The sequence below is a fragment of the Choloepus didactylus genome, chromosome 8, assembly GCF_015220235.1.
Source record: "Choloepus didactylus isolate mChoDid1 chromosome 8, mChoDid1.pri, whole genome shotgun sequence".
Taxonomy (NCBI): Eukaryota; Metazoa; Chordata; class Mammalia; order Pilosa; family Megalonychidae; genus Choloepus; species Choloepus didactylus.
Genome location: NC_051314.1, coordinates 144,869,596 through 145,013,774, shown reverse-complemented (window position 1 = coordinate 145,013,774; position 144,179 = coordinate 144,869,596). Strand labels below are relative to the sequence as shown.

General features: G+C 40.2%; 2 protein-coding genes and 5 pseudogenes across 5 annotated transcripts; 3 read left to right on the top strand and 4 right to left on the bottom strand.

The window, feature by feature from the left end:
* Positions 1–25,496: 25,496 nt before the first annotated feature.
* On the top strand, positions 25,497–114,214 carry NMT2 (N-myristoyltransferase 2). Of its 3 annotated transcripts, XM_037846642.1 has the most exons (13): positions 25,497–25,612; positions 68,150–68,285; positions 73,121–73,265; positions 75,427–75,545; positions 75,641–75,732; positions 75,845–75,961; positions 78,151–78,321; positions 79,411–79,519; positions 80,838–81,011; positions 95,222–95,392; positions 108,570–108,737; positions 109,965–110,102; positions 110,275–114,214. In XM_037846642.1, exons 1-13 carry the CDS (start codon positions 25,503–25,505, stop codon positions 110,293–110,295), a joined length of 1,671 nt encoding a protein of 556 aa, XP_037702570.1. In that variant the 5' UTR covers positions 25,497–25,502; the 3' UTR covers positions 110,296–114,214. The 3 variants fall into 3 exon arrangements, with proteins under 3 accessions (XP_037702570.1, XP_037702572.1, XP_037702571.1); XM_037846644.1 differs by lacking the exon at positions 80,838–81,011; XM_037846643.1 differs by lacking the exon at positions 109,965–110,102.
* LOC119542122 lies at positions 65,917–68,073 on the bottom strand (annotated as a pseudogene).
* On the bottom strand, positions 86,874–87,236 carry LOC119541620 (annotated as a pseudogene).
* Positions 112,858–114,214, top strand: LOC119542963 (annotated as a pseudogene).
* Positions 114,215–114,286: 72 nt separating this feature from the next.
* RPP38 (ribonuclease P/MRP subunit p38) lies at positions 114,287–121,310 on the bottom strand. Of its 2 annotated transcripts, none has more exons than XM_037846645.1 (2): positions 121,201–121,310; positions 114,287–115,243 (listed from the first exon to the last, which is right to left on the bottom strand). In XM_037846645.1, the coding sequence occupies exon 2, from the start codon at positions 115,227–115,229 to the stop codon at positions 114,375–114,377; it is 855 nt and encodes a 284-aa protein (XP_037702573.1). In that variant the 5' UTR covers positions 115,230–115,243; positions 121,201–121,310; the 3' UTR covers positions 114,287–114,374. The 2 variants fall into 2 exon arrangements, with proteins under 2 accessions (XP_037702573.1, XP_037702574.1); XM_037846646.1 differs by lacking the exon at positions 121,201–121,310 and adding an exon at positions 120,909–121,120.
* Positions 121,311–137,167: 15,857 nt separating this feature from the next.
* Positions 137,168–138,023, bottom strand: LOC119542962 (annotated as a pseudogene).
* Positions 138,024–138,643: 620 nt separating this feature from the next.
* Positions 138,644–139,317, top strand: LOC119542066 (annotated as a pseudogene).
* Positions 139,318–144,179: the final 4,862 nt, after the last annotated feature.

Below are 144,179 nucleotides of genomic sequence, written 5' to 3'. Positions count from 1 at the left end.
ACCCAAAGCCAGCCAGCCTCTTGGGGCCGGCTCACATCCCACCACTTCCCCAGTGCCTTCCATACTTGCCAACTGCTCCTCATGTTTTGATGCCCACAATATAATTTATGTCAATTGTATGCCCAGCTCCCAAAACAAGATTAAGCTTCTAGGGCCTTATCTTCCTTTAATTCTCTGTAGGTGTCCAGCTGCGATGCCCAGCACTGGATCTGGTGATTAGAGGACCTAGGTTAAAACCCCAGCTCTGCTGTTTCACTCATGACTCAGTGACCGAGCATTTATTGGGCGCTATTGTGCATCAGGCAGTGCTCTGAAGAGATTAAAGTTGAACCAGATTTAGTGACTGCTTGCAAGGAGAATGGAATCCATTAAAGAGGAGGGCAAACTGCTGTGAAGGCTTCTTTATTTGTGGGACATGTCTCAGCTTGCATCAGGTTAATGAGGTGTCCTCTGCAGCTACTCATGGCAGCAAAGAAAATGAAGACATGGAGACAGAGGGAATGGATGGCTGCTCAGACCAGGACTCCTCAACAACAGAGGCAGAGGCTACCTGGGGTAACTGGGTGACAAGGGATAGGGAAGTCTGAAGCCACTAAACTGCAGGCTGTTCCACTGGAAGGGGTTGGCAGAAAACTGGGGAGTCTAGAAAGTAAAGAGAGCCTAGGTGGCTCTGGGCTCCCCAAGTCCCAGGCTTGGGGTACACAGGCTCAGCATCAGTGAGACCCCAGGGGATTTCCTAGAACCCAAGGCCTTCCTGCTGCCCCAGAAGGCAATGCAGGCCTTCCCAAGTTGATCACATGGAGAAATGTGTGTGCAGATGCTCATTAAGCAACATCAAGGAGCAAACAGCAGCCAAATGTATCTAAACAGTACTCTTATCATGCACTTATTTGCCTCCTCCCTACCCAGCCAATTTTCCCAAAAACTAAAGACCAAAATTTGGGAGAGAAGATCATTAAACAGCAGAATTCAGTCAAAGGAGGAGCCGAGGTCTCAGAAGTGCTCTCTACGACAGGGTTTCTGCGGACCGAGGAATGGACAGGAACATCTGACCCACACCATGGTCTCCCCTCTGACGATCTTGACCTCCCTGAGCACCTGGAATTTATGGGTGGAATTCACTGAAACATATGGCTTTGCCTTGACCATGATTCAGCTTCTCTCTCTTTTTTATTTATTTATTTATTTATTTATTTTTTTTTTTTTTTAATCTTCATTTTATTGAGATATATTCATATACTATGCAGTCATACAAAACAAATCGTACTTTCGATTGTTCACAGTACCATTACATAGTTGTACATTCATCACCCAAATCAATCCCTGACACCTTCATTAGCACACACACAAGAATAACAAGAATAATAATTAGAGTGAAAAAGAGCAATTGAAGTAAAAAAGAACACTGGGTACCTTTGTCTGTTTGTTTCCTTCCCCTATTTTTCTACTCATCCATCCCTAAACTAGACAAAGTGGAGTGTGGTCCTTATGGCTTTCCCAATCCCATTGTCACCCCTCATAAGCTTAACTTCCAACATGTTCCTACTTTACCCCAAGAAAGTTACCTAATATAGCAACATTTCTGTGAACTTGTTCCTACTATATCCATCAGAAATTAACAGACCATAGTCATTCCTGGGCATCCCCAGAACATTAAATAGCTTATCTGTTCTTCTTGGATTATTGTTCCCCCTTCCTTAATTGCTCTCTATTGCTAGTTCCCCTACATTCTACATTATAAACCATTTGTTTTACATTTTTCAATGTTCACATTAGTGGCAGCATATATATTTCTCTTTTTGTGCCTGGCTGATTTCACTCAGCATTATGTCTTCAAGGTTCATCCATGTTGTCATATGTTTCACGACATCATTCCTTTTTAAAGCTGTGTAGTATTCCATCCTGTGTATATACCACATTTTATTTATCCACTCATCTGTTGAAGGATTATTTGGGTTGTTTCCATCTCCTGGCAATTGTGGATAATGCTGCTATGAATATCGGCATGCAATATCTCTTCGTGGCACTGCTTTCAGATCTTCAGGGTATATACTGAGAAGTACGATTGCTGGATCAAAGGGTAACTCTCTATCTAGTTTTCTAAGGAAGTGTCAGACTGACTTCCAGAGTGGCTGAACCATTATACAGTCCCACCAACAATGAGTAAGAGTTCCAGTTTCTCCACAACCTCTCCAGCGTTTGTAGTTTCCTGTTTGTTTAATGGCAGCCATTCTAACTGGTGTGAGATGCTATCTCATTGCGGTCTTAATTTACGTCTCTCTAATAGCAAGTGAAGCTCAACATTTTTTCATGTGTTTCTTGGCCATTTGTATTTCGTCTTCAGAGAACTGTCTTTTCATATCTTTTGCCCATTTTATAATTGGGCTGTCTGTACTATTGTCATTGAGTTGTAGGATTCTTTATATATGCAAGATAGTCTTTTGTCAGACACATGGTTTCCAAAATTTTTTTTCCCATTGAGTTGGCTGCCTCTTCACCTTTTTGGCAAATGCCTCTGAGGTACAGAAACTTCTAAGCTTGAGGAGTTCCCTTTTATCTATTTTTACTTTTGTTGCTTGTGCTTTGGGTGTAAAGTCTAGGAAGTGGCTGCCTAATACAAGGTCTTGAAGATGTTTCCCTACATTATCTTCTAGGAGTTTTATGGTACTGTCTTTTATATTGAGATCTTTGATCCACTTTGAATTAATTTTTGTGTAGGGTGTGAGGTAGGGGTCCTGTTTCAGTCTTTGGGATATGGATATCCAACTCTCCCAGCCCCATTTGTTGAAAAGACTGTTATGTGTCAGTCCCTTGGCTTGGGGGCCTTATCAAAGATCAGTCAGCCATAGATCTGGGGGTCTATCTCCATATTCTCAATTTGATTCCATTGCTCAATATGTCTATCTCTGTGCCAATACCATGCTGTTTTGACAACTGTGGCTATATAATAAGCTTCAAAGTCAGGGAGTGTAAGTTCTCCCACTTTGTTTTTCTGCTTTAGAGTGTCTTTAGCAATTTGAGGCATCTTCCCTTTCCAAATAAATTTGATTATTAGCTTTTCCAAGTCTGCAAAGTATGTTTTTGGAATTTTGTTTGGGATTGCATTGAATCTGTAGATGAGTTTGCGTAGAATTGACATCTTAATGAAATTTAGCCTTCCTATCCATGTACATGGAATATTTTTCCATCTTTTAAGGTCTCCTTCTATTACTTTCTGTAGAGTTATGTAGTTTTCTTTGTATAGGTCTTTTACATCTTTGGTTGAGTTTATTCCTAGGTACTTGATTTTTTTAGTTGCTATTGAGAATGGTATCTTTTTCTTGAGTGTCTCTTCAATTTGTTCATTTCTAGTATATAGAAACATTACTGACTTATGTGCATTAATCTTGTATCCCACCACTTTGCTAAATTTATTAGCTCCAGTAGCTGTATCATTGATTTCTCAGGGTTTTCCAGATATAGGATCATATCATCTGCAAACAATGACAATTTTATTTCTTCCTTTCCAATTTGGATGCCTTTTATTTCTTTGTTTTGCTGGATTGCCCTGGCTAGCACTTCCAGCACAATGTTGAATAACAGTGGTGACAGCGGGCATCCTTGTCTTGTTCCTGATCTTAGAGGGAAGGCTTTCAGTCTCTCACCATTGAGCACTATGCTGGCTGTGGGTTTTTCATATATGCTCTTTATCATATTCAGGAAGTTTCCTTCAATTCCTATCTTTTGAAGTGTTTTTATCAAAAAGGATGTTGGATTTTTTCAAATGATGTTCAGCATCTATTGAGATGATCATTGATTTTTCTCTTTTGATTTGTTAATGTGTTGTAATACATTGATTTTCTTATGTTGAACCATCCTTGCATGCTTGGAATGAATCCCACTTGGTCATGGTGTATGATTTTTTTACTCTGTCTTTGGATTCAATTTGCAAATATTTTGTTGAGAATTTTGCTTCTATATTCATTAGGGAGATAGGCCTGTAGTTTTCCTTTTTTGTAGCATCTTTGCCTGGTTTTGTTATTAGGTTAATGTTAGCTTCATAAAATGAGTTTGGTAGTGTTCCATTTTCTTTGACGTTTTGAAAGAGTTAAAGTAAGATTGGTCTCAGTTCTTTCTGGAAAGTTTGGTAGAATTCCCCTGGGAAGCCATCTGGCCCTGGGCATTTATTTGTGGGAAGCTTTTTGACGACTGATTGGATCTCTTTGCTTGTGATGGGTTGGTTGAGGTCTTCTGTTTCTTCTCCGGTCAGTCTATGTTGTTCACGTTTCCAGGAAATTGTCCATTTCCTCTACATTATCCAGTTTGTTGGTGTCCTAGTTTGCTAATGCTGCGGAATGCAAAACACCAGAGATGGATTGGCTTTTATAAAAAGGGGGTTTATTTGGCTATACAGTTACAGTCTTAAGGCCATAAAGTGTCCAAGGTAACACATCAATAATCGGGTACCTTCACTGGAGGATGGCAAATAGCGTCCGGAAAACCTCTGTTAGCTGGGAAGGCACATGGCTGGTGTCTGCTCCAAAGTTCTGGTTTCAAAATGGCTTCTCCCAGGACATTCCTCTCTAGCAAGCTTGCTCCTCTTCAAATAACATCACTCACAGCTGCACTGCGTTCAGTCTCTCTGAGTCAGCACGTTTATATGGCTCCCCTGATCAAGGCCCTCCCTGAATGGGCAGGGCCACGCCTCCATGGGACTATCCCACCAGAGTCACCACCCACAGCTCGGTGGGGCACATTCCAAGCAAATCTAATCAGCACCAAAAGTCTGTCCCACAAGACTACATCAAAGATAATGGCATTTGGGGGACACAATACATTCAAACCGGCACCGTTGGCATACAGTTGTTCATAGTATCCTCTTATAATTTTTTAAATTTCTTTGGGATCCGCAGTAATGTCACCTTTCTCATTCATTATTTTGTTTATATGGGTCTTCTCTCTTTTTGATTTTGTCAGTCTAGCTAGGGGCTTGTCAATCTTGTTGATCTTCTCAAAGAACCAACTTTTGGTGTTATTTATCCTCTCTATTGTTTTTTTTGTTCTCTGTGTCATTTATTTCTGCTTTAATCCTTGTTATTTCTTTTCTTCTACTTGGTTTAGGATTGGTTTGCTGTTCATTTTCTAGCTTCTTCAGTTGATCCATTAGTTCTTTGATTTTGGCTCTTTCTTCCTTTTTAATGTATACATTTAGTGCTATAAATTTCCCCTTCAATGCTGCTTTTGCTGCATCCCATAGGTTTTGGTATGTTGTGTTCTCATTTTCATTTGTCTCTCTATATTTAGCAATTTCTCTTGCTATTTCTTCTTTAACCCACTGATTGTTTAGGAGCATGTTGTTTAACCTCCAGGTATTTGTGAATTTTCTAAGTCTCTGATGGTTATTGACTTCTAATTGTATTCCATTGTGGTCAGAGAATGTGCTTTGAATAATTTAAATTTTTTTAAATTTATTGAGGCTTGTTTTATGCCCCAGCATATGATCTATTCTGGAGAAAATTCCATGAGCATTAGGGAGGAATGTGTATCCTGGTGATTTGGGATGTAATGTTCTATATATGTCTGTTAAATCCAATTCATTTATCAGATTGTTTAGGTTTTCAATTTCTTTATTGATCTTCTGTCTGGTTGATCTATCTATAGGAGAGAGTGATGTGTTGAAGTCTCCCACAATTATTGTGGAAACATCAATTGTTTCCTTTAGTTTTGCCAGTGTTTGTCGCATGTGTTTTGTGGCACCTTGATTGGGTGCATAAACATTTATGATTGTTATTTCTTCTTGTTGAATTGCCCCTTTTATTAGTATGTAGTGGCCTTTTTTGTCTCTCCTAACATCCTTGAATTTAAAGTCCATTTTATCTGAGATTAATATTGTTAGTCCTGCTTTCTTTTGGCTGTAGCTTGCATGAAATTCTTTTTCCATCCTTTCACTTTCAATTTCCTTGTGTCCCTGTGTCTAAGATGAGTCTCTTGTATGCAACATATTGATGGTTCAATGTTTTTGATCCATTCTGCCAATCTATATCTTTTGATTGGGGAGTTTAATCCATTTACATTCAACGTTATTACTGTGAAAGCATTTCTTGAATCAGCCATATTATCCTTTGGTTTAAGTTTGTCAGATATATTTTTTCCCTCTCTCTTAATGTCCTTTAATATACCCATACTGAATCTCTTTAGTGTGGAACCTTTCTCCATCTCTTTCTCTCTTTTCTTTGTTTCTCTGTTAGTAGGGCTCCCTCTAGTATCTCAAGTAGAGCAGGTCTTTTATTAGCAAATTCTCTCAGCATTTGTTTGTCTGTGAAAAATTTAAGCTCTCCCACAAATTTGAAGGAGAGCTTTGCTGGATAAAGAATTCTTGGTTGGTAGTTTTTCTTTCTCAGAATTTTAAATATGTCATGCCACTGCCTTCTCGCCTCCATGGTGGCTGCTGAGTAGTCACTACTTAGTCTTATGCTGTTTCCTTTGTATGTGGGGAATTGCTTTTCTCTTGCTGCTTTCAAAACTTGGTCCTTCTCTTCCATATTTGACAGTGTGATCAGAATATGTCTTGGAGTGGGTTTATTTGGATTTATTCTATTTGGAGTTCACTGGGCATTTATGATTTGTGTATTTACGGAGTTTAGAAGATTTGGGAAGTTTTCCCCAACATTTTCTTTGAATACCTTTCCTAGACCTTTACCCTTCTCTTCCCCTTCTGGAACACCAATGAGTCTTATATTTGGATGTTTTATATTATCTATCATATCCCTAAGTTCTGTTTCAATTTTTTTGATTTTTTTCCCCATTCTTTCTTTTGTTCTTTCATTTTCCATTCTGTCATCCTCCAGGTCACTGATTCACTGTTCATCTTCCTCTAGTCTTGTACATAAGTATCCAGAATCTTTTTAATTTGGTCAACAGTTTCTTTTATTTCCATAAGATCATCTATTTTTTTATTAACTCTTGGAATTTCTTCTTTATGCTCTTCTAGGGTCTTCTTCATGTCCTTTATATCCTGTGCCATGCTCTTGTTGTTCATCTTTAGTTCTTTGATTAGGTGCTCCAAGTACTATGTCTCCTCTGATCTTCTGATTTGGGTGTTTGGGCTTGCGTTATCCATATCATCTGTTTTTTTCATGTGCTTTAAATTTTTCTGTTGTTTTTGGTCTCTTAGCATTTGCTTAACTTGATAATGTTCTTTTAGAATATATAGACTGATTCAAGCCCTTATCTCTAATTTGTCAGATCTCCAGCTTTGTGGAGTATACTTTCTCTAACTAACCAGCAGGTGGCATCCACAGGCCACCTACTCCCCTCAAGCCAGTTCTCCCCTACTTCATCTTTGTAGTGAGTGGGGGTGTCAGTCTTGTGATGTCCAATTGGTGCACCAAGCTTGCATGTGTAGTTGGTATTGCCTGCCCTGCATATGGGGCATGTGTCTGAGCATTTGGGGAGGGGGTCAGCTTTATTAATTGAATCTCCCAGGTGTTCCTGGAGATTTAAAGCTATTGCAATAGTCTAATCCTTCAGTTCAGCCTTGCCACAATTTGTCTCTGCTGCTGACCCACAAGTCTTTGGTATTGGCGTATGGTCCCTGGGACTTGTGAGTGTGTCCCTCTTCCAAGCCGTGCACTCCTAGGTCCTCTGCTGAGGGATGACTGTGCTATGTCATAGGTGAGCACTGTCCCCCAAGGGAAGTTCTGGGCTGCAGGGCTGTGTAGGGGTGTTCCCAGTCTGCTGAGAGGATGGCTGAATGGGGCATGATAATTTCCCCCTTCTCACACAGCTCTGCCTTCCCAGCTCTGGGACAATTAGACTAGGGTGCGGGAAAGTCTATTGTCCATGCTTGATATTGTGATGTGTGCATGTGTTGTTGGAATCACTTCCCATCACACTGGGTTGTTTGGGGCAGTTCTGGGCTGTGGAGCTGGTGCCAGGCAAGAGTGTTCCCTGCCCACCAGGAAGATGGTTGTAAGGGGATGCCTCCCTTTTCTTGGGGAGTTGTGGTGTTTAGTGAATTTTCTCAGCCACTGATCTTATTGCCTTGTGTTTCAAAACTCGCTTAGCTCTGCTCTTGTCTGGGCCAAATTGCAAGTTTTTGAGGCTTTCTGGAATGGGCTTCTTAGAGTAATTGTTTTAGAAAAAGAGAAAAAGATAAAAAAAAAAAAAAAGAAGGTCCCTCCTTGCAGATCTAATGGGCTATTGAAATGCTGAGAGACAAGGAGATTAGGGCCATTAAGGAACAATCAATAAAGCAGAGAAACCAGCTCTTCAGACAAGAAAATTTGCCTTCTGGGTTTGCATATGAGCCTGACTCTCCCTGAGCCCTGCCCTTCACCTTTCTTTGTTCACCAGAACTCCAAAAAGTCTCCACTTTTATTTTTGGGTTTTCCTTGCTGTTTTTACTAGCCCTATCTCCTCTCCACGGGCTTACTGCTCCTAGATTCTCTGCTGTCTTGTCTCTGTCTATCTATGTTTGGAGTTTTGATCAGTAGCCTGAGTTTTTAGTCAGAGCCACAAGTGCGGTTCTTCTTCCTAGTTCCCAGCACTGATGGCCCTTCCTCCCATGGGACTGAGCCTGACAGGGAGGGGCATGGGTCCACTGGCCATGAGAACTTACAGATTTCACTGATCTCAGCTGTCCCACGTGTTCATGAGTGTCCAGTCCATGCAGTTCCTGGCTTTCTACCTACTGCCCTGGAAGAGTAACTAAAACCTACACCTCACCAATCCACCATCTTTGTTAGTACAGATTTGGAACAGTTTTCATAGTGAAGCTTCTGGACTGGGAACTGCTACTTCAACTCTCCAAACTCCCACCTCTGCTCAAGTCACTGAGCCTGCAGTTGGGTAACATGTCAGAATCCATCTCAGAAGAGTCTGATTTCAGGTAGTTTACAGGCATCCCCACCAAAATCTCAGTGTGGACCTGGTCATGAGAAGTGGGGGAGAAGCCAGTACCCATTCTGAGTTAGAGGATTGCTTCTGGTTTGCTTTGTGCACTGAAGGGTAACTGCTTGTCTCCTCTTGGTACCTGACTCCTGCCTCTGGAAACACAGAGGAGGGTAGTTTTCTGGTGGCTGGTGACAGGTGCCTGTAGGACCCACCCAAGCCTTCATGCCACCATCATTTGGTCCATCCAGCAGCCCTCCAGCCAGTCCCTCAGCACCTCCCAAATGAGGTTTTGATTAACAACCATGGACTGCTCAATACAAGCTCAATACAAATCCCCAACAAGCAGACAGAGGCACCAGCAGACTTCTCTATGCCAGGAGAGGGAGCCCAGAGGAGCAGGTGTTAGCTCTGGCTGGTGGGTGAAGCTGGGAGGGACCGTGAACTGGCCCTGAAGGGGGGCTTTCTGCTCCTTTTTCTTTCTCTCAACATGGGTGGTCAATGGAGAAAGCCACAGCCATTTTCAGTTCCCAGCTCTCTGACCCAGACAAAGGTGAAGATAGCAAAGTGAGAGAGACAAAGATCCTGTTTAAATGCAAATGAAATCTCCTTAGGGGGTGTATCTTCCTTAGGAGGAAAGAGGTAGTGCCCAGCCCTACTACTGGCCTCCCATTCAGAACCAGACCCTGGAGCCTGGGGGAGAACAGCCAAAAGAGGAACTAAGGACAAAGGGGGCCACACCTCCTTATAGCAGTCAGGAGCTACAGGCTGACAGGTGCCACCTGTTGGACAGGTTAGGAAAATCACAGTGGCTTGAGGCTTCACAAAGTGTGTCAATCTTCTAAGACACATCCTCAGGGAAACCTGATACTGAGTATTTCCCCTTTCTGAGATCTGAGCCCATTCTGGTCTGGGAATACCTGATTGGGGTACCCTAGGAAACCAGATGCCTAGATAACAGACAACTACAACCTACACTAAGAAAAATGACGTTATGGCCCAGTCAAAGGAACAAACTTACACTTCAACTGAGATACAGGAATTGAAACAACTAATGCTAAATCAATTCAAAAAGTTCACAGAAGATATGGCAAAAGAGCTGAAGTGTATAATGAAAACACCGGGAGAATATAAAGTAGAAATCAAAAGTTCAAAAAGACAACTGGCAGAATCTATGGAAATGAAAGGCACAACACAAGAGATGAAAAACACAATGGAGACATACAACAGCAGATCTCAAGAGGCAGAAGAAAACACTCAGGAACTGGAGAGCAAGACACCTGAAATCCTACACACAAAAGAACAGATAGGGAAAAGAATGAAAAAATAAGAGCAACATCTCAGGGAATTGAATGACAACATCAAATGCATGAATGTACATGTCACGGGTGTCCCAGAAGGAGACGAGAAGAGAAAGGGAGCAGTAGCAATAATAGAGGAAATAATCAATGAAAATTTCCCATCTCTTATGAAAGACATAAAATTACAGATCCAAGAAGTGCAGTGTACCCCAAACAGAATAGATCTGAATAGGTCTACACCAAGACACTTAATAATCAGATTATCAAATGTCAAAGACAGAGAGAATCCTGAAAACAGCAAGAGAAAAGCGATCCATCACATACAAAGGAAGCTTGATAAGACTATGTGTGGATTTCTCAGTAGAAACTGTGGAGGCAAGAAGTAAGTCATGTGATATATTTAGGATACTGAAAGAGAAAAACTGCCAACCAAGAATAGTATATCTAGCAAAACTGTCCTTCAACTATGAGGGAGAGTTTAAAATATTTTCTGACAGACAATGACAGAGTTTGTGAACAAGATACTTGCTCTACAGGAAATACTAAGTGGAGCACTACAGACTGACAGGAAAAGACAGAAGTGAGAGGTTTGGAGCACAATTTTGGGAGATAGTAGCACGGCAATGTAAGTACACTAAACAAAGATGACTGAGTATGGTTGAAGGAGGAAGGTTAGGAGCATGTGGGACACCAAAAAGAAAGAGGAAAGATAGTGACTGGTACTGTATAACTCAGTGAAACCTAGAGTGCTCAATAATTGTGATTATATGTACAAATATGTTTTTAAATCAGGGAGAACAAATGAATGTCAACCTTGCAAGGTGTTAAAAATAGGGTGGTATTGGGGGAAAAATACAATCAATGAAAATTAGAGACTATAGTTAACAGAAGCATTGCATTATGCTTCTTTTAATGTAAGAAAGGCAATATACCAAAGCTAAATGCATATAAGAGAGGGCAAAAGGGAGGGGTATGGGACTCCTGGCATTGATGATGTTGTTTGATTCTTTATTCTACTGTAGTTTAATGCTATCTTTCCTTTTGTTGCTTCCTAGCTGTCATATTTTTTTTTCTTTTGTCTCTCTACCTTCTTTGACTCTTCCTCCTTCTTTGTGGAAGAAATGGAGATTTCCTTATATAGATAGTGGTGAGGGTGGTGAATACATAAGTACGAGACTATACAGGGAACCATCAATTGTTTACTTAGGATGGAACGTATAGGGTGTGAACAAAACCATCTTAAACAAAATGGGGTGATGAAGAAACCTTGAGGACACTATATTTAGTGAAATACGTCAGACACATAAGGACAAATATTGCAGGGTCTCACTGATATGAACTAATTATAATATGTGAATTCATAGACATGAAATATAAGTTACCAGGATATAGAATGAGGCTAAAGATTGGGAAATGGTTGCTTACTGTGAGCAGAATATTCAACTGGATTGAACTTAAGTGTTTGAAAGTGGACAGAGGTGATGGTAGCGCTTTGTGAGAATAACTAAAAGTGCTGAATGGTGTGTGAATGTGGTGGAAAGGGGAAGCTCAGGGTCATGTATGTCACCAAAAGGAAAGTTAGAGGTTAAAATATGGGAATGTATGAAACACTGAATCCTGTGTTGGGCAATGTCCATGATTAACTGTACAAATATTAGAAGTCTCTCTCATGAACTACAACAAATGCATGATGCTATAACTAGAATTTAATAATAGAGGGGCATATAGGGAGAAAAGTATACCTATTGCAAACTAGATATTACAATTGGTAGTATTTTAACATTCTGTCATCAACAGTAACCAATGTACTATACCAATAATATGAGTCAATAATGGAGGGAGATTGGTTAGGTGTAGGGGAGTATTTAAGTTTCCTTTTTTTTTTCTTTATTTCTTTTCTGGAGTAATGAAAATGTTCTAAAAATTGAAAAATGTAATTGTGATGGATGCACAGTTGTATGATGGTACCATGGGCAATTGATTGTACACTTTGGATCTTTGGATAATTGTATGGATGTGAACAATCTTAACTTAAAAAAATGAATAGATAAACAAAAAAGGAATGGGGTTCTGATACATGCCACAACACGTGTGAACCTTGAAGACATCATGTTAAGTAAATAATCCAGAAAGAAAAGGAAAAATTTTGTTTAATCTCTATTATATGTAGCAAATAGTATATGCAAATTCACAAAGTCAGAATTTAGAATACAGGTTATCAGTGACAGGGGTAGGGGGAGGGAATGGGCAGTTAATGCTTGATTGCTACTTAGTTTCTGTTTAGGGTAATGGAAATAATTTGGTATTGGATGGCATTGATGCTGTTGAATTGTATACTTGAAGGGGATTAAAATGGGAAATTTTATGTTGTATATATGTTACTACAACAAAAATTGTTTTAAAAAAGTGTATTTTACAGAATAGAATCTACTTGGCAATTAAAAGGAATGAACCTTTAAAACACACAACACTTTGACAGATTTTAAGGGCATTCTGTTTTGTGAGAAAAGCCAATCTCAGAGGGTCGAATAATATGTTATTCCATTTTGTTTCAGTTTGCTAAAGCTGCCAGAATACAATATACCAGAAATGGGGTGGCTTTTTTCAATGCGGGTTTTATTAGTGGTATGGTTTGCTAATGCTGCTATTATGCAAAATACCAGAAATGGATTGGCTTTTATAAAGGGGGTTTATTTGGTTACAAAGTTACAGTCCTTAGGCCATAAAAGTGTCCAAACTAAGGCATCAACAAGAATATACCTTCACTGAAGAAGAGCTAATGGTGCCTGGATCACCGCTGTTAACTGGAAAAGCATGTGGCTGGTGTTTGCTTATCCTGGGTTGTGCTTCAAAATCACTTTCTCCAACGAGTCTCTCTCAGCTTCTGTGCATTCTTGGTTCTTTGTCCCAGGATGTTTCTCACTAACTTCCTGGGGGTCCTGTCTTAGCATATCCCAGGGCAAACTCTGGGCTTCATCTCTTAGCCTATATGTCCAAATGTCCTTCTGTCTGCATCTCCAAGCATCTCCAAGGTGTCAGCATCAGCAAGCATCTGGGCCTATGTGGCTCTTTTTAAAGGACTCCAGTAAAACTAATCAAGATGCACACTGAATGGGTGGGGCTACACCCCCCATGAAAATAATTCAATCAGAGTTATCACCTATAGTTGGGTGAGTCACATCTCCATGGAAACACTCAGTCAAAAGCTTCCAACCTCATCAAGACTAATACATCTGCTCCCACAAGATTGCATTAAAGAACATAGCTTTATCTGAGGGACATAATGTATCCAACTGGCAAAATTAGGCTACAATTTTAGGGTTCTAAGGCCATGAAAATGTCCAAATTGAAGCATCAAGAGGAGGAAACCTTCTCTGAGGAAAGAAGACTGCTGGCATCTGGGATTCCTGTCACGAGGGAAGGCATATGGCAATGTCTGCTGGTTCTGCTTTCAGTGGTTGTCTCCAAATGTCTCTGGGTGTTTCTCTCTCTCTTATTCTCATAAAGTACCCCAGTAAAGGGATTAAGACCCACCTTGAATTGAGTGGGTCACATCTCCATGGAAACAACCCAATCAAAAGTCCCACCCACAATAGGTCTGCATCTGCAAGAATGGATCAAAAGAACATAGTCTTCTTTGGGGTACATAACAGCTCCAAACCAACACACTCTACCCTCTGGACCCCCAAAAGACATATTCTGTCCATATGCAAAATAAATTCATTCCATCATAATATCACAAAATCCTTAAATCATTTCAGTAGCAATATTAAGTACAAAGTCATCAAAATCAGTTACAGATGTGGTTTGTTTTAAGGCAAAATTCCCCTATGGCTGTGGACTGTGAAACTTAGAACAAGTTATCTGTTTCCAGTATACAAAGAAGGGACAGTCATAACATAAAGATTCCCATTGTCACAGGGAGAAATTGGAAGGGAAACAGGGGTCAAATTTCCCAAACAGATCCAAAAACCTGCAGGCCAAACTTCATTAGATTTCAAAGTCTGAGAGTCATCTACAGAAAGACCTGTTATCCTCAGGACTTGAGAGAGAGCAGCAGTCCCACCCTCTCTGAGGGCTTATGCAGGGTCCTGGTCTCTCGAAACACTGGGGTGAGGCTCCAACATCTCTAAGCATTGGAGAGACCACAATGTTCTCAGCTCCACCCTCCTCAAGCATCTGGGTGGCCCTTGGACTCTCTGCCATCTCCAGGGCACACGCTCAACCCTTCATAAGAGTGGGGTGGTGGCCAGACTCTCCCCCATCCCTGGGGAATATACTCCACCCTTTCTGAGGCCTGGGGCAGCAACACTCTTCCTGAATAACCCAGTGGCCAAGCTCCCCTCAATTCCCCAGGCATCTGAGAGACTTGAGGTGGCAGCACTCTTCCTGGACAATGGGGAGAAAGGCCCACCCTCTGCAAACTCTTTGGCAAACTCACCCTTTCCATGTGGATTGGTGGGTCTGCTCTCCTGTTCTGAAGTTTCTTTGCTCCAGACCTCAGTTTCCATGGTTCTGCCTTTGAAGTTATTTTGCCTTCAATCTGTCTCATCTAGTCCACACTGGCAGTGGTTCCATTCATATAGATCTCACAAAAAACTTGTCAGTTTCATATGCAGCACACGGGAGTCCCAAGCATCACACAATAAGACTTTCTGCAAATCCTTTCTGGGTAACTCCTTTTCCAATCCTGCCTTGTCCTGAAATGGCTGGCTGTTTCCAAGTTTGGTTAAATCTTCACATGGGACACTATTCTCTGGGGACTCATTTTCTGAAACCTCAGAATTTTCCAAACTATAAGTTTCTGGTTTCTTTGTACCCAAGAGTTCAGTTCTCAGCTTATCCATTTCCTCTCACATTTTACTATAAGCTGCAAGGGGAAGCCAGGCTGCACATTCCACATTTAGTTTGGAAATTTCCTCAGCTGGACAGATATCCCACCTTGTTGCTTTCAAATTCTACTTTCCATCCAACACAAGGATTCAATTTTGCCAAATTCTCTGCCACTTTAAAGCAAGGATCACTTTTCCTCCAATTTGCAATAAGACATTCATAATTTCTTTCTAAGTCCTCATTGGAAGTTCCTTTAATATCTGTATTTCTACCAACAGTCTCTTCAAATCAATCTAGGCCTTTCCTATCAAGCATCTCACAATTCTTCCAGAATCTTTCCCTTGTCCATTTATAAAATTGTTCCAGCAGTTTTGGCTTTGCAGTCACAGCACCCCACTTCTCTGTTCCCAAAATCTGTCCCAGTTTGCTAAAGCTGCCAGAATGCAATATACCAGAAATGGGTTGGCTTTTTCAATGGGGTTTTATTAGATTACAAACTTACAGTGCTAAGACCGTGATAATATCCCAACGAACGCATCAACAGGACAATACCTTCTCTGAAGAAAGGCTGATGGCATCTGGGTTTCCTCTGTCTCATAGGAGTCACATGGCAATGTGTGCTGGTCCTTTTTTCCTGGTTCTGGTTTCAATGGCTATCTCCAAATATCTCTGGGCATTTCTCTCTAGGCTTTCCTGCTTTGCCTGTCTTTTATCCTTATAAAGGACTCCAGTAAAGGATTAAAACCCACCATGAGTGGGCTGGGTCACATCTCAATTGAAACAACCTAATCAAAAGGTCCCACCCACAGAAACAGAGTAGAAGAACAGGGCCTTTTTGTGGGGTACATAACAGCTCTAAACCAGCACACATTTATATGATATTTTCAAAAGGACAAATTATAGATATGGCAAGTCACCTAGTGGTTGTCAGGGATTAGGGTTGTTGAGGTGGAAGGGGGTGGGTATGGCTATAAAGAGGTAGCCTCAGGGAGATCTCTGTTGTGATGGAAGATCATGTATCTCAAAAGTGGTGATGGTTGCAGGAATCTGTATGTGGTAAAATGACATAGAACTGTATATGCATTGTACCAACTTCAATTTCCTGGTTTTGATGTTGTGTTTTAATTATGTAAGATGTAACTTTTGGGGGAACTATGTACCACTTCTAAACCTTTCTGTATATCTACAAATATTTCAAAATAAAGTTTTAAAAAAGTAAAAAATAAAGAGTAGGAAAAGAGGTAGGATTAGAGACAGGCTTGGGCTTGAATCCCATTTCAGGAATTTCCTGAGTGAGTTCAGGTGAATTATTTAATCTCTCTTGCTGCTTTCAGTTTCCTCATTGAAAGATGGGAGAGTATATCATACTTTCCAGCCTACCAATGGGATAAAAATAATATGTATAAAATGGGTACCTGACACATCAAGCTTTAATAAATGGCAGTTATCATTATTGTTAAAAATAGAATAATTGGATTTAAAAATCACCTTTCTTCTTTTTTGTTCTAATTTTCTTTCAATTCTTGCCACGCACAGTTTAGTAAATAACTCTGATTTTGCAAGGATTCTCTGTTATTAACCAAGAGTCTATGGAACTGTTGCTTTTTCCAGATTTTGTAAGTAGCTGTTTTGATGGCATAGCAGATGAACTTGCCCCTCTTGAATCACAGTTTACCTCATCTCACTCTTGTAAGGGTTCTCTATAAGGCTCAACCAATGGCTGTCTGTGCAGAGTGTCTTCCTGGACTTTTGCCCAGGAATCTATACCCCATGGAGTCTGGATTTGTACCTCCAGCAACACTGAGCATTTGTTAGCCTTAATTGTTAAAGTTTAGATAAGGAGGTTTATTTATTCCATAGTGAGGTTAGGGTTTGCTTGGTTTCTTGTTTTGTTTCATTTTTTGTTTTGTTTTGTTTTGTTTATGTTTTGAGGTTTCTCCCTGAATATTTTATTAGAAAAAAATTCTACACAGAGAAAAATTTAAATAATTGTACAGTGAACACCCATATACACATCCATTATATTTTCCAAGTGATATTTTTGCTTCTTTTACTTTATCACATATCTGTCCATTCTGCTACTTATCCATGATTGATTGTTTTTTTGAAGAATTTTTTTTGTGGTAACATATATATAACAAAAAAAAATCACCAATTTAACCTTTAAAATTTTTTTGTTAGTTTTAGTGCTGGGTTTTTTTCCCCTGTGTATTTTTTTTTTTTAATTTTTAAATTGTGGTAGCATAGATGTAATGTAAAATTTGCCATTTTAACCATTTTTATGTGTATTAGTCAATGGCATTAATTACATTTACAACATTGTGCTACCAGCACCACCATCCATTATCAAAACATTCCAACACCCCCAACAGAAACTGTTCCCATTAAGTAATAGCTCTCTTCCTCCCTCCCCCTGGCCCTCAGTAACCTCTAATCTACTTAGCCTCTATGACTTCCCTTATTCTAGATAGCTCATATAATTGGAACCATATAATATTTGTCCTTTTGTGTCTGGCTTGCTTCACTTAGCATAATATTTTTTTGGTTCATCCATGAGTGGCATGTATCAGAACTTCATTCCTTTTCATAGCTGAATAATATTTCACTGCATTTTGCTTATCCATTCATCTGTTTTGGGATAATTGGGTTGTTTCCACCTTTTGGCTATTGTGAATGATGCTGCTATGAACACTGGTGTTCAAGTATCTGTTCAAGTCCCTGCTTTCAATTCTTTTGCGTATATACCTAAGAGAGCAATTGTTAGGTCATATGGTAATTTTAAGTTTAACTGCTTGAGGAAATAAACTGTTTTCCCACCAAGAAAGCAGGAAGGTTATGTTATTTCTTGTTGTTCTGTTTTAATATATCCATCCTACTGGGTGTGAAGTGGTATCTCACTGCGGTTTAGATTTGCACTTCCTTAAGGACAAATTATATTAATTGTTGAATTTTAAAACTCACACTTGTGTGCTGTAAAGGTTGAACAATGGGATGGGGTGGTGGGAGCCCTGATTTATAGCATCTGTCAATTTATGTGGCATAAATACCCCCATCTTGGCAAATATCAAGCTACCGATGTGAAGTCACTAAACTCAGAGTTGGCAAGGGTTGCAAGGTAGTTGGTTCTTTGGAAATTGTGTGAACTGGCTCTGTGGCACCACTGTAAAATGTTCTGTATGCTTTGCCATCGTCACTTTCGCTGAAGCTAGCTTCTCAGATGAGGACTATGAATGTGTTCCTTCCCCCTCTCTTCATGGTTTCCATCACCTTTGAGACAATCATCCAGGACCCCTGAGACATCCACGTGTTCCTGGCATCTCAGCTGGGATGCAGGCTCAGAAGTCTCCCCTAGGGAACAGTAAACCCAGTCTCAAAGAGAGTTGAGGGAGCTACCAAGATGATGCTGTATTTTATAAAGATCAGTAGTCTTAGCAATGAGAAAACATTCTTTCCTCTTTTACTTCTTACATAGTTGTCCCCCTCCACCCCTCCCCAATTTTGTTTTTGAATGACTTAGAAGGAGAATCATGTGCTCACATATGATTCCTAGAAGAAATCTATGCTACAGAAGAATTAGGTTAAATTATATCTGTCCTTCCTGTCACTGTAACTCAGGGTTTTATGAAAATCCATGGGAAAGTGAGATTCTGCCTGAATGCCTCTGCATATAAACTATTCACAGGTCTTGGGGAAAACACATTGTTTGGGTGATAGGGTCACAGGCTAGAATAAATTCTTTTGCCTCCTCTAGAACTTCTACTTCTAGTGAAAATTTCTGATGATGCAGGGTGATTCAGGACTACATTTTCTTTATTAATAACAGAAATTACAAACTTTGGTGATATGCTCTCAGCGATGCAGTGTGATTCCTGGGTGAGCCTGTTTTTGGAATCCAGGCATCTTCAAGCTCCTCAGTGACCACATGCCTACATCTGTTGCAGTGTCATCTCTGCCTCCTCTGGCATTTTCATTGGCATTGACCTCAAGGAAATTGCCCCAACAGAAGCAGAGTTCCATGATGCAGACACTCTGCCATACACAAGATGTTCCACATTTGTGCCAGTTTGAATAAGGATAAAAGACTTTCAGCAGAATAATAAGCAGCTGAAATGTGAAAATTACAGGGTGACCTCAAGAAGTGCTTCTCAAATGCACAATTTCATAAAGTGCAGAGCAGTTCTAAGGTTCTAGGATAGAACACTGTCCCTCAATAATTATAATTGGGGTCATTAAAAAAACACAATCAAGTCAAGCATGAGTTTGAAGCTGACCATCTATCAGGAACAGGCAGTACAATGGAAAAGTAATAGACATTGTTTTGTGAGCACAAAGCAGAAAGTGCAAATTATTGGTTGGGCATGAGTTGTTTTCAGACATACCCAGCTATACAGACAGTAATCACAGGTGATGGAAATGAATCAACCTTAAATATATATTTTTTGCCTTTTCTTTTCTGAGTTTATCCATTAGTTACTGCTGCATAATAAATGACTCCAAAACTTAATGGCTTAAAATGACAACCACTTATTATTTCCCACAAGTCTATGGGTCAGCTGGGTGGTTCTGCTGATCTCAGAGGGGCTTGCTGACATGTCTGTGGTCAGTTGGTGGGTTGACCTTGAACTGGAGAATTCAGGAGGCATTGGCTGGCCAAGCTCAGCTCTGTTCCACACCCACCCAGACTTGTGTTGTGGTGGGGCAACCTTCCAGGAGGAAGCATGGAAGCCTGTAGGCCTTTCCAGGCAAGGCTCATTTTGTATTCTCTTCTGTGTATTGCCAAAGTGGTTATTTCTTTTACCAATAAAGACAATGTATACCAGACATAGAGACTGCATCATTAGAAATATTTACCATAAGTAGAAGTACTAGAGGAGGCAAAGGATGTATTTTATGTGCCAGAATTTCCATTGTTTTTTATTGGTCAGACAGACTCAAGTGGTGGGAAATAGGATCCATCTCTTAATGGCAGGAGCTGTAAAGAGAAGACGGAAGATCAAAGCCATATTTTCATATTCAATCTGCCACAGCCCGTCCTCTTCCAAAATTAATCACATACCTCCTGTGATGGTTTGGAGGCTTTATAGATTCCAGAAGATCATGTTCTTAAAACTAATCCATTCCTATTGTGGGTTTTATCGTCTGATTAGGTTATTTCAGTTGGGGCATGCCCCAGGTGGGTCTTAATCCTCTTACTGGAGTCCTTTATAAGAGGATGAAATTCAGAGAAAGAAACAGAAAGAAAAACACAGATGCTGAGAAAGAAAGCCACAGAAACAGCAAGGAAACCATTGAAGCCAGAAGCTGGAAGCAACAAAACCCATAGAGAAGGGAGAGACCAGCAGACATCGCCATTTACCTTGCCATCTGACAGTGGAGCCCAGGATTGCAGGCAGAGGGCCTTCAGGGTGAAAGCATTGCCTATCAATGCCTTCATTTGGACATTTTCATGGCCTCAGAACTGTAAGCTTGTAAGTTAATAAATCTCCACTGTAAAAGCCAGCCCATTTTATGGTATATGCATTTCAGCAGCTTTAGCAAACCAAAACTCCTCCTATAAAATATATATATATATATATACACTGCTCCCTCTCCACCTAGTCCAGTTTGCTAATGATGCCAGAATGCAAAACACCAGAAATGGATCGGCTTTTATAAATGGGGGTTTATTTGGTTACACAGTTACAGTCTTAAGGCCATAAAGTGTCCAAGGTAAGGCATCAACAATAGGGTACCTTCACTGGAGAAAGGCCATTGGCATCCAGAAAACCTGGTGGCTGAGAAGGCAAGTGGCTGGCATCTGCTTGCTTCCAGGTTGTGTTTCAAATGGCATTCTCCAAAACGTGCCTGTGTCAGCTTCTTGGGGTAAACTCTGGGCTAGCACCTCCAAAGCATCAGCAAAACTCTGCTTTCAATGGTCATCTTCAAAATGTCTCTGTAAGTTGCAGCAGCAAGCTTCTCTCCAAAATGTCACTCACAGCTGCTCTCTCTTGGCTGAAGCTCTGAGCTCCTTCTGTCTGAGCACTTATGTAGTGCTCTAATAAACTAATCAAGGCTCACACTGAATGGGTGGGGCCACATCTCCATGGAAATTATCTAATCAGAGTTACCACCTACAGTTGGGTGGGTCACATCTCCATGGAAACAACCTAATCCAAAGTTTCCAACTTAATCATATGTCTGCCCCCACAAGACTGCATCAAAGATAATGGCATTTGGGGAGACAGAATACATTCAAATTGGCACACCACCCAAGATTCCCCCAAAGTCTCATCCAATCACAGCATCAGCCTCAAAGTTCAGGATCTTGTGATGTGCATCAGATCCAGATGCAGCTTCTCAGATAGGGCCCCTTTAGATCCAGAGCCTCACGAGCTAAGGAAAGAAGGGGTCTGCCCCTCCCACCGCCCATCCAGCACCCAATACACCACAAGGGCAGGGTAACCACAATTTTCATTCAGAAATGGGAAGAGTAGGGTGCAGGTTGCAGCCACTGGTTGTGGTGTTCTGAACTCCAGCTGGGCAAATATTGTTGGGTCACCCTATTCCAGGGGTGTAGAATATTCTTGGATCAGGCACTGTTTTCTATGATTCTTGACTCCACCTGGGGCATCCTTCTTTTCTTAATTCCACTGTTTGTCTAGGTCTGAAGAAATGGGTCATCTTGGCAGCTTAGGAGATTTTGGTCTGTTTCCTGCCATAAAAGTTTCTAGGACCAGAACTCTTTTTATAATTTGAATAGTCTCTGTCCTAGTAAGTCCAGGGTGGTGATGCTTTTGTGAGTAAAAAACTTTGTGGATTTTGTATGTATCTAACTTCATTTGAAAGGAGCCACGCCCTCGAGGCTGCCCCTAGTTACTTTGGAACTGTGGGATAGGATCTTCAAGAGGCCCAGGAGCCCATTTCTCTAGTTTAGAGGGTTGAATATGCACCAGATTAATTCTCTCAGGGGTCTTAAGAAACTCAGCCTTGATCTGATCTTTATCTTTGGCCTAGATGTGCTTTGATACTTTTACCAACTGAGAAGATGAAACAGCTGTATCATCCAACCCAGCAAATTCTTGCCCCTCTATATTCCCTCTAATTCTGCTTGAAAACTGGCCAGTCCTTTCGTTAGATCACTTTTTCTTGCAGAATCTTATTATATGGAGGTAGGATCAACCAGTTGACACTTTCAACAGTCTAACCGCAAATCATCTTTCTCAAGTCTGAAAGTATATTAGGCATATTTTTCTCTTACAAATTACTAAGGACAAGAGTTTTATCAAATGTTTTGGCACTAAATAACCTGGAACACCATTTTTCCAGCCTTTGATAGATTCCTTGCCATTTTTCCAGTCTCTGCCTGCCTTCTTATTGCAAAGCCAATACCACACATTTATTGTGGCAGTATCCCACTTCCATGCAAATTTCTTATCAGTTATCTATTACTGCATAATAAATCACTCCAAAATTCAGTGTCTTAAGACAACAACCATTTATTAGTTCTCATGCATCCATGGGATAGCTGGGTGATTCTGCAGATCTAGGGTGGGCTCAGCTGATCTCTGCTGGGTTCATGCATGTATATAATTCATTGTCTGTGTCTTGGCTGATCCTATGAAGGCCTTGTCTGGCTCTGCTCCATGTGTTGTCTTATTTTTCCCGGCAGGCTTATTTTTGTAGAGTGGCAGAGTTCTCAGATTGAGAACTTGCACAAGGTCTTTTGAAGCTAGATTTTGAGACTAGCCTTGGAACCGGCATATCATCACTTCCATAACAGTCTAATGGCTAAAGCAAGTAGAAAAGCCAGCCCAAATTCAAGAGATTTTAATGGGATGAGGTGCAAAGGCAGATTCATGAATACAGGAAGAATTTACACAATCTAACACAACATGTGCAGATCTTTTAAAAATTTTGCTTGAAAATCAGTGCATTTTATAAATACTTGTTTTTTTCTTTAATCCTGGAACATTTAATACCAATTTCTCCTCAAATATTGTCCTTTCTCCATTCTCTCCATTTTTTCCTTCTGGAACTCCTCTATTAGATGAATGTTGAACCATTTCATTGTATCACTTACATTTCTTAATTTCTTTTTAAAATTTTCTTTCTTTTTATTTCTTTGAACTGAATTCTTTCAGTTCATTAAATCTCTTTTCAGCTGTATCTACTATTTTCTATCCTCTGAAGAACTGAATGACAGGTTGGGTCCTCCATGTACTATCCCTTCAAAATAATCCTTTATATTTCTACTATAAATAACATGAGCTTCCTTGAACTTTCCTTTGGAGTCCTACTGTCAAACTCCCTTAATTGCTTCTTTCTGTAATCCTATACCTACATGCCATTTCTTCTTCACATTATAGTATTCAGAGATAAAAATAAGACAGAAAATTTAAATAAAAATTGAGGTCAAGTAGTATGTAGTATTCCTCTACAGCTAATGCATAACACTCTTTCAGTGGTAGATTGACTTACATTGTAATTAAGGCTTGTCTAAATTTGACAATCCCTACTCTCTCATGGATAACAGTAACTCCTCCAGTTTTTCCCTGGATTGTATGTGGCTTTTAGATTTATTATTGTTTTAGCCTAACAAATGTACTTGATAAGCAGAAACAAGGATTATATATGTCTCTGGTTATATCAAGGAATTAAAATAGTTTAAATAAAACAAGTACAATTATGTAACTACATTTTATAATTCATAGGATAGGATACGAAATTCCAAAGGGCCTCCTTTAACACAATGGTAAACATGCTACCATTCTCTCTTCCTCAAAATAAATCTTGGATCTGAGATTCTAGAGGATGCCACTTGGTTCCAATTCCCCACATTCTGGGAGTAAACCAGGGAAAAAAGCAAAATATTTTAGAAATATAGTGAGTTTCTACATTACAATAGGATTTAGGAATCACCAGGGTCATTGGCAAATACTTGTCTGACTCAAATGATTAACGCTGAGAACCATTTGTATTATGTAATACCTCAACCCACTACTGTACATCTGGGCCAGCTTCTTTCTATTTTGAGGAACAGATGTTCTCTGTTTTTCATTGTTTCTAGCATTTAACTGTTTTTTTTTTTTTTTAATGTCCTCATTTTATTCCTCCGGGATTGTTTTCTTCTTTTTTGAAAGGTTCTTAGTCAAAGCTTCTTAAAAATCCAAACAAATATGTCTGCTGAGTTTCATTTGCCTTGTAGTTAAAAAAAGAAAAAAAAAAAATTCCTTTCAAGAACCCTTTCCACAGGTTATAGTGAATGATCTAAAAGGCTTGTACCTGACCAGGAGCTTACTGGTTACTCAACCAGGTCAGTTATCCAATTATTCATACTCATAGGGTGTGCTGCAGGAAGCCTTTATCTTTTATCCTAAAGTTTGAAGCCAGAGGACACCTAAATCACCTTCTGCATCAGAAATAGCTTCAATTGCGACAGACTGCATTGTATTTCCTTGTGTTTTGGCCCCATTTTGCCCTTTTTACAGAACCGGTAGCTGGCTCAACATTAGTCATAAACCTCTGATGGACTTTGAAATTGCTCTGCAATTTCCTCCTTTAGATACTTCCATATCATTTTAAGGACAGATTCTTCCTGTGAAAAAAAGAAAGCCACAAAATGTTCCCAATACCTTCTGCAAAAAAAGGACCCACACCAAAAATTTCAGGTGGCTTCGGGGGTCTCATTTTCCTCATTGAGCAGTTTCTCTTTCCACACCCCCTTGCCTTTGTGAAACTAGCACGCGGGTGTCTCTGCTCTGGCTTGACTTTGGATCAGCCTTGTAGGATGCACCGCAGGAGTGTGATCGTCACCGCCTTGTGCTTGGAGACGCAGGGGTGCCTCCTTTTCTCCTCTGTTCACCGGGAGGGATGACCCCGTCTGCGGGTCTTGGCCATGACCTTGATGGGGAAGCCAGAGGGGCCTAGTGGGCACCAGGAACGTCTTCTCATTTTCCTCTCCGCGGTGCTTCTGTCCAAGTCCGCTGCCTCTGGCGTCGGAAACCAGCAGCTCCAGAATCGTCTGTCAAGAGTCGCCGTCGGCTCGCCAGGTGGAAGGTGGGAGGCGCTCTGTTCTGACGTTGATTTAATAGTATATTATAGATAGATGTAGATCTTACGAAATGGAACTTCAACAAGTGGGTGCGCGTTTGGGGCCTTGAGGGATTCGCTGCCCTCGGAGCACAAGCCCTGGGCAGGTCCCAGGTGCTCCTGACCTGTAGCACCTCGCGCCCTGGGATCCAGAACCAAGTCCCGGGGTGTGAGTCTGTGCGGCGCCACCTCGGAAAGGAGCCCAAGGGGAAGCATCGCGCAGCCCCGGCACGCGAGCGCACCCCGGCCTCGCCCCGCACCCCCTAACTCTCGGTGCCCGCCCCCGGGCGCACCGGGCGGCTGCAGGCCGGCGGGCGGGGCTCCCGGGCCTCGGTGGGCGGGGCTCTCAGGCCCGCTGCCCGCCCCGGCCGCGCCTCCTCTCCGTCCCGCCCCTCGCCTCCCGCCTCCTTCCTCCGCCGCGCCGCCGCTATGGCGGAGGACAGTGAGTCTGCCGCCAGCCAGCAAAGCCTGGAGCTGGACGATCAGGACACGTGCGGGATCGACGGGGACAATGAGGAGGAGACGGAGCACCCCAGAGGGTAAGGGGCACGGGCCGGGCCGGGCGGTAGGCGCAGGGTCAGACTGCGGCCGGGCGGGGGGCGCGGGGGTTACCGGATTTTGAGACCACGGTGGGGTCCCGGCCGCGCGGAGGGCAGGGGGCTCCAGCGGGGGTCGGGGTTGCGAGGGCTCGTTCCCCCGGGAGCTCCCCGCCTCCCCTTCGCCGCCACCCGGGAGTGATTGCCCGTGGGGCCGAGGAGCCCCCAGACCCTTCCCATTCAGGGGTTCGTCGCGCCCCCGCTGTCCTCCTCTCAGTTCGGCAGAACCTACCCCCTCCCCCGGCCGCCACTGCCCAGGAGAGAAGCTGGGGAGGCTGGTGGTGGGGTAGGGGAGCGGCCCGGGGAGGCCCTACTCGTCTCCGGGCCCGAGGGAGGGTCGGGGAGGCGCGGAGGTGCAGCTGGGCAGGGGGATTCGGGCCAGCGGGGAGCGCGGGGCGCAGCCGGGCCGGGGAATCCAGGCGGGTACGCGGAGATGCAGCAGAGCACGGGCATCTGGGCGGGTGGAGGGTGTGGAGGTGCAGCCTGGCCGGGGGATCTGGGCGGGTGGAGGGTGTGGAGGTGCAGCCTGGCAGGGGGATCCGGGCGGGTGGAGGGTGTGGAGGTGCAGCCTGGCCGGCGGGGGGCGCGGGTGCAGCCCGGTCCGGGCCTGGCATTCCTAGCAGAAGCGCCCTCTGGGGCTGCGGTAGGGCCGGGGCGGGGGTCCAGGGAGCTCAGGTGCGCCCAGTACTGGTGCACTGAGCCGCGCGACCCCGAGGTCAACTCTTGTGAGCGCGGTGCCCCCAGACAGTCCGCCGGGGCCGGGGCCGGGCCCACGCTACCCCACGCTACCCCACCCCACTCTCAGGGCCCGAAGACACCCGCCCTAGCCGGCCGCCCCCCACTCCCAGCCGTCCCGACGGTCTGCTACTGCTGCGGACAGACGCTTTTGGAAAGGGCCGACTTTAGGGGGTCGTCCTAAATGGAAACACGCGTTCCTGAAGGCCGTGTCTGGGGGCGCTGGGGCGCGCTGACCAGTGACCGATGCCAAAGTGGGTCAGCTTCAGTCACCAATGGCCTATGGACCCGTGGAGAAGAATCTTCACGTGAGGGGCGGTTCAGAGTGGAAAGCATTTGCATCCTGCGTGTCTGCTGTAGGATTTATTTAAGAAAGGAACTTTCACAGAGCTTGCATGTGTTATAAAATATTAAATGAGAGATCAGGAAAAAGAAGGGCTGACTGAATGGATCCCCCATTTCTGGGTTGTCTTTTTATTTTTGCAGTGAACACTTCAGTGGCAGCTGTAAGTACTGAATGTTCAAGTCTAGGACAATAATTTTTTTTTTTTTTAAGAGAGAAAGGAAAATTCTGCAGAAATCTGAGCCTTACTTCTGTTATGTAGTGATAAAAATTTGCCCATGATAGCTAAATATAAGACATTTTTGAAACATAACAGGATGGCTATAAATGGGCCCAGACCTACAGGTGATAGACTCCCCCAAAATCTGCAGCACCTGTCCATTAGCTGCCAGGCAAGATCCGGGACTCCTTTCCACTGTAATTTCTGTTGTCTGCTTTTGGCTTGATTGATATTGTAGGGTGGGGGTCTGGTCAGGACTTATTTGCTTTGATGGTTAGGAATCTTCAGGGTACAAAGAAGGACTCATCTGTGTGCCTATTGCTGACAGCTGTCTTTGGAGCCTTGTTGTAGACTGTGACATCACCCTGCCCTCTGTTTTGTACAGCAGGACATTAATTATATGTTTGATCTAGTTAATCAAAATTTAGGGATGCCCAATGGACAGAAATATTTTAACCAAGAGCAGATAATGTGATAGCTTCTAGTGGGGAAATTTTAGTATCATGGATTTATTGTAGTTTGTTGAAATGTAGGATTAGTGAAAATCCAAATTGCTGCTCTTGCTGGACTGCTTTTTGGATTTGAACGTAGAAGACATGTGCCAAATTTGGGGGAATAATTGTGTTTTATATGGCTGTTGTGCTGATGATTTTGCTCCATAAATTTTCTTTAAATAAATCAAGTTAATAAAAATGTTAAAATTTGAAAGACTTCTCTTTTCTACCCTTGGCCTCGTCATTCTCCATCAGTTTAAATAAATAACAAATAATGAGCCTTTGGAGGAATAAGTAGGTAAAAGGTTCACCTTGAAAAGTGAATTATGTCTTTGAGGCCATTGGGTAGCAGTCAGTGCACAAAGTGGTAATTTACTAAATGGTACCCTTGTGGCCTGAGAGAGTTATCTTCCACAAGTTGAGTGCAATGTATTTCCTAGTTAATATGCTTTAAACATATTAAATTGAAACTAGACCCTATAGTAAAAGGAAAATAACCAACTTAGATTCTTACTTTGCACCAAAACTTAAATATGCCTGTGTGTGCTACTATTTCCATGAAGTTTTCTTTACACACTAAAAAGGTTAATTAATTTTGTGGCTAATATCCAGATTCCAAGAATGAAAAGTGTCTCATGTTTAATTAAAAACGGCAGCTTAAATATTATAAAATACTTGAATCACACTATGTTTGTATTGTATTTTTCATGGAAAATGTCTTCTTTGTTTAACTTTGGTCCATTCAAGTATGGAAGTGGCTTACAATTATAAAAATGTCATGAATTCCAAAAAAGCATGGGGAGAGGAGGGATTTCCAGTTTTAATAAATGAAGCTATATGCAAAGAAGTGTAGTTTTATTATTTTCAAACAATATGCAGCGAGTAGAACTAGGCTAACAGCAAATTATCTGGAAAGATCCTAATTTGCGATTAGGGTATCAGTTTTGTTCCAAGTAGATCACTGGAGGGAGCTTGAAAACTTTTAAGCAATTTAAAAGGTCAAGGTGATCTTGTTTATAATTATTTGTTTAGCAGAGACTTTCTATAAAGATAAAATTTCATCTCAGCCCTGCTTCTTACAGGAATTATCATGAACAACCCAAATTACTGCTGATTTGGCTCTGCTCTGGTCAACAATGCTTCCAAAGAGGATAGGATAAACTCCCTAGTATACTTCGTGGTTGGGTTTGAGGGTAGGTAGATTCTCAAGGTTGCAACCCTGTGTTCCTTTCTGCTGCAGGGATTTGGGGAAACCCTTGAAAACCGCACACTGCAAAAGAATTGACTAAACTCGCTGTCTTCTTACCCTTGCCTCATTGACATACATCTTCTCTATTTGCAAAATACATTTCCTTGTGGTCACACACTTGGGCTCAAATACTTGACATTTGTTGGGGATTGAATCATGTCCCCCGCAAAATAAAATCAGTGTTTACGTTGGTAATATAGCCAAATCTCTTTCTTTGCTTTACCAGCATTGACATTCACAATGCATATTTCTGGGACAAACTGATTTTTTTTATTCATTCAGTTTCCATTGAGAGCTTTTCCTCAACATTCACTATCATGGAATAGGAGGCAGCTACTAAGAATATTTATATAGGAAATAACAAACAATTATGAACATGCCCTCATTGACAGATAAATGAGCAAATTATTCCCTGGAGTAGATAATAGTTTCAGTATTTCAGGGTTATCCCCAGGTATTTTTAAGAAAATTTTTTTTCTTATAAAATTAAAGATCTGGTATTTGGCAAAGACTTAAGCCTTTGTAAAAATTTTCATTTTCCCATTGATTCCATACAGTTGACTGAGGGAAATTCGTCACAGCCAATCTCACCGACACACAGACCAAGTCAGAAGTAATGACATACCACAGAGAAGATAACTTCAATTTTTTTTTTTCTTAAATTGGGGGAGAGAAAAGAGGTCATGTGTATGTTCTTTGTTAAAAGAATTACAAAGTCTTAAGTCTTTCTTCCTGAAGGCGATAGCCTGTCAGAGGCCCCATGACACCTTTTACCCCATCTCCCAGTCATCGTCTGTGGTATATTCTTGTTTTTGGCCTAAAAAGCTGTGGCCAATAAACCTAAGTGACTTTCCAGGGTTGAGTGGGTGGCGAGAGGGGGACGTAGTTCTCTGTGTTGTTTAATGTGTGTGTGTAACATCTTCTGCAAACTGGTTCAAATAGAAGAAGGGTTTTCTTAAAACATACAATAAGGTGTGTTCAATATGTTTAAAATAAAGTATGGTGGAATGTTACTATAATTAGAATGGGGGCTGGAAGGTCAGGAATCCAAAGCCTGTTTCTCTCTGTAGCTTTTGTCTCTTTCTTCCTCCCTCAGTCAACTACTGGCCGCCTAAAAAATCCATTTCGTAGTTCAGATTCTCCAGAAAGGATCTGACTGGGACATGCTTATTCAGGCTCTGTCAGGGTGGAGGGTTGGGGAGAAGGATGATCATGTGGTATAACATGGTCATTTAGGACATACTTTTAGTGAGATATGTGGCCAAAGGTAGTTTCCAGAGAAGTTTCCAGCAAGGCTGGGACCTCAGAACTCGTCCGCAGACCATAGATGTACATCACAAGTACAGAGTACCCATATTGCTTATAGTGGTAGCATAACAAAGATTTCTTGAATGGATTCCTGTGGTTCTTCATCGCTATTGGAAAATCCAGTTTCCAGTTTTTTTTCTTTTTCCTTATGTGCTTTAGGAATATGTGAAGGATTTTCTTTTTCTAAATGAAATGACTTGGAGTGCAGAATTTTTAGTAGTGTTGTATGCTGTATTAGGACCCAGTATGGTAAAATCGTAGCTAATTTTTAAAATTCTGGGTATGTGCTTTGCAATTTGTATATTTGGTTTTTTTTCTCATAGATGCATTACAGTAACCTTATCAAAGATTAAATTACTTGTCCAGATCACACCTCAGATTCAGACTTAGATCTTAGGTCTCTCTGTTCTGTAATTAATTTTTTCTTTGAGAATTAAGTTTTTATCCTGTATTTCCTGTAAGAATTCTGTTTTTTTCATCAACTGTCACTAGTTTATTAGTGAGACATGATGAGGAAAATTTGTTACAAGGCAAAGATGTTAATTGTGGAAGGAAAGATTGAATTAGTATCATCCATTCCTAAGTCCTAATGTGATGACATTGCTTGGATATTGGTTTAACGAGCCAACTTTAACAAGTTATATTGGGGAATATCAGAGAAATGTGAATATCAGCTGGTATTAGGTTACCAAGGAGTTTTTTTTATTTTGAAGAGTATACTCACAATAGAGTTGTATATGGGAATCCTGTATTTTATACATGATCGTTCTGTAAACCCACAACTTCTCTAAAATAAACAAACAAAAAAGAGCACAATTAACATGAATGAATCTGACGACATGAAATGGTGGGTAAAAGAAGTCAGATGCAAAAGTGCTCATAAGTTAGTATTCAATTTTTCTGAAGTTCAACAACAGGCAAAACTAATCAATGATGACAAGACCAATAATTGTTCCTTCTGGGGAGATAAAGATGACTTATGAGAGCACACATTTAAAAAATATTGTGATAGCATATATACAACATAACATTTCCTATTTTAGACACTTTCAAGTACATGCAACCAATTCAGTGGTGTTAGTTACATTCACAATCACTACCATCCATTACCAGAGCTTTCTCATCAGCCCAACCAGAAACTCTGTACTCCCAAACCATACCCAGAGCCTACCGACTAGCTTTATGTTTTTTTCTGGATCCCACAAACTGGCAGCAAAAGTTGGACCACGGTGAAGGTTATCAGTGTTTGTTGGGAGAAGGTGAACAAGGTGTAAAGTCTCCCCCCACCATTAACATTTCCTGAATAATTCAATAAAATTTAATAGAATTTTGCTGACAGGCTGCCATGAGCTGAAGTCAGTTCTAGGAGCTGGAGAGAAGGGAAGGCAGGGCATAGACAATTTCTCTGTCCTTAAGAAGCATCATTTAGGAGTTTGCTGAACTTCACAGATAGGTTGATGTTTGGGGATTTTACACTTCTCTCTGGTGAGTGCTCTAACATATCCACACACTGGGGAGACCACCTTCTTCTCAGCCCCACCCTCCTCAAACATCGGGGTGCCACCCGGACTCTGCCTCTCTGGGGCAAAGGCTCTCCCTTCTCCGGACGGTGCGGTGGTGGCCAGGCTCTCCCCATTCCCCGGGGAATGTGCTCTACCCTCTCTGGGGCCTGGGGTGGCAGCCCTCTTACTGAGCATCGAGGCAGAAGGCCTGAGCTCTGCCTCTGGGGCACACTCACCCTTTCCACATGCATGGGCTGCTCCACTCTCCCAGCCTGAGACCTCTTGACTCCAGACTTCAATCTCCATGGCTCTGTGTTTGAAGACATTTTTCCTTCAATTTGTTCCTCCGTTGCCTCCAGTCCAGACCGGCCATGGCTCCGACTATACAGTTCTCTCAAAAATCTCATTGGCTTGGCGTGAAGCACACGGGTCGAAACCATCAGACAGTAGGACTTTCCACAGATCCTTTCTGGATAACTCCATCTCAAATCTTGGCTTCTACTGAAATGGTGGTCAGGTTCCTTGTTTGTTTAAATCCTCACATGGGGCTGTAGTTTCTGGGGTCTCACTTTCTGGAAGCCCAGAATCTTCCAAAGTATCAGTTTCTGGTTTCTTTGTACCCAAGAGTTCATTTCTCAGCTTATCTCTATCCTGTCCTGTCACATTTTACTATAAGCTGCAAGGAGAAGCCAGGCCGCAATTTCAATGTTTAGTGTCAAAATCTCTTCAGCTAAGTATCCCGGCTCGTGGTTTTCAAATTCTGCCTTCCATCTGACAGGTAGCCTGAATCCCCTAGCTGTAGCTGGCACAGAGCATCACCCACCAGACAGGGGTGCTGGGCCAGGTAGGTGGGTGTATTTTCATTTTAATTAATAGCCACTTTGATTTTTATTTTCTCCATCATCTTTTCTTCTTCCTTTGGATTTAGTTGCTGCTCCTCCACCCTAATTTTTAGAGATATGTACTTACATCACTGATTATCAGTGCTTATTTTTTCTAATACATGTGTGCCAGTTTGATGTATTACGTCCCCCAAAATGACATTATCTTTGATGCAATCTTGTGTGGGCAGACATATTAGTGTTGATTAAATTTTGGAATCCTTTGGGTGTTTCCATGGAGATGTGATTCAATCAACTGCGGACAAGACCTTTGATTGGATAATTTCCATGGAGGTGTTGCCCCACCCATTCAGGGTGGGTCTGAATTAAATTACTGGAGCACTATATAAGCTCAGACAGAAGGAGCAAGCTTGCTACAGCCAAGAGGGACACTTTGAAGAACGCACTGGAACTGAGAGAGGAGCTTCAGCTTACAGAGACATTTTGGAAATGGCCCTTGAAAGCAGACTTTTGCTCCGGAGAAGCTAAGAGAGGACAAATGCCCTAAGAGCAACCGAGAGTGACATTTTTGAGGAGCTGAGTCCTAAAGAGGAATGCCCTGGGAGAAAGCCATTTTGAAACCAGAACTTGGAGCAGACGCCAGCCACATGCCTTCCCAGCTAACAGAGGTTTTCCAGACACCACTGGCCATTCTCCAGTGAAGGTACCTGTATTAGTTAGGGTTCTCTAACCGTCCGGCTTATAAGTCTCCAACTGATCACCCGGACCAAATCCAGCCAATTGCATTCTCTCACTGTGGAAGCACGCCCCTTGATGAATCATCAGTCAGCTGCAGTCAATTGACTGATGATCCGACAAACCAACCAGCCTCAAATAGCCTCACAGGAATCGTCAGGCCAGTGCCCGCTTGACCAGACAGCTAGGCCACCTAGCCAAGTTGACACATGAACCCAACCATCACAGTACCCGATTGTTGATGCGTTACCTTGGACAGTTTATGGCCTTAAGACTATAACTGTGTAACCAAATAAACCCCCTTTTATAAAAGCCAATCCATTTCTGGTGTTTTGCATTCTGGCAGCATTAGCAAACTAGAACAAAGTGCAATTGAGACTGAAAAATCCTCTCTAAACCTGGCTCTGGCTTTGTTTTGGTTTTCCAGGACTTCTATGACAAATACTGCAGGCTGGTGGGCTTAAACAACAGGAATTTATTGTCCCAGTTCTGGAGGTTAGAAGTTTGAAATCAAGGTATTGTCAGGTCATATTTTCTCAGAAGTCTGTAGTTTTTTTGCTGGTGGCTTGCATGCCCCTGTCACATGGTGATCTGTCTTCTTTGGTCTCCTCCTGGGCCTTCTACTTTCATATCCAAATTTCCTTTGTGTATAAGGACTCCAGTCATATAGGTTTAAGGCCACTCTGATTTGGCCTCATCTTAATAGAATCTTTGAAGATCCTGTTCACAAATGACTTGAAAAGTTCTTGCAGGGGATGCGATTCAATTCCCAACAGGCTGAATACCAGGTGATATGTGATCTTTTTTTAAAAAAATTATCTTCTAGTGCATTTGTCCTAGCCTGAGTATCCTGAAAGCAGAGCCCAAAGATGAACTTTCTATTTGGGGATAATTTTAGATTTACAGAAAAGTTGCAAAGGAGAGAACTTAAAATGCCGTTAAAGTTCTTTGTCAAGATGGAGACAAAAGAATTAGAATCTAAGCTTGGGGGAAGAATTTGGGATTCCAAAATGGGATTGAGGCAGTATATGATAAGGTCTTGGCAGCAGCCAACAGGGACTATTTTGTGGCCAACAAAGTGGTCTGTGGGGAATCTAAAGTTGGGACATATGCTAAGTTGGAAGGAGGGTACTGAATTATCTGTGTAAACCAAGGAGAGAGGACACACACCAGTGGGGGCTCTGTGTGGCATGTCCGTATTTTTCTTGGAAGGCCTGGTCTTGACTCCTTCCTCAAGTAATTGCTATTGTTGAGCTTCTTGCTGTTTTTGCTGAATATGCTTATATTTTGCTTTCTTGAGTTTTGCTCTGTGGTTCTTGGACCAAATCTGCAGTACCATTGGATGTATTCCCATTTTAAAGGCCATTTCTTTCTGAAGACCAGGGTTTGGGTCCAGGTTCTTATTGAACAAGATCTTCAAATCTTCTGGTTGTTTTTCAGTGAACATAGTTTGTTTCCTTTGTGGATGCTTCTGGTGCTTGCCTTTACAATGCCAAGATCTGGCAGTCAGCACCTCGACTGAGTGGTTAAAAGTAGCGTCACTAACCTCACCAGCAGGAGGATACCTGGCATGGCGCACCTCCTGCTGTGATAGGAGAGGAGCCCCTTAGGAAGATCCTCTGAGTCTGTCATCTTTTAATATTGGTTGGTTCAGGTGTTCAGATCCAGTAACAAGAACAGATCCTGTAACAAGTTGTAATTACTTTTTACAAACTACACTGTCTCATGGACTTTCAATAAAGAGTAATTTGTTTGATAATGTTTCAAGCTTATCTCCCCATGTGCTGGTTTGGATGTTATTATGTCCCCCAAAATGCCATGTTCTTCAATGCAGTCTTGTGGGGGCAGCCTGATTAATCTTTCTGATTAGGGTGTGACCTCTAGATTGAGTGTTTCCATGGAGATGTGACTCACCCAACTGTAGATGATAATTTTGATTAGATTATTTCCACAGAGATGTGGCCCCGCCTATTCAGCGTGGGTCTTGATTAGTTTACTGGAGCCCTATAAGAGCTCAGACAGAAGGAACTCTGTGCTGGAGCTGAGACACATTTTGGAGATGTCCGTTGAAAGCAGATTTTTGCTGATGAAGCCCAGAGTTTTTGTCCTCAGGCACTTAGAAATGTCCTGGTAGAAAGAACGAAGAAAGCACAGGAGCTGAGAGAGGAGCTGAAACACAACCCAGGATCAGCAGACGCTAGCCATGCCTTCCCAGCTGATAGAGATTTTCTGGATAACATTGGCCATCCTTCAGTGAAGGTACCCTGTTGTTGATGCCTTTGTTTGGACACTTTTGGCCTTGGGACTATAACTTTGTAACCAGATAAACCCCCTTTACAAAAGCCAATCCTGTTCTGGTATTTTGCATAATGGCAGCATTAGCAAACCGTAACACCCCATATGTCATAGATTACCAACCCAAGCCCATTTGGAGCCAAAATTTATCAGTGTCACAGCACACCAAATGTAAATAAATTAAAGATTTATGTATATATATTTTTTCTTGATTTAAAAAAAATTGAAAATTGACTATAGAGAACCCTTTTCAGTTTTTCTTTAGTTCTCTTAAAGGCCTACTTTTTTTTTCCATGCATGTCTTTATTTTGTTACTCGTCTACCCATACACTGGATAAAGGGGGTGTCAGTCCCAAGGTTTTTACAATCACGTGGTCACATGATAAAAGCTATATAATTATACAATCATTATCAAAGATCAATGCTACTGGGTTACAGTTCAACAATTTCAGGTATTTTCTTCTGGCTATTCTAATATACTAGAAACTAAAAAGAAATATCTATATAATGAGTCATAGTTATAATCATTTGTTAAATACTACTTTCTCAGTTACACCTCCTCCCTCTCATTTGGGCATTATCTCAATTTCAGGAATATCTAGGAAATGGCCATTTTGGCTTCTTCATGCTGGAAAGGGGTGTCAATCTTGTGGAGTAGAGGATTGAAACTGGTTGATGTTCTTGGAGAGGCTGGTACCTCTGGGTTTCAGGGTTTATCTGACATAGGAACAATCAATCTGGAGGTCTAAAGTTTCTAAAAAAATAAACTTAGTAAGTAAAACTTTTATAGACTCTTAGAAAGAGCCCAGGCTGTTTTCTAGGGTTTTCAGGAATACTGTTGGGTGGGCCTTAGCATACTGTGGCAATTTGCAATATCTGGCTGAAGTTTGCATAAGAGTAACCTCCAGAATGACCTCTGTTCTAGTTTGCTAATGCTGCCAAATGCAAAACACCAGAAATGGATCAGGTTTTATAAAGGAGGTTTATTTGGTTACAAAGTTACAGTCTTAAGGCCATAAACTGTCCAAGGTAATGTATCAGCAATCAGGTACCTTCACTGGAGGATGGCCAATGGTGTCTGGGAAACCTCTGTTAGCTGGGAAGACACGTGGCTGGTGGCTGGTGGCTGGTGTCTACTCCAAAAGCTCTGGGTTCAAAACGGCTTTCTCCCAGGACGTTCCTCTCTAGGCTGCAGTTTGTCAAAAATGTCACTCTTAGTTGCTCTTGGGGTGTTTATCCTCTCTTAGCTTCTCGGGAGCAAGAGTCTGCTTTCAACAGCCATCTTCAAACTGTCTCTCATCTTCAGCTACTCTCTCAGCTTCTGTGCCTTCTTCAAAGTGTCCATCTTGGCCGTAGATCCTCTGCAAAATGTCACTCACAGCTGCACTGAGTTCCTTCTGTTTGTCAGCTCATTTATATGGCTCCAGTGATTTAATTTAGACCCACCCTGAATGGGTGAGGTAACACCTCCATGGAAATTTATCCAATCAGAGTCATCACCCACAGTTGGGCACACCTCTTGACTCAATTTGAAATCTCTTAGCCACTGAAACTTTATTTTGTTTCATTTCTCTTCCCCTTTTTGGTCAAGAGAACTTTATCAATCCCAGGATTCCAGGACCAGACTCATCCCTGGGAGTCCTATCCCTCGTTGCCAGGGAGACTTACACCCCTGGGAGTCATGCCCCACATAGTGGAGAGGACAGTGAGATCACCTGCAGAGTGGGCTTAGAGAAAGAAAGGCCTCATTTGAGCAACAAAAGAGGTTCTCTGGGGGAGACTCTTAGGCACAATTATGAGTAGGCTTAGCGTCTCCTTTGCAGTAACAAGCTTCATAAGGGCAAGCCCCAAGATTGGAGCTTGGAAATTATAGCATCAATGTAATTCACAATAAGGTGCTTTTTTTCCATGTTGACACATAACCACACCCCTATCTTGGGTGCTCCCTGCCTCCTACGGTTCCACAAATCCAGTTTCCTGTAAGAGGCAAAATGGACTTCAGGAGTCTGGTATGGACATAGCAAGATCTCCTGGAAGATACCTCAGAGGAGGAATCCACTTCAGCACACCTGTTTCCCAGCAGGACTCCTGTGCCGTTTTAGCACTTGAGATGGGTATTGCTTTGTGGTTGCTTTGCATTTCCTGTACGTTGGTGGCCTGTCATGCTCTTCCAGCCTTAGAGAAAATCCACTGCACCGTCACTTGGTCAGGTCACAAACTGAATGGGATGTTATTAAATTTTTTTTAATTGAGATATATTCCGTATACCATAAAATTCACTTCTTAGAGTGCACAATTCACAAAGTTTGTACAACCGTCCCAGAACTGAATTTTTTTCTTTTGATTTTATATGGTAAAATATATGTAAAATTAAATTTTCCATTCTAACTATTTTTAAGTGCACAATGCAGTGGAATTAGTTGTATTTACAGTGTAGTGCTACAGTCAAACCATCCAGCCACCATCCATTGCCAAAACTTTTTCATCATCACAAACATAAACCCTGTACCTGTTAAACAATAATAATCCATTCCCCCATCCCCCTGGCCCCTGGTGACCTCTAGTTAACTTTCTGTCTCTGAATTTCCTTATTCTAGATATTTCATATAAATCAAATCACACAGTATTTGTCTTTTTGTGTCTGGCTTATTTCAGTCACTGTAATGTTTTCAAGGTTTATCCATTCTATAGCATGTATTAGAACTGCATTCCTTTTATTTTGTTCATTGTGTATGTATGTATTTATGTGCGTATCCTTCCATGTGTTGATGGACACTTGGGTCGGAAAATGTTTCCACCTTTAGGCTATTGTAAATAATGCTGCTATGAACATTGGTGTAAACTATCTGTTTGAGTCCCTGTTTTCATTTCTTTAGTATATATACCTAACAATTGAATTGCTGAGTCATATACTAGATCTAAGTTTAACTTTTGGAGGAACCACCAAACTGTTTCAGACAGTGGCTGCAGCATCTTACATTTCCACCATCAGTTCAGGAGTGTACCAGTTGCTCCACCTCCTTGCCAACATTTGTTACTTTCTGTTTTTTCTAAATTATTATTATTAATAGCCATTCTACTGGGTGTGACTTAGTATCTCATTGGAGTTTTATTTGTATTTCCTTAATGGCAAATGATTCCAGCATCTTTTCACATGCTTATTGGCCATTTGTGTATCTATATTGGAAAAAGTCTATTCAAGGCCTTCACCCATGTTAAAAATTGGATTGCTTGTTTTTGTTGTTATTGAGTTGTAGCAGTTCTTTACATTATTTATATGTCTTGGATATAAAATTCTTATCAGATATTAAATTTTCAATTGTTTTCTCCCATTCTATATGTTGCCTTTTCACTTTATTTATAATGTCCCTCAGTGCACAAAAGATTTTAATTCTGATGAAGTCCATTTTATCTATTTTTTTCTTTTGTTGCTTGTGCTTTTGGTGTCATATCTGAGAATCCATTGCCAAATGTATAGTCACAAAGAGTTCATGTCATATTTTCTTTTAATATTGTTATGGTTTTGACTGTTGTATTTATGTCATTGATCCATTTTGAGTTAATTTATGTATACAGTGTGAGGTAGGTATCCAATGTCATTCTTTTACTTGTGTAAATTCAGTTCTCCAAGCACCATTTGTTGAAGAGATTGTACTTTCCCCATTGAGTGGATTTGTCTTCCTTGTTGAAAATCAATTGACCGTAGATATGTGTGTTTATTTCTGGACTCTCAATTCTATTTTCTTGATCTCTGTGGCTCCCCTTGTGCCAGTACCACCACACAGCTTTAGTTACTGTAGCTTTGTTGTAAGTTTTGAAATTGGAAAGTGTGAGTCTTTTAATTTTATTCTTTTCAAGATTGTTTTGATTATTAGGACATCTCAAAATTACATATGCATTTGACGATAACTTTTTCATTTCTGCAAAAAAAGTCTGCTGAAATTTTGATAGGGATTGAGTCTAGATTGTTTTGGTTAGCACTGAAATCTTAAAAATAGTAAGTCTTCCAATTCATGAGCCTGGGGTGTTTTACCATTTATTTAGATCTTCTTTAATTTCTTTCAGCAGTGTTTTGTGGTTTTCAGTGTACAGGTATTTCACTTCCTTGGTTAAATTTATTCCCAGATACTTTATTCTTTACAAGCTATTATAAATGGAATTTTTTTTAAATTTCCTTTTTGGATTGTTCAGTGCTGAGGTATAGAAATACAGCCAATTTTTGCATAAATTTTCTGAATGGGTTCTTTGGTATTTTCTAAATATAGAATCATGTCGTCTGTGAATAGAGATGGTTTTACTTCTTCCTTTTCAGTTTGGATGCCTTTTATTTCTTTTCCTTGCCTAATTGCTCTTACTAGAACTTCCAGTAAAATGTTGGATAGCAGTGGTGAAAGAAGACTCCCTTGTATTCTTTCTGATCTTATGGGGTAAGCTTTCAGTCTTTCACTATTGAGTGTTAACTGTGGATTTTTCTTAAATGACCTTTATTATGTTGAGGAAGTTCCTTTCTAATCCTAGTTTTCTGAGTGGCTTTATTATGAGTGGGTGCTGGATTTTGTCAAATGCCTTTTCTGCATCTGTTGAGATGACCATGTAGTTCTTTTCCTTCATTCTATTAATGTATTATTAATACATTGATTGATTTTCTTACGTCAAACCGCCTTTCCACTCCTGAGATAAATCCTGCTTCTTCATGGTGTATAATCTGCTTAATATACTATTGATTCAGTTTGCTTGAATTTTTTGAGGGTTTTCTATCTATATTCCTAAGGATATTGGTCTGGAATTTTCTGTTCTTGCAATGTCTTTATCTGGCTTTGGTATCAGAATAATGCTGGCCTCATAGAATGAGTTACAAAGCGTTCTTCAATTTGTTAGAAGAGTTTGAGGAAGATTGATGCTAGTTCTTCTTTGAATGTTTGGTATAATTCACCAATGAAACCATCTGGTCCTGGAATTTTCTTTGAAAGTTTTTTACTACTGATTCAGACTCTACTTATTATAGGTCTGTTGAAATTTTCTATTTCTTCTAGAGTCAGTGTAGATAATTTGTGTATTTCTAGGAATTTGTCCTTTTCGTCTCTATTATGTAATTTTTTTTGTACAACTGTTCATAGCATTATTTTATGGCCCTTTTTATTTCTTTAAGACTGACTACATTCCCATTTTCATTTCTGATTTTTGTTATTTGCTTCCCCTCTCTTATTTTCTTTGCCAGCGTAACTAAAAGTTTGTTAATTTTATCTATATTTTCAAAGAACCAATTTTTAGTTTTGTTGATTTTCTCTATTGCTTTTCTGTTCTCTATTTCAATTTTTTAAAATTTATTGAGACTTTTTTTGTGTCCTTATATATGGTCTACCTTGGGGAAGACCCATGTGCATTTGAGAAGAGTGTGTATTCTGTTGTTTGGCTGGTGTATTCCATATGTGTCTTTTAGGTTTAGTTGCTTTATAGGGTTGTTCAAGTCCTCTATTTCCTTATTGTTATGGTCTTGAAAGTTGTGTATTGAAGTCTCTGACTATTTTTGTAGAACTTTTTATTTTTCCCTTTCAATTCTGTCTGTTTGCTTCATAAATTTGGGGGTCTGTTTACAGATGCATATGTGTTTAGAATTGTTTTAGCTTCTTTATGAATTGACTTATCAATGTATAATATTCTTCTGTGTCTCTTTTAACAGTTTTTTACTTAAAGTCCATTTTGACTGATATTAGTATAGTCATACTGTTTTCTTTTTGTACTATTTGTATGGAAAAATTTTTTCTATCCTTTCACTTTCAACCTTTTTGTGTCTTTGGATCTAAAGTGAGTCTCATGTATATTGCATCTAGTTGGATCATGTTGGTGTTTTTTTTGTTTGTTGTTTTAATCTATTTTGCCAGTCTTTATTTTTTGGTTGTAGAGTTTAATCCATTTACATTTAAAATAATTACTGGTAAGGCAGGACTTAGTTTTTCCATTTCCTATTTGTTTTTTATATCTTACATTTTTGACATCCCTCATTTCCTTCATTACTACCTTTTTTGTGCTGTTCGATCTTTTCTAGTAAACCATTTTGATTTCCTTCTCATTTCCTTTTGTGTAAATTTGTTATATATTTTCTTTGTGATTTCCATGGAAATTACATTTACCATTCTAAATCTGTTAACAATATAATTTGAATTGATTCTAATTTAACTTCAATAGCATACAAACTCTGCTTCTGTACCCTTCTGCTTCCCCCTTATGTTTTTATCACAAATTACAACTTTATACATATATATATCCAATCACATAGATTTATGATTAATTTTATACCTTTGTATTTTAAATCACTTAAGAAATAAAAAGTGGAGCTACAATTCAAAAATACAATAATACTGTCTTTCGTATTTACCCGTGTAGTTACCTTTATCAGAGATCTTTATTTCTTCATATATTTTCAAGTGACTCTAATGTCCTTTCCTTTCAACATAAAGGTTGAACTGTTTCTTGTACAGCAAGACTAGTAGTGATGAACTTCCTTGGCTTTTTCTATCTGAGAATGTGTTAATTTCTATCATTTTGAAGGACGGTTTTTCCAGATAGAGAATTCTTAGTTGACTTTTCTTTTTCTTTCAGCACTTTAAATATGTCGCCCCACTGTCTTCTGGTCTCCAAGGTTCTGATGAGAAATTGACACAAATTTACTGAGAATCTCTTGTATATGATGCATTGCTTATGTCTTGCTCTTTCAGGAGTCTCTCTTTGTCTTCAGCATTCAACAATTTATTATAATGTGTCTTGGTGTGTTATCTTTGAGATAATCCTGCTTGGAGTTTGTTGAGCTTCTTTAATGTTTATATCCATGTTTTTTTTTTTTTTTCTTTTGAATTGGGGAAGTTTTTAGCCATTTTTCTTCAGATAATCTTTATGCTCCTTCTTCTCTTCTCTGTTTGGACTCCTGTAATATGTATGTTTGTGTCCCATAAGTCCCTTAGACCCTATTCACTTTTCTTCATTCTTTTTTCTTTTTCCTTAACTGGATAGTTTCAATTGTTTTTTTTTTTAATCATATTTTTTAATTGTAGCATATGCCATATATACATAGAAGTGATAACTTTCCAAATGCAATTTAACAAGTAGTTAGTGCATTTCAAAGAATATTAAGGGTTACAGTTCCACAGTTTCACTTATTTCCTTATTGTGAAATATAATCTATATGCAAAAAAATATAATATCTTTCAAAGTATGGTTTAACAAGTAGTTATATAGGAAATTTCCAAAGTAGTCATGCATGCATCCCCTTTTCTCATAAAGTCAGCATCCCTTATCAACATGAGCAAGTTAGGGTGGTCACTGCCTAGTCATCCCTGAAGATCAGGAAAGTCATCAGTTGTTTTTAAATCTTTAATTTTGCTGATTCTTTCACCTCAAATCTGCTGTTGACCCATCTAGTGAATTTTTTTCCTGTTCCTTTCTGCTGGCTGGGGTGGAATGTGGTGGTAAGTCATCCTGGACCATGTAAATCAAGGCAAATATCTTGGGGATGGCAGAGAACAAAGGCAGAAGGAACCCTGGCCCTGCCGTCTGCTTAGAGCAAAACATTCCCACTGGTTGAAACTTTTTACATAAGAGAGAACTGAGCTTCCATCTTGTAAGCTGCTGTTAATTTGGGACTCTTTCCCACATAGCTCTCTTTGCTAATGAATATAGTATCTGTGGATTTACCTTTGTAATACATCCTTTTTTAAAAACATTATGTTTTTGAATAGCTAATACAAGCATATGGTACAAAATTCAAAAGGTACAAAAGAGAATACAGTGAAAAGTAAGTCTCCTTCTCCCAGCACTGTTTCCCTCCCATTGGCAGCTACTATTACCAATTCTTGGTGTATCTTTCTGGTGGTGTTTGTTTATACATGCACAAGGTAACAGTTGTGCTGGTTTGGATATATTATGTCCCCCAGAAAAAGCCATATTCTTTAATGCAATCTTGTGGGGGCAGATTTATTAATCTTTTTGATTAGAGTGGCCTCTTGTTGGATGATTCCATGGAGATTTGACCCCGCCCATTCAGGGTAGGTCTTGATTAGTTTACTGGAATCTTTTAAAGGGAGCTCACACAGAGAGCAGAGAGGTGAAAACACCCTGGGATATGCCAAGCCTAGACCCAGACACTTGCTGTTGCTTGGAGACACTTGGAGATGCAGACAGAAGGATGTTTGGAGATGCTAAGCTAAGAGATGAAGCCCAGAGACATTTTGGAGAAAGCCATTTTGAAACGCAACCAGAGAGCAAAGGACCAGCAGATGCCAGCCACATGCCCTCCCAGCTGACAGAGGTGTTCTGGACACCATCGGCCTTCTTCAGTGAAGGTATCCTCTTGTTGATGCCTTACCTTGGATACTTTTATGGCCTTAGGACTGTAAATTTGTAACCAAGTAAACCCCCTTTAAAAAAGTCAATCCATTTTTGGTATTTTGCATAAAGGCAGCATTAGCAAACCAGAATACCCATGTTTGTGTGTGTGTGTGTGTGTGTGTGTGTGTGTGTGTGTGTGTCCTGCCACTTCTGCACCTTGATTTCTTCACTTAATGGGGCCTCTTTGAGATCACTATATATTAAAACACATAGATCAACCTCATTTTTTTTAAAAAGTTGTATGTTATATCATTGAATGGATGCACCATTATTTATTTAGTCTCTTCCCTAATTAGAGACAATGAGGCTGTTTCCATTCTTTTCAGTAATATATAATGCTGAAATTAATATTGTATTTATATCACTTTTCCAGACAATTTCTTAATAAATATTTTTAAGTCCTTTTCAGTTAACAAGTTTTAGGGAGGAAGTGTGGTGTATTTAAATGAGCAGTAAACTAGAAATCAAGAAACTTCCATCACAAACCTTTAGTTTGATTTTGGACTAGTCAGTTATCCTCTCTGGGTATCAGTGAAGAGACTGCTTTAAATGATCCATTTGCTCTAACAAGTGCTACTTCATCTTGGGCCCAGCCCCTACCCTCAGAGAATGATGGAGGCTGGGAAAGAGCCTGGCAATGAACGGTCAGCTACAGGCCATTGGGTTCACCATTGACCTCATGCTGCGGCAGCCTTTACACTCAAGTGCTCTCCTTGGATTGTCTTTTTGCTGTTGTGCCCAAGGATGGGGGGAAAAGATCAATTTGGGGAAAAGAGAGACCCGGGTCCTGCCTTCTCCATTGGCTGCTGCCAGCTCTAATCTGTCCCTTCTAGGCACTGCCAGGTGTTCCTTTTCTTTTGGAAAGCTCGGCTGAGCTCTGAGGGATTTCTGTGCTTTTATTTAATTCCCTTTTTTCTCTCCTCTACATTTCTAAAGTGGATTTGACCTTGAGCTTCCTTCTGGATGTAGGAGGTGCATATCCATTTGTGTTTGAGGGTTCCAAGTTCACCCTTGTGGTTTCTGGGTAAATGTGTGATTTCTGCAGCCTCTCCAGACCCTTGACTTTGTCCATGCAAATTGTGTTTTCCCTCGTCTGGTCTTTTTGCTAAGGCACATGTCATAGACTCATCTCCCAGCCCTTTTACGCTGGACCATATCAATCCCACTTTCTCTACTTGAGTCTTTTTCTAATTTGTTTTTCTTTTCAAAACTACCTACACCTCTTCTTCTTCTGAGCCACCAGTCCCCTGAGTCCCATTGACTTTGAGTTCCATAACCATGGTTCTGTCCCTATTTAGTAATTGATGGTTAGCTTATTGGCTTATTGATATTGCAGCCTTGTTGCTCTTCCTCATAGATTTATTTTTCATTTTTCTGTCCACATCATGAAAATCACACCCCTTAATTCATCAGAATTTTCCTGGGAAGAAGGATAGTGTTTTGCCATATCCTAAAACCACAAGGATTTCATCCAAATATCAGACTGTGCCTTTAATGAAATAGTGGACTAGTTCCCTGATCAGCATTGCTCCCAGGTTCTGGTTTCAAAATAGCTTTCTTCAAAATGTTTCTGGGCTTCTGTCTCTCTTAGTTTCTCTCTCTTAGCTCCTGTGCATCTAAGCATCTGGGGGTCCTCTCTTAGCCTCTCCAGGGCAAACTCTGGGCTTCATCTCTTAGCTTAGCATCTCCAGATGTCTTTCTGTCTGCCTCCCCCAGTGTCTCTAAGACTCTGGGTCTGGGTTGGCTTTTAGGGAAACTCTGGATTACTTCTCTTAACTTCTCTCCAAAATGTCACTCTCCACTTCTCTGAGCTCCTCATCTCCGTGAGCTCTCTTAAAGGACTCCAGTGCTCTAATCAAGACCCACCCTGAATGGATGGGGTCCACACCTCCTTGGAAATGATCTAATCAAAAGGTGTCACCCACGGTTGGGTGAGTCACATCTCCATGGAAACATTCAATCAAAAGTTTCTACCCAACAAGATTGGATTAAAAGATCATGGGTCTTTTGAGGTCCATTAAGTTTCAAACTGGCACAGAAAGTACAATGACAATGTCACATCAAATAAAGAATATCAATAGAATGATAGAAATGATTAAAAAAAAAAGAAGAAGAAGAACCCAAAGGGAAATTCTGAAGTTGACAGGTGCAATAACTGAAATAAATAATTCACCCAAGGGGCTTAACAGTAGGTTTGAACTGGCAGTAGAAAGAGATAAAGAGCTTGAAGATAGATTAATAGGGACTATGCAAGTTAAGGAACACAGACAAAAAGAACGAAGCACAGCCTGACAATTTGACTGGGCCTGAGCCCACTCCCCACGGCTGTGGCTATAAATTGTCTTCCATCAGCAGTACAAGGTGTTGCATCTTTGGGTTACCTTTACTTTTTTTCATAAGTGTACCAAAAACTTCCTATTTTTCTTCCTTGTAGTATTTTTCCTTCTAGTAAGGTTATTTGGTTTCCCAGACAGAACACACACACACACACACACACACACCTTGAACTAAAGATGTTACAAATTGATAAAAGACAAATAGGCTAATTAAAAACATTCTAAGATTGTGACTAGGCAGTTCACAAAAGAAGACTTACAGAGTGTCAATAAATATTTGAAAGATGTTCAACCAGTGGGCATACATAAATGAGAGACAATATAGTGGAATAATTCCATAGATTCTAGAGCCAGCTGGGCTGGATTTGAGTTCTGGTTCTGCCATTGCCAGCTGTGTGACCTTCAGCAAGTTACTTAACCTACAGATAAGTCAGTTTCCTCGTCTATGCAATGATAATAATAATAGGATTACCCCATGAAGTTGTGACAGTTAATAGGGTTGACACTTAATACAAGATCTGGCACATAGTGAGAGCTCTAAAGTGTTAGCTGCTGTGATGATGATGATGGTGATGATGATGTTGATGATGATGATAGTGAGAGCTCTGAAGTGTTAGCTGCTGTGACGACGATGATGACAATGAAGATGACAAAGATGACAGCAGTACCAGGTAGTTCTCCAAAGTGGCTGTACCAGTTTACACTTCAGTAGTGTATGCCAGTTCTTTCCTCACATTCTCCAGATATGACCAAGTGAATGAGTAAAAAGTGGTATCAAAAGTTGTTTTAATTTTCATTTTCCAAATTACTGGTGAGGTTGTGCATCTTTTCATAACTTTATTGGTTATGAAGATTTCCTCTTTTGTGAAGTGTTTATTCATATCCTTAGCCTGTTATTCTGCCAGTCTTTCATCATTTTCTCATTTTCTTATTGATGTCTCATTCATTCACCAGATATTTATTGTCTCACGCTTTTAGGTGCTAGGAATACAATGGAAAGCCCTGTCTTATGGATCTTATGTTCTAGTTAGAAGGAGGTGAAATACAATATTCACTTGTGGTTAGTTAAGAAGCAAATTAAAGCAGTGCAATCATAAAAATACTAAAATTTACTGAGTGATTTCTATGTGCCAAGTATTATACTCAGATCTTATATCTATTGACTCATTTTATCTTCACAATTTTTCTAATACTGTTTATTGGAAATTTTATCCTCTTACAGAGAAGGAAACTGAAGCACAGAGAGGTTAAGTAATGTACCTAAAGTCACACAGCTATGGAAGTGGTGGAGCCAGGATTCAAACCCAGGTGGTCAGACTCCACCTGGAGCCTACAGTCCTGGCCAGGATATTATGTTGCCTTTGTATATTTTACTGGAGATACAAGGTGAAGGGAAAAAGAGCTTTTAATATATTCTGGCTACTAATACTTTGTCATGTGTGTTACTAATATTTTGCCTCATTCTGTCATTTTTCAAATTTTGTTTATAATCACATTGTCATGAATGGTTTAACTCTGATGTGGTCAAAGTTATCACCTTTTATCTTATGGTTTGTACCATTGGGGCCTTGTATAAGAAATCCTTTATTTCATTGCCATTATGGAGTATTGCCTTATTCTTCCAGTTATTTATCCACCAGGTACTAACTCAATCATCTACTCTGTGTCAGACACAGTTCCAGGCCCTGGGCATATGTGAACCAAAGAAAGATCATGATCATCAGTGTTTTGTTTTGTTTTGTTTTTTAAACTTTTTATTTTGAAATACTTTCAAACTTACAGGATAGTAAAAAATAATGGAAATCCCATAAGGAGAATGCCAACATACCACACACCCCACCACTTACCCAGATCCACCAATTTGAACATTTTGCCACATTTGCCATGTCATTCTGTCTATCTATCCATCCTTATTCTGAACACTTGAGTTTGGGTTGTATGCATCGTGTTCCTTGAACACTTAGTATTGCCAGGTACATTTCCTAAGAACAAGGATATTCACAATGTGACCACCTTAAGTGCAGTTATTGAGTTCAAGAAATTTAACATTGATATAAAGCTTGCAGTCTGTATTCCAATTTTTTCTCATGTCCCTTTGAGCCTTTTCTCTTCCCTTGTTAGAGCCCATCCAGAATCATGCATTGCATTTAATTGTCATTGTCTCTTTAGTTGCTCTTTCTTTCTTTTTTTTAATTGTGGGAACATTTATACAACATAAACACAACCACTTCCAAGCGTATCATTCAGTGGGATTAATCACATTCAAAAAATTGTGGTACATTTACTACCTTCCATTACTAAAATGTCCCCATCTCCTCAAACAGAAACCCTAACCCATTATGCATTAACTCTTAATTCCCCTACCTGCCACTCTGTATTCTAATTTCTGTCTCTTTGAGTTTGCATATTCATTGGTATTTTCTTTGTAGTTATCATGGAGCTTAAATTTAACACACTAAATCTATAACAGTCTTGTTTGCTTTAATACCAGCTAAATTCAATAGTACACACAAAGTATGTTCCCATACCCCTCTGTCCCACAATCTTTATGTAGTTCTTGTCATATATTACATGTTTATACATTATGAGTCCAAAACCACTGATTTCTCATTACATTTTATGTATTTGCCTTTTAGATCCTATAGGAAGTGAAAGTGGAGTTACAAACTAAAAATACAAAGAACTGGCATTTATATTTTCCTCACACCATTACCCTCACTGGATATCTTTATTTCTTTATGCAGCTTCAATCTATTGTCTACTGTCCTTTTCTTTCAACCTGCAGAACTCCCTGTAGCATCTTTTGTAGGGCTGGTCTAGAGGTGATGAACTCCCTCAGCTTTTGTTTATCTGGGAATGTCTTAATCTCACCCTCATTTGTGAAAGACAGTTTTGCTGGATATAGAATTCTTGGTTGGCAATATTTTGCTTTCACCCTTTAAATATGTTGTCTCACTGCCTTCTTGCCTCCATGGTTACTGATGAGAAAACTTAGTGTTTTTGAGGCTCCTTTGTATGTGACACATTGCTCCAGACCAAAGCTTGGAGGCTTCCCTCGTCCTTTCTGCACATGTGTCTTGTCTTGTGCATGCACATGTGGTCCTAGGAATTCCCCCATTTATTGGGTTCTGAATGTCCCATCTTCTCTGGAAACAGTTTCCTCATGGTCCTGGGAACTACACTGTGTGTCCTGCAACCAGCAACTCCTTGCCCCAGGCAGCACGACTTGACTGCTCGCTCACAGTGTTCTGTAAGAGAGTTCGATGAGCCACATTCTGCTCATCTGTTCTGCTCATCAAGTTCTGAGACAGCTATTCCCTCAGGTCACCACCAGACAGACTGGGCCAGACATAGCTGCTCCCAGTACATGCCCAAGGGTTACTCTGCTCCCTCTGAAACCAGGACCGGGGACATGCACTGGGAGCACGTGCAGCATCATGCCAACTTGGGGAGCAGGGGGGAGGGGGCTACTGCTTTTAAATGGCCTTGTTCTTGATTCGGTGCTTACCCTTTTCTTGCAGAACTTTAACTGTTTTCTGGAACTTTAAGAAAGATGTTTTGGCCAGTTCTTGCTGGTGGTTCAAAGCTTCTGTGGGAAGATGGAGCCCTGAAGCTTTGCCATCTTGAATGGGGTGGGATGATGGCTATTAGTTTTAAGGTTTTGTATTCCAGATTTGGGTCTTTAAGTCACCTGCAATTTGTTTTTGTACATTATATGAAATAGCTAACATTTCTCCAGATAAGAAGTCAGTTTCTCTGATCCTATGCATTAAAAGGTTCATTTTTCATCACTGATTTATGATGTGATTTTTATCATATATCAAGTTCCTATATATTGTGGGTTATCACTGGTATGTGTGTCTATTTCATTGATCTATTTGTCTATTCTTGAGTTCTGTGTGTATTTGAATAATGTTTTAGTTACAAAGGTATTGTGCTTATTATAAACAATTTAGAAAATGTGTGAAAATACAAAAAAGGTTAAAGACCTGTAATACCACCATTTTCTATGCAGGAAGCTGGGAATTGAGGAGAAAAATATTTGTAAAATAACTACTATCAAGCTACTGGTGTATTTTTTATTTCACTATGGGGAGGAGCTAAGTAATCTCTCTAGTGATAGCCTATAAAATCAAACAACTAATGTTTCTTTGAGTTCACTTGTGAGATCCCTATCTGGTGGGATCCTGTATAATCTAAAATTGTTTCTTATCTCTGGCATTGACATACCCAAAATTGAGCTCCTTTGATATCTCTTAATTAGCATATTCATTATGGTGGGCTAAGCTGCTGCAGTGCAGAGAACCTAAAATGTAGTGGCTCAATTCAGTGGAGGCTTCTTTCCTATTTGTGTAACAGCCCCCATGGGAGTTCGGGTGGATGGTGAGGTGTATCCTGCATTCCGTATGTTACAGCAGTCTTCTCTCCTCCTGTGGCTCTACCATCCTCAAGGTCCCATCTGGAGGCTGCACCCAGTCAGCACAGGGGCAGGGAGAGCAGGGAGATGCCCACAGGAAGGATTCAGGGGCCAGCCTGGGACGGCCCAAGACAATTACTCTCAGATTCTAGTGATTACAACTGGCCACAGGACTGGAACTTGGCCACGTGACGGGGACTTGGTCACATGACTGTACCCCACTGCCTGACGGTGCCAGGAAATGAGGTATGGGTATGAGCCAGGAGGAAATGGGAATGGATTGTTGTGGACAGCTAGCAGTCTTGGCCTCAATTGTTTCTCCTGGAACAGGGTGACGTGTACACGTGGCTGTATTACACCAGCTGGTCTCCTTTTTTTTTTTTTTTTATTCATTCTATTGAGATATATTCACATACCACGCAGTCATACAAAACAAAGTGTACATTCAGTTGTTCACAGTACCACCACATAGTTGTGCATGCATCACCAAAATCAATCCCTTACAACTTCATTACCACACATGCAAAAATAACAAGAATAAAAATTAAAGTGAAAAAGAGCAATTAAAATAAAAAAGAACACTGGGTGCTCTTTTTTTGTTTGTTTGTTTTTCCTTCCCCCATTTTTCTACTCATCCATCCATGAACTAGACAAAGGAAAGTATGGTCCATATGGCTTTCCCAATCCCATTGTCACCCCTCATGAGCTACATTTTTATACAACTGTCTTCAAGATTCATGGGTTCTGGGTTGTAGTTTGATAGTTTCAGGTATTTACTGCTAGCTACTCCAATTCACTAGAACCTAAAAAGGGTTGTCTATATTGTGCGTAAGAGTGCCCACCAGAGTGACCTCTCGGCTCCTTTTGGAATCTCTCTGCCACTGAAGCTTGTTTCATTTCCTTTCACATCCCCCTTCTGGTCAAGAAGATGTTCTCCATCCCATGATGCCGGGTCTAGATTCCTCCCCGGGAGTCATATTCCATGTTGCCAGGGAGATTCACTCCCCTGGGTGTCTGACCCTATGTAGCTGGGAGGGCAGTGATTTCACCTTTCAAGTTGGCTTAGCTAGAGAAAGAGGGCCACATCTGAGCAACAAAGAGGCATTTGAGAGGAAGCTCTTAGGCACAATTGTAGGGAGGCCTAGCCTCTCCTTTGCAGCAACCGTCTTCCCAAGGGTAAAACTTATGGTAGAGGGCTCAACCCATCAAACCACCAGTCCCCTATGTCTGTGAGCACATCAGCAGCCATGGAGGTGGGGAAGCCCAATACCCCTGCGTTCTCCACCAGCTCCTCAAGGGGGCTCTGCATATTTTTTTCATTTGTTTTAATTAACTTTTTTTTCAAATCAAGTATATAAAAAAATTTTTTAAAAACACACAATAAAAAGACATTTCAAACAAACCATAACAAGGGAGTAACAAAAAGACAACTAACCTAAGATATCTGATACCTACTTTACTTCTAACATGTTCCTACTCTACCCTAAGAAAATAACCTAATATAGCAACATTTCTGTGAACTTGTTCCTACTATACCCATCAGAAAGTAACAGATCATAGTCATTCCTGGGCATTCCCAGAACGTTAAATTTACCCACCATAGCTTATCTGCTCTTATTGGGTTATCATTCCCCCTTCCTTAATTGCTCTCTATCACTAGTTCCCCTGCATTCTACATTATAAACCATTTGCTTTACATTTTTCAATGTTCACATTAGTGGCAGCATATAATATTTCTCTTTTTGTGCCTGGCTTATTTCCCTCAGCATTATGTCTTCAAGGTTCATCCATGTTGTCATATGTTTCACGAGATCGTTCCTTCTTACTGCCGCGTAGTATTCCATCGTGTGTATATACCACATTTTATTTATCCACTCATCTGTTGAAGGACATTTGGGTTGTTTCCATCTCTTGGCGATTGTGAATAATGCTGCTATGAACATTGGTGTGCAGATATCTGTTCGTGTCACTGTTTTCAGATCTTCCGGGTATATACCAAGAAGTGCAATCGCTGGATCGAATGGTAACTCTATATCTAGTTTTCTAAGGAATTGCCAGACTGACTTCCAGAGTGGCTGAACCATTATACAGTCCCACCAACAATGAATAAGAGTTCCAATTTCTCCACATCCCTGCCAGCATCTGTAGTTTCCTGTTTGTTTAATGGCAGCCATTCTAATTGGTGTGAGATGGTATCGCATTGTGGTCTTAATTTGCATCTCTCTAATAGCTAGTGAAGCTGAACATTTTTTCATGTGTTTCTTGGCCATTTGTATTTCCTCTTCAGAAAACAGTCTTTTCATATCTTTTGCCCATTTTATAATTGGGCTGTCTGTACTATTGTCATTGAGTTGTAGGATTTCTTTATATATGCAAGATATCAGTCTTTTGTCAGATACGTGGTTTCCAAAAATGTTTTCCGATTGCGTTGGCTGCCTCTTCGTCTTTTTGAGAAATTCCTTTGAGGTACAGAAACTTCTAAGCTTGAGGAGTTCCCATTTATCTATTTTTTCTTTTGTTGCTTGTGCTTTGGGTGTAAAGTCTAGGAAGTGACTGCCTAATACAAGGTCTTGAAGATGTTTCCCTACGTTATCTTCTAGGAGTTTTATGGTACTGTCTTTTATATTGAGATCTTTGATCCATTTTGAGTTAATTTTTGTGTAGGGTGTAAAGTAGGGGTCCTCTTTCATTCTTTTGGATATGGATATCCAACTTTCCCAGCCGCATTTGTTGAAAAGACTATATGTCCCAGTTAGCGGTTTGGGGGCCTTATCAAAGATCAGTTGGCCGTAGATCTGGGGGTCTATCTCTGAATTCTCAATTTGATTCCATTGATCAATATGTCTATCTTTGTGCCAGTACCATGCTGTTCTGACAACTGTGGCTTTATTTCAAAGTCGGGAAGTGTGAGTCCTCCCACTTTGTTTTTCTTTTCTAGCGTGTCTTTAGAAATTCGAGGCATCTTCCCTTCCCAAATAAATTTGACAACAAGCGTTTCCAAGTCTGCAAGTAGGTTGTTGGAATTTTCATTAGGATTGCATTGAATCTGTAGATGATTTTGGGTAGAATTGACATCTTAATGACATTTAGCCTTCCTATCCATGAACATGGAATATTTTTCCATCTTTTAAGGTCCCCTTATATTACTTTTAATAGAGTTATGTAGTTTTCTTTGTATAGGTCTTTTACATCTTTGGTTAAGTTTATTCCTAGGTACTTGAATTTTTTAGTTGCTGTTGAAAATGGTATCTTTTTCTTGAGTGTCTCTTCAATTTGTTCATTTCTACAATATAGATACATTACTGACTTATGTGCATTAATCTTGTATCCTGCTACTTTGCTAAATTTATTAGCTCCAGTAGCTGTATCGTCGATTTCTCAGGGATTTCCAGATATAAGATCATATCATCTGCAAACAATGACAGTTTTACTTCTTCTTTTCCAATTTGGATGCCTTTTATTTCTGTGTCTTGCCGGATTGCCCTGGCTAGCACTTCCAGCACAATGTTGAATAACAGTGGTGATAGAGGGCATCCTTGCCTTGTTCCTGATCTTAGAGGGAAGGCTTTCAGTCTCTCACCATTGAGCACTATGCTGGCTGTGGGTTTTTCATATATGCTTTTTATCATATTGAGAAAGTTTCCTTCAATTCCTACATTTTAAAGTGTTTTTGTCAAAAAGGATGTTGAATTTTGTCAAATGCTCTTTCAGCATCTATTAAGATGATCATTTGATTTTTCTCTTTTGATTTGTTAATGTGTTGTAATACAGTGATTGATTTTCTTATGTTGAACCATCCTTGCATGCCTGGAATGAACCCCACTTGTTCATGGTATATGATTTTTTTAATGTGTCTTTGGATTTGATTTGCAAGTATTTTGTTGAGAATTTTTGCCTCTGTATTTATTAGGGAGATAGGCCTGTAGTTTTCCTTTTTTTGTGGCATCTTTGCCTGTTTTTGGTATTAGATTGATGTTAGCTTCATAAAATGAGTTAGGTAGTGTTCCATTTTCTTCGATGTTTTGGAAGAGTTTAAGTAAGATTGATGTCGGTTCTTTTTGGAAAGTTTGTTATAATTCCCCTGTGAAGCCATCTGGCCCTGGGCATTTATTTGTGGGAAACTTTTTGATGACTGGTTGGATCTCTTTGCTTGTGATGGGTTGGTTGAGGTCTTCTGTTTCTTCTCTGGTCAGTCTAGGTTGTTCATATGTTTCCAGGAAATTGTCTGTTTCCTCTGCATTACCCAGTTTGTTGGCATACAGTTGTTCATAGTATCCTCATAATTTTTTTAATTTCTTCAGGATCCACAGTAATGTCACCTTTCTCATTCATTATTTTGTTTATATGGGTCTTCTCTCTTTTTGATTTTGTCAGTCTAGTTAGGGCCTTGTGAATCTTGTTGATCTTCTCAAAGAACCAACTTTTGGTGTTATGTATCCTCTCTATTGTTTTTTTGTTCTCCATGTCATTTATTTCTGCTTCAATCTTTGTTATTTCTTTTCTTCTACTTGGTTTAGGATTGGTTTGCTGTTCATTTACTAGCTTCTTCAGTTGATCCATTAGTTCTTTGATTTTATCTCTTTCTTCCTTTTTAATGTATGTGTTTAGTGCTATAAATTTCCCCTTCAGTACCACTTTTGCTGCATCCGATAGGTTTTTTTATGTTGTGTTCTCATTTTCATTTATCTCTATATATTTAGCATTTTCCCTTTCTATTTCTTCTTTAACCCACTGATTGTTTAGGAGCATGTTGCTTAGGTATTTGTGAATTTTCTAAGTCTCTGATACTTATTGCCTTCTAATTGTGTTCCATTGTAGTCAGAGAATGTGCTTTTAATAATTTCAATTTTTTTAAATTTATTGAGGCTTGTTTTATGTCTCAGCATATGATCTATTCTGGTGAAAGTTCCGTGAGCACTAGAGAAGAATGTGTATCCTGGGGATTTGGGATATAATGTTCTATAAGGTTTTCAATTCCCTTATTAGTCTTCTGTCTGGTTGATCTATCTGTAGGAGAGTGATGTGTTGAAGTTTCCCACAATTATTGTGGAAACATCAATTGCTTCCTTTAGTTTTGCCAATGTTTGTCTCATGTGTTTTGTGGCACCTTGATTGGGTGCATAAACATTTGTGATTGTTATTTCTTCTTGTTGAATTGCCCCTTTTATTAGTATGTAGTGGCCTTCTTTGTCTCTCATAACATCCTTGCATTTAAAGTCTGTTTTATCTGAGATTAATATTGCTACTCTTGCTTTCTTTTGGCTGTAGCTTCCATGAAATATTTTTTTCCATTGTTTCACTTCCAATTTCTTTGTGTCCCTGTGTCTGAGATGAGTCTCTTGTATGCAACATATTGATGATTCATTTTTTTTTTTATCCATTCTGCCAATCTATATCTTTTAATTGGGGAGTTCAATCCATTTACATTCAACATTATTACTGTGAAGGCATTTCTTGAATCAGCCATCTTATCCTTTGGTTCATGTTTGTCATATATATCTTTTCCCTCTCTCTCTTAATGTCCTCTAACGTACCCATACTGAATCTCTTTAGTACTGAATCTTTCTCCATCTCGTTCTCCCTTTTCTTTGTTTCTCTGTCAGTAGGGCTCCCTTTAGTATCTCCTTAGGGCAGGTCTCTTATTAGCAAATTCTCTCAGCATTTGTTTGTCTGTGAAAAATTTAAGCTCTCCCTCAAACTTGAAGGAGAGCTTTGCTGGATAAAGTATTCTTGGTTGGAAGTTTTTCTCTCTCAGAATTTTAAATATGTCATGCCACTGCCTTCTTACTTCCATGGTGGCTGCTGAGTAGTCACTACTTATTCTTATGCTGTTTTCTTTGCATGTAGGGAATTGCTATTCTCTTGCTGCTTGCAGAACTTGGTCCTTCTTTTCTGTATTTGACAGTCTGATCAGAATATGTCTCGGAGTGGGTTTATTTGGATTTATTCTATTTGGAGTTCATTGGACATTTATGATTTGTGTATTTATGGTGTTTAGAAGTTTCCCCTAACAATTTCTTTGAATACTTTTCCTAGATCTTTATCCTTCTCTTCCTCTTCTGGAACACCAAAGAGTCTTATATTTGGACGTTTTATATTATCTATCATATCCCTGGAGTCCATTTCAATTTTTTTGATTTTTCCCCCATTGTTTCTTTTGTTCTTTCATTTTCTGTTCTGTCATCCTCCAGGTCACTGATTCACTGTTCAGCTTCCTCTAGTCTTGTAGTATGAGTATCCAGAGTCTTTTTAATTTGGTCAACAGTTTCTTTAATTTCGATAAGATTGTCTATTTTTTTATTTATTCTCGCAATTTCTTCTTTATGCTCTTCTAGGGTATTCCTCATGTCCTTTATATCCTGTGCCATGCTCTTCTTCATGTCCTTTATATCCTGTGCCATGGTCTCATTATTCATCTTTAGTTCTTTGATTAATTGCTCTAAGTACTGTGTCTCCTCTGATCTTTTGATTTGGGTGCTTGGGCTTGGGTTATCCATATCATCTGGTTTTTTCATATGCTTCAAAATTTTCTGTTGTTTTTGGCCTCTTGGCATTTGCTTAACTTGATAGGTTCTTTTAGGATTTGTAGACTGATTAAAACCCTTATCTCTAAGTTGTCAGATCTACAGCTTTGTGGAGTACACTTTAAGTAACCAGCAGGTGGCACCTGCGAGCCACGTATTCCCCTCAAGCCAGTTTTCCCTCACTTTGTCTTTGTGGTGAGTGGGGGTGTGAGTCTTGTGGGGTCCAATTGGTGCACCAAGCTTGCGTGTGTATTTGGTTTTGTCTGCCCTGTATATGGGGCTTTGTGTCTGAGCAGTTAGGGAGTGGGGGCAGCTTTAATAATCAAATCTCCCTGGTGTTCCTGGAGATTGAAAGCTGTTGCAATAGTCTAATACTTCAGTTCAGTCTTGCCACAGTTTGTTTCTGCCATTGACCCACAAGTCCTTGGTATTGACGTATGGTCCCTGGGACTTTGAATGGGTCCCTCTTCCAAGCCGTGCACTCTTAGGCCCTCTGCTAAGGAATGACTGTTCTATGTCACAGGTGATTGCCATCCCCCCAGGGCAGTTCTGGGCTGCAGGGCTGTGTAGGGGCATTCCCAGTCTGCTGAAAGGATGGCTGAATGGGGCATGTTAATTTCCCCCTTTTCACAGAGCTCCACCTTCCCAACTCTGGGACAACCAGCTGAGGGTGCAGGAAAGGCTAATGTCCACGCCCGATTTTGTGGTGTGTGCATGTGTTGTTGGAAACACTTCCCATCACACTGGGTTGTTTGGGGCAGTTCTGGGCTGTGGAGCTGGCACCAGGCAGGAGCATTCCCTGCCCACTGGGAAGATGGCTGTAAGGGGATGCCCCCCTTTTCTTGGGAAATTGTGGTGTTTAGTGAATTTTCTCAGCCACTGGACTTATTGCCTCATGTCTCAGAGCTCTCTTAGTTCTGCTCTTGTCTGGGCCCAAATTGCAAGTCTTTGAGGCTTTCTGCAATGGGCTTCTTAGAGTAATTGTTTTAGAAAAAGAGAAAAAGTTAAAAAAAAAAAAAAAAAAGGAAGGGCCCTCCTTGCAGATCTAATGGGTTATTGAAATGCTAAGAGCAAGGAGATTAGGGCCATTAAGGAAGAATCAATAAAGCAGAGAAACCAGCTCTTTAGAGATTTGCATATGAGTCTGACTCTGCCTGAGCCCTGCCCTTCCCTGTTCTATGTTCACCAGAACTCTGAAAAGGCTCCACTTTTATTTTTGGGTTTTTCTTGCTGTTTTTGCTGTCCCTGTCTCCTCTCTGCCAGGCTGACTGCTCCTGGATTCTCTGGTGTCTGGTCTCAGTCTATCTGTGTTTGGAGTTTGGATCAGTAGAAGGAGTTTCCGAAAAGAGCCACAACTGCAGTTCTCCCTCCTTGTTCCCAGCAGCAATGGCCCCTCCTCCCACAGAACTGAGCTTGGCAGGGAGGATTGCGGGTCCCTTGGCCACAAAAACTTACAGATTTCGCTGCTCTCAGCTGTTCCACACATTCATAAGAGCTGTGTGAAGAATGCTCAAACTCAAATTGCTATGTGGTGTCCGGTCCATGCAGTTCCTGGCTTTCCACCTCCTGCCCTGGAGGAGTAACTAAAACATACACCTCACCACTCCACCATCTTCACACCAGCTAGTCTCTTAAGTCCTGTCTGTGGACTGCTTGAATGCAGTTTGCCATGCATGCTTATTAAATGTCACGTGTCCAAGGTAGAGAAGGAGTTCACTGGTTTATGCTTGAGGTTTGAATATGCCAGAAGTTCTCTCTAGACCCAGACCAAAGTATCTATACTTTCTGAGGCAGCAAAGTTGAGAACTTTTTCTTTGTGGATCTTTCGTGTGAAAGAGGGAAAGGGAACTTCTATTCTCAAAAGTCCAAGGGATCTTTGTAAACTGTTGGCATGGTTTCCATTGCTGAATATCAATGATTCAGGAATCAAACTCAAGCACTGTAATTGTGAATCAGCTTCTCAAGAGGCCTCACCTTGAGCAGGGAGTTTCCTTTCTTGTCCTGGAGCCTTGCCTGGCATCCCTCCCAGCCAGGTGCAGTGACATCTATTTCTTCCCTATGAAGACCTGGGTCCCTGAAGGATGCTGACCACAGTGAGGCAGCTGTAGCCGACCCTTAGTCCACTCAGGCCCGGGGCCAGGATTTCTCTTGCTGTGTTTAACAGCTTTATTGAGATTTAATTCACATAAGATAAAATTCACCCATTTAAAATGTGTAAGTCAATGGTTGTAGTACAGTCACCACAATTGTGCGGCCATCACTATGCTCAATTTTACAACATTTTCATCTCTCCAATAAGAAACCCTTTTTCTTAGCCATCAGCTCCCAATCTCCCCTTCCTCCCACCCCCTGACAACAACTAATCTACTTTCTGTCTTTATAGATTTTCCTATTTTGGACATTTTATATAAGTAGAGTCAAACAACATGTGCTCTTTTGTGTCTGACTTCTTTCACTTAGCATAATGCTTTCAAGGTTCATCCATGATGTAGCATGTATCGGTATTTCACTTCTTTTTCTTGCTGAGTAATATTCCATTGTATGGATATACCACATTCTGTTTATCCGTTCATCAGTTGATGGACATTTGGGTTGTTTACACTTTTTGGCTATTATGAACAATCCTGATATGAACATTTCTATACAAGTTTTTGAGTGGCCATATGTTTTCATTTCTCTTGGATTTTGTTTTGGTTTGCTAAAACTTCCAGAATGCAATATACTAGAAGTAGGTTGACTTTTTATAATGGGAATTTTTTACTTTACAAATTTACAGTTCTAAGGTCATGAGAGTGTCCAAATTAAGGCATTAAGATGAAGATACCTTTTCTGAGTAAAGGCAGCTGGCATTTGGGATCTCTGTCACATAGGAAGGCACATGGTGACATCTGCTGATCTCCCAGTTTCTGGTTTCAAAAATGGCTCTCTCAGCTCCTGTGGGTCCTCCTTGTTTCTCCTGGAGGCAAACTCTGGATTACATCTGTTAGCTTCTCTGAGCTGTCTCCAAAATGCCTCTGCCTTTTATCCTCTCATAGAGAGCTCCAGCAAGGGGATTAAGACCCACCTTGAAAGGGTGGGGTCTTATCTCCATGGAAACAACCTAATCAAGAGGCCCCACCCAAAATGTTCTGGCCCCACAAGATTGGATTAAAACAACTTGGGCTTTTCTGGGGAACATGACAGATCCAAACAAGCACAGGTATATACGTAGGAGTGGAATTGCTGGGCCATATGGTGACTCTATGTTTAGCATTGAGAGGAACTGCCAGATTGCTTTCCAAAGCAGCTGCCCCATTTTACAATCCCACCAGCTGTGTGAGGGTTCCAATTTCTCCACATCCTCATCAACATTGTTATTATCTGACTTTAAAAAAAAAAATGTAGTGTAGCCACATATACACTACTCACAATTTTCCATTTTAACCACTTTCAAGTGTACAATTCAGTGGTATTAATTACATTAACAGTATTGTGCTACTATCACCAATATCTATTACCCTCATTTTTATCACCTCAAATAGTAAAACTCCATACTGATTAAGCAATAGCATCTCAATTACTCTTAACCCCTGCCCCTGGTAACCTGCAATGTACTGTATCTGTTTCTGTAAATTTGCATATCCTAAATAGTTCATATATTCAAGATCATACAATATTGTCTTTTTGTGTCTGGCTTATTTCATTCAACATGGTGAATTCAAGTTTCATCCATGTTGTAGCATGTATCAGAACTTTATTCCTTTTTAAAGCTGAATACTACTCCATTGTGTGTATATATCACATTTTGTTTATCCATTCTTCAGTTGATGGACACTTAGGTTGCTTCAATCTTTTGACTATTGTGAATAATGCTGCTGTGAATATCTGTGTGCAAATATCTGTTGAGGTCCCTGCTTTCAATTCTTTGAGAACACACCAAGAAGTGGGTTTGCTGAGTCATATAATTCTATAGTTGACTTCCTGAGAAATCAGCAAAATGATTTCCACAGTGGCTGTGTAATTTTACAATCCCATGAACAATGTATGAGGGTTCCAATTTCTGTGCATTTTCACCAACACTATTTTCTTTCTTTCTTTTTTTTTTTTCCATAATAGCCATCCTAGTGGGTATAAAATGCTATCTCATTGTGGTTTTGATTTTCTTTTCCTTGATAACCAATGATGTTGAGCATCTTTTTATGTGCTTACTGATTATTTGTATATTTTCTTTGGAGAAATGTCTATTCAAGTTTGTATTCATTTTCTAGCTGCCAAAACAAATACCAAACAATGGATGAACCTAACAATAGGAATTTATTGGCTCATGGCTTTGGGGTTAGGAGAAGTCCAAAATTGAGGCATTAGCAAGGCAATGCTTTCTCCCTGGAGACTGTGGAATTCTGGGGCTGGCTGCCAACAATTCTTGGGTTTTCTTGACTTTTCTGTGACATTGCAATACACATGGTGATGTCTTCTCCTTTCCCCCCCAGGTTCCATTGACTTTCAGCTTCTGGCTGCTCCCCATGGCTTCTCTCTGCTTCTGTCTGAATTTCATTCTGCTTATAAAGGAGCAAAGCCCTACCTTATTCAGTTGGGCTACACCTTAACTGAAGTAACTTCTTGAAAAGATCTTATTTACAATGGCTCCATATCCACCAAAATGCAGACCAAAACCACAAACATGTCCAAACTGGAGTGCACAATTCAATCCACTACAGTCTGCCCTCTTGACCTGCAAAAGACATGCTCTTCCCACATGCAAAATACATTCATTCCATCACAACATCCCCAAATGTTTAAGTCATTTCAGTAATAACACTAAGCACAAAGTCTCATCAAAACACATTATGGGTGTAGTCTGTCCTAGGGCAAAATTCCTCTGTCTGATGGACCTGTGATACCTAGAAAATGAGTTATCTGCTTTCCATGTACAATAAACAGACAGGCATTCCCATTCCAGAAGGGAAAAATTGGGAGGAAAACAGGGGTCAGAGGTCCCAAACAAATCCAGAAACCAGCAGGGAAAACTCCGAGGTCTGAGAGTCATCTGTGGATCAATGTTTTGTCCTCAGGGCCTAATGGAGCAGCAGCTCTGCCCCTTCTGAGTTCTTGGGTGGTGATCAGATTCTCCACGAATGTTGCGGCACAGACCCCACCCTCTCCAAGCATTGGGTGGTGGAACTCTCCTTGAACAAGTGGGTACAAGGCCCACCCCTCCAAGTGCAGGGGCAAACCAGCCCTTACCACCCTCATGGGCAGGCCCACTCTCTTGGTCCAAGGAGATCTCTTCAGTCCAAACTTCAGTTTCCAGGGCTTTGCCCTGGAAGTCATTCTTTTTCAATTCATCCCTTATCTGTCCCTTTCAGGCACTGCTTCTGTTCATACAAATTTTGCAAAATCCTTGTCAGCTTTTATGCAGTTCAGGCAGGTCCAAACCATCAGACAATAGAACTTTCCACAGATCCTTGCTGGATAACTACATTTGCAGTTCTGATATGTCTGACTGGATCCATGTTCAGCCACACCCTCTTTAGCAAACATTTGTTCAATTAAACCCTCACATGGAGCCCTGTCCTTTGCATACTCACTTCCCGAAAGCTCAGAGAGGTCCATGATAGAGCCATTTCTGGCCTTAATCTCAGAGTACAATATCTGAATAGGCTGAGAATTTTCAGAACCATCAGTTGCTGGTTCCTTTGTGGTTAAGAGTTTAATTCTCAGCTTATCTCGTTCCTCTCACATTTTACTATAACCTTCCAGAAGAAGCCAGGCTACACCTTCCACACTTAGCTTGGAAATCTCAACTAAATATCCAGGTTCATCACTTACAAGTTCCATTTTAAATCCAGCATCAGTCTCTGCTGCTTTATAGCAGCAATCACCTTTTCTCCGGTTTCCAGTAACACATTCATTGTATCCTTCTAAGGCCTTATTGTAAGTACTTTTAACATCCGTATTTCTAACAACAGTTTCATAAAAGCTGTCTAGGCTTTTTCTATCAAGTGCCTCACAGTTCTTTCAGCCTCTAACCATTACCCAATTCCAAAGTCATTTCCAATTTTTAGATATTTGCAATAGCAGAATTCCATTCCTGGTGACACAAACTGTGTTAGTTTCCTAGCTTCTAAAACAAATACCATACAATAGGTTGACTTAACAACAAGAATTTATTAGCTTACAGTTTTGAAGCTAGGAGAAGTCTAAAATTGAGGCATCAGAAAGGCACTATTTTCTCCTTGAAGAACACCCAAATCATTCCATCCCTCCCCCCATCCCATCGTATTTTTCATTTAGTTTTTGTCCCCATTATTCTACTCATCCATCCACACATTGGATAAAGGGAGTGTGATCCACAAGGCCCCCACAATCACACAGTCACACCATGTAAGCTACATAGTTAGGCAGTCGTCTTCAAGAATCAAGGCTACTGGGTTGGGGTATTTACTTTTAGCTATTCCAACACACCAAAACCTAAAAAGAGATATCCATATAGTGCATAAGAATGCCCACCAGAGTGACCTCTCAACTCCATTTGAAATCTCTCAGCCTCCAAAACTTTACTTTGCCTCATTTTGCTTCCCCCTTTTGGTCAAGATGTTCTCAATCCCACTATACCAGGTCCAGGCTCATACCCGGGAGTCATATCCTGCATTGCCAGGGAGAGTTACACCCCTGGGAGGCAGGTCCCACATAGTGGGGAGGGCTGTGAGTTCACCTGCCGAGGTGGCTTAGCTAGAGAGAGAGAGAGTGGGCCACATCTGAGCAACAAAGAGGCACTTAGGGGGAGACTCTTAGGGACAACCACGAGTAGGCTTAGCCTCTGCCATGCAGCATCAAGCCCCACAAGGGCAAGCCCCAAGATTGAGGGCTCAGCATCCAAATTATCAATCCTCAATGTTTGTGAGAATATCAATAGTAACCCAGGTGAGGCAGTCCAACACTTCCGCATTTCCCCCCAGCTCCTCAGGAGGACCCTGCAAATACATTGTTATTCTCTGCCCAAATTACTTTGTGATTTGTTGCTATTTCACACTAACCTGTATAAACCCAGCAGATCTCACTTCCCTTTTCAAAGTTCCATGTAATTATGGTGTTTAACAAAGTGACCACACAAGTCAAATTATTTAGTGTGCTGCAGAAGATATATATCTCACATCAAATAAACATCTTTTCCCTTGGTCTCACATGGAAGTTGAAGTTTTAAAACACAGTCAATACTGTCCTCTACCCTCTGGCCTGATTTGCCCTAGTGCTAACCAGATCTGCTTCATTCACATCTCTAATTGAAGCCTGGACTCTTTTTCAGTTTTTTTGACAGTTGCTGTATGTGCCAATGCCGGCATTCATAGCTGCTGAGCTCTGTGCAGCAGTGTTTTTAATACAGGAATGGTTAAATAAAATATGATAATCTATACATGGAATGCTACATATGGAATGCTGCTATAAGGAATGAGGCAACTCAGTATTCCCTGACTTGGAAAGATGTCCCTGATACACTGTTAAGTGGAAGGGGAAGAAAGCAAGTTGCAAAATGGTATGTTTAGGATGCAATTTTTGTTAAACAATTATTCATAGTAAAATGAGGACATACTTAAAGAAGAGAAACAATTTTGGAAGAATATATACCAGAAAAGCTATTGTTGCCATTGAGGGACAGTATTATAAAAGCTGTTAATATATTAGTAATTCTATATTAATAATTATATATTAATAATATTTGAATCTTGTATCATAAACATGAATTTTATAATTAGGAAAAAATTAAGAAGGGAAAATAGGACAGATAGAAACACAGACGGAAACCGGTTGCTCCATCACTTTACCCAATGTCAGGCAATGGTGCAGCAGGGATCCCTGTCTTGAAATTGAGGATTTTGTGGGAGAGGAGGTCCAAGTAAATGGAAAATTAAAGTCCCCTTGTGTCTTTTTCTTTTGGCCTTTTTTGCTCTTTCAGAAGATGGCAGGTGGTTACTTTTTTTTTTTCATTTAGAGTTTTTTTTTTTTTAGTCCTATTGGTGAAAAATCTTTGTCGGAGAATTTTCTCCCTCTGTAGAGAGGCAGCTTTTTTTAGTTCTGTTGCATCAAGAATAGTGGTTTGTTGTACCCAAGAGATGTTTATAATGGAATTTTTTTTACAAATTGTACCTCTCCCTTAAAAGGCTGACAGAAAAGTTGTGTAGTAGAGCAGTGAGAGCATACTGTGAAAGCTATTTGATTCAGTTATAATATGCATTTTACATATACAATTTGCCATCTTGCTGGCATCCAGGCATCCCACAGTCACAGATCGTGGCCTAATAGGCTCCTGTGTCACTTCTCCGTTCACTTCTCACTCTAAATTTCTTTTTCCACTCAATTTTAGCATGTTTTTCCACTGTGTGTACCATATGTGTTTTTCCCAATGACTAATTTTATGCAATTCACTTTTTTTTTCTGAGCCTACTTCTTTATTCAACAACTAATAAAGTTATTCAACACCTACAAGAAGCCAAGCACGTTGCTAGACATTAAGAACTATAACAATGAACATGACAAAAACAGTCCGTCTTCAGAGGCTTGAAGTCTAGAAAGGTGAGGAGTTTGGGCTGAACCACCAGTAAGTCTTCTGTCCCAGCAATACCAGTCTGTGATTTGAATGGGATTACATTCCAATTCCTTGACCTGAGGACAATTTAACAAGGTTTTTCAAATGGTCTCAACAAAGTTTTAAAGCATTAAAGATTTCCCGTGTGAACACTGGTAAAATAATTCTGAAAATCAGAAGCAGGAAAGCAATTATTTCTTTGGAAAGCAATTCAACCATAAAATAGAATTATGCATTTTCCCCTGCAATTCTGTTTATTTCAACTTTTATGATTTTGAAGAGATTCTACTGTCTGAAGTTTTTCACGCATTCAGGTATTTTGCATGATGTCTGATGTGATCAGTAATAAAGGTTGCAATGAAGTAATAGCTGTGATCGTATCTGCAACTGGGTATGCCTGAGTCCAAATTCTGTAGAGCAGTCAGCAAACTGTCAATTCCAAGGAAGATGTCTGATGAACTCCTCAGGAAATGAACCGGCAACTTCGACAAACTCCTCGGGAAATGAACTGGGATATTCGATGAAAGTGTTCGATGAACTCCTCAGGAAATGAACCGGCAACTTTGACGAACTCCTCAGGAAACGCTTCACTGGGCAGCCGAGGAAGAAGTGAAGGTCCTCTATCTGTCTCGCTTGTAAGTCTTCAACTGATTAACTGGATTAAATCCAGCCAATTGCATTCTCTCATTCTGGAAGACACGCCCTTTGGTGAGTCATCAGTCACAGCTGCAGTCAATTGACTGATGATTTAATAAACCAGCCTGTTGGTTTATTAACCAGCCACAAACCTCCTCACAGCAATTGTTAGGCCAGTGTTTGCTTGACCAGACAGCTGGATCCTATCACCTGGCCAAGTTGACACATGAATCTAACCATCACACCACCCCATAGGCAGGTGGAGTGGCAAACCCTTCTCTTGGGTGACTATGACGCCTCCTCTGAACACAAGACAGGGAAAAGAGCTCTCAAAAGGGAAAAAGAGAGAGAGAGAGAAAAGTTAAGGTCTAAAGAGGTTTCTAAGGGTATTAAACATCAAGACAGTTTTTCTGGGAACATGCATCCCTTCCACACAAAGGTAAAATACAAGGTGGATGGAATAAACTGAAAGAGATAAAAAGTCTAAGAGAGACGTATTTTCACTCTGATCGAATCAGTGGTCTCTGATGGGAGGCAAGGGAGAAACAGTCAAAGGGATTTTTGTCTAAGCACTTAAGAAACAGAAATAGAGAGTAAAAAAATACCACCTGGGTTTCAGGAAACAAGGTGATTCCCTAAGGCATTTGATGAATTAATGAATGTTCTGGATGTCTTATTTCCAGAGGGGCATGCAATATAAATCATGGGATCAGTGGTATATAAAGTCATCAAGGTAATTTAAAAGCAGTCAGCCTTCTAACTTCCCTGGCCCAACCATGGAAGTGAATCAGACAAGAATGTTGTCAAGAGTTAAGTCTGAGTCTTGAAAATTATTTGGTTTCACATCTCTCAGTGATCAGGCAAGTAGAACAACCATCTTGCTTGGGTCTCAGTTGATTAGTTAAATTTAGAGCTAAAGGACACTTTCCTCTTGCGATCTAAAAACAACAGGAATTTTCTTTTCTGTACAAGCAGCTATGAGGTTATCAGGAAGTAACTGCCCATCTGAAAGGAACTGGTCATCTTTTCCTTGATCAATTAGTATATCCAGCTGAGACCCTGGATATGACTTCACAAGATGGGTAGCATCATAAACCTTCCATTTACTTTGATCTGATCCCAAATATCCACTAAAGGCTTTTTTGCCCCAAGGACAGAGCACCGGGCTGCAAATTGGAGCAAATGCCGACACGGATTTGTATTTTCCTGGGTTCTTCAAAGCACAAATCAGAGCTCCTTGGCCTCCCATGGAATGGCCAAAAATAGACATCCTTTGGGGGTCCGCTGGGAAATTGGCACTGATGAGTTGGGGAAGCTCCTCCATTACATAAGAGTACATTCTGTAGTTAGGTTTCCAAGGATCTTCAGTGGCATCCACATAAAATCCAGCACCAGTGCCAAAGTCCCAGCTCTCATCTTCTCCTTCAGTATTGCAACCACGAGGACTGGTATCTGGAGCAATGACGACAAGACAATGTTCTGAGGCAGCCTGATGGTAACCGGATTTTGATATAAAATTTTGTTCTGTGCAAGTTAAGCCTTTTCTCAGAAAATCAAGCCTTAATTTCCAAGGTCTATCTGTTCTTCAGCATCTCACTAAGGAAACTGTCCAGACAGCCAGTAGAGTGCAGGGCATTTTCCAGTTTCTGCCTTTGGTGGTAGGTACACAGCAAATTTCATTTTGCAGTTCAGCTCAACACTGTCATGTTCAAACACTTTCTGCAATCCTCCAAAGCACTTGTTGCTGGAAATCTGTTTCAAAGCCATTTCTCTCCTGTCCAGTTGCTGCTTGCTTTTCCGTCTGCACCATAGGGTAGAGAATCCTCCGGGGGCGGTGGGAAGGAAGACCTATGCAATTCACTCATAATTAACAACTTTTTGTTTGTTTTTTTCTAACAGAAGTCCTGGAGGGGATTTGGGAGCCAAAAAGAAAAAGAAGAAACAGAAGAGAAAAAAGGAGAAACCACATTCCGGAGGCACCAAGTCAGATTCCGCATCCGATTCCCAGGAGATCAAAATTCAGCAGCCTGCCAAGGTAAGAGCCCGTTCTCTTTTCACTCCAAAGGCACCAAATGCGTGCGGGAGTGGGTACAGCTCAGCGCCCAGCGGGTCGAATGGCACTAGTGAGTGCAGGGGATTTACAGCCTTCCTAAAACTGATTGTGGCACCCAAATAACCAAGAGGGACACGCCGGGCTTTGATGTGTATGCAGATACCTCTGTAGTTTTCCCTTTTCTTGGTGAATTAGTGATTAAACTGTAGTTATAGAAGAAAGTCACAATGTGAGCTTGTTAGGTTTTTTTAATATTTTACTTATTTTGACACTTTCAGTTTATGGTTACCTTTAATTTACACATTTACATATTTTCAGTGATTAAGATTCCTTATCCTACTAGAAAAATATATTGAAAAATGTAATTAAACTCCTACCAACTTCCACAAAGTAAAACTAATCAAAATGGGGAGTCAGCATGCAACTGTTTCACAGTACTAAGCAACTGATTGGTGGAACTTTGTTAGTAAAACTACATATTTTCTAGAATATTTAATATGAGTGTTGACAGACATGATTGTACCTTTTTTCCTTTTTTTTTAAAATTAACTTTATTTATCAAATTAAAAAACCTTTCCAAACAAAACAAAGCAAAGCAATGGGAAAAACAAATATCCTGAAACAACTTAATTCCTTCCAGTATGCTCCTACCATACCAAAAGAAAATTAACAATTTTTTAAGATACACTTTTAGTTCAGAAGATACTAACATTGTAATTTTCCTGGGTGTCTGTCTAATTACCTGAATAGCACAGCACATTTCAGCCAGGCAGTCATGGGGAAGTCTGACGCTGACTCAGTCTTCAGTTGTGGTTCCTGATTATACCACCGAGGGTGGGAAATAGCCCAACCTTCCCCTGAGAGAAATGCCCATGTTAGACGAAGCCAGCAGATTTCCCATGGGTCTGTGTATTGGGGAGTGGCACGGGCGGCAACCACCAGTCACAGTTTTCGTGTGCTGGGCCCCAGAGGCAGCAAGTCCTCTTGCTGTAAGAAGCTCAGGGTGCAAAGGGGGAGCGTTATAAGTGCAGTGAAATAGAGGGTAGTTTGATGATTGATTGCAGCTCAATATAAGTTATCTCTGTGTATTGTGTGAGGACGAAGCTGCCTCTGGTCAAGTGGGAGATGTGGGGTCAGTCTGGCTCTAGCACCCCAAGCCCTGTGTTTTGGACAAGTCACTGTAGCCCTTTCTCCGTGAAGTGGGAATGCCACTGTTCCGGTTTGCTAATGCTGCTGTTACGCAAAATACCAGAAATGGATTTGCTTTTATAAAGGGGGTTTATTTGGTTCCAAAGTTCCAGTCTTAAGGCCATAAGGTGTCCAAGGTAAGGCATCAGCAATCGGGTACCTTCACTGGAGGATGGCTAATGGCATCCGGAAAACCCTTGTTAGCTGGGAAGGCACGTGGCTGGTGTCTGCTCCAGAGTTCTGGTTTTAAAAGGGCTTTCTCCCAGGATGTTCCTCTCTAGGCTGCAGTAGCTCTCCAAAATGTCATTCTTATTAGCTGCTTTCAGGTTGTATTTCAAAATGGCATTCTCCAAAATGTCTCTGCATTAGTTTCTCAGGGCAAACTCTGGGCTAGTACCTCCAAAGCATCAGCAAAACTGCTTTCAACGGCCGTCTTCAAAATGTCTCTGTAAGTTGCAGCAAGTTCCTTCTGTCTGAGCTCTTATATAGTGCTCTAGTAAACTAATCAAGGCCCACGCTGAATGGGCAGGGCCACTCCTCCATGGAAATTATCTAATCAGAGTCATCACCTGCAGTTGGGTGGGTCACATCTCCATGGGAACAACCTACTCCAAAGGTTCCAACTTAATCAACTCGTGTATGTCTGCCCCTACAAGAATGCATCAAAGAATATGGCTTTTTCTGGGGGACACAATATATACAAACCGGTACAGCCACGTTTTCCCCAACTCACAGAGTTGTTAGGGGGTTAAAACGAGATCATTCTTACTCAGTAGTTTCATATTGTAAAGCAGTTACTACCATTGTGCAAGGGCTTTAAAATCCTTTCTTGTCCAAAGTTTATATTGTATCACATGAGGTGAGTCTTGTAGGTAATTTTTCTGTTAAGGACCAGGAATCATGGAGAAGTGAAATCACTGGTCCCAGTCTTTCCCTGGCTGACTCAGTGGGTGAGGGGAGATAGGGTCCTCCTCCCTTTTCAGCTTTTCAGCTTGGTTCTCCTGTAATAAATATTCTATCCACTAGACTCCAGGTTCAAGGTAACTCATAATGAGGATACCATCATAGGTGTGCAAGTGATTTTCCCCATTTCTCGAAATTGCCTCTGAGCTGATGTGCAGCCGTGGACCTCTCCTTATTGCATCTCCATCACTCTCAGCTCCCACCTGACCTCCATATTCTTCTGTGGCTCCGAGCCCTTCTCCTGCTTCTGGCCACAAATAAGAAACTAGAGCCAACGTAGGCAACAGGAGCTGTTAGCATTATATGGTAGGGAATTTCATTTTTTAAATTGAAAGTCCAGATTGTCTTAATGTGGGCTTTTTCCCTTGCCTCTTTAAACTGGGGCTCCTTTCCCAGTTTAAACTGATGCCAGCTGTAGATAATAACATAATGTGCAAGTAGACAGTACTTGGAGAATATTCTAGGCTACCCTCGAACCAAAATAAAAAATTTGTGGATTCTTGTAGATTTCTTAGCGGTTGGGGATGTGGGCGTTTTCCCTAAGTGTTAAATTTGGAAATTAATGGGTAAAAAGCATAGTAGATGTTTAGTAATCCATGCGGAGCAAATGGGGAGGAAAACAGGGGTGCCCGACTCTTACCTAGGAATGTTGTAGTGGGAAGTTAATAAGGGGTTGGTATAAGTCTCTCCTTCCCTAACACTAATTCATTTCCCTCAGATGGTGCTACTATGGAAGATGAGTGGCTAGGTTTCAGAATTAGCCGAGTTTTCCTTACTGCTCTGTTGCCAAAGATTGAAAACAGTACTTACTTAAATCTTCAGTCTACTTTGAGAAAGTATTTAGATAGTGGGCATCGGGACATAAATATTTCCTGAACAGTCATGCCATGCAGAGAAGGTTGACCAGCAGGATGATAGCCGGTTAGGAATAAACCAGCCTGAGTCTCACGGAGCTGAGATGTCACTGCTCCTTGGGAACAAAGATGCCCACTCATGTTTGTGGCAAAATGTTTGTTAATGTTGGAGGATTTAAGTCAAATATCAAGAAAGAGCTATTACAATGACAAATTAGGTACTGACACTGTCAGTGTATTTTTTTAAGACTGGGTTCTACTTTCCCTTTTTTAAGACAACTGATGCATGTTGAAGCATTCTTAGTTAAAATATGCCGAGATCTCAGTTCCTATTTAAGTTACAAATCTCCTAAAAGACTGTCTTGTTGGGGGTTAAAGTGGATGTAAATTTCACTTTGCTAGAGATCATTCATTTTCATTTTTATGTTGGAGATTCAAAAGAAATCAGAACAAGAGAAATAATCCCCAAATACAGTAAATTTGAACAGAACTTAGTTAACTTAGTCTGTGTGATTTCTACATGACCCTTATTATTTTAAACTGTGTCGCTCTGGGTTGTGGTTATTACAAGTGGAGGTAGCAAGCCTTTACCCTCCTCCCAGCATACACCGACACTTTGCTTCCTTGAATCGTTTTAGTGGCAAGAGTTGCAAGGACACCCAGTGAGAACAACAGTCACAGGACGGTCTATACTATATAAACTCCACTTTGTACCGTGTCAGTGGGCAAGCTCTCCAGTTTGAATTGTTTGCTCCAGGCACAGACTTTAGATCCAAAGTTGGGACAGAAGTCCAGAGTGGCTGGTTATAAACCCTGGGGGAGCGGTTGTGCCTTTCCTTAGTGTTCCTGGTGTGCTGGTATACGGGGAAACAGAAGATGCTCTGCAACATCTTCTGACTACTTCTGAATGAGAGCGAGAGTGCTCTTTGCATGCTACCAGAATTCCACACTTCTCAGTTAATCTGCATATATTAAAATCTCGCCAATTTTCACATTCCGTCCTTGGAACCCTCTCAGTTCAAGGGTAGTCTCATTTTCTGAGTAGTACTATGTTATTTAAGGGATTAAAAAAAGGATTGGGGATTCTTCAGAGATGACAGGAATTCTGGCTTTGAGGGAGGAGCCTTGGCTCTAAAGATATTGTCCATTTTACAGACTGAGAATATGTTTGACTTAAGGGGGAGGCTGTGACTGGGAGATATGCATGGCTAGAGGAAGCAGCTGTCCTCCAGGGGGGTTAGGATTAGGTTTAGGAGAAGGGCAGTGTGCAATTCAGGAAGAAGAGTCACTGACAGGCTCCTTTCTGGGTTATCACTTCCTTCCTGGCTCAGCACTGAGTCCAAATTTCTTTTCTTTCCTTCCATTTTTTTTAATGAACTGAGATTTCCCTCATCTGCCTGGTTTCCCTTCTAGAAGTTACTGGCTTCGTGCCCCTGTTACATTGCAGAGCATTAGTCCTGGTGGTGAGAGCGAGGCCAGTGGGTGGCTGGCAGTAGTGCTGCCCCTTTGGGCTCCTCTTCCAGGAGACAGAAGGTGAGGACACCGCAGGTGGCGGGAGACGGAAGCCGAGATGGGGGGTTTCATTTTAGGTTCCCAAGCTACCTGAGCCTCGCAGCGATGGCAGAACTGTTATCTTGGACGTCACAGGTCTGCTTGTATTTCGAGGCGTCTACATAACTGGGCCCAAAGCCTCAATCCACGGGAGGATCATTTGCCTGCAGGATCATGGTCTCCACTGCAGGGATATGTGTGCCCTGGGTTGGAGTGGCGGCAGCTCCCCACGGCCTATGTCTCCGTGTCTTGCTATTCCAGAACCCCGCCATCCCCATGCAGAAGCTGCAGGACATCCAGCGAGCAATGGAGCTGCTGTCTGCCTGCCAGGGACCCGCCAGGAGCCTCGAGGATGCTGCAGAACACAGATACCAGTTCTGGGACACACAGCCGGTGCCCAAACTGAGTAAGAGAGCCGGGTCGGTGACAGGCACAGAACACAGAGACCTCACTTCACCTGTGTGATTGTTTCATTTCACAGATTAGAAGTTTACATGAAAATGCTTCTTAGAATATAAATTTTAGGTGATGATATTGATTTTTAATAACATAATTTTAGCCCAATTCCTATTCCCCTAAAAATAGGCAATTTTCCCACCCCTGAAACATTAGAGAATTAAAAAATGTGTATATTAAAGAGAGAGTCTTTCTCTCTCTTTTTTTTTTGGGGGGGGGGTTGGTTTCTGAGCTTTATGGAGTTAATTGTTTTTCCTGAGCCTGGCAGTTTCACATCTCTGTTATTCCAAAAGACACAGAAAATTTGCCCTGTGACTCTTAGTGAAATGGGAAATTGACACTAACACTCACTGGAATGTGAATTAGCATCAGTTCTATCACACCCCGGGGTAGGAGCGGGGATGCCCTGGGAGGCCACACCCCTGATGCTGGGGTCCCTAAGACTTTGAGAAGGGAACTTGCCATAAACCATTTAATTGTTCCCTCTTTCACGTTATATAAAAATGTGATGTTGTAAATGTCATACAAATTTTTGAATGTATGACATCCAAAACCCACTGCTTTGTCATATGTATTTATGGATCACTATATCATTTATTTCTACTTTTCTTTCTTGATTGTTCATGGTCTAGAATCTATAGATATAAAGGAGTTAGGTGCCATCCAAAATTTTTAATAGCCCAGCTAGGTATGGATAATTTGTTTTGTCAAATACAAATTGGGGAAAGTCTTTCTCCATGTCTTCAAATAGGGTTTTCAATAAAGAGACCACCCCCCTTTCGTCACCCCACCTCAGTCAGCTTCAAAGGCACATGCTTCAGAGTGTAAAGAAAAGAAAGAAATTATCTTAGCTTGCCTGTTTTCTTTCAGACTCTAGAAATAAATTAAGTAATGGAGGAAGATTCTAGGGTGAATCTAAGTGGCGTTAAATTCAGTTACCGTTAGCAAAAGGGACTGAATGTGTTGGTCTGAAGGTGCCCTGTCGAGTGGAAGAAAGCTGCTCCCCTGGGCACCCACCCGGGACCACCCTGTGGGCAGAGCCCAGGAGCTCACTACATTTCAGCCTCGCATGGCTTTCTGGCTCCTGGGATAGTTCCGGCGAAGGCCAGAGCAGAGGGTTCCTGCGGCCCCCATTAGTTGGGGGTCGAGGGGATTCGCCTCGGGAATGCCGTGAGCTGAGCGGAGTGCTAAGCGTCAGTCCAGGGACTCTGCAAGGCGAGCCCCATCTTTGGACATTGGGGGTTCATATAGATCCCAGGTAACTGGGTGCTCAATGAAGCAGCAAAGGTAGGATTAGAAAGGAGAGAGAGTAGGTGGTGGGGGGCCCCCGGGAGCCGGTGCAAACCCTGCGGTCCCCACCTGGAGGAGTGTTCTGTGACCTGAGACTCCGCTCCTGCCAGCTGTGTGCTCAGTGTATATCCGTGGGGGCCCAGTGGTAGCGCCGGTGCTGGGGCATATGCCAGGGGGGCATGTGGGGGAGGAAGGAGGGTGCATGGTGCCCAAGCAGGGGAAGAGGGAAAGATGCCGTGAGCAGGGACACCTCGGCTTATATCTGAGAACCAGGAGGGGCCATCGGGGAAGGACAGAGGGAAGGGCCTTTAAAGCAGAGGGGAGCCCTGAGCTGGGCCAGCCGGAGAGAGGCCAGGGTGGTGAAGGGCCAGGCAGTGGCCTCGGTGCAAAGAAGTAAACAGGCTGGAAGTCAATTTCGGATTGTGCCAGATGGGTGAGAGGTCACTGCAGCCCTTCCCCTTGCACCCCCGCCTGTTGCAGTGCAGAGTAAAAAGAACATCTCTAAGGTGTCATATCAAATCTATGATGCATACAGTGGTGCTGCACAATAAATCTGTTATCTGGGGGTGCAGCTTGGTCATTGGATGACAGAGGATTTCTTTTGTTTTATTGGTGAAATAGCAGTTAATCTATGTCAGTATGCAACTGCCCTGTTTCACTTCAGAGGTAGCCGAAATATTAAAGCACATTTTTCAAGATTATATTAAATCCAAGGGCCCAAAATGCGATTTTGTGAATTTAAGTGGGCATTTTGAGCTGTAAAAACCCCTGTGCAATTGAACATGCTTTCTCCACGTCTTTCTCTCTCCCTCCCTCTCCAGATGAAGTAGTCACATCTCACGGGGCAATTGAGCCAGATAAAGACAATGTGCGGCAGGAGCCGTATTCTCTGCCGCAGGGTTTCATGTGGGACACCTTAGACCTGGGCGTCGCCGAAGTGGTGAGTCAAGGCCTTCCCGTTCAGCACGCGCGGTCCACAGGGTGCTCCTGCGTTGGTCCTGAGCACCGTGGACAGGGCGCTTGTTTTCCCCGCAGCTCACGGAGCTGCACACGCTGCTGAATGAGAACTACGTGGAGGACGACGACAACCTGTTCCGCTTTGACTACTCGCCCGCGTTCCTGCTGTGGTGAGCCCGGGCGGCCCCGGAGCCGGGGCGGGGGCGGCCCGCGCGAGCTCGCGGCGCCCCGGTGCTCTTGGGCGCTGACTGCCGCCTGTTTTCTCGTCCACGCCAAACGCAGGGCTCTGCGCCCCCCAGGCTGGCTGCCTCAGTGGCACTGCGGAGTCAGAGTGTCCTCAAATAAGAAGCTGGTCGGGTTCATCAGCGCCATCCCAGCCAGCATCCGGGTTTATGACAGGTATGCAGGCGTGTGGGCGTCTGTGTCTGCGCCTCCCTGTTCTCTCTCCGCTGCTCCATCAGCTTGTCAAGGTCAAATAGGTGACGGGGGCAGTGTGCCCCCAGGGAGGCCCAGGGCCGCCCTCGCCGACTGCACGGGAGCTTCAAGCCCCTTCGGGACAAAGCTGGCAGGGCCTCCCGTTCCAACAGGGCAACTGAAGAAAATGTGAACTTCAAAAAAAGATTGCAGTGATGAGCTTTTTTGAAAAAAACATTTTAAGCAATTTTATTGAGATGTATTCACATACCATAGTCATCCAAAGTGTACAATCAGTGGCTTTTAGTATGGTCACAAAATTGTGCATTCATCACAATCAACTTTAGAACATTTTCGTTTGTGCAAAAAAGAAAACCCATACCCCTTAGCAGTCACCTCTCAATCCCTCTATCCTTCTCTAGCCCCACATAACCACTGATCTGTTTCTTTCAGAGCAAACACTTTTTTTTCCATCTCTATGAATTTATTTGTATTTACATTTTATGTAAATGGAGTTGAAGAATATGTAGTACTTTGTGTCTGGTTTCTTAGCATAATGTTTGGGTTTCTTTTTTTTTTGCTATTGATGTAAGAATGTTCATAAATTATGATAATAAGCTTTTTTTAAAATTCATTTTAAGATATATTCACATACCATGCAGTCATACAAAACAAAGCATACATTCAGTTGTTTACAGTACCATTACATAGTTGTGCATTCATCACCAAAATTAATTTTTGTCATTTTCATTACCACACACACAAAAATAATAAGAATAAAAATTAAACTAAAAAACAGCAATTAAAGTAAAAAAGGACACTGGGTGCCTTTCTTGTTTTGTTTAGTTTTTTCCTTCCCCCATTTTTCTACTCATCCATTCCTAAACTAGACCAAGGGGAGTGTGGTCCATATGGCTTTCCCACTCCCATTGTCACCCCTCATAAGCTACATTTTTATGCAATCATCTTCAAGATTCTTGGATTCTGAGTTGAAGCTTCATAGTTTCAGGTATTTACTGCTAGCTGTTCCAATTCATTAGAATCTAAAAAGGGTTGTCTATATTGTGCATAAGAGTGCCCACCAGTGTGACCTCTCGGTTCCTTTTGGAATTTCTCTGCCACTGAAGCTTATTTCATTTCCTTTCACATCCCCCTTTTGGTCAAGAAGATGTTCTCCATCCCACGATACCGGGTCTAGTTTCCTCCCCGGGAGTCATATTCCACATTGCCAGGGATATTTATACCCCTGGGTGTCAGATCCCATGTAGGGGGGGAAGGCAGTGATTTCACCTGCCAAGTTGGCTTAGCTAGAGAGAGAGGGCCACATCCGAGCAACAAAGAGGCATTTGGAAGGAGGCTCTTAGGCACAATTATAGGGAGGCCTAGTCTCTCCTTTGCAGCAACAGTCTTCCCAAGGGCAAGTCCTACTTTAAAATTTTTTTAGAAGCGATAACATGTTCTTTCCACAGGGTGATTGTGTTGCCTTTTTGTTCTGGGTCTCCTGCCTTGAAAGTTGGAGAGCTAGCAGATAGTAGGTTTGTTTACCTTTTGGTCTATGGGGACAGCTCATGGACGGCTATGGGCCTTTAATCTCAAGGAATGTTACCTGCCATACGTGGGGGTTCTCTGCGTTCTCTCCTGGGAATGAAATCAATGACCAAGCTTTGTGGGAGAAACGCCTGCCCCCCTGAAGCCAGGCAGTTCACCCCAGCTCAGGAGGGCCCCGGCTTCCATCCTGCTGGGCCTGCTCAGGCTCTGGTGAGTTTGTGTTAGATTCCAGAGCAACATCTCAAGCACATTGTGGTGCCTGGGGGGCCCGTTGTAGACAAAGTAGTCTGCATTACAGGAAAAACAGATTCAGAAGTTTTCAGAGATGTAGTTGGTTCGATTCTAAAGTGGAAACTCTTACAAAGCCAATGTCCTAAAATTTACTTAGAACACAGGGGTTCACGTCTCCACGGTCCAGGGTACAATCTTCTGGGCAGTGGGTAATGGGGAATTGCTTATCAATCTGAATTTATGGAATGTCTCAGTGACAGTATTTTTCTGAAATACAGTGATAAAGGAGGTTTTGCACTTAGCTGTTCTTTGAAATTTTATGGGTATTATCCTACTTTTGTTTTTAAAGTTTCCATCTTATGTTTGCTCTCATTTTTGACAACTCCATTTCTTAGCGTGAAGAAGATGGTAGAAATCAACTTTCTCTGTGTTCACAAGAAATTGCGGTCCAAGCGGGTTGCCCCGGTGCTGATTCGAGAAATTACCAGGAGGGTGAACCTGGAGGGGCTCTTCCAGGCCGTCTACACAGCCGGCGTCGTTCTGCCGAAGCCCGTGGCCACGTGCAGGTAACGCCCCTCTTCCCTGCTGTGTAGTTTATCCAGCACACGATGCGCTCATTGTGCCAGACATAGCACTTTCCTCATGTAGCTGAGAAAGTGGAGGCCCCCCAGGGGCCCCGGCTGGCTCGTGCTGTTTGGTTTGTTGACAGCAGATGGAGACCAACCTCTCTCCAGCACAGCACACAGCCGCACGGGATGATCTGTATTTGTTTCTATTCAATTTGGAAGACTTTTGCAATCTGTAGTGTGGGAACAGGGCACTGTGGACTCAAATTGCCAAGTGGCACACCGTTTTCTGTCCACCCCAACACAGCTTATACCTGCTTTGTAGCGCTACCAGTAACAATTCCAAAAGCTTGATGAACAGTGATTGGAAAGCCCCAGTAAGAAGAAGTCTGTTTTTGTGGTTTCATCTTATTAAGCTTTCCAAGGTTTTTCCACTGAGAAAATCAGTTATCAGCCTCCCACTGACTGACCTGTTTCTAACACGGCAGGGAGAGTTTATCTCTGTCCACTATTTTTGTTGACTTGAATCCAGATAAAACTTCAAGTTAACATAGTATGAAAGGTAAAACTATAAAATTATATAGCCTATTAAATTATCACATTGATAAACAGAAGGAAAGACTTTAAAGGTACGTTTTAATATAGATCATTCACCTCAAGACCTAAACTGGAATCACTTTAAAAAAAATTCAAGCTAGTTTGTCAAAAAGTTGTTCTCTTTGGCGTTAAGGCTGGTAATTTGGGGAAAATATTTTCATGTTTTTGAATTTTTTGGTTTTCCTTTTGTAGAATCAGCAATGGGCATTAAATACTTGTAAACTGTGTGCTATTAAAGATCCCTCTTTATTGAAAGAAATGAATGGTCACAGACTCCAAAGGAACGTATGTAGGAATTCAGAGCGTATTTTAGAGTAAAGAGTGACCAACAAAATGATTGCACAGAAAGGGGGAACACATCCAACACTGCCTCAGGCACCGTACAGGTGTTCAGAGAATGCAGAAAATGCTTATTTAACAGCTAGCTGACACAGAGTAAAAACTTGTAGAGCTAGACATCAATTAGATTTTAAAACCTTTATTATATTCCAGATACTGGCATCGATCACTAAACCCCAGAAAATTGGTAGAAGTGAAATTTTCTCACTTGAGTAGAAATATGACTTTACAGAGAACAATGAAGCTGTACAGACTTCCAGATGTAAGTAAGAATGATTTGCAGTTTTTCGAAACTGTAACAACCGAAGTTTTTAATGCAGCAGAGAATAATTTGCAGGAATCTAAAAACTGGCTCACGTGACTGAGAAAATTTTTTGACTATGTAGTTAGGAAGAAGGAATAGAACTTGGGGGCTAGGGAAAGTAGGGGTGTTCATTTGGGAATACTAGGCCTATTTTATCTTTTTTAGGCATTGTAAGTGCTTCAGTTTGTGGTTGAATGGTAGTAAACTCAAAACATGTAAGTTTTGAAATTTTGAGTGTTTATGATCTGTCAAATAAGAGGGAAGAAAGCTTCCAGCTTCCAATGATATCTTAACGTAATGGAACTAAGAAGTAAAGTTCTGGGGAGAAGAAATAATGCCTGGTTAAGTTGTCATCTTTTTAAACTAGCAAATCTCCAGTATGAAAAGTTGTAAAGTTCTCTCTTAATGGGGAAAGTTTTAAATGCGCTCACCAGTTGTGGCTCTATTTGGAGTTTGCATGATGTATTAGTTATCTGTTGCTGCGTAACAAATTACCACATACTTAGCATCTTTAAACAATGCAAAGCTCTACTGGGTTCTCTGCTTCAGAGTCTCTCATGAAGCCACCACCAAGGTATTGGCCGAGGCTGGGGCCTCACCTGAAAGCTTGCCAGGGAAGGGACCCACTTCTAAGTTCCCATGGTTGCAGAAGGATTCAATTTCTTGCAGGCCATTAGACTGAGGGCGTTGGCTCCTGTTGGCCAGAAGCATCCTCAGCTCCTGGCCACATGGGTGTCCCCCTCAGGCAGCTCACAGCATGGTGGCCGGTTTCAGCAGAGCCTGCAAGGGAGAGAGATCCTCCAGCCGGATGGGGTCAGAACCTCGCATAATCTTCTCATGTTGGTTGGAAGCAAGCCTTGGGTCCCACCTGCCCTTGAGGCAGCTCACACTGGGACTCTGACCGCCACAGATGGGATCTTTTGTTTGAGGTTCTGGTTTCATCAGTTATTTCCAAGTAATTTAGCAAATGTTTTAGCTAGATCAAGGGACTGTGGAATCCTCCCAAACACGGTGAGGATTCGCCATCATAGTCTTTCTCGGTACTGTAGATGGCAGCTCCTTCCGTCTTCTGGCCAATTTTGTTTTTAGTGGATGCATATAATCAGTAGCCACGGGAATTGTTATCTGTCTGTCTGATGACAGAAGCGAGTCAAGTCATCTCTGAACAAGGAGTGAACTGGAGGTGAAGGGAACCAAATGGTTGGAAATATTGTGCTCATCCTCAGTGGGAGGACTGGAAGGAGTGTTTTCCCTTCCGTCTTCTCTGTGACTACAGCAGACAGTGGAGATGAACTGGGGAGTACACAGTCCCTCCATGACGTCAAGCAGGGAGGGGAAACGTGGACCAGATCAGATGGAGAGAAAAGCCACAGGTGAGATGACACAGGAGGGGATGAAGGAGCAGCCCCTCAGCCCGAGGTGGCAGGAATGCAGGTGGACGTGCCGAGGGGTGAGTACTGAGGCAGAGAAACAGGAAAATGGTCACGTTCACTAATTAACTTTCTTTGAAAGCCAGAAACTATCTGTTCCCAAGGCGAGACACAGAGAGGCCAGAGGGACCCAGTCTCACAGAGGACAGCGGCAGCGAGAGAAGGGGGCCCAGCTCGTAGCTGGGATGGCAGGCCCCACTTGAGGAGCTGTTAACCCCGGGTTCCTCCTTGTCTGTTGTAAACACTTTGCTACATGCAAATTGAAATAAAAACTTCAAGCTGCCACTATGATTTGCTGGGGGCTAATGCTACTCTACTTCGGTCCCCCAATTTCAGTTTATAGAACCTAAAGCTGTCACTTGTGTATAAGGAAAGTGCCTGCTTATGCAGAGGTTGCCTGAATTGGAATGAAGAACCAGGGGTTTTAGTGCCTGTCATTGGTTATCCAGGATGGTTAGAGCTTGATGAGCTGTGAGTACTTTTAACTTGACTTTGTCCATCAGCCTTAAATCTTTGTGCAAGAACAAGTTCCCTCGTAGCTTTGGCATCTCTGTTCCAGAGCAGGCCTGTTGCAGCCAGGTTTACGTGACTGCCTTGTTTTCCCTAAGGATTTGAAGTTTATAAAGTGCTTTTGTATGCATTATCCAACTTGTCCTCACAACAACCAGTGGAAGTTGGTGACCCTTATTTATCAACATTTGACAGATGAAAACAGGTTTGGGAAGGTCAGCTTGCAGCCAAGGGCCTGTCACTAGTGGTGGAGCATGTGGGATGCAGGCCTGGGGTTCCATGTCCCAGTGGCTGGGCTGTGTGGCACTTAGAGCCCAGGATAAGGCAGGAGGGACAGGGATCGAAGGCCCTAGCTGCTGTCAGTGCCATGCCCAAGTCTCCCTTTCCCTCTGCAAGTCGTGGGGAAGGAAAGGAAAATGAAGTGCAAATCATCAGAAAGAGTGAGGTAGAAGAGATGGGTTCCGGTTTGCTAATCCAGCCGTTATGCAAAACACCAGAAATGGATTGGCTTTTATAAAGGGGATTTATTACTTTACAAATGTACAGTTCTAAGGCCCTAAAAGTGTCCAGACTAAGACATCAACAAGAGGGTACCTTCACTGGAGAAAAGCTGATGGCACCTGGAACACCTCTGTCAGCTGGGAAGGCACATGGCTGGCATCTGCTGGTCCTTTGCTCCTGGGTTGTGTTTCAGCTCCTCTCTCTCAGTTCCTGTGCATCCTTGCTTTTTTCTCCCATGGTGTTTCTCTCTAAGCACCTGGGGGTCCTCTCTTAGCTTTTCTGGGGCAAACTCTGGGCTTCATCTCTTAGCTTAGTATCTCCAAACATCCTTCTGTCTGCATCTCCAAGTGTCTCCAAGCATCAGCATCTGTGTGGGCTCTTGAGCTCTCTTAAGTGAACTCCAGTGAACCAATCAAGACCCACCCTAAATAGGCAGGGTCCACACCTCCAAGGAAATAATTTAATCAGAAGTCTCACCCACAGTTAGGTGGAAACACTCAATCAGAAGTTTCCACCCTAATCAAAAGACTAATAAGGCTGCCCCCACAAGATTGCATTAAAGAACATGGCTTTTATGGGGGACTTAATAGATTCAAACCAGCACAAGATGAAAGTACAAATATTGGAGAATTGGAAGGTGCTGCAGGAGCCCTCTGGTGCCGCTCCCTGAGCTGGAACTGGGTGCTGATGGAGCATAAAAGGAAGAACATTACTGAATATAGGGTTTGCTCTTGGGATCAGTCTCAGTTTCTTGATTTATCATTACTATTTTGGCTTTCTGGGTGGCTTTGCATCTTCCTCATGGACTTCTTCCTGTAGGAGTTGACATTTATTGCGGCCAGCATTGCGCTAGATGTTTAACATCCCTGATCTCGTTTATTTTTTGTAGCGGGTGTAGGAGGCCAGGTTCTTGCCTGTTGTTTCCCCTGTTTCACAGAAGAGGACATGGAAACTCGAGAATAGTTTGCCCAGAGTCTGCCTGTCAGTGGCAGAGCTGTCACGAAGCCCATCCCATCAGCTACTGTTATATAAACACTAAGGATTTTCCAAGAGTGGCACATTTCTATACTTCTAAATTTTAGTTTACTTTCTTAACTTAGTGCTGAGTATTTCCAAACAAAGTTGGATTTTTTTTTCAATGATCTTAAAGATGAAGTAATTTAAAGTGGGTAAAAAGCAAGAGTCAGGGTTTTAATCTACCAAGATTTTAACACTGTGTTGAAAGACAGATACACTTGCTAAGACACCTAAGATGTTTTATATTTAATGGAATCAAATGATTTTTTTCTTTTTTAGTGTTTAGTGTTCTGCTTTTTTATCAAATAAATAACCAGTCATTGTTTACATCTCTACTCTGGAATCTTGGCTGTAAAACATCCCAAGCCTCATCATTTGGCAAACAGCACTACTTCTGGTTTTTAATAGTGCTCTGAATTTTATTTCCTTATGAATTTATAAGCAGATTTTACTCAGATTTCAATATATATAGACTCCCACGGGTAGTGGATATTAGTTGGGTCATGGGAAAGCTATCTGATTTAGATATAGAGTTTACTTAGAAACTTAAGGTTTTCTCAGTAACTGGAAACATTTCTTTGCTTTTCACTGAACTCTCTGAAAACAACACCGCTTCACTCCATTGGATTATACTAAAGTTTACCATTTTCATCCAGCCTTTACATTCTTCCCACTTCTTCCTGAGGACAGCAGCTACAATTTGAGGGTTTATTTAACATTTTAGAATTTTTTTCATTCTTCTGTAGAATTTTTGGATAGTACGTGACTTCGTGGTGTTAGAAATAAGTTAGTTTAGGCCTCGGAACACTTAGGCCACCGTCAGTCAGGAAAAGCCAACATTCTTCCCATATTTCCTAGGCCCCTATTTTTTTTTTTTTATAGCTGATAGACAGACTGATGTTTTCTTCTGCTTTAATGTTTCTGTAAAGACTTAGTTGGAAGACTTAGAATTGCCAAGCTTTTGGTTCTTTCCCTCTGCATCTTCTGTCACGCATACTGTTTCACTGAGTCTTCCTTGTCCAAATTTTTGTCCATTTTTCTGTCTTTCTCTAAATACGTCACTGATTAACACTTGGTAATAATCCCTTGGTGCCAGGGAGGCTCATGCCTGGAAGTCATGTCCCATGTAGGGGGGAAGGTAGTAAGTTTATTTGCAGAGCTTGGCTTAGAGGGAGGCCACAAAACCTCCTGTGATTTTCAGCAGGTGACTCTTAGGCATTAATTGTACATTAATTATAATTAGGCTTAGTTTGGTTATTACAGAAATAAGGTTCCAAAAGACCAACATGACAACAAGGACGCATTTATATCCCATGGAGGTATGTAGCTATACAAAGTTCAAGATGTCCCAAAGGTCAGTCGAGATCCCTGACCTTGTCCCACCTTTACTTTCTTACCAGGGTTATGTAAATTGACAGGTAGAAAGTAACTTACATACTTGCCTTGCTTCTTAAGTAGTTTCTTTTTCTGAAGTTGAAGCTTTCCCCTGCAGCTGACCGCATGCACTTTCAGAGATGCATCATAGTAAAACAGTGTGACAGACAAGTAAATTTGACGGTTTCTGTGACATGTAACATTTTCCTAAGAATGAAAAATACTACATTCCCATATACCCCCCTATTGTTGGCATTTAGCATTGATGCAGTACCTTTGATCCAACTGATGCAGGAATATTAAAATATTTCTGTTGACTGTAGACCATATTTTGCTTTAGGTGTATTTTTCCCATACGCCATCCTATTATTAGCACCTTTTAGTAGCATCATACTTTTGTTCTAGTTCACGTAAGACTATTAAGCACATCCATCATCCACAACAGGGTTCCCTGTGTTACACAGTCCCATGTTTCATCCTCTAACTTGCCTTCTGGTAACATAATACAACCCCAAACTTCCCCTTTCAACCACACTCGCACACAATTCAGCATTGTAAATTACCCTCATTACAATGTGCTACGATCACCTCTGTCCATTTCCAGACATTTACAATCAACCTTATTAAAAGTTCTGCACAAATTAAGCATCAGCTGCCTGTTCTCTACCATCATTCTATCTCCCAGTAATCTATTTCCTAGATATTAACTCCATGTGTTTGTTCATTATCAGTGAGATCATAAAATATTTGCCCTATTCTGTCTGGCTGATTTCACTCAATATAATGTGCTCAAGGTTCATCCATGTTGTTGCATGCATCAGGGAAACATTTCTTCTTGCACCTGAATAATACTCCATTGTGTGCATATACCACATTTTGTTTATCCATTCATCGATTGATGTACACTTGGGTTGCTTCCATCTTTTGGCAATTGTGAATAATGCCATTAGGACATCCATGTATAAATGTCTGTCTGAGTCCCTGCTTTCAGTTCTTCTGGATATATACCTGGTAGTGGGATAGCCGGATCATGTGGCAGTTCTATAGTTAGCTTCCTAAGAAACTGCGAAACTGTGTTCCACAGTTGCTGTTCCATTCTACCTTTCCCCCCAGCAGTGAATGAGTGTTCCTATTTCTCCACTTTCTCTCCAGCACTTGTAGTTTCCTCTTTGTTTAATGGTGGCTATCCTAATACATGTGAAATGATATCTCACTGTGGGTTTGATTTGCATTTCCCTAATAGCTAGTGATGTTGAGCATCTTCATTTCCAGTTTAGCCATTCCCTCTTTGGACAAGTGTCTATTCAAGTCTACTGCCCACTTTTTAATTGGGTTGTTGGCTTTTTATTGTTGAGTTGTAGAATTTCTTTATGTATTCTGGATATTAAACCCTTATCAGATATGTGGTTTCAAAGTATTTTCTCCCATTGAGTAGGCTGCCTTTTCACCTTCTTGACAAAGTCTCTTGAAGAATAAGAGTATTCAATTTCGAGGAAGTTCCATTTATCTATTTTTTTTTGGCGGGGGGGGGGAGAATTTTACCATTTTAATTCCCTTTTGAATACAAGTCACTTTTTGCAAGCTAGGAAACAGAATCACACTAAGCCAGTCTAGTCCTCTAGTGATCTAGACTCAGTCTTTCAGTCGTCAGCAGAATGCCATCATAATACAAGGTGCTAACAGTGGGGTTGTAAAACTCGAAGTAACCACTTATCTACATTTTTTCATTAGGAAACAACCCAAAATCCAGTCCTTTAAGGCATGATATAAAGAATATCGTGATCTACCAAAGGACAGAATGACTCAAAATGGCCAGGTTCCCTGGCTGCTCTACCCGTGAACCATCTCAAAACTGGCCAAGGACTGGTGGCAAGAGAAAATGTTTACATTTTGAAAACCTACTCTGAGGTTTTAAAATGTCCTGGTTGCTGTCAATAAGAAATTACCTAAATATGCTACAGATGCACCCACATTAATATTTGATTTTACCAAGGTCTTTCCTGGAATATAAAGTTAGAGATAAGTTTAGGAGATAAGATACTTAGATATTTTCAAAATAAATTAGTAATAAGAAATTATACATACTGCATTTTTCCATTTGTCACAAGAACAGTTTGACGATGAGGACTATTTAAAAGAAACACTCAATCCTAAAAAGGGTGGTAGTGGCAACACTTTCTGCTACAGAATCGCTTCCCACTTCCCTATGCAACTAGCATTATTATTCTTCCATGATGCAATTCAAGTGGAAAAACTCATCAGGAGCTTTTGCCAGGGCCAGGAGATGAAAAATAAAGCATGGCCTAGTTAGCTAATTGTAAGCCCAGTTAACATATTTGGGATAGACCTATAAAATCTGGCCAGGGTTTTGTTAAACATCTGCACACTGCAGAATTCCCTAGCCCTTACCTGTAGTTTCTGCTCTGTCTTAAAGCTGGGCTTAGTGCCATCTGTGTCTTTTCTCCAGGCTGAGGTGGGTGCTAGGCATCAAAGTCTGGAATGTCATTGTAGGAGTAACCCAGCAGCCTTTGGATGCATAGTAGGTGATGCACAGGTGGTAAAAACCCAGCAGGAACACCAGGATGCTAATGATCAGGATGGAACGGCCTAGTCTCCCCACACCACCCCCCTTTGCTGATGTAGCCCACCAGCAGGAGGGAGCCCATGATAAAGAGAAGGGCACCAATCAAAAACAGCACAGTGGCAAGTGCAATGGCCTTACAAGGAATCTTAGGAGGGCTTTTCTTAAACTGAATGTCAGTGTAGCTGTCATCTGTGCTAGAGAGCCCTGAGTATTTTACTTTACTGGGGATTCCAGTAACCAGGTTGGTAGGAGATGGCATCCTAACAAGCTGACATGGCTACAGTCGGAGCGCTGCACCCAGGCCACTGGCACGGAGAGCTCGCTCATGGCAGCCAAGGTTTCCGAGGCTGCGTGGCATGCCCCACCTAACTGCGTTCTCCATTCATCTATTTTTTTCTTTTGCTGCCTGTGCTTTGGGTGTAAAGTCTAAGAAACCACTGCCTACCACAGGGTCCTGAAGATGCTTCCCTACATTTTCTTCTAGGAGTTTTGTGGTCCAGGCTCTTGAGATAGGGGTCCTCTTTCATTCTTTTGGACATGGATATTCAGTTCTCCCAGCATTATTTGTTGAAGAGGCTGCTCTGTCCCAGTTGAGTGGACTTGGCAGCCTTGTCAAAAGTCAGTTGTCCATAGATGTGAGGATCTACTTCTGAACTTTCAATTCAATCCCATTGATCAATATGTTTTTCTTTACGCCAGTACCATGCTGTTTTGACCACTGTAGCTTTGTAATAAGCTTTAAGGTAAGAAGTGTGAGTGTAACTTGATTGTTCTTTTGCAAGATGTTGTTGCCTGTTCGGGGCCCCTTACCCTACTGTTCTAGTTTGCTAATGCTGCTGGAATGCAAGACACCAGAGATGGGTTGGCTTTTATAAAAGGGGGTTTATTTGGTTACAGAGTTACAGTCTTAAGGCCATAAAGTGTCCAAGGTAACACATCAGCAATTGGGTACCTTCACTGGAGGATGGCCAATGGTGTCCAGAAAACCTCTGTTATCTAGAAAGGCATGTGGCTGGCATCTGCTCCAGAGGTCTGGTTTCAAAATGGCTTTCTCTCAGGACATTCCTCTCTAGTCTACAGTTCCTCAAAAATGTCACTCTCAGTTGCTCTTGGGGTATTTGTCCTCTCTTAGCTTCTCTGGAGCGAGAGTCTGCTTTCAAAGGCCATCTTCAAACTCTCTCATCTGCAGCTATTCTCTCAGTTTCTGTGCATTCTTCTAAGTGACCCTTTTGGCTGTAGCAAGCTCACTCCTGTCTGAGCTTATATAGGGCTCCAGTGAACTAATCAAGGCCCATGTTGAATGTGTGGGGCCACACCTCCATGGAAATTATCCAATCAGTTATCACCCACAGTTGGGTGGCGCACATTTCCATGGAATCAACCTAATCCAAATGTTTCGACTTAATCCTCACTAATATGTGTGCCCCACAAGATTGTATCAAAGAATATGGCTTTTTCTGTGGGACATAATACATTCAAACCAGCACACCTACCAAATAAATTCCATAATTGGCTTTTACATTTCTACAAAGTAGGCTGCTTTGGAATTTTGATTGGGATTGTGTTGATTCTGTAAATCAATTTGGGTAGAATTGACATCTAACACTACCTAATCTTCTTATCCATGAACCCAGAATGTCCTTCTATTTATTTAGTCTTCTTTGATTTCTTTTGGCAGTGTTTTGTAGTTTTCTGAGTGCAGGTTCTTTACATCTTTCTTTAAATTTATCCCTAGATGTTTGATTGTTTTAGTTGCAATTCTAATTGGAATTGTGTTCTTGGTTTTCTCTTCAGATTGCTCATTACTAGTCTATAGAAATGCCACTGATTTTTGCATGTTGATCCTGTATTGTGCCACTTTGTCATAGATTTTTCAGGACTTTTAAATATAGGATCATGTCATCAGCAAATGGCAAATGTTTTACTTCTTCCTTTCCAATTTGGATGCCTTTTAATTCATCCAAGTAACTACTCTAGCTAGAACGTCTAGCACAATGTTAAATAACAGTGGTGAGAATGTACATCCTTGTCTTGTTCCAGATCTTAGAGGGAAAGCTTTCAGTCTTCCACCATTGTGTATGATGATAACTGTGGGCTTTTCATATATACCATTTATCATGTTGAGAAAGTTTCCTTCTATTCCTACCTTTCATAGTGATTTTAGCAAGAAAGGATGCTGGATTTTGTAAAATGCCTTTTCTTGGTAAATTGAGGTGATCATGTTTGTTTTCCCCCCTTCAATTTGTTGATGTGGTGTATTACAGTAATTGATTTTCTTGTGTTGAACCACCCTTGCATACCTAGGATAAAACCCACTTGATCATGGTGTATAATTCTTTTAGTGTGACGGTGGATTCAATTTGTAAGTATTTGGTCAAGTATTTTTGCATCTATATTCATTCGAGTTATTGATCTGTACTTTTCTTTTCTTGCAGTATCTTTGTCTGGCTTGGTAGTAGGGTGATATTTGATTCATAGAATGAGTTACATAGTGTTTTCTCCTCTTCAAAATTTTGGAAGAGTTTGAGCAGGTTTGGAATTAATTCTTCTTGAAATGCTTGGTACAATTCACCTATGAAGTCATCTGGTGCTGGGATTTTCTTTGTTGGGAGGTTTTTAATGACTAACTCAATCTCTTTACTTCTAATTGGTTTGTTGCAGTCTTCTATTTCTTGGAGAGTCAGTGTAGGTTGTTCATGTGTTTCTAGGAATTTGTCCATTTCATGTAAGTTGTTTAATTTGTTGGAACACAGTTGTTCATAGTATCCACTTATCATCTTTTTTGTGTCTGTCTTGTCAGTAGTAGACTACCCCGTCTCATTTCTGACACTATTTATTTGCATTTTCTCTCTTTATTAAATTTTTAGAGAACCAACTTTGATTTCGTTAATTGTCTCTATTGTTTTTTATTCTCAATTTAGTTAATTTCTGCTTTCATCTTTGTTATTTCTTTCCCTCACCTCACTTTGGGATTAGTTTGCTGATCTTTTTCTAGTTCCTCCTGGTGTGTAGTTAGTTCTTTAATTTTAGCCCTTTCTTCTTCTTTAATATAGCATTTAGGGTTATAGATTTCCATCTCAGCCTTGCCTTCACTGCATCCCATAAGTTTTAATATGTTTGTTCTCATTTTCATTTTTCTCAAGATATTTATTGATTTCTCTTGCAATTTCTTTGACCCACTAATTGTTTAAGACTGTGTTGTTTAACCTCCATAGATTTCTGAATTTTCCAGTTCTCCTCCCTTTTTTGATTTCCAGCTTCATTCCTTTGTGATCAGAGAAAGAGCTTTGCATAATTTCAAACTGTTTTAAATTTAAGGAGTCTTGTTTTGTGACCCAGTGTATGGTCTATCCTGGAGAATGATCCACGAGCCCATGAACACTTGAGAAGAATGTGTATCCTGCTGTTTTGGGGCACAAGGTTCTGTAAATGTCGTTAGGTCTAGCTCATTTATCATGTTATTCTTTGGTTATTGATCCTCTGTCTAAATGTTCTATCTATTGATGAGAATAGTATATTGAAGTGCAGCTATTATTGTAAGGATGTCTATTTCTCCCTTTGGTTTTGCCAGTTGTTTGCATCATGTATTTTGGGGCAACCTGGTTAGGTGTATAAATATTATGACTGTTTTTCCTTCTTGGTGAAATGCCCCTTTTTTAATATATAATGTCTTTTGTCTTGTAACAGTTTTGCATGTAAGACCTATTTTGTCTGATATTAATATAGCTACCCAAGCTCTTTTCTGTTTATTGTTTGTGAGGAATATCTTTTTCTAGACATTCACTTTCAACCCATTTGTGTCCTTGGGACTGAGGTGACAATTTTCTAGACAGCATGTGAGTGGATTATATGTTTTTATCCATTCTACCAATCTGTGTCTTTTGACTGGGAAGTTTAATCCATTAACAGTCATCATTTTTACTGCAAAGGCGGTACTTAGTTCAACCATTTTATCCTTTGGTTTTTATATGTCATAACCTATTTTTTTCTCTCTTTTAGTTACCTTTTTTGATAATCATTTCTACACTCTCCTCCAAGCCTCTCTCTCTTCCCTTTTCCTTTCAGCCTGCAGTGCTCCCTTTAGTTTTTCTTGTGGGGCAGGTCTCTTGTTAACGAACTGTCTCAGTTTCTGTTTGTGAATATTTTAAACTCTCCCTCATTTTTTAAATTAAATTTCATTTACTCAAGTTCTATTTAAGAGACAGTAGAATAACCAAAAATGTCTTAACATTTTAGATATAGTAGTAACATTTTTTTAAATTATTCTAACAAGAAAGTCTTTAATGATTTTCATTCTTCTTGGCCTATGTATCAAAACAAAGATAAATGTAAATCCTTAAAAGGTTATGACTCTGTTTCCCTCCATTAAATATAACTGCAAGTAGTTTCCAAATGAAGGTCTGTAATTGGAGTGAATGAAAATAGAAGCAGTAAATGAATAAGGAGCTGAGTTAAAATATCATAAAATAAGACATGGCTTAAAACTGGTATTTATCATCAATAGTTCTGAAATAATCTAAATGTCTTTAGCTTCTTTTTAATAGTTGGCTAAATTTTCTAAGGTTTGGGGGGCATATTCTTGTCTATATTTAAAAAGGATACTCTAATAATGCTACTTAGAAAATGATTGTTGCTATAAAAAATCTGATTATTGGTTAAATGGGGCCTCAATGGTATTCCTGTTTTCATTTCCTTTAATTTTCCATATATTTTTGTTCTAAGGTGTTTTTTTTTTCTTTTTTTAGAGTAGTTGTGGGTTTGCAGAACAATCATCCATAAAATACAGGATTCCCATGTATCACCATATTAATAACACCTTGCATGGGTATGGAACATTTGTTACAACTGATGATAGCACATTTTAAAAATTATGCTATTAACTATAGTCCATAGTTTAACTTAGGGTTCCCTGTTTGTGTAATGTAGCTCCATGGATTAAAAAAAAAATTTTTATGATTGTATATATACATGCATATATATATATACACATAATCTAATATTTTCCCTTTTACTCACATTCAGATATATATTTCAGTGCTGTTAATTATGTCCACAATGTTGTGCTACCACCACCACTAACCATTACCAAAACATTTCCATCCTTCCAAATAGGAACTCTTGTTTTAAGGGCTTATTGGCAAAATTGAAAGCCTATAAGAGTATTAATTGTTCACGATATCGTTACAGCTCTGCCACCAAGTGTTGCAAAGCCATAAATAAACTCTTTAAACGGAAATGGGCACCCTGCTGCCAAATATGATTTTCATCTGCATGGCTTTAAATGGGTTTATTTGTCATTTGGATCAAAATTAGCTTCCACCCAGCAATTGGGGTCAACCAAGTTGACCTACCGAAAATCAATACTGCAGGAAACAAGCTCTTACCCTTTCTTCTTTTGTAAACTAGTGACATGTCCTGTAATTGGCAAGAGGACTAAGCAAATGACCTTGGCTTCTGGAAGCTGGCCCACACTCTTGGGCCACGCTCACAATGTTTACTCAGGCAGCTCCAGGAGGAAAGAGGCTGGGATCAAAGACTTAGCATGGGGAAGAGGCGTCTGCCCCGCCTCAGGGCTGGGGGCTGTCAGTGCCATCTCTGCTGCCTTTCAGAGTCAACTAGTCCCCGACAGTATAGGAGTGACCAAGTCCAAGCACATTTCTCAATTGGGGGGCAGGGGGTTCTCCAACCCTCCTTATGGCTCAAGAGGTTTCTGGAGTGTATCCCCTCCCCTTCTTTCTGTTGCATTGCTGATAGCAGTGGCTCAGTGGAGGAATTGCCTCTTCAGACCAGTTCCAAGATGGCGACCGAACATTGTGTCATTCAGCAGAGCCCTCTCCCCCTCCCTCATTTTTGAAGGGCTGGTTTGCCAGACAAAGAATTCTTTGCTGGCAGATTTTCTTTATCAGTACCTTAAATATATTGTACCACTGTCTTCCCACCTCCATGGTTTCTGATGAGAAATCGGCAACTTAATCTTATTGCAGTTCCCTTGTATGTGACAAATTGCTTTTCTCTTGCTGCTTTCGGGAATCTTTCTTTATCTTTTGCATTTGACATTTTGATTAGTAAGTGTCTTGGAGTAGATCTGTTAGGATTTATTCTATTTGGAGTTATTGAACTTCCTGGATGTGTATATTCAAGTGTTTCTTAAGAGTTGGGAAGTTTTTGTCCATTATTTCCTCAAATATTCTTTCTGACCCTTTACCCTTTTCTTCTCCTTCTGGGACACCCATGACACATATGTTAGCATGCCTTGTGCTGTTAGTCAATTCCATGAGACTCTGCTCAATTTTTTTCCATTTTTTCTCTATCAGTTCATCTGTCTGTAAGATTTCAGTTGTCCTATCTTCTAGTTCTCTGATTCTTTCTTCTGCCTGTTCAGATCTGCTGTTAATCTCTTCTATTGTGCCTTTCCTTTCCACAAATTCTGTTATGTTTGCTTTTATACTTTCAAATTCTTCTTTATGCTCACCCAATTTCTTCCGAACATCCTTTATTTCTTTAGCCTTATTTTTCTTCATCTCCTTGAATTGATTTAGATTTGTTTGAACATCTTTGATTAGTTATTTCAAGTTCTGTGTCTCCACTGAAGTTTAAATTTGTTCCTTTGACTGGGCTATATCTCCCTGTTTCTTAGTATGGCTAGTAATTTTCGTGCTAATGTCTAGGCATCAGATTATCTTGATGAGTTTACTTTAATGGTCAGTTTCTCTTTTGCCCATGGTTTTATTGTTGGTTGGCTTTGTGTTAAGTCTCTTCTTTGACACTTGGTTCATCTTATTCAAGACTTTTAGAATTTCCCGTGTTTAATTGATCAGATTTTTTCAGCTCTTCATCTGATTCTTGCCCTGGATATGTGGTGTAATTTTTAATGTTGCACTATTTATGCAATTGTTTCACCCCCAGGAGAAAGCTTTGTTTCCTCTGGTCCTTCTCCAGGAATCTTGATCTGTTCTGTTTGTTTTCATTTTGCCTGTATAGTTTTTCTTATACTCCTTTTGTTGCCTCTAGCTGCTTTTGCCTGGAGGGCAGTTTCTGGGAGGAGGGTCAGCCCAGAGAGGACTTTCCCAAGTCAGCATTTCCCAGCCAAAGCAGGGCCCAGGAGCCATGAAAGGGCACAGACCAGTTCCAAAAAGCCCTGTAGAGAGGGTCAGGAAAGACACCAAAAAAGCATTTTTGACAGCTCCCCAGTGCTGCACTTCCCAGTTGTGCCCAGCAGGTGGCACCCTTCAGCACACTGTTCCCTGCAGCCCTATGGAGTCCCTGTGTCCTTAAACCTCTACCACCTCCACCCCTGTCGGGCAGGGTTGAAGCAGTGACTGCAGCAGTCCCTGTCTGGGACAGGCTAAAACAGCCACTCAGAGCCGGGACCCAGTGATCTAAACTCATCTGTCAAAAGCTATGATCAGTGCTCAGCCATTCCCCCACCACCACCCTTGTTATTGGGGAAGACAGCTTCCATGTCCCTCTCTGTCCACTGCAGCCAGCCAGGAATTGGTCCCCAAAGCAGCTCACTTCGAGAGTGGGAGGTGGGTGCTGGTGGCCGCTGTGGAGCGAGCTGCTCACAGTTCTTCACTGCTGTTTCTCAGCCTCTTCATCCCGCTCTTCCCTGGATGCTGTTCAGGGCTCCCCTGGCTTCTAGAGCCCAGAGCAGTTGTTCCCGACAGTTCCTGCCTGTCCACTAGCTGTTAGGCAGGAGGAGTGAGTCCTGGAGCTCCCTACTCTGCCATCTTCCCCAGAAGTTCTCCACTTTGTTATCAGTTTTTGTGTCCAAGACAACAAAATATCTATTCCTCGTCATGGGATATTGTATGTAACAAGTTTCTGAACTGTGTCTACAAAATGTTAGACTTGGCAGTTTTAAAGTTGCCACAATTGTTATGCTCCTTCACAACAATCATTGTTAAAATTCTTGATACTGATATATAGATCAACTTGTAGGGTCTCCTTTGATTTTGTTTGGGTCATGGGTAACAGTGACCAAAGACCTGCCCTCAGAGAGAAGAATGGTACAACACTTGGTGTTGTGTATGTTCTAACCCAGTGCATCTCAGACTTTCATGTGCATAGCCATCACCTGGCATCTTGTTAAACCACAGGTCTAGAGCAGGGCCTGAGTTTCTGTATTTCTAACAAGTCCCCAGGCAGTTGGGAGGCTGGTCTGCCAACCACACTGAGTAGCAAAGTAGTTTTACTGTTTTAATACTTACATTTCTGCATTTGTTTTGTTTTCATTCTAACAAGGTTACAAAGACTTCAGGTTTGAGACCAATGGAACCAAAAGATATCAAAGCAGTTCGAGAATTAATCAACAGTTACCTGAAGCAGTTCCATCTGGCCCCGGTGATGGATGAAGCGGAAGTGGCCCACTGGTTCCTCCCTCAGGAGCACATTATCGACACCTTTGTAGTGGAGGTAAAGAGGAGGTGGTAAGACAGCCCAGTGCAGTGCAAGAAGGCTGCACAGTGCAGACGGGTCCCTAGGAGGGTCACAGGGTGACCGTCTCTGTCCTCTTCCCCATGACTTAACTACTATAACTGATTTCTGCTCACCCTGATAGAGCCTGATTTCCTTCTTACTGTTTCCATTCTTTGATAAAGAGCACGTTTTTACTACTTAATAATTCTCTGTTGTTACTGCTGTTTTCCTCATTTTTGAAAAAGGATAATTTGAATGATCTTATGAGAGGTGGGTTAATCCGAAAGCTTAATATCCTTTGATTTTACAAAGCTGGTTGAACTGAATTGCCTTTGGTTGAGAGGGCATAATTCAACCATTTAATGCAACCTTTGTTCAAGGGAAGGAGAAAAATAAATAATCTCGTTTTTCTGGTTATTGAATAGTGAGATGAAGTTAACATAGTGATTTTTTTAAACCCTTTTTTTAAAAAGAAAAGCTTGGAATTTGTTGCTCAAATGATGTCTCATTTGGAAGCTCTTTTTGTTGACATGGGCATGAGCTGAAGCTGGGATTTAATCTGGTAAGCACCTGGAGGAGAAGAAAGAGCCCGGGGAGGCCAGGAGGAAGCTGCTAGAATCTTCCATTCACCAGTTGGTGGTACACACTGGGCCGAAAGGGTACCGCAACACTGTCATTGTCTGTGTGGGACCAACGCCCGGGGCAGGAGGGGTCAGAGAACCGTCCTGAAGAACTACTGAGCCACCCCTGTTCCTGAGTTTTTATTTCTAAAATCTTGCTACACTGGGCATCTTTGTAGATACATCTTCGTGCGCTTGTGCAAGTTCCCCGGTTAGCTGTTCTCAAAATTTTTTATTTCAGGGCTCCTTTACTCTCTTAAGAATTATTGAGAACCCTGAAGAGCTTTTATTCTTGTGAATTATGTCTATAGAAGTTTACCATAATCAAAATTAAAACATTTAAAAAATTTACTTAATTTAATAACAATGTAACATTAATAAATCCATTACTTTACATAAATAACATGGTTCATGAAAAGAAACCAGTTTCCAAAACATTAAAATTAGTGAAAAGAATGTTGTTGTTTTACGTTTTGCAAATATCTTTAATGCCTTAATAGTCATAAAGCTTAATGAAGACAGATGCATTCTCATATCTCTTACTGTATTCAGTTTTGATATATTGTTTTGGTTAAAGTTTATGAAGAAAATCTGGCCTTTCATAAATATGAAAAAGGAGTATTTTAATAGCCTTTTCTTTTATCTGACATCTTATCAATGAACTCTTTGTACCCTGTTACATTAAAATCCATTGGTCTTTCCCTTTGAATGAATCTTTTACTCGTGCATGATTTTGTAACATGAATTGCTCATTTGGAAATATCAGTTCACTATGTTGTGCAGATCTTCCAAATATTGACATTTCATTATATAATGTTTAAAAAAAATCATGTTCATTAATATTACTATCAGTCCTATCAGAAAAGTATGTAATATAGCTCATGGTGGAGAATACAGAGTTTTCAAAACTTTAAGCTGAACCTGACAAGTCAAATTTTATCATTGCCCACAAATCATGTCAGTGGTTTACCTGGAAGTGACAGGCCCACATCATTCTCTTTAACCTTCATATCTTATTCATATTTTTGAGAAAATGTGCCAAAATACCCAAGTCTGAATGACCATGGTTGTCATTTGTTCTTTGAAGTAAAAACGGTGTTGCATGAAGAAAGTGGCTAATTCAGCTCAAAGCTTAGTCACACAAACACTTCTACCTGAGACAGCCTCTGTGTTCCAGTACACAGCTGAAGAGCTTTCTGTGTACTTTCCCCTTCGTTACACAGAATTCTAAAACAGTGTGCATTGTCTGACTGCTGTTTTCTCGTCCAGCATGAAAGGAGCTTGCAAGTTTTCTCTCCCATCCTAACAAGAAAAAAGCTGAACAAACTGAAAAATAACAACTCTTCTTAGATCCACCAGAGAACTGAGGTCACAGGGCAACCCACTACCTCAAAAACAGGAGGGAAACAGATAAAGATGACCTCAGACTGCTGAAGAAGATGCCCATAAACGGATTCTCTCTGCTGGAACCAGTACCAGTGGGAATGCTTGAACTGCAGTTGACAAATTGTTGGAGGCTGAGTGTGGACTAGCTTGAGAAGAGGGAGAGGAGAAAAGTCACTCCCAGAGCAGTCTGTTCTCTTTAACAAAGTTCTGCCCTCCAACAAAACCAGTTCACCAGAGCCTGCGTGGCTTGGGTTTTAGCAGAGCTAACAGACTGGGGGAAAGGGAAGGACACAATCCCTGTAGCCTTCCTGTCTCACCTGCAAGGCAGCTGAGCAACATTTGTAGAGGTCACAGCCCAGGGGCACAGGTCACTAAAGGACTGAGACCAAATCACAGGATCACACAGCACTTCCCTCTCCTGACACCTCACCACGGCATCAGCAGGTTCCTGTATAACAGCAGGAGAAATTACAACGGAAAGAACAACAAGGATCAGACACGTGGGGGACAAAAACAAGGATGCCAGAGGGAACAGTAGCCTCTGACACCTCCAGCCACATCAAACAGTAAACAACCCAACTCCTAGCCAGGTAAACATAAGGCCTCACACCACAGGCCTGCTTGCCTCGGCTCCTTTTGTCTGGAACATCAGGTCCAGCTTTCAATAAAACCTTACAAGAAGTACTAAGAGGCAAAAAACCACAGTCTAAAGAGCGAGAGAAAGCATCAAACCAGACTCAAATGTGGCAGAGATGTTGAAATCACCAGGCCAGGAATTTAAAGTAACTACAATCAATATGCAATATAATACAACACATTAGTAAATCAGAAGGGAAAAATCAAATGATCATCTCAATAGATGCTGAAAAAGCATTCAACAAAATCAGTATCCTTTTTTGATAAACACTTCAAAAGCTAGGAATTGAAGGAAACTCCCTCAATATGATAAAAGGCATATATGAAAATCCCAAAGCCACCAAAGTACTCAGTGGCAAGAGACTGAAAGGCCCACTGTCACCACTATTATCAATCTTGTGCTAGAAAGTTCTAGCCAAATGATTTGGTAACACAAAGAAATAAAAAACATCTAAATTGGAAAGGAAGAAGCAAAACTCTCATTATTTGCAGATGATATGATCTTATACTTGGAAAACCCTGAGAAATTGATGACACACCTGCTTGAGCTAATAAACAAATTCAGCAAAATGGTGGGATATAAGATTAATGAACATAAATCAGTAATGTTCCTATACAGTAGAAATGACAGAACTGAAGAGACACTCAAGAAAAAGATTCATTCTCAATAACAACTAAAAAAAATCAAGTACCTAGGAATAAACTTAATCAAGGTTGTAAAAGACCTCTGCACAGAAAATTACATAACTCTACTAAAATAAATTATAGGGGATCTAAAGAGATGGAGAGAGAGTTCCTGTTCATGTATAGGAAGGCTAAATGTCATTAAGATGTCAATTCTACCCAAACTGAACTACAGATTCAATGCAATTCCCATCAAAATTCCAATAATCTACTTTTCAGACTTGGAAAAGCTAGTCATCAAATTTATTTGGAAGGGAAAGATGCCTCAAATTGCTAAAAACATTCTGTTCCAGTTTGCTAATGCTTCCAGAATGCAAAACACCAGAAATGGAATGGCTTTTATGAAGGGGGTTTATTTGGTTATACAGTTGCAGTCTTAAGGCCATAAAGTGTCCAAGGTAATGCATCAACAATCGGGTATCTTCACTGCAGGATGGCCAATGACATACGGAAAACCTCTGTTAGCTAGGAAGGCACGTGGCTGGCGTCTGCTCCAAGTTCTGGTTTCAAAATGGCTTTCTCCCAGAATGTTCCTGTCTAGGCTGCAGCTCCTCCTCAAAAATGTCACTCTTAGTTGCTCTTGGGGCGTTTGTCCTCTCTTAGCTTCTCCAGAGCAAAAGTCTGCTTTCAAAGGCCATCTCCAAAATGTCTCTGTAAACTGCAGTTCCTGTCTCAGCTCCTGTGCATTCTTCAAAGTGTCCCTCTTGGCTGTAGCAAGCTCGCTCCTTCTGTCTGAACTTATATAGTACTCCAGTAAACTAATCAAGGTCCACGCTGAATGGGTGGGGCCACACCTCCAGGGAAATTATCCAATGAAAGATCTCACCCACAGTTGAGTGATCACATCTCCATGGAGACATCCAATCAAAAGTCTCCAACCCAATCAACACCAATACATTTCCTGCCCACACAAGACTGCATCAAAGATAATGATGTTTTCGGGGACATAATACATCCAAACCAGTACACATTCTAAAAAAGAAAAATGAAGTGGGAGGACTTACACTACCTTTGAAGCCTGCTATAAAGCCACAGTAGTCAAAACAGCATGGTACTGGCACAAAGATAGATATATTGATCAATGGAATTGAGTTGAGAATTCAGAAACAGACCCCCCAGGTCTATGATTGACTGATTTTTGATAAGTCCCCAAAATTCACTGAATTAGGACATAGCCTCTTCAACAAATAGGGCTGGGAGACCTGGATATCTATATCCAGAAGAATGAAAGAGGACCCCTACCTCACACCCTACACAAAAATTAACTCAACATGAATCAAAGATCTCAAAATAAGAGAGAGTACCATACAATTCCTAAAAGATAATGTAGGGAAACATCTTCAAGACCTAGTATTAGGAGGTCATTTCTTAGACCTTACACCTAAAGCACAAGCAACGAAAGGAAAAATAGATAAATGGGAACTCCTCAGAAATAAAAGCTTCTGTACGTCAAAGGAATTTGTCAAAAAGGGAAAGAGGCAGCTAACTCAATGGGAGAAAATTTCTGGAAACCATGTATCCGATAAAAGACTGATATCTTGCATATATAAAGAAATCCTACATCTCAATGACAATAGTACAAACAACCCAATCATAAAATGGGCAAAAGTTATGAAAAGACATTTCTCTGAAGAGGAAATACAAATGGCTTAAAAAAAAAAAAAACATGAAAAATGTTCATCTTCACTAGTTATTAGGGAGATGCAAATCAAGACCACAATGAGATATCATCTCACACCAATTAGAATGGCTACCATTAAACAAATAGGAAACTACAAATGCTGGATAGGATGTGGAGAAATTGGAACTCTACTCATTGTTGGTGGGATTGTATAATGGTTTGGCCACTCTGGAAGACAGTTTGGTGGTTCCTCAGAAAACTGGATATTGAGTTACCCTTCGATCCAGCAACTGCACTTCTCGGTATATACCTGGAAGATCTGAAAGCAGTGACATGAACAGATAATTTGCACACCAGTGTTCATAGCAGCATTCTTCACAATTGCCAAGAGATGGAAACAACCAAAAAGTCCTCCATCACAAGAGTGGATAAATAAAATGTGGTATATACACACAATGGAATACTACACAGCAGTAAGAAGGAACGATGTCGTGAAACATATGACAACATGGAAGGGTCTTGAAGACATAATGTTGAGTGAATTAGCCAGGCACAAAAGGAAAGATATTGTCTGTTACCACTAATGTGAACTCTATGAAAAATGTAAAATAAGTGTCTTATATTGTAGAATATAGGGAATCTAGAGATAGGCAGCAGCTAGTGAAGGGGAGACGATAATCTAATAAGAGCAGACAAGATATGGAGGGTGATCTTAACGTTATGGGAATGCTCAGGTGTGACTAATGGTTTGTTAATTTTCTTTTGGTATGGTAGGAGCATATTGGAAGAAATGAAGTTATTTCAGGATATTTGTTTCTCCCAATTGCTTTGCTTTGTTTTGTTTGGAAACCTTTTTTTATTTGATAAAATTTTTAAAAAATATGCCAAGTGTTCTAATTGAGAAGTGGATAACAGGCCAAATCAGATGGCTAATGTAAACAGAGATTTTAGAAATCAAAAACACAGTGACAAAAATGAATAATGCCTTTAATAAACTTCGATAAACTGGACACAATAGAGGAAAGAAACAGTGAGCTTGAAGATACGTCAACAAAAATTTCCAGTACTGAAATGCAAAGAGAAAAAAAATGAAAATAAAATCCTTGGGACAATTACAAAAGGTATAAAAAGATGAGTACTTAAGGGTTGAAATTTCATAAAATCGATGTATCTTAATGCTTTATAAAGGATATGCTTGGGTGAAACTAACATTTCTTTTAACTGGACAGTGGGTGTTGCAGAAAACAATGACCACGAGGGCTCTTTTATGCCACTGCCTTATTCTGAGCTGAGGTGTCAGCAGCTTTACCCACCAATGGTGCAGATATCGACATGGTGAACAAAGCTGATAAACTGACATCACAGACTCCCTGAAAGGATCTCAGGTACCCACAAGGGTTTGCAGATCTCTCTTTGAAAACTGTTGCTCTAGGGTATATTCCAGAAAGAGGAGCTGCTGGAGTCAAAGGGTTGGATACGTTTTTAACATTACCAGAGATTGCCAATATCTTATTGTGATGGTTAAGTTCCTGTGTCAACTTGGCCAGGTGATGGTACCCAGGTGTCTGGTCAAGCAAGCACTGGCCTAACCGTTACTGTAAGGACATTTGTGACTACTTAATAAACCAGAAGGGTGGTTTATTAAATCATCAGTCAATTGGCTGCAGCTGTGACTGATTACATCAACAAAGGGCATGTCTTCCACAATGAGAAAATGCAATCAGCTGGACTTTTAAACAAGACAAATAGAGGACCTTCACTTCTTCTTCAACTAACCAGTGAAGCTTTCCTGAGGAGTTCATCGAAGTTGCCAGTTTGTTTCCTGAGGAGTTCATCGAACACGTTCGTTGAAGTTGCCAGTTCACTGCCTGAGGAGTTCATCGAACATCGTCATTGGAGTTGCCAGTCTGCTGCCTGCCCTACAGAATTTGGACTCTTGCAAACCCACAGTTGTGTGAGACACTTCTATAAATCTTATATTTATAAATATATTTATAGATATCTCTTGTTGAGTCCGTTTCCCTAGAGAACCCTAACTAATACACTTACCAAAATAGCTCATTAGTAGAGTATTAAGTTCCAATTTTCTCACATCCTCACCAACACTTGGTATTATCAGACTTTAAATTTAGGCCAATCTCATGGGCATGAAATGGTATCTTGTTTCTAATTGACTCTTCCTCATAATTAATGAATTTGAGCATCTTCTCATAAATCTGTCAGCCATTTTTGTTTCCTCCTATGAGTTCACTGTTAATATATTTTGTCTGCTTTCCTTTTTGGCTGTAATCTTCTTAATGATGTGTAAAAGTTTTTTCTATATTCTGAATACTAATATTTTGTCAGTTATATGTATTGTAAATATCTTATCCTAGTCTATTATCATGTACATTTTTCATCTTAATATAATCAGACATACAGTCTGCTCCCTTATGGTTTTTGCTTTTCATATTTAGGTCTAATATCCTAGAATTTATTTTTGTACATGGTGTGCAGTAGAATCTAGTATTTTTTTCTGTATGTAAATAGTTGCCTTACCACTGTTACTGACTAGTTCGTCCTTTTCCTGCATATTTGTGGTGCCTTCTTTCATCCTATAGCAAGGTCTCTATATACGAACAGGTTTACTTCTGAAATTGTTCCGTTTCCTTGTTCTATATGTCTATCTGTCCCTTCACAATATTGCATTTTTTCCTTTGAAACTAGAGCAGTCTCCCTTATTCTTTTTCTTCTTTAAAAAGTTTATATAAGAATTAACTGATAAGAACAGATACTCTGTATTTTCTGCATGAGTTTTCTATAAACCGACAATGGTTCTTAAAAAAAATAAGAAAAACAAAAAATTAACTCAAAATGGATCATGGATTTAAATGAAAAACATACAATTAGAAGTTTCAGAGAAAAAACATAGGAGAAAACCTTCCGGGTCTAGGACTAGGCAAAAAGTTCTTAGATTCAACATCAAAATAATGACCAATGAGAGGAGAAATTGACAAACTAGACTTCATCAAAATGAAAAACTCTTGTTCTGTCAAAGACCCAGTTAGGATGAAAAGACAAGCTTCAGACAGGGAAAATATATTTGCAAACCACCAATCTGGCAAAGGACTGGTATCCAGAATATAAAAAGAACTCTCAAAACTCAACAGTAAAAAAAAAACAAGCAATACAATTAGGAAATGGGTAAAGATATGAATTAATATGGCATGAAAGATGATATACAGATGGCAAGTAAGCCCACAAAAAGATGTTCAACACCATTGGCCATCAGGGAAATGCAAATTAAAGCCATCATGAGCATCACAACACACAATTATACAAATGGCTAAAATAAAAAAAATAACCAAATGTTGGTGAGGACCAAATGCTGTGGAGAGAAATGATCAGTCATGTTTCTGGTAGGAATGTAAGGTGGTACGGTCACTCTGGAAAACAGTTTGGTAGTTTCCTGTAAAACTGTACACAAAATGACTATCTGACCCAGAAATTGCACTCAGGCATTTATCCCAGAGAGATGAAAACTTAGATCACACAAAACCATGTACACGAATGTTCATAGCAGTGTTCTTCATCATAGCCCCAAACTGGAAACTGCCCAGATGTCCTTCAGTGGGAGAATGGTTAAACCAACCATGGTATATAAATACCATATCCCCAAGCATTTAGATACAAGTAACTATATTTCATTTCTATTTTTCTTTTTTAATCCTTCCTTATAGGTCATATTTCTTTTTATTTTATTATTGCAGTGGATAAGCCCTACAGTACAAAATAAATAGAAAACAATTGGGCATTGTTGTTTTGATCCTGATTTCAAAAGTATTGGTACATACTCTTATCTGGCTAATCCAGTACTTTCTATTCCTAGTTTGGTAATGGTTTTTGTTTTATTTTTTCAAATCATGAATTGATGTTAAATTTTACATCAGATATAGTTGATATAACATAAAATGCACAGATTTTAAGTGTATAGTTTCATGAGTTTTGATAAATGATTACATCTGTGTAATCACAACCCCTTAATATGAAACTTTTCCATTTCCCCAGAAAGTTTCCTTATGTCCTTTTTGCTATTGTGTCCCCCAGAAAAAGCCATATTCTTTGATACAATCTTGTGAGGGCAGATGTGTTAGTGTTGATTAGGTGGGGACTATTGGTTCAATGTTTCCATGGAGATGTGACTGAATCAACTGTGGGAGAGCCTTTCATTAGATTATTTCCATGGAGGTGTTCCCCACCCATTCAGGGTGGTTCTTTGTTGATTCGCTGGAGTACTTTAAAAAGAGCCACACAGGCCCAGACACAGAGCAGCTGCAGCTAAGAAAGGACAAAACACCCCAAGAGCAACACTTTGGAGAATGCCATTTTGAAACACAGCCTGGGAGCAAGCAGATGCCAGCCATGTGCCTTCCCAGCTAATAGAGGTTTTCCGGATGCCAATAGCCTTTCTCCAGTGAAGGTACCCTATTGTTGATGCCTTACCTTGGACACTTTATGGCCTTAAGACTGTAACTTTGTAACCAAATAAACCCACTTTATAAAAGCCAATCCATTTCTGGTGTTTTGCAAAAGGGCAGCATTAGCAAACCACAACAGCATCCATCTTCCACTTCCAACTCCAGGCAACAAGTGTTTTCATTTCTATCACCATGGATTAGCTTTTGCCTGTTGTAGGTCTTCCTATAAATGAAATTGTATAGTATGTACACTTTTTATGTCTGGCTTCTTTCCCTCAACATAGTATCTGTGAGATTTATCTATATTGTTTCTTGTATCAATAGTATGTTCATTTTTAGTGCTAGTGGTATTCTATTGTATGCGTAAACCACAATTTGTTACCCATTCTCCTGCAGATTTTTTTAAGTTTTTTTTTTTAAACTTTTTGCCATTCTAGTGGTATCTCATTATACAGGCATGCCTTGTTTTATTGTGCTTCACAGATAATTTTTATAAATTGAAGGTTTGTGGCAACCCTGCATCAAGCAAGTCTATTGGTGACATTTTTCCAACAGCATGTGCCCACTTTGTGCCTCTGTATCACATTTTAATTAAGATATATACATTTTTTCAGGCATAATGCTCTTGTATACTTAATAGACTACAGTGTAGTGTAGCCATAACTTTCATTGTGCATTGGGATTCCAAAAAATTCCTGTGACACACTTTATTGCATAATTCACTTTATTGTAGTCTGGAACAAAGACCACAATATCTCCAAGATGTACCTATAGTTGTAATTTTCATTTTCCTGATGACTGAAGGTAATTAATATTATTTCATGTGCTTATTGGCCATTCATGTATCTTCTTTTGTCAAGTGTCACTTCAAGTCTTTTTATTGAATTGTCTGAGTTATGCGTTATTTGTATATTCTGGATATAAGACCTTTGTCATCTATATCTTTCTTTGTATTTATCTACACATATATAATGAATATTTCTCTCAGTCTGTGGCTTGCCTTTTAATTTTCTTAGTCATGTATTTTGATAAGAAGACATTTTAATTTTGAGGAAGTCCAATTTTTCAAGTTTTTTATGGTTAGTGCTTCCCATGTCTTGTCTAAAGAAATCTTCCCTACCCTAAAGTCATGAAGATTTTCTCCTATACTGTCTTTGAGAAGCTTTATGGCTTTAGCTTCTATGTTTTGGCCTATGATCCATTTTCAGTTGCTTTATTATGAGGTAAAGGTCAATGTTCATTTTTATTTCACACATTTATCTGGTTGTTGAAAAGACTATGCCTTCCCCACTGAATACTTTGGTACCTTTGTGGGAAACCAATTGATTGTATATGTGTGGGTCTGTTCCTGGAGTTTCCATTCTGTTCCAGGGATCTATCCTTATTCCAGTACTCCTGATTACTGTGGTGATATAGTCTTGGAATCAGGTAGTGTAAGTCATCCATCATTGTTCTTCAAAATTGTTTTGGTTTCTCTAGGTCCTTTTATTTCTACACCAATTTTAGAATCAACTTGTCAATTTCTACCACAGAAGTCATCTGAGATTTGGGTTGGGTTTGCATTGAACTTACAGAACAATTTTCAGAGAATTGCTGTCTTAACAATATTAAGTCATCCAATCCATGAACATTGTATAACTCTCCATTTATTTGGGTCTTCTATAATTTCTCTCAGCAGTATTTTGTAGTTTTTTGGTAGGACTTGCAATTCTTTTGTTGAATTTTTCCCTAAATATTTCATGTTTCTCATGCTATTTTAAGTTATATTATTTTGTTAATCTCATTTTACACTTGCTTATAGTTAGCATATAGAAATATTTAATTTTTTGTACATTGAGCTTATATACTGTGCTCGATAAATTTACTTACTAGTTTTAGTAGATTTTTGGTAGATTTTTAAAGATTTTCTAGATGGATAATCATATCATCTGTGAAACAAAACAGTTTTATTCTTCTTTTCCAATCCTTTGCCTTTTTTTTCTTGCCTTATTGTACTGCCTTGAACCTCCAGTATGATGTTGAATAGAAGTGGAGTGTGGACATTTTTGTCTTTTTACTAATCTTAGGGGAAATTTGTTCCATATAGCAACATTTTGTAGCTGCAGGTTTTTTGTATATGCCCTTTATCAAGTTGAAGAAGTTCCCTTCTGTACCTAGTTTGTTGAGAGTTTTTAATCTTGAACTATTGTTGAATTTTATCCCATGCTTCTGCATCTATTTAGGTGATGTGTTTAAATTGTCAAATGGAACCATTTTTGCATTTCTGGGTTAAACCCTATTTAGCCATGTATATTTTATTTACACACACACGTACATTAGATTTAGTTTGCTAATATTTGATTTAGGATTTCTTCACCTATACTCATGATTGAGGTTGGCTTTTAATTTCCCTTTCTTACCCTGTCCTTGACCTGTTTTAATATCAAAGAGGAGCTTGCCTTCTGTTCTTTTCTCTGGAACAATTAATGTAATATAGAGATTATCTATTCCTAGAAGGTTGGTAGAACTTGCCTATAAAACATCTAGATATGGTGCTTTTTTTATGGTTAGATTTTTTTTTCTTAATTTGTGGGGTTTTTTTGTTTTTTGTTTTTTGTTTTTATTTAAATCGAGTTGATTGGCTATGAGGGACAGTGGGAAGAATTAAAGAAAATAATTATTCCATTCTTTCTCAAAAGTTGGGTAGTAATTCTAGTATCATTTTAGCAGCAAAGGAGGAAAGAATAATTTCATCATAACTGACTAGGGAGAGTCATTTTTTTAGAAAGCAGATGATAATTGGGAGAAGGCTAATCAGGTTTAAAGTTACCTCCATTAATCTCAGAATATGTACCTATAACATACAGCATTGATGAATTCACAATAGAATCTAAAAATCCTCATTAAAGCTGAAGGTTTAAGCCTTTAATTCATCTTTTATACTGAGCTGCTGAAGAGGAGCAACAGAAATCATTTTCACTTAACCCCTTTAATTTCTTAATGTCTGAAAAAAAGGTTTAATGAACCAAAAGCATTCAAAACCCAGATAAGCTGTCCTTTGGAATTCTCTTTTCTGCTGAAAGAAGTACAACAATGGCATGCATGTGATCTGGCCTCCTCAGCCACGTAATTCAAACAAACATACCATATTCCAAAGGCTGCAGGAACACCACAGCTAATTAAAACAATGTCAGCAACACAGGCCAATGGCTCGTATATTTATAGTTATGCCAGTGATGGGGGAGTGACTCTCATCCATTGTCTCCCATTTTATTTTTGTCAAGTGGAAGTGTTGATAGTTGCAGATTTCTGTTATTCACACATGTTTATTGGTGCAGTACCAGTACCTTTCAGAAGCTTCCAAAAAACAGCCTCCAAACTCCATCTAACTTCACTTTAAGCTGTAAAATTCTTGCCTATGCTAAGAATGCATTAGGTATCATGCAGTATCATTTAGCTGGAGAAGGCGGCAGCTTTCTAATCCTTAGAGCTCGTTATTTCTGCAAAAACAGCAAATCTACTTTAATCACTGTTACATAAGTCTTGGGAGACTTATTAACCTGCAAGTAGCTTTCCTTGTAGAGCGTTCTACTTCCTAAGAATTTTATGCAAACCTCTGACCGCACTTAGACTGGGGCACATTTCATACTCTTCCTGGTGTTCTCGGCCTCTACCCAGGAAAGAAGGGTGGTGGCGTTGCTTTTTAGTGATGCAAGTCAAAGACCAAGAAGTTAGCTGAAATGCGTGGATTAAATTTGGGATATTTATCTGGCATTACCTTTGTTCTTTAGAGCTCAAATGGTAAATTAACTGACTTCCTGAGCTTCTACACACTCCCTTCAACAGTCATGCATCACCCAGTTCACAAGAGCCTCAAAGCTGCTTACTCCTTCTACAATATTCACACGGAGACTCCCCTTCTGGACCTCATGAACGACGCACTCATTATAGCTAAATTGGTAAGCAGCTCCTTCCTTTCTCTGGCAAAGTATGGGTGTCAAAGTATGACATCTTATTATATTCCACACAGGTGGAATTCATTGCAGATATTTTTTACTGTTCACAACCAAAGGAAGAATTTTGATAAGACTTTCTTTTAAAACTTCAGTTACTATTTTCATCATGAATTCCACTGCAATTAAAAAACAAGAAGAACATTTTTTACACAATAGAAATGCCTAACCCTTATATAAAGAACACATAAAACCCATAATATAAGGCAAATACACGAGTAAATGTTTGTGTTGTAGTGAATAATTAGCAGCGGTAAATTTTTTTTTATTCTGTAGTCTCTGAATTTTAAAATCTAAAGATATTCAATTCAAAATGTACCTTAATATATTGTGTTACTTTTCTGTTTCCTCAGTGTAGGTGTTGGGATAATTGTTAAATTCTTGCTACAAATTAATATATTTTCTTTAAATTAAAGAAACTGAAGTCAACTGACAGATACAGATTGACTATAATTATTGAATGTGGGAAAATATTGTTCATGAGAAATTAGGAACAGCACATAGAAAGTGTCTTTCTTGCATTTGTCTAGTATTCAATAATGGAAAGCATACTTTTGGATTCCAAAATCATTCTTCTCATATTTTCTGAGAATATTACTCATTTCAGCCACCTCCCAAAAGTCCAAAAATGAGTTAATTATTTAGGGTAAAACATGGAGAAATGAAAATTTAAGTGTTCTATCATATTTTGCATAATATTATCTAACATATTAAAGAAGTTTGACTTCTGCTATTAAAATTTTACTAAATTTATTTCCTAGTATCAATCCAAGACAAATATGGTTAAAACTTGGGTTCCCTGGCTACAATTTCAGCTAAGTTATAACTTAGCAAGTCCAATAACTAACAATACCTGCAGATAGAGCCATTTAGACAACTGAGCCCTTCGAAAACAGGGGCAAAATGTTTTATTATGTCATTGTTAGCCATCATACTAGTTTTTGATTCAGCATTTTGATTATCTTGCTCTTATCAAATTTACTGCTAGTTTTATGGCAGTTTCAAACTGAATTCCTGACTTACACTATATATTATAGGCATTAAGCCCTATTATTAAGCTGTATACTAATTTGAGCAGTTAGTAGAGGAATTAAATGTTAGACGGAGGTGTATACTATAGAAAATACTGTAGCCTTTTAATGTTTTTAAATTCTGAATCCTTCACATTGGCAGAAAGGATTTGATGTGTTCAATGCACTAGATTTGATGGAAAATAAGAAATTCTTGGAAAAACTCAAGTTTGGTATAGGAGATGGCAATTTGCAGTATTATTTGTACAATTGGAGGTGTCCAGGAACAGACTCTGAAAAGGTAAGTGAAATTACCTTTGTAAACTTAAAGAAATCTACCTAGAAAATCCCATATTACTTCCCTTAGGATTAAGAAGTTTTAAGTAGATTTTAAAAATACAGATCTCTTATACTACATCATAATTTAATTTTTCTTGCTTAACTGTCCTATTTCATTTCTTCCCTCCCTTTAGGTTGGACTTGTATTACAATAAATGGACACTGTATTTCTAGAATCCTGACATCATCATTTGTTAATGTTCTATTCAGTGATTCCTGGAACTTGCCATTCCAAAGAAGAATTAAAGCACAACTTAAGTGAACTTGAGGTGGTTGGTAATAATCAGAAAAATGAAAAAACATCCATGTGTGATGACCAATAGTACACATTTCTAGCTAGAATATAAGAATTCATCCTTTTTTTCGCTATTTACCCATTTGTGGAAGGTATGAAAATGTACAAAGAGCACATTCCTCTAATTTACAAACTTGGTTGTGGCTGGATAAAGGGAAGGTATTTTTCCACTCAAGAAAAGGACTGTTTTTATATGGACTGAATAAAAGTAATGGAATTGTGTAGGAAAATCTTTGCTGCCGTGTGGAGATAAACTGCTGCATTTCTATTTATTAAGTGGTGGAATATTTGTCAGTTTAACAGAATGAAGGATCCATTTGGAAAATTTTACTTATATCACCTTATGTGATATCATTTGGGAAAATTTATGAAATCAACACTTTTGTAAAATTGACAAGAGCGGTGGATATTTAACTGTGAAGCAATATACAAATAAATGTACTAGTGACTAGTACATTTACTTCTTCATAAACAAAGTTGCCAAATCAGTAAACACACAGATTTGTACTTTGATATTCAGCAAATTGATGGGTTAGTTCAAAAGCAAAATTTTGTGCAAACATGAAGTGTGCTCTCTGAAAGAATACACACCCGTAAGTAACTAAACTTTGCTGATGCTCAAACCCTAATTTCTTGTCAGCAATGCCAAGGCTATGTGAGGAAAAGAAAATAAAAGCTCTAAAGTCAAAAGAAATGCCCAGTGGAATTTATTAGTGCTATCAGGACATTGATAGTTTGAATGTTGTTATTACTTATGCAAAGTTGCACATATTCTTTTAAACTGACTTTAATTTATCATGAAAGCTGAAATGCTAAAGGAAAATGTCTTATTTGTAAATAAGTGTTCATAATTTTGTTACTGATGTTTTTATCTAGAATTTGAAAAACGAAGTTTCACAGTATACGTACATATGTATATATTGCCAACAGTCCAAGGGGAAAAAAAGATGCTCAACAAGGCCACAGAGACTGGCCTTGACTCAGATACCACAAAAGTAGATACTACTTCCTGCCTTTATTGTACCAGTGCCTAGACTGTTCAGTCCAGAAGAAAATTTTTATTATTTTCAACAACATGATGGCATTTCCTTCATGTTATAAGTAGCCCAGTGAAGCCAATCGTATCTTATACCAAGGGCCAGCAAACTAAGAATGGTTTTTACATTTTTAAGTGATTGAAAAAAATCAAAAGAATGGCATTTTGTGATGTGAAAATTACCTGAAATTCAAATTTGTGTTCAACAGTTTTAAGGGAACACAGCCACTCATTCGTTTTATGTATTGCCTGTGGCTGCTTTCACACATCAAAGGCAGAGTTGAGTCGCTGCCACGGAGACTCTATGGCCTGCAAAGCCTAAAATATTTACTGTCTGGCCCTTTACAGAAAGAGCTTGTTGCCCCCAGATTTACGCTGGTAAGTTGAAAGCTAACTGCTACAGCCTGCCATTGTCCTAAGGCCACCTACAGCTTGTGGGATCCCTGAGACGGCCACAAGAGGGGACACCTGGGCCACAGGCAGTGCCTACTTAGCGCTGGCACTGTTCGCTTCCTTGAAGACACAAAGGGAAGACTTCTCATTTGGGCTGATTCAAGCCCAATTGCATTACAATTCTTTCTTAGAATGAGAAAGGCTTCAAGAAGCAAAACTGAACCAATTCACTGAAACATTTTTCTGAAACACCAGTATTAAGTAAATGCAATTTGGAGTCGGCTTTTGTTAGGAACTACTTCCTACTCAGTTTTATGGCACAAAGTCCTATATGAAGCAGATTCTCAAATAATTGCAAAATTGCCAGTGAGAAATTTTGTTATGAACTTACCTCATGATGAAACTGTTCCTTTAAAGATAAGTCTACGTAATTCCAACTGTTATAGAATTCATATTTTTACTCATTTTAAAAACAGTAATTAATAAATAACTGGCATATTTCTCTTTAAAATTTAAGCAGATTACCAATGAATACTGTAAAAGAGACCAGTAAAACTGCTTGTTTATAAAGTAGCTATTAAAACATGATATTTAAAATGCAAAATACAGTGTATTATAGTTTCAAAAAAACTACATTGTCCTGCATCCTGTCTCGAACCGAAATGCTCTATTGCATGCGGCATGTATGTCCTTCCTTGTTTTTTTCCAAGATGGCAGTAAGTGAAAATCTACACGAATGGAGATTACCATCATCTGTTAAATTAACAGAATTTAAACTGAAAATAAACTCAGGCCATCCAATTATCTTCTCCCTAAACTACAGAAAGTAACTTATGCTCCATTTCCTAACACGCAGGGTGCCCATTTTGGCCCAGGCCTCCCTCTTGAGAATCCAACTCCATTCATTTACTTTCTCCTTGTCATATTTCACCTAATTACCATCACTTTTTATACATGTTAACTTCTAAGGAAATAACCATTCAGAGGTGAATTCTAACTAGTCAAAATACTTTATCTGGGGAAGTGCCACTTGCAGGAGCTGCACCCATCTTGCTCTACCTCAGCACCTCACTCCATGCCAGTTCCGAATTTATATCAGCCACCTCAACAAAACTAAAGGATGAGCTGAAGACATCTCTGTATGCCGTCTTCTCCCATCCTGGATATCCTGTTATCATGGAGCCTGAAGATGGGGGGCCAGACCTGTGTCATCTTCAAGCACGACCAATGCCCTGTGCTCCATATAGGGTTTCCCCTCCTATGACAAGCCCACACAGATCCATGGTGCCAGGACTGACTCAGGTATTACCGCCAAGATGAAGGGAACCTGCGCATAGCGCGACTGCAAGTGGAAGAGGAAGCCCAAGAGCCAGGAGACCCCAGCTGCCAAGGCCGTGTGGGTGGGGCAGCCATCCCGGGCCTGCCACCAGTGACTCAGGCACCTGCGTTGTGCACCACATGCTAGGCCAGCTCTCAGTGATCCCACTGCCAGGGCTTGCACCTGGGCACATCCCCCCAGGGGCCATGCCCCCAACAGCCACTTACACCAAGGTACACACCACCTGCCCAGCTCCTGTCAGAAAACCCACTGGATCACATCGTTCCTTACCAACCTGCCAGACGAGACCAGTGGGCTCATGCTGTCTATGCTTTTCAACCAGTTACGTGGCTCCAAGGCAGTCCAGCTGGTCCCCACACAGCTTGCATCACCTTTTTGCAGTCTGACGATAAGGTGCAGGCAAGGTCCCCCCACAATGCCCTGCAGGGCTTTAAGATCACCCAGAACAGTGCCATTATCTCCTTCACCATGTAGCACCTTCCCCTATGCCTGCCTTTGTCCCACTCTAGGGCTGCTGCCCTCCCCCCTTGGCTCAGCCCCCTGAAGCCAAGTCCCCCCCCAGGGGCCTTGTTCCAGCCCTGTGAGTAGTCTCCACACAGCATCATACCCAGAGTCTGTCTCCAGGCCTTGCACCTGGCCCTGGTTTGGTTTTTCACACATGCAAACCTTATTTGGCTTTCTTATGAATAGCAGGCCTTTCTCCCAACCTATGTCTGTCTCGATACAAAGTCAAACTGACATGACACTTGAAATGATGCAGTGCTTCTGTAGACAGTGAGTTGCTTGGCATTTATATCTTTCCTGTAAGACTGATAATGTATCTCCAGTAAGTTCTGCCTACCTACCTAACTTGAACCACATTCACTGTGGCAGTTTAAGCTTGAGAGAAAGATCTTAACTGTTGTAGAATACAGATGTTCTTGTTTACAAGCACTGTGCCAGCCTTTTAAGAAAGTGAATTTATACAAGCATGGGAATTAGTTTCAATAAACTTTTGTTTTGGTATTCACACTTTAGAATACTTTCTGACAAACTGTTTTTAAACCTGAACACATTTGAAAGGAACATAACCAAACAGTATCCTAAGAAGATAAATAATTAGTAACTCATTTTATTAGTTTCCAGACTTCTCTGCAAGGTATAATTTCACAAACTGTATAAAATGACAAGATTACTTTGAAGTGGACTTTTTACTTTTAGGTGGTTTCCTTATCTTATTAGGATTTGGTATTAATTTCTTTATTTTAAGGGGTTGTAACACAACAGCAGAGGCCTTCTGACCCTCACCAAGCTTTCTCTTGTGTTTAGACAGGTCTTCAAATGAAGTTTCCAAAACCTCTTGATCTTGCCTTTCCAAAGATTCAGTCTCTAAATTTTCCAAGGAGTCTTCAATTCTGCCTTGAAGCCATGGCACACTTAAACTGGGTACTCTGGGAATTATAGCTTTTACTTCATCAACAAAATCGGTGGTATTTCTTTTGAACCCCAGGGCTAGGACACATTTTAAGCCAATGGCAGGTGCAATTCTCTCACTGAGACGGGGAACCTGGCAAGCAGGAACAGTTCTGCTTAAACTTAACTGAATCAAGTGTGAGGTAATGACTGCAGGCTTGGCTGACTTACACACCAGGACTAATAGCAGTTCGTTCCTTTCCAGAGCTCTGGTAACTTCATTGACTCCAATAGCAAGCTGCTTCCTGACATGCACAGGAGTCCACCCTGATACTTGTTGGTTATCACCTGGTTTTTCCTCCTTTAGATCCTCACTAATACTGACATCAGTGTTACATTTTTCTCTGCTTGGCTTTTTGAAAAAAGGCTGATTTTTCTTTTTCTTCTTATCTTCAATCTTCTGAAGTCCAATACATTTAAATCTGTCTTCAAGTGTCTGTAATATGAAGTGCATATCCTCTCTCTCCAGAGTACTCCAGGAGATAACATATGGGTTGTTCAACGATGTTTTTACAGTTAAAGGTCTTGTCTTACGGACAGAACCCCTCCCCAGTGCTTGAGGAGCTGCAGCCATTTTCAAAATTCTTCCTAGAGAAGCAAAATGACAAAGACAAATCAATGTTAACTAGAAACGGATGTCTTGATTTTATTTTGGTTGTACTCTTTCTGATTCTTAGTAAGCTATAGCAAACCTAATTATATAGGCCCAATTATGTGACCATACACTTACTCTCTCTCTGAACATTAAATAATTTTATTTTCTCCATTTTTTCCATAATGACTTTGTCTCTATTCAGATACAGGCAATAAATGAATGTTTTACATTATTGCAATCATAGTGACATTCTACTTGTTTATTCATTTTGTTTCTTAAAAATATTCCAATCTTATAATCTTATAGATTATAAGATTGGAATATTATAATATATAATTATAAGATTATAATAATTGTATATGTATATGTATATATGTATATGTATATTATACATATACATATAATATTATAATCTTATAATCTTATAGATTTGTTAACTGGAGTTTGTTAACAAGTCTGTCTCTGCTTGCATGGAGTTCACAACCTGTGAGGGCCCCAGAGACCTAAGCCACTCAAAATTAAACAGGTGTGATTTTTTTTTTTTTAACCAAAACAGTAATATTTTCACATGACTAAAAAATTCAAAAAATACTTTTTCTGTGCTCTTTTAAAGTCTCCTTCCCTAACTGGATCCCAGGCCATCTCCACAAATGCAGTCACCAGTAAGTTTCCTGTATATCCTTCCTAAGACACAGGATACATAGGGATATACACAATCCTCCTCCCTATGGTTAGTTCAAGTTGACTGTCCCATTTTGCAATTTCACTGGTAATAGGGAAAGTGTATAATAAAATATAAATGTATTATATATATAAATTAAAGATGATAACTCCTTAAGGAAAATAATAAGAGGAAATGGAGAATTACTACCAAGCTGTCAGAAATAAAACGAATTTTATTCATTTAAAAAGAGAATATCGTGAACAGTTGGTCACCAACAAATGAGACAATATAGATGAAATGGGCAAATTCCTAAAAACAGACAAATTACCTAAACTAACTCAAGAAAAAAATAAAAAATCTCAACAGACCAATAACAAGTAGAGACTGAATCACAACCAAAACCTCCCTGTAAAGGAAAGTCCAGGGCCAGATGACTTAAGTGGTGAATATAAAAACTCAGAAAAAACTGAAGAGGAAGAAACACTTGTCAACCATTGTATGAGGTCAGCATTATCCTGTTTCCAAACCCACATAAGAACAGAACAAGAAAACTACAGACCTTATTAATATAGAAGCAAAAATCCTCAGCAAAATAGTAACAAACCAATCCAACTGCATATAAAATAAATGATACACCATGACCAAGTGGTATTTTTTGCAGGAATACAAGAGTGGTTGAATATAAGAACATCAATCAATATAAGATACCACCTTCACGGAACAAAAGGCAAAAACTACATGATCATCTCAACTGATGAAAAAAGGCACTTGACAAAATTCTGTACCCTTTCTTAAAAACACTCAGAAAACTAGGAATAGAAGGGAATTTGCTCAACATGATGAAGGGCATGTATGAAAAACCCACAGCTACCAAAATTATAATCAAATGATGAAAGACTAAAATCATTCCTCTAAGCTAAGGTCAGGCAGGAACAAGACAAGGATCCCTGATTTCACTACTGCTATTCCATACTGTACTGGAAGCTCTAGTCAGAGCAATTGAGCAAGGAAAAGAGATAAATAAACTCAAGTTGGAAAAGAAGAAGTAATATTCTCTATTCACAGATGACAAGATCCAATATGTAGAAAATCCCCAAGAATCCACAAGAAAACTACTAGAACTAATGAATTCAGCAATGAATCATCTGAAAGGAAATTCAAGAAAACAATTTCACTTACAATAGCATCTAAAAGAATAAAATACCTGGGAATAAATTTAACAAAGGAGGTGAAAGACTTGTGTACTGAAAAGTATAAAACATTGCTGCAAGAAATTAAGACCTAAAGAAAAGGAAAGACATCCCATGTTCATGGATTGGATTGAAAGACCTAATATTATTAAGCTGTCAATACTTACCCAAAGCAATCTACAAATTCAGTGCAAATTCTGGCTGCTATTTTTGCAGAAATGGAAAAGCCAGTCCTCAAATTCATACAGAATTTCAAGGTGCACCACACTGAGCAACCCGGAAAAAGAACAAAGCTGGGGGACTCACACTTCTCTATTTCAAAACTACTATAAAGCTATAGTAATCCAAAGAGTGTGGCACTGGCATAAGGACAGACATATAGACCAATGGAATGCAACTGAGAGTCCAGAAATATATCCACATATCCATGAACAATTGATTTTTTTACAAGGGTGCCAAATCCACTCAACAGGAGAATAGTCTCTTCAAATAGTGCTAGGAAAACTGGATTTCCAGATGTTAAAGAACGAAGTTGGACCCACCTCACACCATATACAAAAATTAACTCGAAATGAATCAATGACTTAAATATAAATGCTAAACCCATAATATTCTTAGAAGAAACATAGGCTAAAACCTTCATGACCATGCATTCAGCAATCAATTATCAGAAAGCAAAAGCAATGAAAGAAAAAAGAAATTGGACTTCATCAAAATTAGAAACTATTGTGCAGTGAAGGATATTATCAAGAAAGTGAAAAGACAATCTTCAGAATGGAGAAAGTAGATACAAATGGTATATGATGAGAGTTTAATATCCAGAATATATAAAAACTCCTGCAACTCAACAGAAAGATAAACAGCCAAGTTTAAAAATAACCAAGGGACTAGAATAGACATATCTCCAAAGATATAGAAGCAGTCAATAAGCCCATGAAATAGAACCTTGACATCATTAACCTTCAGGAAAATGCAAATCAAAACCACAGTAAGATGTCATATCATACCAACTAGAATTCCTACTATTTTTAAAAGCAGAAAATAACAACTGTTGGCTAGAGTATGGAGAAATTGGAACCTTTTGTCCATTGCTGGTGGAAAGGTAAAATCGTTTAGCCACTGTAGAAAACTGTTTGGTGGTTCCTCAAAAAGTTAAACGTACAATTATCATATGACCTGGCAACCACACTCCTAGGTACATATCCAAAAGAACTGAAAACAGGGACTTCAAGAGTCCAATGTTCATGGTGGCATTATGCACAATAGTCAAAAGGCTGAAACACAACCCAAGTGTCCATCAAAAAATGAACAGATAAACATAGTGTATTATATACATATAATGGAATGTTACTCAGCTGCAAAAAAAAATGAAATTCTAATACATGCTACAACATAGATGAAGCCACAAAACATTAAGTGAAATAGGCCAGAAGCAAAAGGACAAATATTGTATGATTCCACTTATATAAATCTGTAGAATGCACAAATTCAAAGACAGAAAGTGATACCAGGGTCATGGGTTGGGAGAGGGAAGGGTATGAGAAGTTACTGCTTAGTGGGTATAGAGTTTCTGTTTGGGGTGATGAAAAGTTTTGGTAATGGATGGTGGTGATGCTGGTACAACATTGCAAATGTAATTAATGCCACTGAATTGTACACTTAAAAATGGTTAAAATGGCAAATCTTATGTTAAATATATATGTTACTACAATAAATTTTTAATTAAAAAAAAAAAAGCCTAGGTCTAAATAATAATAATCCTTGTTGGGGAAAATATTATAATCCACAAGCCTAATTATATACTGTTTATTCTTCCCAGAGTCAACTGCATGTACCCTTTCTTCCCTCAGTTTTCTCCCTCTCCTTCCTGGGGCTCAGCTGAGAACCATAGGGGCCCACTTTGCAAAACCAAAGGAAGTTAAACAAGCTGTCCCCGGAGAAGTCTGGAGTTTGGACTATCCCTATATTCAGGAAGCCAGATGACTCCTATTGCCTCACTGCAGGTCATCTCTCTCAGCTAGACCTCCCCTCCCTGTAGGGCCACACAGGGGATTAAGTCTTCTCCAGTTAAACTTCCATTCACTGTACTGGGCACTGATGCTGAAGAGCAGGTGTCTCTGTGGAGTGTCAAAATTTATAAAGCACTTTCCCCAGGTATTATTTAATTCTCAAAACATTCCTGTGTAACGCTCAATGTATGAATGTAGAAACGGACTCAGGTTTGCCCAAAGTCACAACTAGTTTTCCAAATCCAAATTTTATGCTCTTTTAACCCTGGCTGCACTTCAGAAAACACCTGCAGCTTTAAAACAAACAAACAAAAAAAAACAGAGTTGGTTGGTGTTCCTCACACACGGACACACACATCCACCCCTGGCCCCAACCCTAGATCTGCCAAACTGAAATCTCTGGAGATGGGGCCAGGGTACCTGTACCTGTGAAAAGCTTCCGGGTTACATCGGATACAAAGCCGTAATTAGGGAGCGCTGGTCTAGGACAGGCTGCATTCCCACACTGGACAGCCCTGAAAAATGGGTACCCGACCTCACCGGACTCTGCTGTTCCTCCCACCCCCAGTCACCTTTGCACAGAAAACCACAATTCAGCTCCCCTGGGTGAGAGATCACACCTTGTTCATGTCAGGACTGCCACTGCTAGTCCCTCAGAATCTCTACTGCCTAGGAAGCGTCCATTCCCTCGGCCACACAGTGCAGCCCGCCCAGCAGGTCAGCTAGTGTGTCCCAGCATTCAAACACCATGGAGAAAATACTGTTATGTGTTCCGGGGAATAGCAGGTGGGTATTAACCCAACCTGCCTTCAAATTCTAGTGGTGGAGATGAAGAGGACTACGTGTTACACTAAGCAGAATCTTGTGCAATATAATCCAAGAACCAAGTACTGATGAGAATTAACAGCTTCAGAGTATGGGAGATGGGAAGACCTTGCTGCAGTGCCTTTTGAGACATGACTTGGAGGCCTCTAGGACCAATTGCAAATCCCTTAAGGTGACACAGAAGGCCCTCCACAGTCTGGCCTCTTTCTGCTGGCACACTATGTAAATCACAGCCCAACACTGAATCACATACTATTTAACCAGGCCTTGAGTTTCTCACCTCCAGGCCTTATACACATCATTCCCTCTGCCTGGAATGCCACTCCCATCCTCAGCCCTATGACCACCTTTCCTACTTTAACAAGGTAAAAAACAGTCACTGGCCTCGTTGGGCTTAAATTCTATGAGGAAGACTTACCAAACAGGTAATAATAATAAACGTGGATGCCCATTAAGATGAGGCAACTACAAGATGCCAAGGGAACATACAGCAGAGCCCTAACTTCGTTGAGGGGGTCAGCGAAGGCCTCCTAGAAGAAGTGACTTTTCAATCGGCATATGAAGAATGCCTACCAAAGGGAACAGCAAATAGAGGAGGATCGTTCCAGGAAAGCGAATTAACGGAACTGAAATAAAGAGTTGCGTGTAGCTGCAGCAGAGATGCTGGAAGAGGAGTGGTGAGCTATGAGTCAGGAAAGGAAGATAAGGATCAGATGGTAAAGGCCCTTGCAAGGCATTGGGAGGCAATGGAAACGCTTAAAGCGGAAGAGTGGCAGGATTAGAATGGCGTTAGAGAGAGAGCTTAGTAGATTCGGGGCAAATGACTGCCTTGAAGGATGAGAGAATGGAAGCAGCAAAGAGGCTCCCGAGATGGTTCAGGTAACAAGTGACGATGCGCTGCCCTGGAGTCGCTACCGAGTGAAGGGAGAGAAATGCACGCTCGTTGAACGAGTTAGGAGGTAAAACCTACGCGACTTGGTGACCGCCTGGGAGTAAAGCCGAGGGAGGCTCAGGACAAGTCCCGGTTTCTGGACACGTTCACCACAGGGTGTGTTTCCTGGGCAGGCTCACTTCTAGGACCGCCGCACCAAGCACCTCGGTCTTCATCGCGGAGCCTACGGCCCTGCAGCGCCTGCCGTCCTACCCCACTTCCGGACTGTGGCGTTCTGAGGGGCCACCCTGGTATTTCTAGTGTCCAGTCGATGGTCGGAGCCGGAGTCACAGGCAGGCGTCCCACCCCCACCTTCCCAACTGCGACTCACCCTTACGCCGCGTGACAGCTCCGCGTACCACACTGAGCGAGGAAATCCCGAAGCCTGTGGGAGCCAAGGAGCCTCCAAGCAGTAGCCTAAACACCAGTGCGCAGGCCCGAGGCCTGTCTCGCGAGACCCTACAGTTACCGAGGCCAATCTCGCGAGACACCCACCGTTGCCAAGGCCTGTCTCGCTGTGCCTGGGGTTGCCATGGTAACCCGATCGCCGTCTCTGCCTGCAGCTGTTTGGAGCGGATGGTCTCTTGGAAGCTGGTTCTCTCAGGGGCTTGTGCCTCCTGCCACCCGCTACTTTTGACCCAGCGTCTACCTCCCAAGAGCCTTGGAGGCTTGGTCCTCTGTCCCTTTTTTCTGGGTTTGGCTCTCCTACCGGACGCAAAAGCCCAACTCGGTCCCAGGGCCCCCGTCGAATCCTGCCGAATCCCTAGCACCACGAAAATCGAGATTAACCGAGAGAGTTGATCTAGGCAACAGTGTAAGGAATCAAGAGCCCCCTCAGCAGCTCTGAGCTGTGCAAGTGCATTCGGGATCCTCTTTGTGCCTGCTGAGGCTGCCGCCATCAGCGGACATCTAACCGTGAAGAACGGAGTCTCCGAGAAGCCACAGCGAGTGGTGAAGAAGCCGAGTGGCATGCCAAGCCCCGGAGCTGAACCAGCTGGTCTCTCCTGCCCTTGGCAAGAACTCAGGAGACAGGAGATGGCTTCTGACCTAGCGAGCTTCTTCCCTCTCCACCCCTTCTCTTTTTCTTGTCCATTCTAACTTGGGCATCCTTTCTTTTCCTCTTGTAAGTATATTCCCCCTCTCCTCAATCGCTTCACTGCTCGATTTGGTTCCCATTTTGGGGGTCTGGTATCTATATCTTCCATTTTCAACACCTATGTATTACATAACAGGCTATAAAGTAAACAAAACAAAAAGAAATGAAAAACCGAGCTGCTTTTGATGAAAGACCTTTGCAGGAGACACAGGGTCAAGTATAATGTGACTTATAACACAATTAGAAAGATTAACAAAAATGAACTTACAAGGAGTTTGAGTGGAGAAACAGGCTATTGTTTCATAAACTGAATCATATTAGTTCATGGTTATGATGAACTGCAAACCACGCAGTTCTAAAGCAGCCTTAGAGTAGGCATTTAAGCTGTAAGAAAATAGACCGTGCAGGTCTAATTGAAATGCCAGAGTAATGGGAAGGATGTGTATATTATTTTTCTCCCTCAAATTCAAGATTTATAGTTTGAGCATCATCTCAACTTTCATTTGCTCCGTGAAGATTACCAGCTCTTACATTACATGGATGCCTTGGTTGAAACATAACCTCATCAGGACTAGTTGTGTAACCCTGGGAGGGATAACCTCTAGGAAGTTATAAAAATAGTACCTGATTAGAAGGGGTATTATAAGTAAGATGCTTTGGCACTGGCCTGCAGAATATGCTTGATAAATATAGCTATGATGAGTCCAGAGGCAACCTTTGAAGAATTAAGTCAATAAAAACTCATAATGACCTTGAAGATAGGATTGTGGGAAGACAGCAGAGTAGGGAGATCCAGGACTCAGTCCTGATACCAAATTGACTATAAAACAGAAAGGAATGTAATGAAACAATTATTTTGAAACTCCAGAGGCCAGAAGAACATAATACATCATCCAGGGAAAAGTGGGAGGAAGGGGCTAAGTTACAGTAAAGAACAGTAAATTGCTCTCTCCGCATGGTTGGTCCTGGCACCGTCCCTCACTCTCATAGCATACCACTGTAAGGTCCGGCCCCGGCTAGCTCGCTGATGACACAGGAACATAAAAATCCTCTTACACAAGACCAGGGGTAGGCACGGCTGATCACTGCTCACGGCATTTGATTAATGAATTCCAATCACTGGGGGCCTGGTTCTGAAGGCAGCCATTGTTTTAACCCACTGGATAGGGGTGGCGATGGAGAAAACTTAAAGAGGTGTGTTTCCTCAGGGTTGTGGAGGACAGTTAGTTGAAGGGTTGCATTTGCTGGGCAGGCCAAGAAAGCTCGGCTTTGGGGAATCATGGGAGGTGGTCTTAGCACCCATACTGATCCCCCTCTCCAAGGCACTTTGAAGCCACTTGGCACTCTCTCTGTGAGTCACTGGTCCTGCTTTGACTGAAAAAGACTGACTTGGGAAAGTCCTCTACAGGGTGCCCCTCCTCTCAGAATTTGCTCTTCAGGCAAAAGCAGCTTGAGACAAGGAATGCAGTGTGAGAAACTATAGAGGTGGACAGTCTTCGGCAATGACCTGCTGGCTTGAAACACCCGGGAGAAAGAGATCTGTATCCTGAGAAATAGAGGGGACAACCAGACTCCTGTAACAGGGGAAATCCAAAACAACTAACAAAAGCGCAGGACAAGAGAGAGGCAGAGAAAACTTTGACCACTGCATTTGCCTTGGGTAGACATTCCATATAGGAGGGCAGAAGCTCAAGAAAATTTCTTGTCTTATCACCGGATGGTTACAAAATCAATAAACAGACATCTCAGAGAATAAATCCCAGAGTTAACATTTAAATATATTAAAATGTACGGTGTGCAACAAACAAAAGAGTAGAAGGCAAACAAACAAAAAACATGAAATGAATGGCCCATCCAAAGGAACAGGATAAAAATCCAGAAAACACCAATGAAGAAGATGAGAATGTGGACATACTGAACAAAGCCTTTTTAAAAAATGATCTTAAAACTGCTTAAGGAGATGAAGGAAAATACAGAGAAAGAACCAAAGGATATCAGGAAAACAATGACTGAGCAATATGAGAGTCTTAGTAAAGAGATAGAAATTTTTGAAAAGAACCAAACAGAACTATTGGAGTTGAAGACCACAATAACTGAAATGAAAAATGTCCAGGAGGGTCTCAAGAGCAGACTGGATCTGACAGAAGAAATAATCAGTGAACTCGAAGACAAGACACTTGGAAATGATCAAGCTGAGTAGCAGAAAGAAAAAATAATTATTAAAAGTGAAAATAGTCTAAGACACCATCAAGCACATCAATATACTCATTATGGGAGTCCCAGAAGGAAAAGAAAGAAAGAGGTAGAAGGAATAGTAAAAGAAATAATGACAGAGAACTTCCCAAACTTAGTAAAAGACATGAATATGCACATCCAAGAAGCCTAGAGAACACCAAACAGGATGTTTGGTGTCATATATTGATCACACTATCAAATACAAAGGACAAGGAGAGAGTTCTGAAAGGTGAAAGGAAAAACAATGTGTTATATACAAGGCAGTCTCCATTTATATTGAGAGATTTCTCAACAGAAACCATGGAGGCAACAAAGCAGTGGGTTGTAATACTTAAAGAGCTGAAAGAAAACAACTGCCTCATAAAGAATTTTATATCTGGTGAGACTTCCTTTCAAAAATGAGGGAGAGGGGGCGGGGCAAGATGGTGGACTGGTGAGCTGTATGTTTTAGTTACTCCTCCAGGAAAGTAGGTAGAAAGCCAGGAACTGCGTGGATTGGACACCACAGAGCAATCACACTTTGGGCATACTTCATACAACACTCATGAAAATGTGGAACTGCTGAAATCAGCGAAATCTGTAAGTTTTTGTGGCCAGGCTGAGTCCCGTGGGAGGAGGGGCTGTCAGCTCTGGGAAGGAGAAGGGAGAACTGCAGTGGCAGCCCTTATCGGAAACTCATTCTACTAATCCAAACTCCAACCATAGATAGACTGAGACCAGACACCAGAGAATCTAAGAGCAGCCAGCCCAGCAGAGAGGAGACAGGCATAGAAAAAAACAACACAAAAAACTCCAAAATAAAAGCGGAGGATTTTTGGAGTTCTGGTGAACATAGAAAGGGGAAGGGCAGAGCTCAGGCCCTGAGGCTCATATGCAAATCCTGAAGAAAAGCTGATCTCTCTGCCCTGTGGACCTTTCCTTAATGGCCCTAATTGCTTTGTCTCTTAGCATTTCAATAACCCATTAGATCTCTGAGGAGGGCCTTTTTTTTTTTTTTAAATCCTTTTTTCTTTCTCTAAAACAATTACTCTAAGAAGCCCAATACAGAAAGCTTCAAAGACTTGCAGTTTGGGCAGGTCAAGATAAGAGCAGAACTAAGAGATCTCTGAGACAAAAGGCAATAAACCAGTGGCTGAGAAAATTCACTAAACACCACAACTTCCCAAGAAAAGGGGGGTGTCCACTCACAGCCATCATCCTGGTGGACAGGAAACACTCCTGCCCATCGCCAGCCCCATAGCCCAGAGCTGCCCCATACAACCCATGTGACAGAAGTGCTTCAAATAACAGGCACACACCACAAAACTGGGCGTGGACATTAGCCTTCCCTGCAACCTCAGTTGATTGTCCCAGAGTTGGGAAGGTGGAGCAGTGGGAATTAACAAAGCCCCATTCAGCCATCATTTCAGCAGACTGGGAGCCTCCCTACACAGCCCAGTAGCCCAGAACTGCCCTCGGGGGATGGCACTCACCTGTGACATAGCACAGTCATCCCTCAACAGAGGACCAGGGGTTGCACAGCCTGGAAGAGGGGCCCACTCGCAACTCTCAGGAGCCATACGCCAATACCAAGGACTTGTGGGTCAGTGGCAGAGACAAACTGTGGCAGGACTGAACGGAAGGATTAGACTATTGCAGCAGCTTTAAAACTCCAGGATCACCAGGGAGATTTGATTGTTAGAGCCACCCCCCCCCCTCCCTGACTGCCCAGAAACATGCCCCATATACAGGGCAGGCAACACCAACTACACACGCAAGCTTCGTACACCAATTGGACCCCACAAGACTCACTCCCCCACTCACCACAAAGGCTAAGCAGAGTAGAACTGGCTTGTGGAGAACAGGTGGCTCGTGGACGCCACCTAATGGTTAGTTAGAGAAAGTGTACTCCATGAAGCTATAGATCTGATAAATTAGAGATAAGGACTTCAATTGGTCTACAAATCCTAAAAGAACCCTATCAAATTCAGCAAACGCCAAGAGGCCAAAAACAACAGAAAATTATAAAGCATATGAAAAAAACCAGACGATATGAATAACCCAAGCCCAAGCACCCTAATCAAAAGATCAGAAGAGACACAGCACCTAGAGCAGCTACTCAAAGAACTAAAGATGAACAATGAGACCATAGTACGGGATACAAAGGATATCAAGAAGACCCTAGAAGAGCATAAAGAAGACATTGCAAGACTAAATAAAAAAATAGATGATCTTATGGAAATTAAAGAAACTGTTGACCAAATTAAAAAGATTCTGGACACTCATAGTACAAGACTAGAGGAAGTTGAACAACGAATCAGTGACCTGGAAGATGACAGAATGGAAAATGAAAGCATAAAAGAAAGAATGGGGAAAAAAATTGAAAAAATCGAAACAGACCTCAGGGATATGATAGATAATATAAAACGTCCGAATATAAGACTCATTGGTGTTCCAGAAGGGGAAGAAAAGGGTAAAGGTCTAGGAAGAGTATTCAAAGAAATTGTTGGAGAAAACTTCCCAAATCTTCTAAACAACATAAATACACAAATCATAAATGCTCAGCGAACCCCAAATAGAATAAATCCAAATAAACCCACTCCGAGATATATTCTGATCACACTGTCAAACACAGAAGAGAAGGAGCAAGTTCTGAAAGCAGCAAGAGAAAAGCAATTCACCACATATAAAGGAAACGGCATAAGACAAAGTAGTGACTACTCAGCAGCCACCATGGAGGCGAGAAGGCAGTGGCATGATATATTTAAAATTCTGAGTGAGAAAAATTTCCAGCCAAGAATACTTTATCCAGCAAACCTCTCCTTCAAATTTGAGGGAGAGCTTAAATTTTTCACAGACAAACAAATGCTGAGAGAATTTGCTAACAAGAGACCTGCCCTACTGGAGATACTAAAGGGAGCCCTACAGACAGAGAAACAAAGAAAGGACAGAGAGACTTGGAGAAAGGTTCAGTACTAAAGAGATTCGGTATGAGTGCAATAAAGGATATTAATAGAGAGAGGGGAAAAATATATATGACAAACATAAACCAAAGGATAAGATGGCTGATTCAAGAAATGCCTTCACGGTTATAACGTTGAATGTAAATGGATTAAACTCCCCAATTAAAAGATATAGATTCGCAGAATGGATCAAAAAAAAATGAACCATCAATATGTTGCATACAAGAGACTCATCTTAGACACAGGGACACAAAGTAATTGAAAGTGAAAGGATGGAAAAAAATATTTCATGCAAGCTACAGCCAAAAGCAAGCAGGTGTAGCAATATTAATCTCAGATAAAATAGACTTTAAATGCAGGGATGTTTTGAGAGACAAAGAAGGCCACTACATACTAATAAAAGGGGCAATTCAGCAAGAAGAAATAACAATCATAAATGTCTATGCACCCAATCAAGGTGCCACAAAATACATGAGAGAAACACTGGCAAAACTAAAGGAAGCAATTGATGTTTCCACAATAATTGTGGGAGACTTCAACACATCACTCTCTCCTATAGATAGATCAACCAGACAGAGGACCAATAAGGAAATTGAAAACCTAAACAATCTGATAAATGAATTAGATTTAACAGACATATACAGAACATTACATCCCAAATCACCAGGATACACATACTTTTCTAGTGCTCACGGAACTTTCTCCAGAATAGATCATATGCTGGGACATAAAACAAGCCTCAGTAAATTTAAAAAGATAGAAATTATTCAAAGCACATTCTCTGACCACAATGGAATACAATTAGAAGTCAATAACCATCAGAGACTTAGAAAATTCACAAATAGTTGCAGGTTAAACAACACACTCCTGAACAATCAGTGGGTTAATGAAGAAATACCAAGAGAAATTGCTAAATATATAGAGATGAATGAAAATGAGAACACAACATACCAAAACCTATGGGATGCAGCAAAAGCAGTGCTGAGGGGGAAATTTATAGCACTAAATGCATATATTAAAAAGGAAGAAAGAGCCAAAATCAAAGAACTAATGGATCAACTGAAGAAGCTAGAAAATGAACAGCAAACCAATCCTAAACCAGGTAGAAGAAAAGAAATAACAAGGATTAAAGCAGAAATAAATGACATAGAGAACAAAAAAACAATAGAGAGGATAAATATCACCAAAAGTTGGTTCTTTGAGAAGATCAACAAGATTGACAAGCCCCTAGCTAGACTGACAAAATCAAAAGAGAGAAGACCCATATAAACAAAATAATGAATGAAAAAGGTGACATAACTGCAGATCCTGAAGAAATTAAAAAAATTATAAGAGGATACTATGAACAACTGTATGGCAACAAACTGGATAATGTAGAGGAAATGGACAATTTCCTGGAAACATATGTACACCCTAGACTGACCAGAGAAGAAATAGAAGACCTCAATCAACCCATCACAAGCGAAGAGATCCAATCAGTCATCAAAAATCTTCCCACAAATAAATGCCCAGGGCCAGATGGCTTCACAGGGGAATTCTACCAAACTTTCCAGAAAGAACTGACACCAATCTTACTCAAACTCTTTCAAAACATTGAAGAAAATGGAACACTACCTACCTCATTTTATGAAGCTAACATCAATCTAATACCAAAACCAGGCAAAGATGCTACAAAAAAGGAAAACTACCGGCCAATCTCCCTAATGAATATAGATGCAAAAATCCTCAACAAAATACTTGCAAATCGAATCCAAAGACACATTAAAAAAATCATACACCATGACCAAGTGGGGTTCATTCCAGGCATGCAAGGATGGTTCAACATAAGAAAATCAATCAATGTATTACAACACATTAAAAATTCAAAAGGGAAAAATCAAATGATCATCTCAATAGATGCTGAAAAAGCATTTGACAAAATCCAACATCTGTTTTTGATAAAAACACTTCAGAAGGTAGGAATTGAAGGAAACTTCCTCAATATGATAAAGAGCATATATGAAAAACCCACAGCCAGCATAGTACTCAATGTTGAGAGACTGAAAGCCTTCCCTCTAAGATCAGGAACAAGACAAGGATGCCCGCTGTCACTACTGTTATTCAACATTGTGCTGGAAGTGCTAGCCAGGGCAATCCGGCAAGACAAAGAAATAAAAGGCATCCAAATTGGAAAAGAAGAAGTAAAACTGTCATTGTTTGCAGATGATATGATCTTATATCTGGAAAACCCTGAGAAATCGATGATACAGCTACTAGAGCTAATAAACAAATTTAGCAAAGTAGCAGGATACAAGATTAATGCACATAAGTCAGTAATGTTTCTATATGCTAGAAATGAACAAACTGAAGAGACACTCAAGAAAAGATACCATTTTCAATAGCAACTAAAAAAATCAAGTACCTAGGAATAAACTTAACCAAAGATGTAAAAGACCTATACAAAGAAAACTACATAACTCTACTAAAAGAAATAGAAGGGGACCTTAAAAGATGGAAAAATATTCCATGTTCATGGATAGGAAGGCTAAATGTCATTAAGATGTCAATTCTACCAAAACCCATCTACAGATTCAATGCAATCCCAATCAAAATTCCAACAACCTACTTTGCAGACTTGGAAAAGCTAGTTATCAAATTTATTTGGAAAGGGAAGATGCCTCGAATTGCTAAAGACACTCTAAAAAAGAAAAACTAAGTGGGAGGACTTACACTCCCTGACTTTGAAGCTTATTATAAAACCACAGTGGTCAAAACAGCATGGTACTGGCACAAAGATAGACATATAGATCAATGGAATCGAATTGAGAATTCAGAGATAGACCCTCAGATCTATGGCCGACTGATCTTTGATAAGGCCCCCAAAGTCACTGAACTGAGTCATAATGGTCTATTCAACAAATGGGGCTGGGAGAGTTGGATATCCATATCCAAAAGAATGAAAGAGGACCCCTACCTCACACCCTACACAAAAATTAACTCAAAATGGATGAAAGATCTCAATATAAAAGAAAGTACCATAAAACTCCTAGAAGATAATGTAGGAAAACATCTTCAAGACCTTGTATTAGGCGGCCACTTCCTAGACTTAACACCCAAAGCACAAGCAACAAAAGAAAACATAGATAAATGGGAACTCCTCAAGCTTAGAAGTTTCTGCACCTCAAAGGAATTTCTCAAAAAGGTAAAGAGGCAGCCAACTCAATGGGAAAATTTTTTGGAAACCATGTATGTGACAAAAGACTGGTATCTTGCATATACAAAGAAATCCTACAACTCAATGACAGTAGTACAGACAGCCCAATTATAAAATGGGCAAAAGATGTTAAAAGACAGTTCTCTGAAGAGGAAATACAAATGGCCAAGAAACACATGAAAAAATGTTCAGCTTCACTAGCTATTAGAGAGATGCAAATTAAGACCACAGTGAGATACCATCTAACACCTATTAGAGTGGCTGCCATTAAACAAACAGGAAACTACTAATGCTGGAGGGGATGTGGAGAAATTGGAACTGTTATTCATTGTTGGTGGGACTGTATAATGGTTTAGCCACTCTGGAAGTCAGTCTGGCAGTTCCTTAGAAAACTAGAAATAGAGTTACCATTCGATCCAGCGATTGCACTTCTCGGTATATACCCGGAAGATCGGAAAGCAGTGACACGAACAGATATCTGCACGCCCATGTTCATAGCAGCATTATTCACAATTGCCAAGAGATGGAAACAACCCAAATGTCCTTCAACAGATGAGTGGATAAATAAAATATGGTATATACACATGATGGAATACTACAAGGCAATAAGAAGGAATGACCTCGTGAAACGTATGACAACATGGATGAACTTTGAAGACATAATGCTGAGCGAAATAAGCCAGGCACAGAAAGAGAAATATTATATGCTACCACTAATGTGAACTTTGAAAAATGTAAAATGAATGGTTTATAATGTAGAATGTAGGGGAACTAGCAATAGAGAGCAATTAAGGAAGGGGGAACAGTACTCCAAGAAGAACAGATATGCTATTTAACGTTCTGGGGATGCCCAGGAATGACTATGGTCTGTTAATTTCTGATGGATATAGTAGGAGCAAGTTCACAGAAATGTTGCTATATTATGTAACTTTCTTGGGGTAAAGTAGGAACAGGTGGGAAGTAAAGCAGTTAGGTTAGTTGTCTTTTTCTTACTCCCTTGTTATGGTCTCTTTGAAATGTTCTTTTATTGTATGTTTTTCTTTTTTTTTTTTTTTTTTTTTAACTTTGGTTTTTCCATACAGTTGATTTAAAAAGGAAAAAAAGGTTAAAAAAAAAAAAAAAAAAAAAAAAAGGAAAAAAATATGTAGTGCCCCCTTGAGGAGCCTGTGGAGAATGCAGGGGTATTGGCCTACCCCACCTCAATGGTTGCTAACATGACCACAGATATAGGGAACTGGTGGTTTGATGCGTTGAGCCCTCTACCATAGGTTTACCCTTGGGAAGACGGTTGCTGCAAAGGAGAGGCTAGGCCTCCCTATAATTGTGCCTAAGAGCCTCCTCCCGAATGCCTCTTTGTTGCTCAGATGTGGCCCTCTCTCTCTAGCTAAGCCAACTCGAAAGGTGAAATCACTGCCCTCCCCCCTACGTGGGATAAGACACCCAGGGGAGTGAATCTCCCTAGTAATGTGGAATATGACTCCCAGGGAGGAATGTAGACCTGGCATCGTGGGACGGAGAACATCTTCTTGACCAAAAGGGGGATGTGAAAGGAAATGAAATAAGCTTCAGTGGCAGAGAGATTCCAAAAGTAGCCGAGAGGTCACTCTGGTGGGCACTCTTACGCACAATACAGACAACCCTTTTTAGGTTCTAAAGAATTGGGGTAGCTGGTGGTGGATACCTGAAACTATCAAACTACAACCCAGAACCCATGAATCTCGAAGACAATTGTATAAAAATGTAGCTTATGAGGGTGACAATGGGATTGGGAAAGCCATAAGGACCACACTCCACTTTGTCTAGTTTATGGACGGATGAGTAGAAAAATAGGGGAAGGAAACAAACAAACAAACAGACAAAGGTACCCAGTGTTCTTTTTTACTTTAATTGCTCTTTTTCACTTTAATTATTATTCTTGTTATTTTTGGGTGTGTGCTAATGAAGGTGTCAGGAATTGATTTAAGTGATGAATGTACAACTATGTAATGGTACTGTGAACAATCGAATGTACGATTTGTTTTGTATGACTGTGTGGTATGTGAATATATCTCAATAAAATGAAGATTAAAAAAAAGAACAATAAAAGCATACAATTTTATTCTACTTGGGTATGTTCTTACTAAATTTATACAGATTTACTGATAAAACAAGCTAGGATTGTATCTGCTATATCTTTAAGATGATGAAAAATGTAAATTTATGTTTAACTAAATTGGGTTATTATTTTGACAAGCTTTATTTTAAGAATTTTGTAGGATGTAGACTTGGAGACCATTTCCAAGATCTTTTTGGTAACTTAAATATGTAAGGTATATGGAATGTGTCTAAGGAAAAAGAGAGTAGCTTTATTTTTTTCTAAAGTAAAAAGATAGGTTGATTAAATAGGATTCTCTAAACTTCTGTTGATTAAATTTGTATGAGTGAAGTGCAATCAATATAAACATTTCAGAAACTGAATAAAGTTGTTAGAGATTTGTCAATATCCTCATTGTCCACGAGATGTCCTGGTTCTGATCCACCTGATATTAAACAACAACATAGTGTTATTGGTCATAATTTCAGTTATTCTTTTAAAAATATTACCTATCACAGAAATAACCAAATTTCCTTCTCAATTGCATTGTTTTTGTAATGAAATTTCATCAGAACTTTCTTTTTTGTAAAACAGTAATAAGTTTAAAAGCCTTTTGTCATTTACAGACAATTTTTATCCTGGAAACATTTGCAATTACCTCCAGGCCAGAGTGCTCTGTCTCCAACAAAAAGGACTGTCCCTGAGACACGGGAAGGACTATGGCAGGTTCTCTGGGGCACGGGCTTCTAATGACATCGCTTAAATAACTTTGGGATCATACCAGTGAATCAAGACAGGGCAGGATTCCAGAATTCTAGTGAAGAAGCCGATAGGTTCATGAGATTGCTACCACAAGACTGAGCAGAACAAGAAGTACCTCAGGACTGAATGAACTGATAAAGAATGATTATAGTTTTGTTAGGATTATTGTTGATGTTTTAATGTTCCATTTTCTTAATACAAGGAAACCCTTACTCTTTCCCTTAAGCTGTCTATAATTCATAAAACATCTGTTTTCTCCCTGTTTGGACCCTCCAGGATTTGGAAACTAATTGGATATTCTTATTTTTATGGCAATCACGATCTATCCTCCCTGACGACAGGACGCAATTGGTTATATAACCAAAGCTTTGATTGGAATGTCATGTTTGAGAATGATGGTTGTTTAATTAGATGTGAACAGAGAGTTTTAAGGAACTAAGGTTGACTTTATGGAGCCAGTGCTTACAAAACCCTCTTGGAAAAACTGGTCTGATACCTGGCTCCTGGTTTCCCTTCCAAGTCACTAAAGAAAATTACTTTCTTGCAATCATAGAAACCATATGATTCTTTAGGGACCTTGAGAAAGAGGGATTCATCCAAATCTATAGGTACTGCAGGTATTGAGTTTTTGGCTTGGATTCCTAGCCTCAAGAGGCTTTTAAAAGTCCAGTTGGAGGTTCCTTATGAAAACTACAAGGAAAGCAAACTTAAAAAGGCCTATATGGTAAATCGCCATTCTTGCTGCACATACATAAATAATCAGGCCAAATTGAATGAAACCACCTTTATTAAATAACTAAGGATAATCTTTTTGAGGTTATCTTTGATTAAAAGAAGGGTGACTGTAGAGAAATTCTGAGTGTCAATAGAAACTGCAGTTATCCCTTTCACATCGTTAGAGATGTGGCACACCTGAGATGTGGAAAATCTGCGTAAAATTTTTTGGCCCAGAGAAGTCTGAAATTTTTCTTTTTCTCTTATGGGGTGTTTTACAGAACTTTAGTGTAAAATTTGGGTTAAGTGTTTGGTCATAGGCTATATATAAGTCATAGGCTATATGTCATCTGCTGGTTTTTGCATTCTTTTTGCAAACTAACTTTTTACTTATTTTAACTTTAAAAAAGAAATTGTTTATATTTATGTATTAAAAGATAAAAATTGTTGATATTATGCCATACTATACATAAATTTTATGCATCTCTGAGTTTCTAAAAAAAAAAAAAAATGAGGGAGAGATTATGACATTCTTAAATAAACAAAAGCTGAGGGAGTTTCTCACAATTAGACCTGCCCTACAAGCAATACTAAAGCTGTTCTTCAGACTGAAAGGAAAGGACCACCAGACAATGGTTCAAAGTGGCAGAAAGAAATGAAGATCTGTGGTAAAAGTAACCATTTTGGTAATTATAAATGCCAGTATTATTGTACTGTATTGTTTGGTGTGTAACTCCCATTTCTTACTTCCTACAAGGATTGAAATGCAAATGCATGAAAGTAATGATATATCTATCTTTTTGGACATATATTATACAAAGAAATAAATGGCAACAAATGCAAAAAAAAAGTGGGGGGAGAGGGGGTATAGGAAAAGTATATATGCATGCTATTGAAGTTAAGCTGGTATCAAACCAAATATGAATGTTATATATTTAGGATCATAAATTTAACATCCTATTGACATTCCTGTTAGACAAAGGAAAATTGATAACATATAGCCAGATAAAAATGAAAAGCCACCCTATTATATTGAGCTACACAAAAAAATCAAATAAATATAAAAGTAGGCATTTATGGAAGTGAGGAATAAAAAAGGTTTAAGACATACAAAGGCTAAACTGCAGTATGGTAGAAGGAAATCCTGAATTATCCGTAGTGACTTTAAATGTAAATAGATTAAACTCTTGAGTCAAAAGGCAGAGATTGGGAGAATGGATAAAAAAGTATGACCCAACTATATGCTGTCTGCAAGAGACTCACCTTAAAGTCAAAGATGCAAGTATGCTGAAAGTAACTGGATGGAAAAAATACATACCATTCAAGTAGCAACCAAAAGAGAGCAGGGGAAGCTATACTAATGTCAGGTGAAATAGACTTTACATCAAAAACAGTTACAAGGGACAAAGATGGCCATTATATACTGATGAAGGGGCAATTCAACAAGAAGATGTAACAATTTTAAATATATATGCACCTGTTCTGGTTTGGATGTATTATGTCCCCCAAAATGCCATGTTCTTTAATGCAATCTTGTGGGGGCAGATGTATTAGTGTTGATTAGGTTGGAATTTTTGGATTAGGTTGTTTGCATGGAGATGTGACCCATCCAACTCTGGGTAATATCTTTGATTAGATTATTTCCATGGAGATATGGACACTTCCCATTCAGTGTGGGTCTTGATTTAATCACTAGAGTCCTATATAAAAAGCTCACAAACAGAAGGACTTCAGAGCAGCTTACAGACACATTTTGAGGATGGCCATTGAAAGCTGAGGTGGACATTTTGAAGAATACCATTTTGAAACGCAACCTGGGAGCAAGCAGACGCCAGCCACATGCCTTCCCAGCAAACACGTTTTCCGGATGCCAATGGCTTTTATCCAGTGAATGTACCCTATTGTTGATGCCTTATATTGGACACTTTATGGCCTTAAGACTGTAACTTTGTAACCAAATAAACCCCCTTTATAAAAGCTGATCCATTTCTGATGTTTTGCAAAACAGCAGCATTAGTAAACCTGAACAGCACCTAACAACAGAGCACCTAAATAAATGAAGCAAATACAGATTTGAAGGGAGAAATTGACAGTTCAACATTAGTAGAGGGGGCTTTAATACACCACTCTCAATAAGGGATAGAACTCTAGGCAGAAGATCAATAAGGAAACATAAGACTTGAGCAACTAGACCTTACAAATATCCATAAAACATTACACCCAACAAAAACAGAATACACATACTTCTTGAGGGCACTTGGATCAATCTCCAGGATAGACTATAAGTTACCTCACAAAACAAGTCTCAATAAGGTTAAAAATATTGAATTCGTACCATGTATATTCTCACAACACAATGAAGCTAGAAATCAATAACAGAGGGAGAAATGGAAAATTCACAAATGTGGAAATTAGACAAAATAATCTTTTTTTTCAAAATTGTATTCAAGTTTTATTTTAAGTGATGTTAATTACAGCATTTGAAAGGGATGGTCGAATGTCACAAAACGGAAGACTCTAAAATGTATCCATTAAACTGCTAAAAAATAGAGTGGTGAGAATACAACGGAAGTCCAATTTAGATTCCAAGTGTTGTCACATGTGATTACAGTCACAGATACTCTTGCCAGCTTGCAGCTGGAGCTCCTGGAAGCTATTTAGTAGTGGTGCAAGGGCACAAAACCACAACATGAGAGGGAATCAAGTCCTGAATTATTGGCTTTATCACGTCCACCCTCTCCACCCCAAAATGACACACAAAAAAAACAGCTACCATGCCCTGCAGACCACTTCCGTTGTAAAAGAGGTGATGGGCTGAGGTGGAAACAGGTCATGAAGATCTGTCTAAAAAAAGTCCCTTGAAGATGAGTTTGTACACACCATTAAGCAATGAGCCTCTCCACAACTGGGGTTAGGAAACCTGGGTTCAGTTCTCAGGAAATCACAATTTCATTCATTTATTCAATAGAATCCACAAAGTGCCTACATATTATCAGCTTCCACTTGCAGCCATTTCTAGATAAAAAAGAAACCTGACATCTCTAGAGGGACCACTAAATTCCCCCCACAGTCTACAGCTTAAAGGACCTTTTTTGGAATTGGGTTTCTTCTGTACCTCTGAAAGGGTAACACTTTAAAGCTGAATAATCTTTAAACCTGGAGGTCTAACATGATATTTAGCAATACTTGCATCCCAGACATACAACATTAAAAGGTACACTAAATTCTGAAAGTAGCCATGCTGCAAAATAGTTAAAAATTAAATGATTGTACAGCATTCATTTATACTTGAAATTCCAGTCCTAGACCAAGCTTGTGGCCATCAGCATTGACATTCTTGCCATCCAGCAGAGCTGACAGCATCAGTTTGATGCCTGGCTTTAGGGTCTGACTGTATCCTAAACCTATCAGGCTGGAGTTGTTCACTTTAGCCAAGAAGCATGCATCAGGATCCATCTGGTACTTGGCTGCTATTCCGAAATGAGTTACTGTTTCCTGCTGTCCAGGCGAGACTGATCGCAGTCTCCAACTTCTTGTTCACCTTCTGGTAAATGGAGCTGCCAAACTCTGTCCCGTCATTCACATTAGTGTGAAGCTGGAATTCATCAGTCTCGTAGCCAACTGCAGAATTGCTCTGTGTCACTCGAGACTTTGCGATCTCAAAATTCATCTGGCAACCAGCCAGCCAGCCAGCCCTCATAACCCAGCACCAGAGCACCCCGGATCGAAAGCCCAGCAATGTCAAAATCCACATCACAGCCCAGGTTGATGTGCTACTGCTTGTACCCTGTCTTGATTTTAGCATTTTTTTTTTCCCAGTGTTAGGTGAGAAGGATGAATCAAAGGTCAGCTTCAGTCCACGTGCGAGCTGATCTTCCACAGTAATCTCAGTGCCTAGCGTGTTGTCAGTGTTCCATTTCTCTGTAAATGTCAGACCATGTTCTGTCCATCTGTACTTGGTTTCCAGACTGCCCGTCACTTTGGTGGTCTCAGTGTTGGCTGAGCCTGAGCTTGTAAATTCCAATCCATTCTCAGATTTTGTTTTCAAGCCGAGTTTTATTAAGCCAAATCCATAGCCCTTGGTGAAAACATCCCTGGCTGATTTATCAACATCAACATATGTTGGAGGCACAGCCATCTTCTGCTCGAAGGCCGGCAGGCTCAGAGGTGCCTCGGCCAGACAGCATAATCTTAACCAGTGGGTTATAGAGGAAATCAGAAGTGAAATTAAGAAATATCTTGAGGCCAATGAAAATGAAAACACAACATACCTAAACTTATGGGACGCAGCAAAGGCAGTGATGAAAGGGAAATTTATAGCTCTAAATGCTTACATTAAAAAAAAAAAAAGACTCTGAATAAGAGACCTGACCTCAAAACTGGAAGAATTAAAAAAAGAAGAACAAAATAACCCAAAGTAAGAAGAAAGGAAATAAAAAAGATTAGAGTGGAAATAAATTAGATAGAAAACAATAAAACAATAGAATCAGCAAAATCAAAAGTTGGTTCTTTAAAAAGATCAATAATTGAAAACCTTTGGCTAAACTGACGAAATAAAAAAGAGAGGGTGAGTCGTGTCCTGGGCCTGGGGCTTTGCTGCGGAGCCGAGGCCGCTGCGGGCTCCAAGCCTGGACTCTGCAGGAAGCGCAGCGTGGCGGGAGCCGGCAGCCAGAGCCCTGTCCGCGGAGCCCACCACGGAGACGCCGTGGTGCTGTCGATGCCACTGAAGGGCTGAAAGAGGACAAAGAGCTCATCAAGGCTGGCAGTGATGGTGAAAGCATAGGAAACTTTGCCCCTTTTCCCAGAGGCTTTTCATGATTCTTTGGCTCAAAGACGTTGTATTTAGTGTCACTACCGTTGACCTAAAAAGGAAACCTGCAGCCTGCAGATCTTGGCTCCAGGACCCACCCACCATTTGTAACTTTCAACAACGAAGTCAAAACGGATGTAAATGAAGATTGAGGAAATTCTTGAAGAAGTCTTATGCCCTCCCAAGTACGTAAAGCTTCGACCAGAACACCCAGAATCAAATACTGGTGGAATGGGCATCTTTGCCAAATTCTCTGCATATATCAAGAATTCAAGGCCAGAGGCTAATGAAGCACTGGAGAGGAGTCTTTTGAAAACACTGCAGAAACTGGACGAATATTTGAAATCTCCCCTCCCTGATGAAATTGATGAGAATAGCATGGAGGATACGAAATCTCTGGATGGCAATGAAATGACATTAGCTGATTGCAACTGCTGCCCAGACTGCACATTGTCAAGGTGGTGGCCAAAAAGTATCACGAATTTGATATCCAGCAAGGAATGACTGGCATCTGGAGATACTTAACTAATGCTTATAGTAGGAATGAGCTCACCATACCTGTCCCAGAGATACGGAGGTTGAAATAGCATATAGTGATGTAGCCAAAAGACTCACCAAGTAAAACAGCACTTATGAGAGAGATGTCTTCACATCTTCCGCTAACAGAATATGCTTTTCCTAACAGACTGCTCCTCTTCCTATAAAGTAGAAATTTTATTTTGCATGAACATGCAGTTATTCAAGATTAGGATAAAGGATAGACAAGGTGTAGTAGCTATCTTAACATATACACTCCCAAGCAGTATTATTTTAAAATTCTCTTTCCCTGCCTACCTCCCCTCCCCATATCACCCTCTCCTCTTATTTGGAGACATTCCATCATGAACTTTTCAACGTAGAGGTTGTTTGCCACGTCTTTGGAGCCCTCACCATACGCTGCGTATAGATGGTGGAACTCTTGAGGTGCAGTGTTTAACTGTTAAAGTGGGAGCCGTGACTTCATCAGTCTGCCCCAAACTGGTGCATAACGCATGGTACAAGGAGTATCTATGTATTTTGGGAATTTTATAATAGTAAAAGTATATGAAAGGATTGCTACTGTATCAGAAATATTCTGTTTCAATTTAGTCTATCCTGAAGATGTGCCAAAGGATATCACAATCGACGAAAACAGCCTTTTACGAAGTCACTGAAGATTTTGCTTGTTTGCTCTAAAAGCATTTATAATTTATACCAGTTGTAACATCTGATACTATGTAGAAGTTGAAAGTTTAGAGGGAGGGGATGGTAGTCTCAAGATCTTCCTCAAGCATTTTATCCTTATGAAGAAACATCTGTTATTTGTTATATGTAATTTCCCCAGTGCCATTCATTTGGAATATTATTGCTTTCTTCCAGTTTGTTTTTATTTTAAAAAGCTCCTTTTTGGGGGGTAAAAAGGTCTATATTTTTGTTTGTAGATCTTTTGAGCAACACTACATAGACTAATATTTAGTTGATTTAGCTGTAGCAGTATAATGATTAGTAATGTAAAAACTAACACTTAAACAGAAATTATCCTAAGGAATGTGGAGTCGGCTTGTCAAAATATTAAGTAAGATTTTGTTTCTAAAGCACATTTAATGTAGATAATTTTTGTAAAGAATGGATTATTTATCCTATATTAAAAGCAAGATAAAATATACAGATAGATTATTTATCCCCATCCCCACCCCCCAAATTTATTGTTAGACTTTGGGTAGAGGATCATTCACTCCTTTTGGACTGAATTATAGTGTTGTGGTGAGTGTGTATTTACTTCAGTTTTTCCTAATCTCAATCAGTGTACTTCCATGAGTTAAGTTTTTTCTATAGCCATGTGGAGAAACAGCACTCTGCATGAATTTTGTGTTTTGTTTCTTAATTGAAGTCCTATACCAGGAATTACTTGTCTCTCACAGGGAAGGAGGAACTTAATTGAAAATAAAAAGTTTGCTCTTTATCTATTCACTTGTATTTTTTTAAATGAGCTTTCTAAATACCATTCCAAAGAATGTTGTTGTGACTAAAATACATTTTTGGTAATTTTTACACCTAACTTGTTTAAGAAGTGCTATTTCTCATGGTTGTTTTTTAAAAATTTAAATGTATTGATTTAAAATGGCAATGTTTTCCTCCCTTTTATATACAAACATTTAGTAAGAGCTGGGTTTATGGAGGCAGCCAGACTTTTATAAGCATATTCCATTTTTTACATGTCAATAATTAGGTTGATGAATTTATGCTTGTCATGTCTTAAGATTGGCCATAATGTTTCCTCAAGAATTTTACTAATGTGAACAATTAAATTTCAAAGGTAATTGCCTCCCATTTGTTTTGCACCAACACCACAAAAATGGAAAAAATTCTCCCATGGCCCAATTGCCTCAAAACACATTTTCTTTCAACATTGCCTTCTAATTTATGCATATTTTACAGTCTTAAAATAATATACATCAAATTCTGCATTCTGTTTTTCTTTCTACATAACATTTTTCCATGTTTCTTAAACATAGTCTTCAAATTACCACTTTAACACATACTTGGTTTCCTGTACCGAATGATCCATTTTCATTTTTTCATGACAATTCGTATGGCTATTTTACCCTGGAAAACCTCAATTTTGTCGTTGACTATTAAAATTTCTTTTTATATTAATTCAAGAATTGGACTATCATTAGATTTATATATTTGTTATAATGTAAAAGAGGTCAAAATGTTGGGTGACAAGTTATAATTCCTTAACAAAATAAATTAAAACCCCACAAGAAAGTTTATCAAGTGATGAATGTAAGAGATTTAGCCACCAGATTATTCTTTCCTTCTATGGCACTCAACCTTTGCTGTGTGTATATGTGTGATCATTAAAACAATAATCCGTTATTTTAACCCTAAATCAGTTACAAAGAATAAACTTTAATGAATAATTGCAAAATCAAAGAACAGGAGTCAGCGCTGTTGGAAGCTCTGCCTGGTGGGACAGCACAAGCCTCCAGAGAACCCTTGTTTCTGTAAAGGTGATGTAAGTGGGAGGTGGGGCACACAGTCACGCAGTCCCCAAGCTGCAGCACGGTGGCAGCTGCTGCTTTGCTCCCCAGGCTGGTAAGCAAAGAGCCTCACTGGATACAGACAGTTTGTTACTTACACAGAAGAGCAAGTTCAGCAAGACGCCAGCTCCACTCATGCTTATTCCCATATAGGACAATGTCCCTAGTCCCAGAGGCCAGATGGCAGGTGGTAGAGTGGTGGGTGGCTCTGCCGTTGACAAACCAACTTCAAACTGCAGCCAGGCAACTTTGTATGTAGGCTTACACAGAAGACTGCATCTGTACAAATGGGAAGGGAGGCAACGTGGAAAGGCCCAGACTTACGGATAAGAAGCACCTTGTGGGAGTCTCCCACAGATTGGGCCTCTCCGCCTGCAGTCAAGCCTTGCCTTCAGTGCCAGGTGGCCGGTGCCTCGGCAGACTGGTTCCCTGTCAAAACGGAGGAAGGGAGAGGCCTTAAACCACATTGTCAGAGGCTAGCCAGGATGCTCTTTTCTGAGGAAAGGGGTTTAATGTGATACTAGACAGTTTCGATTTTCCACAGATCCTAAAGAGCTAGCACCAATTTGGAAATAAAGGGTCCACATGTTATAAAATGAGCTCCAAGTAACTGTGCAGAATATACCATGGAGGTACATGAACAGGTCTTAAAATTTTGGTATTATTCAAGTATAGATATTTGTTTAACTTAGATTATCACAGAATTCTTTTTGAAGCAATATAAGTAGAACAACTGACAGTGAAGCAATCAGAAATGTGTTCACAGGTCTACAGATCAGATGGAAAAATATAAATAGCATTCTTCTTTGTTAATTCAATATTTATTGAAGTTCTTTTATGTGTCAAGCAGTATACTAGATGCTGGATACGTAAGAATGAAGGAAACTCTCCTTTTCCTTTCTTCCTCCTTCCTTTTTTCTTCCTTCCTGTGCTTTCCTTTTACAACAGATGCAGTGTTTATTGAATTCTAAATGTTGGAGATTAAGCAGTGAACAAAACAAAGTCTTAGCAGAGGAGACAGACAACAAGCAAAAAAGTAAAATACATATGTCAGATGATTATAAATGCTATGGGGAAAAAAAACAGGGAAGGGAGCCAGGGGGGCTGGGATGGGTTGATTAAGAAGAACTTACTAAGAAGGTGACACTTAAGCAAAGACCTGACGGAGATGAAGGAAGGAGTGATGCAGATATTGGGGGATGAGTGTTCCAGTGCAAAGGCCCAGGGCAGTCTGTGCTTGGCCTGTCAGCACAGCAAGAAGCCCCCATGTAGCAGGACCCTTACTTCTTGTCCCAAAGCTTCCTGGAGGAGGTGTCATCTAGATTGAGTCTAGAAATAAGAGTCAACCAGTTAAGAAGGTGGGGGAAGGGCATTCCAGACAGGGCAGCTATCTGTAAACCTGGAGAAAAAGAAACTTAACATAGTTCCATTATTGTAAGAAAGTAGAGCGTGCGTATTTGTGGGGAAGGAGCAGTGAAAGATGAGGTTGGAGAGGTCAGCAGGACCTAAATGATGGTGGAGAACCACGTCTATTACTCAGAAGGGGAGCAAAATTTACATTTCAGACAATCAATCCTAACTCTGGCTGCATGATTACTGATGCTGGGGCACTAGCCCATAGCCATTAAATCAGTACTGGTGGTGTGAAGCAGGCGTCAGGCATTGGTTAGTGGTTTTCTTTCCAGGTGACTGAGTGGTAGCCAGGGTTAGGAAGTGCCTATCTGTGGTCTCCTATATGCAACAGACCTCAAACTAGAACACAGGGAACACGCTACTGGCCTAACAAGAGGATGCAGAACACTCAGCTCTACACACAAACATGTTCCTCCTTCATGCCCACATTCACATACATACGATTTGCATAAGATACATAGTCTCAAGATACTACAATTGACCTGTCACAGCGTCACTCATCACGTCAGATATAATCACTTCTAAAATCAGTAAGTTAACCCCAATAGGGAGACATTTTGCTAGAGGGATTTTAGTCCCAGAATATGTTAACTGGACATTGTTAATGTGTAAAAAATATGTACAACATAGCAATATTATAAAAGAGTACAGGGAAACAAAATTATAAGCTCTGTATACTTTAATTCAGCCCAGTAAGATATTGCAATTGAAATCAAAGGCTACAAACCTCACAAGCTTGCTTAATGAGGAATGTTAAACAAATTTGAGTTTTCTGACAGGTGCTTTGAGAAGACAAAGCCCTGAGCTAGCCATTTGTCCTTGGGTTGGGTCAAAGCTGGAAGACATGTGAGACCTTTATTTTGAAGACTAAAAATATAAACATTAAGCCAAATTGAGGTGAAGGTGCCTCCTGCAAGATATATACTTTTTTTTCTAGATTTATTACAGTGAAATCATCCTGGCTAGTTCTGTTGCAAGAAGTCCCTGTGAGACATCTTGACTTTAA

Excerpts from the sequence above, each read along its gene's own strand:
- RPP38 (XM_037846645.1), bottom strand. The coding sequence starts at position 115,229 with ATGGCTGCAGCTCCTCAAGCACTGGGGAGGGGTTCTGTCCGTAAGACA.
- NMT2 (XM_037846642.1), top strand. The coding sequence starts at position 25,503 with ATGGCGGAGGACAGTGAGTCTGCCGCCAGCCAGCAAAGCCTGGAGCTG. Across the intron at positions 79,520-80,837 it reads AGCTGTACAGACTTCCAGAT|CAGACAGTGGAGATGAACTG; the intron begins GTAAGTAAGAAT and ends CTGTGACTACAG. Across the intron at positions 110,103-110,274 it reads CAGGAACAGACTCTGAAAAG|GTTGGACTTGTATTACAATA; the intron begins GTAAGTGAAATT and ends CCCTCCCTTTAG.